The sequence below is a fragment of the Protopterus annectens genome, chromosome 2.part1 (genome assembly GCF_019279795.1).
Source record: "Protopterus annectens isolate FY-2018-M chromosome 2.part1, PAN1.0, whole genome shotgun sequence".
Taxonomy (NCBI): Eukaryota; Metazoa; Chordata; order Ceratodontiformes; family Protopteridae; genus Protopterus; species Protopterus annectens.
Genome location: NC_056729.1, coordinates 63,548,709 through 63,692,887, shown reverse-complemented (window position 1 = coordinate 63,692,887; position 144,179 = coordinate 63,548,709).

The following is a 144,179-nucleotide window of genomic DNA, read 5'->3' as shown; positions in this document are numbered from 1 at the left end:
CAGGAAAATTATCAGAATCAAAGAACAGACTGTCTTCAGATTCAGTGAGGACACCCCCAGGGGTCTTGGATCTGAGGACTCCAAAACTGTGGGTCAGATTATAGAAAGAAAGACCAAATAAGAAGTAGACAAAGGTTGGCTCGTGGATCTGATAGGAGATAGGACTGGGAGTACCCTCATCTGGATCTGAGCTGTGAGGAATTTTCTCATTATTCAATCCATGTCAGCCTCACATAAACTTCTGAAAGACCTGACAGAAGATGTAGAGAATGTATGTCTTGAATGTTTTTGGCGGATCCCTCCAAGAAAGATGAAGGGAATCAAGAAGTGACCAGATCCAAAAGGACAGGAGAGAATCAAATCCAGGGTGATTTAGAAAGATTCATATCCAAGGTGGTCAGATCTGATTTTTTTTGGATATCTTAGCAGGCATCTATGAAGAAGGAGCTGAACAGGAAGAGAAATTCAGTGACCACTTGCAAGATTTTTTAATGTTGGGAGATGAGTCTAGCTTCTCCTTATCCAACTTCTTAGAGGGCGTTTGAGCCCCAACAATGCAAGCAGAAGATGTAGAAGCAGAAGGCCCTTCAAAACCAGATTGTTCCTGCTGTCAGTGAGAGCTCTAGAAATGAATGCACAGCAAATAGAATAATCCTTATCTAAATGTGTTGCTCCCAAACAATCAACACATTCATTGTGGGTATCCTAGTTCAGGAGTTTATGCCCACGTTTTGAATTTTTTTAAAACTGGAAGGATTGTCAGCCATATTGGCCTAATTAATGTAGGCCCGGTAGAGAACTACAAAATTACTAATTTAAATTTTCTTAAAAGAGTAAAGGAAAGGCAGAGAAAATAACTACTAACATGGTAGTGCAAGAAATACTCCAACAAGTAGGGAAGAAGGGTTTAAAACATAGAAATTTTAACTAGCAACATACCAGCAATGCCACTGCAGAGAAGTACCAAGAAATCTGTAGAAACTGTATAAAAGAAATGCTAGAGAAAACTAACAAGAAAATAAGGAAGGTAGCAGAAAATGAAATTAAAGTCGGTGGTACAATTTTTTTTAAATTAAACTCATGATTATGCTAGAAAAAACTCCCAAAAACTTGAGGGTAAAAGGATCCCACTGTGACGCTGAATGGCAGCAAATGAGATCTGAGATATGTTAGGCTGGTGAGGCATTGTGGGTAAAGGTAGAGCTTGAGTGTTTTTGGATCCAAGGATCTAGTAGAAGTGGCCGAGTTGAATCTGAGACTCATCAGTTGAGAAATGAACGTAAAGGACAACATCAGATCAAATGTTTGAAATGGTTACAACTGGCAAATGTTACTACATGGTGATTATATGGTACAAAAAATATAGAAAATAAAATGAGAAGTATAATGTAGTTTGCATAATGGAAAATTAATATATATCATATATATTATTATATGTCATATAACTTGTATCAATTATTTACCAGTGTTTTTATATAATCACTCATTTGTTATAATTATTTAAGCTGCAGATGTTTTTCTTTTATTTTTGAAGATTGTAAACTTATTGTTCTTAAAATGGTTTGTAATAATTTGGTGCTTTTCTCCCTGAGCCGCCTCTGAAAATGGGCTTCTACCCAGTCAGACTTTCCTGTTAATCAAATGTCAATAAAATATAAAAAAATATAAATTGCTTGACTGTTACATAGCAGAGCTGCAACACACATCTAATTTGTGCACAAGTCCTTCAAGAGAAAGATTATAAAATACATTAATGAACTGCAGTATATTATGCAGTAGAGAAGATAAATAACATCTAATACATATTTACTTATTTACATGTTTTAACTGTTTGGTCAGCATGTCCTAGAAGCATAGAGGCATGGTTTTATAGCTTTACTATATAATAGTCATAGGCCCAGCTGAGACACTTTAATCATTGCCAATTAATCTTGCACATTTGGTTTTTAAGGAGAAATTATTTTAGTTTTTATTTTGACTATTAGATAGGTGCCTCATTTATGATGTTATCTGGAATATCATTCCCTGATACTGGACCGATTTTGCAAAATGCTTGTTCTCCTATCAGTGAACCAAATGCCTCATATCATTTGCAATGCTGCTTCTTAACAAACAATTTGTAGTTTTAACACTTTTTTTAAAGTTTTTATTCGATTTCCAATTTATAAAATAATCACAATAATATTTACAGTGAGAGATCTGTAAACATAATGAAAACATTTCAAATAAACCTCATCCACAAAAGAAAAAACAACTATTTACAGGAGTGTCCATTAACCATTAAGTCATTCAAGTTATTATACATTACATTAAAAATAAAATGCAGTTATTTTTGCTTGTCAGACAGATCTCTAAGTTTTGTCCATGCACTGTAGTAAGAGGTAATCCTGGTTGTTCTTAGTTTAACTGTAATGATTTCCAGGTGACAGGCTTCAGTTGCAGTATTTATAAATTCTTTAAAGGAGGTTGGAGATTTGTTCTTCCAATTCTGAGTTATAACCTTTCTCATTATAGATAGTATAGACCACAAAATGATTTATTTATTTTTTAACACATATAGGAATATGACTGTTAAAAAGGATTAGTGACCTAGCTAAAACAAATGAAAAGCCTGTAAAAAGACATAATGTTATTCCAATAAGGTGTTAAAACAGTACAGTCACAAAGCACATATTGCCGATTTGCTTTAAGTTCTTGTTTACATTTCCAACAAACTTGTTTCTGCTTGAACATTAATTCAATTGTATGTGGTGTGAAGAAAGATCTATGCAAGCATTTCCAAGTAAAGAGATTCCATTTAAGAGATGATGTTGTATGTTTAGAAGATATTGGAATATTTTTTTTATCTTCTTCACTCAGAGGTCTATTATTAATTTGGGTAAAATAGTTCCAATAATTGTCATTGCAACTTTTTGTTTCTTTCCTCACAACTCTATATAATTTAGATAAGAGACCCCCTCCCAATGTGTTTTGTTGCATTAAGAATATTAAATATTCAATTAGTTTTAGGATATGATCTCTTATCCTTAGTTGCATTAACTTAATTTCCCATTCTACATTTTGTCTGCAGGATTGTACATCTAGCCACATGTCTTTATCTAACTTATATTTGCTCTTAATATAATCAACAGAATGTAGCTTTCCATCTTCCTTTAATTAAAACCAGTATAGCAGATGTTTCTCTTTAAATGTGATTATTGTTTCTAATTTTGAGATGGAGATGTTATTTTAGGTATATGCCATAGGAAATATAAAGAAGATCCATGCTCTATATGCCAGGTTTATATATATAATTTTTTTAAAAGTGTGTAATACAGTAGAAATGAAACAGGAGTCACTTGTTTGGTGAATGTTTCCTATAAGGTGATCCTTTAAAAACAAATGTAGACTGTTACTTAGCATGAGATAATTATTAGAATATTTATTATGCTGAGAGTTTATAAAAAGAGTTCCCAAAAACTCTTTCCACCTAGCTGTGTAAGTGTTATTAATCTAAAGATATACTACTTTTATAACTGATGATAATGAATATAATTCTAGAACTGGCAACCCTATCCCTCCTGTTCCCAGTCTCGCATATTATGATTTAAAGCAATTCTTGGTTTATTGGGATACCAGAGAAATCCCAAATTTAAAGTGTTAAATTCTTTAATACAATTTTTTTCGGGGGTAATGTTAGTGATTTATAAAATGTACGATTTTTCGTAAGATAATCATTTTGAATATAGATAACCTCTCTTCCATCGTGAATAAATTTGTATTCCATTTGTCTATTAGATTCTTTATATTGTTTATACTGTTAGTATAATTATAATTTATTATACCTTCAGTATTATCCATTATAATTATTCCTAATTAATTAATTTTCTTCTCTTTGACAATTTTTGTTTTGTCATTGTTAAATGTTAAACCATATTTTCTTTGAAATACATCCATTGCTAAGAAAACTGCAGATAGAGAATTATCATTGTCATTTAATGTCAGTAGGATGTCATCAGCAAACAGTTGAATTTTAGAGTTAAATTCACTTGTATGTTAATACCTTTTATATCTATATTTAATCTGAGAAAATTAGCAAATGGTTCCATAACTAGAGTAAAAACAGAGGCGAAATAGGACATCCTTGTTTGGTTCCTTTCAAAATTTGTATAGAATCAAAAGTAAAAGTACCGATTTTAACATGTGCAAAACAATCATTATAAAGAAGATTAATAAGATGTGTGAAGTTACTTGAGAAATGATATCCTTCTGAAACCAGCAAGAGATATTTTCAGTTTACCAAGTCAAAAGCACTATTAATATTTATTTAACATTTGTTTACAGCGAAAGTCCAACTTGGAACAAAGCCACTTTTCAGCAGATGCCTGGGGAGAAATACTCCAGATGCATGTCTTTGTAATATCAAGACTAACTAATGTTAAGTTCTATTTTGTTTTATTTGCATAGTGAATTACTGTAATTATTCTCTTAATATTATCATAAGTATTTCTGTTTAAGATAAAGCCAGTTTCATCTTCATCAATCATGGAGGGTAGAATATAGCAATAACCCACGCCTGGGTGTGGGTAATGCTGGATTTACCCACGGTTGGTGTGGTTTGGTCACGAGGACGAAGCCCGAGTGGCCAAACAAAGCCAACCATGGGTAAATCCAGCATTACCCACGCCCAGAAGTGGGTTATTGCTATTATACAATGACATTATTTAAGAAAACAAATAATTACTTTTCTTAAATAATGGCATTGTATAATGCCTGCTTGCTGCCCTTCCACAGCTGTCTGGTATTCTGTGGCAGTTCTGATGTACTGCACATGCACATGCCTACGCAGTACATCAGAGCTGTGGGCAAAAGCAACGGAGAAAGCAAGATCTCTGTTGCTTTTTAAAAACTGTTTTGCTGTGTTATATGAGTTTAACATAGCGAGACAGCTTTAAAAAAAGCAACGGAGAATGTCCGTTGCTTTTTTAAAGCTGTCTCGCTATGTTAAAACCATTTAACATAGCGAGACAGTTTTGAAAAAAACAACAGAGAAAGCAAGATCTCCGTTGCTTTTTAAAAACTGTTTTGCTATGTTAAATGAGTTTAACATAACGAGACAGCTTTAAAAAAAGCAACGGAGAATCTGTTGCTTTTTTAAAGCTGTCTCGCTAAGTTAAACTCGTTTAACATAGCGAGACAGTGTGAAGCAACAGAGACCTTGCATTCTCCATTGCTGTAAAAAAAAAAGAGTGATAGTAATGGAAAAAGTCCGGGCGACCGGACCTTTTTCCATTACTATAACTCTGATTCACAACGTGCACGCTGACCAATCAGCGTGCACGTTTTTGAATATTAATTGAGGGTCATTGTATAATATATTTTAATCCATTAGCATGAATTGCCATAAACAGCTTATACATTTAAAAGTGAAACTGGCCTGTATGAAGAGCATTCAGTAGGATCTTTTTCAGTTTTTAAAATTAGAGAGATAAGGCTATATTTCCAGGAAGGAGGAATTTTAGCTAGGTCCTTGTTATATAAAAAAAATGTGTAGTATTTCTAAGGCTTCTTTGGATAACAACTTATAAAGTTGAGATATAACCCCATCATTACCTGGTGATTTATTAGGTTTCAGTACAGAAATCTGAGTTTGAAGTTCAGACACTGTATACAGTAATGGGCACTACTGTAGCTGTATAATTTTGAGTAGGAGTGTGTTCATTATCAGAGCTGCTCTGCTGGATATGGGTAGTCAGTGAATTTTGTTTAATAAATCACAATAGCGAGTTCTTAAGTCAATCAAGAAGGCAACTCAATATATTGTATTGCTAACTGTTTGAAATGTGTGTGTGAGTGTGTGTATCTCTTTACAGGTCAGCCCACCAACCCATCCTTCAGTAAAAGCTTTACAGCTGGGCTATCTCTGAATTGGAAGCTGCGTCTGCCACCAACAAATAGGACTTACAGTTGTCAGTAATGTTTCTGAATCCCAGGGATAATCTATAACAGAATTTTAACTGTGACATGGTATGTTGTCCTGTGTGTGTGTGTGTGTGTGTGTGTGTGTGTGTGTGTGTGTGTGTGTGTGTGTGTGTGTGTGTGTGTGTGTGTCTGTATAAAAATTACTTATTATCAGCTAATTTGCATGACTCAATTACAGAGTGATTCCTGCAAGCTCTAACAAGCACTTTCCTGTGGTAATCACTGCTGACCTCCCATGTATTGTGTTGATATAGGAACCCTCCTTCATTCACTCCATCACACGCAAGCACATTAAAATACACATACACACACACACACACACACACACACACACACACACACACACACACACACACACACACACACACACACACACACACACACCTCTCCACACATCTCAACTGTCTTCTAATTTACAGACTATCCCTGATGTTGCCTCTTAGGTTTTCCCTGCCTCTCATAAATAGTGGATGATGTCAGTCAGTCAGCAATGCCAAACATTAGAGTTTCATTCATCTTATTGCTTAGAAACCACATTGTGATGCATGACCTGTTTCTCTATTAACTTTTTAAGTCAAAAATCTCCCTGGTGTTGTCTAATCTTCTTGCTGGCTTTGTCCATACATCCTAAGCATGAACATTGAGAGGGATGATGACCCCCATAGTACACCCCATTCCCTCTTCCTCCTCAGAGATCCCTGATTTCACAGACTCTTCCTGATTTTTGCCTTTTATATCTGCCCTGACTCTTGTAACTCATAGAACAATATAGGCAGTCAGTAATACCAGACATCAGAGTTCCATTCTTCTTACAGTTCAGAAACAATATTGTGATGCTAAACCTGTTGTTATGTTAACTTTTTAAGTAGCTTACAATAATATTTAAAAAAGTGTCCCCGATATCTAGTTTTCCCCCATCCACTCCATATTACAGCCAATGCTCGATAGTCTAGGGGGAGCTGAAAGACATGAAAAGCCATACCATCACACACACACACACACACACACACACACACACACACACTAGCACATGTATGTTCACAATCACACACACACACAAACACACACACACACACACACACACACACACACACACACACACACACACACACACACTAGTACATGTATGCTCACAATAACTCACAGACACACACACACACACTAGCACATGTATGTTCACAATCACACACACAAATACACACACATGTGCGCGCGCACACACACACACACATACACACACACACGCACATCTATTTCAGATGAAGAGGCATTGGCTGAAACTTGGATTGTTATATTTGTCAAGTAATTTTGCAGTCATTTAAATGTCCCTGGGCTGATGCTTATTTATTTATTTATTTTTTTCAATTTGTGAATGAGAAGGTTGTGGGCTATCATTTCAAATGCTTGAGTAATGACAATAAATACCCTTGCAGTTAATTTGTGCTTTTACAAATGTTGATATTTACTAAGTAAAGTGCTTCCAATGTGCTAAAACCATTTCAAAAGACAGTCTGGGCAGCTGTTGGCAAGTCAAACTTAATATGTTCAAAGAGTTGTTTATTTACTAGTTCACTGAGAGTTTTGCCGAAGGACACAGGTGAGTTATGGGCCCATTATCTATAAGACAAGTTGCATGATATTGTTTTGGAACAGGGATAATAATTTCAGGTTTGAACTGATTACGAAGAATGTCAGTGGAAAAAGACTGACTATAGATATAGGTTTATAGATATAGGTTAGAGATTAAGCTATTACTTTTCTTGTTAAACAAAGGAAATTAGTGTGGTTTTACTGTTTGTAGTCCATGCTGTTTTGTCCAGAAGCTAGTACTTCCCCCTTTACTCATCCAAAGTTAATGCTGTGAACATAATGAACCCATGGATTGCCACTGCTAGGACAATCAAAGTACTTCACTAATACTACTCGCAAACATCCTATGTAATAACTTGTTCTCCTAATAAAAGTAAAACACATAGCAAGCTAATCCCAAATTATCTGTTATAGCTATGGAAGGCAGGATCAGCCCTATGTATGACACTGTTTCTGTCCTTTAACAAATCAGAGCACAGACTCAATATAGTGTTTACCAGAATTAAACTAAACAAAGTTGTTTTTTTTCGATTCTGTCTTCAAATACTAGAAATGACTGTATATGAAAGGACTTGTGGAATGACCATAGAATAGCTAAAGTGTAGTTTTTCATAGCTGTCTCCGAGAAAAAAAAGGTTTTCTTCAGAATTATGTAAGAAATACTTCAGTTGTGTTTGGTTTGGTATTACACAGACTCTCTCAAGTATTGTGCAAACAGTACATATTTTCTGGACAATTCATTTACAGAAAACTGTTTGCATGTGCAGTGAATGTCTCAGCTCTGAATGTACTGTCTGGGAGATTGTGCTTAGATGTACTATCTGACTGAATAGTTGGCATAGATTGCAAGAATTGTTACAGTTTATTATAAAGGTCACTTTGGAAGAAGTTATTGTCATGCTTTTCTTGAATAATGCCTAGTTTATTTTTTCAGATAATATTTCATACTTCTGAGTTCCCTGTGTACTTTTCAACCTCTTAGGCCAAGATATCTGGACAAAGTCTGACATAATGGTGGTACAAAGGCCCAAAAAAAGGACAGATTTTAAATATTTGCCCTTAAAAACTTAGAAAGTTGCTAGAGTAACCCGGTATGTATTAAAATGCATTTTCTAAAGGGTATGAAGTCTGAAACTCAAATGTATGACATTATTTACCCATTTAATTCCTCAGATCATGCCAGTGATTTGCCAGAAAACCAAAAATTTTATGAGAAACAGACCAAACAGTTTAGGCAAAAATCTGGACATTCTGTGAAAATCTGGACAGCTGAGAGGTGTGGCTCACTGGTACTGTTTAGTGTCACCCAATTAACTGCCTCTTAACCTGAAACTTCAGTTTTCCCATGTATCTCAGGTGTCAGAGTAAAAAAAATGTTACTACTCTGGCTAACCATCACACTAGTAACCATTCTACTCTTAAGTTTATCATCTCTAACATAGCTCAGCATTGCACAAGTATTGCTATATTCCCCATTTCCCACAGTGACCATTGTCCAGTACTCTCTTCCGGGTCTTTCATATCTTTAAAGCCAAAATCCCAGATTTTCATTAAGTCACTCCTTTCCTGAAGAAAAACTTGTATCTCTCAAATACCACCTGAAAAACAGGGCCCTCTGTACCGTCTTAATGACCTTCTGTCCTTCTTCACCAGGACCCTCTTTACAATGCAGGATTCCCTCTTGTTTTGCATGCATAAGTGACTAAGGGGACATAAATGCCCATGGATATTCAAGGACATTAATAAACTCATGAAATACAAAGATAATGGCTGATCTACCTGGAGGCTGAACCAAAACAGTAAACATTTTCACCAAACTTACCTCAACCTATGAAAGCAAACAAGAATAGCAACTAACTCAGCTAAATCTCCTAATCCTAAACAATTTTGGAAGGAGCAAAATCATTTAACTGGCTGCATCCTTAACATCCCCACCCACCATGCAACAGTTTCTAATAGTACCACAAATAACACTGAGGACTATAAGTCATTCTTCATCACCTTTATCCAGGATATTATCAGCTCCTTTATTCCCTCAAATAACATTCAACCTACATGCAAGAGTCTCTGTGCAATGACAGTTTTAACACCTCTGCAGTAGTGTGGAAGGAGGGGACTCTCAATTCCACTTGAACTACAAAAGAAAACACTGAACAAAGCCCTGCAATTTAATTACTTTTCTGGTTGTAGCTGGACAATGTCTAATCTTCTTCTTTCGGCTGCTCCCGTTAGGGGCCACCACAGCAGATCAACTGTTTCCATTTCTTCCTGTCCTCTGCATCTTGCTCTGTCACACCAACCACCTGCATGTCCTCTCTCACCACATCCATAAACCTTATCTTAGGCCTTCCTCTTTTCCTGTTACGTGGCAGCTTCATCCTTAGCATCTTTTTCCCAATATACTCTGCATCCCTCCTCAGCACATGTCCAAACCAAAGTAATCTTGCCTCTCTGGCTTTGTCTCCAAACCTTCCAACCTGGGCTGACCCTCTAATATACTTATTCCTAATCCTGTCCATCCTCATCACACCCAGTGCAAATCTTAACATCTTCAACTCTGCCACGTCAAGCTCTGACTCCTGCCTTTTTGTCAATGCCACTGTCTCCAACCCATATAACATAGCTGGTCTCACTACCCTCTTGTAGACCTTCCCTTTCACTCTTACTGGTACTCGTCTGTCACAAATCACTCCTGGCACTCTTCTCCACCCACTCCATCCTGCCTGTAATCTCTTCTTCATCTCTCTTCCACACTCACCATTACTCTGAACTGTTGATCCCAAGTACTTAAACTCATCCACCTTCGCCACCTCTACTCCCTGCATCCTCACCATTCCTCTATCCTCCCTCTCATTCACACACATATATTCTGTCTTAGTCCTGTTGACCTTCATTCCTCTTCTCTCTAGAGCATATCTCCACCTCTCCAGGGTCTCCTCCACCTGTTCCCTACTCTCATTACAGATCACAATGTATAGTGTAAAACACGGTCTGAGCCAAAAATAAATGAGGGTGATTAGAAACAGAAAAAAATCAATCCTTTTAGAGAAGGTAATGAAAATAACAGTAACCCTCACAAATCCCATTATATGTCAATGGCATGGGAATTCAAAGTTACTTCCTTATGTCTGGCATGAGTCATACAAAGCATTATGGGAAAGAGAAAGGGTTGAGGGAGAACAAGATCACATTGATACATTAAGCCCCATTGGTAGCCATGTTGTGGTAAACAGGATAAAATTACAAATAAAGCACTTAGAGTGATTTTGAGGTGTTAAAATAGGTCAGGAAACAAAGGTAGAATGAAAAAATGTTTTTTTTTTTTTTTTTTACTTCTAGGGTGGAGTTTTCCTTTAATACATTCACAGAGTTACCTGGACAGATTACTAAATTACTATATTATTTGCTGAAATCTGTATTTATTACTGCAACCTCTAAATAGGTAACAGCAGCATTTTGTCTCACGCTTTAACAGATGGATGTTTGATTACATGAAATGCATTTTTTTTTTGTCAGAAGGCATTTCAGAATGGCATCTCAAGTACCTTTTTGCAGGTTGAGATAGCTGACTGGTGAAGCACATATAGATAGATAGATAGATAGATAGATAGATAGATAGATAGATAGATAGATAGATAGATAGATAGATTTAACTATATATGGATTAAAAATTGTACCTATTGTAGAACTCTGGCCTTCTCGCCCAAACCTGATCAACCCACTTGGCCTGCTGGTCAGCACTATGCTTTTGCAAGTCATCATACCTGTGATGTCACTTTTGACTGGAGTGGATTATACCTGTCAGGGTTGACAGGTGGTCACCCAACTCCTGCTAAATATCTATTTTCTTCCAAGTGCTGGTACATGTGCATGCCTAGATCTTCTTCAGGTACAAGTCATAGAGAAAGTAGAACATGATTAGGGTCTCTTTCTCAGACTGGCCAGGAGTGCAGTCTTGTGCCTTTACAGGTGCTGTCATTGTTTGAAGAGCCAGAACCAGAATGAGGAAAATATGGAGAGGGCTATATTAACCACGGTTAGGACCATTCCCTGTTGGGTGTGACATCACCTTGCCCAACCCCTTTTTTTACTAGCATGATTATTACAACAGGAATTGATAACATTAACAGGTTTGGTGTAACAATAATGCTTTGTCACACCCTTTTTCTTAAAAACAAACACTTACCACAGTACACAATTACTAATAAATTATTTCTAAGTTTATTTAAATCAATTAGGTGTCGCCACCAATATTGTTTCATAAAATTTTTACCTTTTTTCTTATGTCTTCATTTGGTTACATGCATCCAAGCGTGACCTATCATTTTTTGTCTTCATTTTTTTTCTTCCTTTTATAAATAGGTAGTGGAGAAAGAGATGTCAATACTAATGTGAGGAAGTATTTCTAGGTTTTTTGTATATGTACTACTAGTTATGGTGTGACACACACAACCCTGGATGGCCAGGGATTAACATTCAAATTTATTGCAACCTGACATTCAGATGACTCCATTTTGAATTTCACCAATTCGTCTGTATATTAGTTAGTTTTTGCCAAGCAGCTTGTGTCCATGAACAGTTTGGCATTGCTCCACAGTACATCCACATTTTCTTAGGCTCATTTATGTAGTGTGTCACACTCATACGTATTTGGAGAAAATCGGGAATACACAGATGTACTTTGTAACTCATTATACCACAGTTCATAGGCATGCATATAAATTAGCCTAATTTTCATACTAAACATGTAAACTGGCCTGAATTAATGTCACAAGGCTGAGTTGCATCATATTGATTCTCGAGTTGCCGAGATAGGTAGCAAATTACTTAGGATACCTTAGACATCAAGCAGTAAGGAACATTTATAAAATAAGTAATAGTCAATAACAGGGCAATTAGTTCCTGTCATAGTGCAGTAAATGTGATTTGCAATGTTTTTGAACTGTATTGTGCCTTTACATTCAATGACTAAGTATGAGGAACTGGTTCCAATGTGTTTGACATGTGCTTCTTTACATGTAATGACTGAACAATGCATCATTGTTGTTACCAATGTAATTTACAAATTGTTAGTGAACTTGCCAATGTTTACTGTGCATAAGACAGAAATACAGATGTCTGGTGAATCTGTTGTTTTAATAATGCCAGTGAGAGAAGAGTACCTGTCAGAATCTGAGATTGCGGTCTTTGAAATCACCGTTATGTTAGACTGTTTCTGTAGTTGTGATGGTGGCAGGAATAGCTGGCCCATGGATTACACTGTAACTACTGATGTCATGCAGACAGTACTGTGGCCAGTGTCTGACAGTAGCCCTTGTTTTCCTTGTATAGTATAGATGTAGAATAAGGGATCCAGGCATAGACATGATAACTTTAGCTATGATGTATATTCATGGAAGCACTTAGGACATATGGTAAACTGCTGTTTGGTAAAGGGGGCCCAGAAAAGCCGAGTGGAGCAAAGCATGGAGCTAAATAGTTGTTGAAATCAGTGCAGTTGGAGGTAGAAACAGATCTCTGGCATAGTGCAAGAAAAGGCAAATGATACAGTAGGACATGCTAGAAGCAAGGCCAAGCAGAATGCAATTTCCAGGACCACTACTGGGGTGGGGGGGGGGGCTCCGATCCAATTCTTATTAAGTTAACACCAGATGACAAATTCCTTCTGTCCATCCATGGGGATGATTATGATACAGAGGATGGTGCAAATTGAATAATTAGCAGTGGCATGGACACTGTTCCATCAGACCAAAGTCTGCAGCAGCATCTGTATTCATCTGCTCCTGAAGGTTGGAATAAATATACAATTTAGTTTAACATTGAATGGCAGCAAATAGTGCTGTAATTAAACACGTCACAATTTATTCTTGTTAGGTCACCCTTGTACATCAGCAGCTAATGAAAATGAAGGCATACTTCATGGTGAGTGTCTCTTTCCCGCCCACTCCAATAAAATGCTATACTGTATGCTGTTGCAGCATTATTAATGTGTTGTAATGATTTCTTTTACAGTCATCATCAGAAACAAACATTTCAACTGTATCAATAAATAGCGATGAAGTCAGCCGCAGAATAAGTGTTGATGATTATGATGATGATGATGATGTAGTTGCATTTACGAGGTACCCGATACAACTGGCAGGCAGTCTCCCTGTGTAATGACAGGTCTCCTCACAATATATTGGTAAGTCTACAGAAAGTGACGCTGCATCAAAAAGTCAAACACAGCCTGACATTCCACTCATGCTTGTACACCAGGAGCAAAAAATGCACTTCTACACCAGTGTCTCCATAGGCAGAGAAACAGTGTCAGGATAAAGGCAGGCAGTGACAAGATAAAGGCAAGCAGTTTGAGGCCACATTGCCCACAGTGACAACATTATCAAAGAGGTGCAAGGTGCAGAAATTGCTTTGAACTATGCAGAAACACGTAAAGCACTGCCAGCACAACAGGAAATGTGCCATGACATAGTTAGGGCTCAAACCAGTGCAACAGAGAGTCGGCTAGAAATGGTTAGTCCTACAGGGCATGCTTGAAGATTTCAAATAGTACTTTGACTGGCAGAGAGAAGGGACACTGGTATGATTTCACAGATGAGTAGCATGGTGGCACACTTGGCATCAGTTGCAGCCTCCATTTCTACATTGTTTTGGACATACCAGAGTCAAACCAGTCTCAGTTTAACCAAGGGAAGGGTATGGGGACAGTCTGGACATGTGGGGGAGGATCACATGATAGTAACACTGGGTCTCAAGACAGTGGCGTCAGCACTCACAGTGAGCAATCACAGCACATTTCTCACAGGTCATGTCAACAGTCATCTACACCTAGGAGAACCTCTTGTTCCAGGTCAAGGTCACAGTCACAAAGCACTGTCAATCAGATCAGTGACAGGAGGATCACCTATCACCTCCCTGCTGTAGATCATACCATTGGACTAACACACCTTACAATTTTCATGGTAGATCATCCTCCAGATCTGCTGCACTATCACCAGGCCTATCAATGGGGGAGGTCTGTGACTCCTTTGATCTGGAGCTACTGTGATTTAACATTTCTTTATAAGTATGTTTGTGTAATGAAACTTAAAGATTAATTGGTGCTGTGGGGGTTGGACGTATATGCCAAGTTATTCCCTTTTCAGATATTACTTTCACCATATTCTGAATTTCCAATCTTGTACATTTGTGATTAAATGTTGTGGGGAGGAGGGAAGTCTATGTACATATGTTAAGTATATACATACCTCATCACTGCACAAATAAAGAGAGATTCTGACCTTATCAATATTTACATGAGAGAAAGAAAGACATGTCATGTACAGTGTAAAATAATTCTTTACAGAAAAATTGAAAATGAAAGTTAGTTACATTTTCCATTGCTGACATTGCCAATTTCATTTGAATATTACATAAATAATTTTAAAAAGTTATTAAATACAGCATGTGCAACTGTTGACTTATTATTGACTTGATGCCTTTCCAATGTCATCAAACAGAAATCAGTGAGCATCAGACAAACAGCTAGTAATAAAAATATATATTTTAAGATGAGAGAGAATATCAGATGAGCAATGACAGTAGACACAGCATAGATCACTGCACGCATCAGTTGTACTCTACATGTTTTTTTTTTTTTTTTAAAAAGGAAACACTGTCCCGGTCCATAGTTCTGGACTTGACACTACCTCTTAACCTGTGCAGCCACATGCCATGCATGGGAGTGCCACATGGGGTCCAGTGGCGGCTGGTGACTTCAAATCAAAAGGGGGGCTGTGGGAGACAGCTGAATGGGTGGAGTCAATGTGAAGGGGTATGGTCAACTAGAAAGGGGAGGAGCTATGCTTAAAACCACAAAAACTAACTAAATACACTGCCCTGGGTGCCAAACCGTCATTATGAAAGTCCAATCAAGACAAAATGAAGTGTAGAAGAATACAAATATTTCATTGCATTGGCTACATTACAGCTTACTTAATATCTAGATGGAAACAAAAAGGTTGTGAGGCATGAAAAAATAAATTACTTTTTAAATACATTAATGGAATGCCAGTCAAAATCAAGTATAAGAAAAACAAGCAGCACTTAACTCAAACTACTTCTTGCACTGCAGTTCTAATTATAATTTATATTCAGCTTCATTAAAGTACCAAGTAACATGGTGAAAGTAGAAATCTCTGATGCCCATACTTGTAAAAATGTTTCTTATCCAAAAAAAGACCTGCTGCCTGGCAACTATCTACTTGTTTCATGGGGAAAACATGATCAAAGTAAAAAATGAAAAGCAAACAAGAAATAAGCTCAAGATACATTGCTTAAAGGATTACTGTACAGGTTATGGACCACACGATTGGCATTCTGTTTAGTTTATGGGTAAAGCTTGCAGAGATGACTGGAAGTCTCCAAGTGTAATGAGCTTCTTAAAATAATGTAATCCTGTCCTTTATTACAAATACTGTCATATGCATTTCAATACCCAAGGCTTATACATTATCTAGTTAAGTATTCTCTACATGACAGCAACAGAAAGGCTTTCAATGTTGGCAGTTCTTTAACAGTATGCTTATTAAAGCTTACTTGCATCTTACGATCTCAGCCAAGCTTACCTGATGGTCATTAAAGTATTGCTACTTAAACACAGAGCAACAGGCACTTTGAGTAATAAGCATAAATCAACAGTACAAAAAATATGACAGAAACCAGACCATTCTGCAAAAATCAAGGACAGATGAAAAGCCACTCTAGTACTTGTGTCTACCTTGGATGGGGGGGATACTACTCCTTGCCTTGCTTCGACACATCTAGAGTCACTACATGGGGGAGTGGGGTGCAACAAGTATGTCACAATTTGAAATGTCTCTGGCTGACTGTGATGGCCCTGACACATTTGTCTCTCAACCTCAGAGCAAGAAATCTGGACAAAGCCATACAAAGAAGTGGGACAAAGGCCCAAAAATAAGGACAATTTTTAAATATTGGTCTTATAAACTTAGAAACATAATAGAATAGGTCTTGCATTAGTATAAATTTTCTGAATGGTATGAAATCTGAAACTCAAATGTCTGTCATTATTTTCTAACTTCAGTCTTTAATGATTTGTCACTAATTTGCCAAAACAAAACACAATTTTATGAAAAATTGACCAAAAATGTGATGTAAAAATATAAAATAGCCACACAATACAGCTAGGAACCTGTCAAAGAAGGGACACTTTAATATTAGTACTGCTAACTTGAGCAGCTGACAAAATGAAAGAATCTACATGCATTTCTGAAATAAAAGTAATCTATAACTGATTATTACAGTTATTTCTTAAGTGTAAGCCCTCCATGTTTTCTTCCAAAATTGCTATTTTGCGGAGGGATTATTAAGGGGAAGAGCAACATTTTGAGCCAAAATCAGGGACAATTGAGAGGTTTGGCTATGCCTAATTCTATAAAGCAATTTATTTGCATATACCTCTCAACCTGTTAATGCAATAAATCTGGACAAGGCCAAATATATTGGGGGAACATATAAACAGTACTAAAAATTGCAATTGTATAAACTGAGACAGTTGATAGAACAACAGGTCTTACTTTAGCATGCATTTTTCTGAAGGTTATGAAGTCTGAAACTCAAGTGTGTCATTATTGACTTAATTCCTAAGTGATTTGCCAGAAAACCACAAATTTTATGAGGAACAAACCAAAATAAGAAGCAAAAATCTATTCATTCTTTGAAAATCTGGACAGTTGGGAGGTATAGTTCAGCTGGGGCTGTCTTTGAGTTTGCCGCCCTTCCCCCTCACAAAATCATGGTCGAATGGAGCCTCCCCCTGCAGCCATTCCAATGATCTATTACTTGGCTATTTCACTCCATTTACCATAAACACTAATGTGCATACTGATTTACTTCTATGATGATTTGGACTTCATTTGAAAGTTTTATTTTGCATTTTACAGCACAAACACTAAGACATCTGCTAAACAAACTTAGCATTAAAACTTCTCTGCCCTTGAAACTCACATTCATTGAAACAGCATTGAAACCCACATTCAAAGAAAATGCATTTTACCACTGGCAGATAAAGATTAATTCTGGGCTGTTTTCAAATCATAGGCCCCTTGCATATGAAGCATACATGTGCTCTTTGATACACCTTCCTATTGTTTTGAACATTTTTCCAGTAAACTATGAAACAAAACGCATGCACCAATAATGACAAAACTGCCCATTTCAGAACATCTTTCCAGTAAACAATGAAACAAAATGCATGCACCCATAATGATAAAACTGCCCAGTTCAGAACATTTCCATCATAAAAGTCTACTCAAACTTCTACAGTCCACCATTATCAGTAAATATGCACAATTCTACAGTCCACCATTATCAGTAAATATGCACAATTCTACAGTCCACCATTATCAGCAAATATGCACAATCTCTGAAGAAGTAAAAAAGTCATCTAAATAATTCCACATTAAATAAATCTGTAACTAATGAAGAGGTTGCTGCTAGCAAACACCTTTATATTTCATGGTTTCATCGAAAAATAAAGTGTCTGATGCCCCTGAGGAATAAATTGCCTATATTACATTAAAAATTATAAACTAGTAATATTGCAATAGGAAACGGATGGCAAACTGATAACAGGCTCATAGTTAGTATCTTAACTTTTTCAGTAAGGCAGCATTCACCTCTTGTGGGAGTAGAACCAACAACCTTCTGCATCAAAAGCAAGTATACAATCTGTTGTGCTATTAACAATGCAAGCTGACTTAGCATAAGCAGCGCTAAACTTCTCTTCCCCTGCAGCTCGCAGCTCCTTGTAAAATCTACTCAATACTCAACTGCATCTCAACTTCGCAGCACAAGAAATCTGGAAAAAGCCACATTTATTGGGGGGGGGGTCAAAAGCCCAAAAAACAGGGACACATTAAACATTGCTTGTATAATCTTGGGAAGTTGCTAGAATAAAATTCTGTGTTACCACCATACATTTTACTGCCAAGGTCCCTGTGCAAAAGAGTCAGAGCAACATACCACTATGCCAAATCAGCTGCTTTGTGAAAGAAAAATGCTGTGTTACCACCATACATTTTACTACCAATGTCCCTGTGCAAAACAGTCAGAGCAACATACCACTATGCCAAATCAGCTGCTTTGTGAAAGAAAAATGCTGTGTTACCACTATACATTTTACTACCAATGTCCCTGTGCAAAACAGTCAGAGCAACATACCACTATGCCAAATCAGCTGCTTTGTGAAAGAAAAATGCTGTGTTGCCACCATACATTTTACTACCAATGTCCCTGTGCAAAACAGTCAGAGCAACATACCACTATGCCAAATCAGCTGCTTTGTGAAAGAGCGGAAGACTGAAACTTAAATGGCTATCATTTAATGAATTCAGTTCTCACCATAGCTGTTAACCTCTTAGCACAAAACACCTGGTTAAACCTAGTAATGAGGGAATACAGCCCTCAAACATATTCAGTGAATTCAGTTCTTGCCATAGCTGTCAACCTTAGCACAAAAAAAACTGGACAAAGCCAATAATGGGGTAATACAGTCCCACAAATAAGGACAGATTTCAAATATTCATCTTATAAACTTAGAAAATTGCTAGAATAAAAGGTTGTGTTACTATGTATTTTCTGAAGAATATGAAGTCTGAAATTCAAATGCCTGTCAATTTTACTTCTGACGGAACAAAAACAATTTTCAGCAGAGGCCCAGGGAGAAATACTGCAGACACATGTCTTTGTAAAATGGCAGGACACCAGAGCAAATCCACACAAACACAGGGATGAGATGCAGACTCAATTTTACTTCTGACGGAACAAAAACAATTTTCAGCAGAGGCCCAGGGAGAAATACTGCAGACACATGTCTTTGTAAAATGGCAGGACACCAGAGCAAATCCACACAAACACAGGGATGAGATGCAGACTCCACACAGAAGGCACCCCAACCAAGAATCAAACCAGAAAACCTATAGCTGTGAGGCAACAATGCTACCATGGCACCATCACATATGCAAGGAATTAAACATTCAGAAACCTGAAGTCTGAAATTCAAATGCCTGTCAATTTTATTTCACATTTGTTAATCAGGACAGTCTGACTTGGAACAAAAAAACTATTTTCAGCAGAGGCCCGGGAAGAAATAATGCAGACATGTCTTTGTAACATGGGAGGACACAAAAGCAAACCCACACAAACACAGGGAGAAGATGCAAAACCCACACAGAAGGCACCCCAGCCAAGAATCAAACCTGAGAACCTGCAACTGTAAGGCAACAATGCTACAACTGCACCATCAAATATCAAGCAGTGGGGCATTTAGAAACCACAGATATTATGAGGAACAGATCAGATCAAATATGAGCCAAAAATTTGCAATTTTTATTTTTTACAAATGGTGGTGGGTAGGGAATTCAGGTCCTTAACACCTGCATACAAGGTACAGGGTTCAAGCCTGAGGTATTCCCTTCCACACCACTATGAGTTTGTTCTAGCCACCAGTATATAGCAACTGGGGCATTTACACACACACACACCACTCACAAACTATACTGGGCTGACTGCATAAGTGTAATTAGCTGAAGTAACCTGTTTTGAGACATGACCTTGACAAATACAATATGTTAAAAATTCAAAAGACTACTGAATTTTATATTATGGCAATGACTTGACTTTAGTAAAACAGGTTTTCAGCAGGTAAGCATATTTTAAAAGTTTAATATATGATAATCAGACACCCAAGTGTAAAATAGTTACCTTCATTTTACAAGCGTGATTGCAACATTTGGATACTGTGATGTTATGTGACAGCATTATAAGGGTGTCACTAAAATGCTACATGACAACATCCAGTGACATAAATAGCTCCACTTCACTCATCTGTAGCGGAAATACTGCAGGCTAACACCAGTGCAAAGTTGACCTTTGTAGTAATTAAGCTATCTCTGTTTTCTCCACCTTTACATAAAAGAACACATAGCTCACTTTTAAAAAATCCAGACTAAAACTACTTAAAATCGTAAGAACCAGCATATTTTTTTCCACCATCTTAGCAGTGCATGTATTTCATTTATCAGAGCCTGCGTCTTTTACTACAGTACTTTCTCTATAGTGTTATAACAAGTCTTTGATGATGCTTTTGGAATGCTGAATTATGAAAAAATATGACAGGCATGGCAAGCACTTGGCAAGCACATATAACAAAAGATATGCTCCAACAACTGCAGCATTATATTTGTTTACTTAAAATAGCATCCTTTCCAAAGTGTATGGAATTGCATATTATCCTATTGAATCCACACTGTCTCTTTCACTAACCTTCAAAGTCGAAGGCACGCAAACACACACACACACACACACACACACACACACACACACACACACACACACACACACACAGAGGAGTACTTCATGTACCAGTGCCATGGCAAACTGCAGCGGCTACAGAGAGAACTCACTACTCAACAACTATAAAGAATTTCTTTAATGGCTGATATTAGAAAAAAAGACAAAAACAAAATGGAGAGAAAGAAATTCCTAAAATTAAATAAGTTAATGCAACTTTCTCTCAAAAAATGTGTAATTAGCAGAAATACTGGTTTCTTTTTACCTTGAGATTCATGATGACAAACAATGACAATTAAAAAAGATGCAGTTGGTTGGGACAATAAAAAATAGTACACATACCACCAAGAAGAAAACTCTCTGTACTAGCTATTAGCTGACAAATATAGGCCGCCAAAAAAATAGAAATCCAAATCCTTCACTTGACTGTGACTCACGAATCAGTCCACAACTGAAACTGGCTGCAACTGTTTGCTTCTCGCTCTTTTCCCAGCACATAAAGCCCGGGAAGAGAGCGACAACCAATCAGCAGCCATTTAGCCCAAGCACGTCATGTACATGCCTGCGGACGTGGCAGTCTGAACCCCTTCCAATTCTATGTAGTTCCAAACCGCATAGACTGCTGGGCATCACACTGATGCCTTAATTTGCTCTCCGGGCTGCGGCAGAAACAAAGAGAAAAAAAACGTCTTTATTTAAAACCGCCGCAACCCGAGGTGGTCAAAGTAAGCATGCGCGTACTTGCCGAGGCAGGAACTTGAAAGACGAGTTGGAGTAGTCAACTGAACTGTCTGAGACAGTAAAAAAAAAATAATAATTAAACAAAAAAGTACTTTTTTCTTTTTTTTTTGCTAAGCGGGCTGCAGTCCGGCAGTCCGATGCCATGAGCCGCCCCCCTTACTACTGTTGCTGGCTGCCATCACTAGTCTTAGTGGGACTAGAACTGGGAACTGCAGTGACAGCATGGGTCATTTCACCACCAGACTGGCACATAATCATATTGTGCAGAATGTAATAGGCAGTAAACTTTCTACACACAGTAGCTGGGTCATACTGAAGGACATCCACAGACCCGTCCAGGTACCTGAAATGGCTCTTCAGGAGGTCAGACAGCTTCTCAATCACAATATGGGTTTGGGACCGGGATATGTTATCTTTCTCCTCTGCAGCTCCAGATGGTTTTTGGAGTCATGAGCCATGGCTTAAGTGGCTATCCAGCATATCCCTTACAAAAAAAAAAAGAGAAAGGGGAGGGAGGCAAAACACAAAAATATATATTAATATACAGCAATTACCTTTAGCATTAATAGCTACATACATCAAGGAACTCCCTCAGTATTCTCAAAGCAGAAGCCCGTGAGATCACCAAGGTGCCCCCAGTCAGTCTCTGGAATGTTCCCATAGCAAGTATAGTTAGGGCTATGCGAGAGGTAGGGGGATCCCCAGACTCTGGAATAGACTGCCCATACATGTCAAGCAGAGTGCCTCTTTGGCCCTCTTCAAAAGGAACCTTGACGATTGGATGGGAGAAAGGAAATTCACCCCGGGGATCATGTCAGTCTCCCTGTTAGACAGGAGTCCAAGGAAGTAAATAGTGTGGAAAGAAATAGCCAGGGAATTGTTATGGCTAGGCTTGTATAGGCCCTAGGGCTGATAGCCTAGTACCAACCTATGAACCTATGCAGACTTTGGTGTCCACAGGAATAGGAAGTCCACACATTCCTCCACTGCCCCATGCGGGTCAAACATGTCACTAAGACTCTTATAATGTCCCTGTCCAGTTTAAACCTATCAAGGATTTCCTGATTATCAAAGTTATAATGAGTAATCCTTTGCCTATATTTCTGCCTTCTTGATGGGCAAGCACCACTTGGCACAAGTAGTTTTGGCCTGGCCAACACAAGTAACTGAGCTAGAAATAACAAAGCTTCCTGCAAGAGATGGCATTTTCACCAACTGCAACTCTGATATTTTTGACGATTCTTCCATTTTTATACTGCATCTGTAACATGCATGGGAAAGTGGGAAATATAGTCTATGAATTGCAATTAGCATAAACTAGCCTTAATTAGCATAAGACCATTTACGTCACTTCTCATTACCATCTCATTATCTACTCATTTGCATAACTATATTTGGGGACACAGTGAATTATCATAATCGGCATCTATGAATTACAGCTTAGCTGCACCTGTCTGTGATTGCCCCCAAATTCCCTAATGCATTTGCATTATGAATACTGCACTTACTATTTTATTTTATTTTCTGAGAGGAAAGTAGTACAACACAGACTGTCACGTGTTACTTCTGACATGGTTTTTTATATATATATATATATATATATATATATATATATATATATATATATATATATATATATATACATTCTAACAAACAGTGTTATGTAGTTATGTGCAAATTAAGTAAATCTTTTCCCTTTAATCTGAGTGTTTTGTGTTCCTTAATATGCAGGTAATTGAAACAGTTTGTTTTATTAATGGTGCTGTATGCAAATATGGCTGACAGTGATAACCACTTGTGCTAATATGTAAATCTATTTACATTCACACTTCTTTCACACAAATAGAAACTGAATAATTCATCTCTCTAGCCTAAGCAGAAAGCAAAATTGTTCTTTGCTTAAAAAAGAAGGTAGAAGTGAATTTCTCATCATGCTATCTTTTATCACCTGTAACACTATTTACAATGTCACTGGTTTAGCCGTTAATAAAGCATATTGTCCTAACAATCTTAAGCACTCAGAGTCTTTTTCTGATATAGCATATTTTAAAAGAGAAAGGACAAACACAAATAGTATAATACATAGTCACATTTCTCTGTCAAGCAGAGTATTCCAGATGATTCAGCTTGTCTGTGATGATTTGTCTGGTTTGTTAACTATCCAGAAACCTCTTATGACTTGGTTAATATTTCACCAGTCACTAGATGATCCACTGAGGCTGCTATTACCACTAGTCCATTAACCTGTTCAAGGATGAGTAGATAACTTAAATTGTCTGTTTCATGCTTTTTTAGAATGAGTGCCCCTGTTAATAGCATTGTTATGGGTATCTGTTTCCTGAGTTACCTATGATAAAAGCCTGCATGAAAAAAGAGGTCATTGTTCCCCTCTACTCATCACTCATTAGACCCATTATAGAGTACAACGCCCCTTTTGGTATGTACCTCACAAGACATCTACAACAACTGGAAAGGCCACAGAAATACCTCATAAAGAGGATTACCGGCCTCAAACAGATGCCCTACGCAGACTGTCTCAAAAAACTCCAGCTTTACTCTGTCACATATCGCCTACTCAGAGTTGATCTCTGCCTAACATACAAAGCTATTTCAAACCCAGAACTGTTGGACATGCTCCACGTAAAGAAATCCCAATCCCTCTGTGCTACACACTCTAGGGACCTAAACCTTGTCACCACATTAAAGAGAACATGCTGGAGGGATAGATTCCTGTCTCAGAGACTTCTCATACTCTGGAACAAACTACATATCTATATCAAACAAAGCTCCTCATTAGCACTCTTCAAGAAAAATCTTGATGATTGGATGGGAGATAGGAAATTCACCCCGGGGATCACTTCTTTGGCTTTGTTTGACAGGGGCACAGGAAAATAATTTTCTTGGGTGGAAAAAGCCAGGGCACCATTTGGCTAGGCTTATATAGGCCCTAGGGCCAATAGCCTAGTACCTACCTATGAACCTATGAACCTATAACACATATTTGACACTCACAAGTGCAAAATCTCACATTTGTAATATAGTTAACACTATAAAACTCTAAAGTGTTTTTGGAGAGGGTTTCATCCCCCTGCAACCACCGCAGCTACTTGTATATAGTACTGATGTGATTGTTATAGCCTGAGAAATTTCACCACTGCTGCTGTGTGGTATTTCGCATTTATATGTGGAAAATCTAACATAAAATTGATGAGCATGTTTTAGAGCACAGTTCTAACCCTTTGTTTAAATTTCTGGTGTCTGAGTTTATTACTCCATACAATAAGAGTGATAACACTAAAGGATATACAGAATTCTCAGAATATTCATGGGTCATGATGAAAATTGAAATCTACTTCGGTAAGGACATGAAAAAAAACATGAAATGTTAAATGCAGTATTTATTTGGCTTTAAAGGCCTGAATGCATCATTAAGGACTTTTAAAAAAGTAACAAAATGCAAAAGTCAATCGGCACTCAGGAGCCTTATAGTTGAAAACTTGAATGTCTTTAAGTGGTCATTTGCATATATCCCATGTACCTTCTTCAAATGAGGTTTAAGATATTACACAGTGAAGACTGGTTTATCTAGGATTTTTTTAAAGAAAAGGGAAAAACCTCAAGCACTGTATTGTGGCGGAATAAAGGAAATTGGTGAACATTTTAAATTCACAAGGTTGTGATTTCCCTTATGTAATTGACCTATAAGGAGCATTATACTAACACCATAGGCAACATCTCTGTTTATGAGCATATTTTGTCAGTCACCAAGACAAGGAAGTTAGTTGGACATAAAATGGACTACCAGAGCAACCAATATTTTTTGTGTTGTTTATGCCCCTACAGAAACATGCTCAAGAAACCTCTGGAAACAATGCTAGCAATGCTTCTTTTTCTTCTTCCGTCTTACAAGTTCTGGCTGAGACTGGAATAAGAAATCGGAGCCTGCATCTCCTCTTTGCTGAAGAAGAGTGTCAATTGACCGTATAGGTAAACAATGTTTTCTTCCTCCCTTACAACATATAAGCTATAAACAACATTTCAACAACAGTAACACGTCCACCCAAATGGAAAAGGTGGGAAATGATACTGTTAAAGTCAGAACCGGACGCTGTTCTTTAGGCAGCAACAACTGCCAACCATAACATAGGACATAGCAACTTATTACAGGGATTAATATTACTAATAACATCATCTTTCACATTTCTAGTATAATTTTGTTAGACCATGAACTTTCTCTTTTGTTTAAGCCTTTTTCCTTCATTACTTCTATTGGGGATGATTTGGTGTTACGATCTCTAAATTATGTTTCTTTGTATGCAACATTAATCGGATATTATTTTCCCAGTAATGGCAATGCATGTCCTCCCCTTAGCAAATTAATGTATTTATTTCTTTGAGCCAACATCTTATTAAGTTACTTAGACAAGTGAATGTGACTTAACATGTTTGTATGCATGGCCTCATGACAACAGGTATACAGTTTGCCTCAAAATGATGGCATTGGAGTCATTACAAAAGAATATCAATATTTGTATTAGACCAACAGATAAATACGATGGCGCTCCTATGTTGGATAATGTTATCTGCATTGGTAGCATGGCTACCTTAATCTCTGACCATATGTCTTAAAAGAAAATTGAACTTCTTTCTATTTTTCTAAGAAAAGAAGTGAAGAAATACCTCCCAGATACTCCATCTTATATCAAGGACTGTGATTACAACTGTAAGTGAATATTGTTCCACAGAAAAATTCTTGATTTTATGTTTGTAATTTTGTCACAGAATCACTTCTTACTGTAGTACAGTTTGACACTTGTGGCAGGGACAGCTCTTGATACCAGCTGCTAGTCTGCAGCCTTAAAAATGAAAAAAAAGTCATTTTATATTATTTTAAGTCAGAATTTTTACTATTATTTATAGACTAAAATAGGTCAACTTTTCAACTTTCTATTTTGCTTCTGGGGTTCGTAAATCTGCATATGCACAACTGTGCATTAACAGACCTTGAAGGAATTCAGACAGATATTAAAAAAACCTGGGCTGACTACATTTGCTGGACTGTTTTCAAACTTGCCTGGCATTACACTTACTGAAAATGCAGAGTAAGGAGATTACACCTTGTTACAGATCTTCATGCCATTTTGAGAAAGGCATAAATGCCTTGAAATGTATAATACTGGTGGTTAATTCAGTTTTACCTTTGTTTATTGGTGTTACTGACAAGAAAGCTTTTGTTTTCAGAACAGCGTTTAGGTGTAAACTGCATTAGTTTTAGTTTTTTTAGGAATCACTATTAACTGATTGTGAGGCAAGTTTTTATAGAAGAGAAGGACTCCTGTGTTATTTTTTTTAAGTCTGCCAAATCAGACACTGAACTGATCAGAGTGGAGTCGTGAGCAAATAGGACTATTGAAACTAGTTTAGTGGCTTCTGAGAGATCATTAATAAAAATATTGAACAACAGACGGTCAGGTATAGAGCCTTGAGGAACACTTACAGACAATGGTAGAAAAGAAGAATGTGATCACTTCCATGTCATTGATTGAAACCTCTGTTGCTATGGTAACTCAAGGCCAAGCTGTCATAGACCTAAAGATTCCAAGTTGTGTAAGTTTTCATAAACGATTATGATGAGATACAGTACTACATGTTTTATACAGGTTAACAAAAAGAGTTGAGACAAGATTACCTTTATTCTCATGAAAGTAGAAAATATTAAGAAATGATAAAAAGTGCTATATTTGTATTGTAATAGAGACATAAACCATGATGTGTTGGCGATTGTAAGTTATTGTTAAAGAGGTATTGAAGGAGTTGGTCATGGAAAATGTTTTCAATAATTTTAGATAAAGGATGTAATATGCCATTGGGTCTGTAATTTAAGTCAGTTGAACAACTACCCTTATGAGTAGGTATAATGTAAGTTTGTTTCTGACATTTTGGTACATATGCTTCCTGCAGAGATTTGTATATTAAGATGGAGATGGAATATGTTAGAACATCATCTGCAGTCTTTATATATTCATTTGGTAGATTATCAGCAGTTAGAGTAGTAGATTTTAATTTAACAAAATATTTTTTAATAGTTGAAATTGGTAAGGGGTTAACGGAGAACTAAAGGTTAAGTATTGATTTTGTATGAGGCGATGATCATATATTATTGGTGTTATGCTGATCAGGGATGCTACAGTTTGAATAACATTTGCTTATTTGATGTTGTTAACTTGGGCTGGCATTGCCTGGTTTGAATAGTGTTCCAGAATTTTTAGGATTATGATACTGAGTGTCTTATGAAGAAGTATAAAATTGTCTCTTGTCATTTTTATGAGTGATTTGGTGTAGATACAAAGAATCATATATTTGCTGAAAATAGTTTTGATCTTTGATTGTTAGCCAGGCTTTTCAAATCTGTTTCTGTCTATCATTTGTTGTTTTAAGCCAGGGGCAGCATTATGTTTACTCTTTTTTTTACAAAGTGGGCTTTGCTCATTGAGTACAAGAATGCCTTAATTTATTGCATGCATTCCTAATATTAAGTCCTGATTGGAAAGTAGAGACAGTTTGCATTGTGGGTTGTGTTAAAGGAGATAAAAGTGAGTTAGGGGTGTGCTAAACATAGGGTCCAGGGTTCGCAAGAATATCATCACATAAGTGTAAGTATTTTGTTCTAAGAAATTGTAGAAGAGCTTTGATTTGTAGTTTTATCTAATGTGAATGTCTATGAAGCTTTAACATAGAGGTATCTCTGTTTAAATTAATGAATGTACGATATAGTGGGGGAGTAATTATTTTTTGTGAAGGTTTGGATAACAGTATTATGGGTAGTCACTGTATGTAATATGTAAAGATGCTGATAAGATATAATATGCTATACTAGTAGGAGAGATACAGCAATTTAATTGCTGGGTATAAGGGTAATTAGTGAATAGAAATGATTGCTCTGCTATCATTTGCTCAGGTTAAGCAGTCATTATTCTGACATTGCATAGATAGTGTGCATTTCTATGAAGCCAGCTATACTACTTTACTGAAGCTATGCTTTTTTAAACACCTTTATTAAATTATCACTTAAGTCATAGTCGTGCATATATTACTAGAAAAGAAACTATATTAACATTTTTTCATTTATATACATTATACATTACATATATGTTTCTTTTCTTTACTTACAACACTCATTTAGTACATTACATAAATTGCTCAATTCCTGCCTTCCTTTAAATCTCACTCCTCCTTCTAAACATTATTTTGCATGTATTGTTCCCACAAATTCCATTCATGTCTATGTAATTTGTTCTGCCTCTTTTCTAAAGATTCCACTTCCATTTGTTTATATATTTTACGATATTCAACTTTTATATATTTAAACAGTATTCACATACAGTTGGTTTAGAATTTTATTTCTATCGTGTAGTAATTTGTTTAGCAGCCAGTAGATTTAAACTTAATACAGCTTTACTATGTCTAGACAATTCAGATCTTGTGTCCCAGGTTAGAAGAATCATTTCCTTAATTACAGCCATTTCTTCTCCACTATTTCTGACAGAGAAATTTTAGGGAATTTTTAAAATCTGTCAACTCATTTCACTCAAAAAAAAAAAAAAAAAACATGTTCCCAGTTATTTCTTTTTTTCCTTATCACACCTCCAACATCTGCAATCTACCTGAGAAAAATTGTGATTAATTATTGTGAAGACTAGACAAAGACAGGCGAAGGCTGCCAGCCTAGTCAAATAGAATTTAATACATAATTCTATCATTTGTATAAATAAATGTAAAATACAGGCGTGTGTTTTTAAATGAAAGAAAAACACTGTAAAATGTGAACTTCAAGATTGTTACAACATTGCCCCCTTGCTGTAAAGAAAAACGAAGTCAAGCCTTTCAAATGTGTCTTTTGAAATTGAAATGATTTTATGACATTCTTTGATCTTAAAAGTTGGCTCCGGTCAGGCTGGCTGAAGACATTCTGTCTATTGTGTTAACTAAGGACTAATTGCTAGAGTGTATATGTGAAATGCCTTTTAGTGTTGTATTCTCCTGTGCAGGTGTTAGCTTGCTAAATAATGTAAATGGAGTTTCTATTAGCCTGGGAACTCAGAGCAGGTGTCAAGATGATGCAATATGAATACTGGGAAAATCTAAGTGTCAAAAATGATGTAATTGTGGGAGGGCCTTAGAGATATGTTTGTTAGTAATGTTTAAATACTATTTCTCACAAGAGACCAAAAAGCATTTTGATCTTGGACATCTAACCCAGCACTGCTTATGCTCTTTATGTATGTAAGTAGGATTGCAGCAGTGTGATTTCTCTTAGGAATAGGTAAACTTAGAAGAAAGTTATACTAAGTATTTTACTTTGAAATCAGACCTGTACTACTGTATTAAGTTTGTGTGATCTGTGAACTCTTAGATATCTCTGTGGTGTAGTAGTTTTGTCTTGTGTTTTAATTATTTATTATTAAATATTTTTAAAACCTTCTACCTGTGGCTGATTTGTGTAGAGATAAATTATGCTTTAGAGTGCATTATATATTTATAAAGTTTACTGTCTAAGCCCTTCCAATAAATCTTCGACTGAATAGTCACATTACCAGTGGATATTAAAATTGCACAGTAATAATCGGACACCCTTTTAAGGGCCTTTTAGTAGCTGATATTATTAACTGGGTGGTGGCAGTAATTACTACTGTATAGTCTGGGTAAAGGGGCACAGCTGGAGAATCTGTATCAGCCTCTCCCAGGAGTGTCTGTGAAGTTGTATAAATACTTATCTCAAAGTGTGTGTGTGTTGTGTCAGCTACTTGGGCAAGGACATGAAGCACTGATTGGACAGACGGTACTGGAGGTTTTAGCTTGCCCAGTTAGGCTGAGACCTGGACCCTATAGCTGTGCCAGTGGGGAGTCTTATTGGGGACCTGGAGAGCAAGGGAGCAACCAGCCCCAGACTGACTGTGATCTCTGTGTGCACTTAAGGGAAATTGTACTTTACTCTGTGTATTTGTTATCTTTTCCTCTTGTATGAGATGCCCTCCCTGGTGTTAGTAGTGAGGATTGAGGCTCCTTGATTGCTGGGCTGGGGCACAGTCATCACAATTATATATGTGCATACATATGTGTGTATATATATATATATATATATATATATATATATATATATATATATATATAAAATTCATGATAATGCTATCAGTGAAGAACTTGATAAGCTTCACAGGAATGTTATCCATAGTGAGTGTCATAAAAGTGAAGCAAGCTTTTCAATTGAAAGAATTTTGAAAAGATGAAAGATGTGTGGAGAATATAAAAGGATTCAAGTCACATATGAAGCACTTCTTTTGGCATTATGAACATAATAAAAAATGAAGCATCCTATAACAGTGTAGTTAAGTTGAAACTATAGGAAGCCAACAACCCAGATTTATTAATAAAAATCCAAAGTTTCAAAATAGTAATTGTACTACATTATAAGTAGTGTGACAAGGAACATTAAACAAGAAAGGAAAGTTTAAGTGCTCATTGTGTAAGCTTATAAAACAAACGTGAGTTTACATATTCCAATAACTAGCAAATTATTTTGCTTTTATTATTATGCAGATTGCAATATTTAGCCACAGGTATAGAATGTTTAGCATTTTATATTGGAAAATCTAATAGAAAACTAAAGGACTGTCCATAGGATTCAAAAAAGGCTTAGCTTGATAAGACAACCTTAACTCAGAAGGCTTCTGCATTTTGCTAAGCCTTTCTGGTTCATAGAACATTCTACCACTGAAATGTTCTCCTCTCAGGGGCCTCAGCATGGAGACCAGTCTCAAGGGTGAAGCCACATGCTGATGTGACAGTCCAGGGGAGTGGATAAAGCTAATTAGTCATGTAACCTTCCCAGGAAATGTTCATCACTCCAGAATTACTTAATTATATAATTTTACATTGGGATGAAAAATATGCCATTAAAAGGTGGTGGTCACCCATTCACTCTTATGGGAATACTTCCAATGCAGATAAGTACATGGTGATATGTCAGAATGTGTTTATATGTATAACATACCTCTCAGTCTCTTAGTGCAAGAAATCTGGACAAAGCCTGACAAAATGGAGGGGGGGGGGACAAAGGCCCAAAAACATGGACACATTTTGAATATTGCTCTTATAAACCTAGAAAGTTGCTAGAGTAACAGGGTTCGTTTTAACATACATTTTTTTAGGATCTGAAGTCTGAAACTCAAATGTATGCTATTATTTAGTGACTTCAGTCCTCAGATCATCCCAGTGATTTGCCAGAAAACCACAAATATTATGGGGAACAGACCAAAAATATGAGCCAAAAATATGGGCTGTTGAAATGTATAATGTGGAAGTATGTTTGCATGTCTGTAGAAGCATGAATGAGGCTTACTGTGTGTGTGTGTGTGTGCGTGTGTGTGTGTGTGTGTGTGTGTGTGTGTGTGTGTATGTGTGTGTGTGTGTGTGTGTGTGCGTGTGTGTGTGTATGTGCGTGTGCTTGTGTGAGATTGCATGTCTACCTGGGTGATTACAATAGGAGTTAGGTATGAAATTTTAATTCTTCGTGTGTGTGATTTTTTATGTGTGTTTGTGTGTGCATGTGCATGCGTGTGCATGTGTGTGTGTGTGTGTGTGTGTGTGTGTGTGTGTGTGTGTGTGTGTGTGTGTGTGTGTGTGAATGTAGGAGTGTGCCTTTGTATATGAGATTCACTGGCCATTAGGAAGAACATTGACTGGGTAGGTCTAACAAAACAGGTGCTTGATTCAGAGATATGATAATAAGGTCTTTCTCATTCAGACTATGCATGTCTCTCAATCATATTTTCTCACCATCACATTAATTTTAACAACTACATTGGACAGCTAGCATAGGCCAACTAGGCGGCGCCTAGGGCACCGGTCTAGCAGGGGCACTTATCTAGTATTTATTTGATGTAGTTAGACCAGGATGGGGGCACCAGGTAGTGTGGTGGGGGGCACCAAGGAGCCCTTATGCCTAGGGCACCAGTTGACCTAAGGCCGCTGTGAGCCTTAGCATACATAGGTGGTGAGCCTGGTTCTGAATCTTATGGTGTATTTTAGAGCAAATCTGTGATATTTGCAGAGGTTCAGAGAATTGTCCTCTTCACAAACATAGAACAGAAAAACACTTGATGACTAGAAATACTCAAACTGCAAGCACGAATAAAAATCAAATTTTGTTATTTAACAAACATGTTATATACCATAGTTCTAAACATTATTTTATAGTCCGCATGCTTGAGCTTATTATTTTACATATAAACAGAATTTTTAGAATATTCTTGAATCATGATGTTTGTACAGCACCTTTGATAAATGGCGTTGTCTCTTTGAAATTTGTTTTAAAGTGCATTGGGCTGAATAATAATTGTGTACTAAACGGCTTAAATACTTAGAAATATTTTAAAATTTTAATCATATCTTTAAAAACATTACGTGGCATTCTGAATGTTTTAAATGTGATTACAGTCATCCTTTTACTATGTATTAGTTACTGCAATACATCACGTGACCATACTCATTACCAATTAATTCAGAAATTGTGTCATGTGACTTACTCTTATTTACAAAAAAGGTGTGCAGTGTGGGAATCTGGTTTCATCTGTGTGATGAATTGCTTTTATGCAGGAAAGCAAGTGGATTGCTTTGGTGATTTTAAAATATTGCCTCAATCTGGTCACTATTAAGCCTATATCAAAATCCAATTATACAGCTTGGGATGTGGGAGCCACTAAGACCCCTTAACATCTGAGGGTTTGGATTTTCTGTGAAGCATTTTTTGCCTTATTTTTAAAAGATGATTTGTTAGTTTTATGCTTCGACACAAAACAGTTACCTATTTTCCCAGCAATACTGTATGTATCTACAGATACTATTGTTGTGCGCGTGCACACACACACACCCACACACACACACACACACACACACACACACACACACACACACACACACACACACACACACACACACACACACACAAAACAAGCCAGGCCTATTAGAAGATATGCAAGCACATACACATGCTGCACTCTTAACTACATACAATTTGGGGGTACACCAGTTCACCTATGACTTAAAATTGGGAAGTTAGAGGAAACCAGGACACATGGATAAACCCAAACAGAGATGGGGAAGTCATACAGATGCCATGCAGAAGACGTAGTGGCTAAGAACCCAACCATAGCCAAGCACTGTTAGAAGACAGTGTTACTCACTGCACCACTTTGCCAGTGATCAGTTGCTTTCACACACATTTTGCCACTGCCAAACTATGAGTGATAGCCCTTAACATGTTAATGTTTATGATATAAAGTGGAATAAACTATGGCTAGCTTGTTACTGTTAAATACACCATAATCTCCATATATTGTGTGAAACTACATCTGTTATGCCATATCAACAGCAGAAGTAAGTCACTTATGATCTCTATAGTCATCAATTTCAGACACATTACTGACTGTGTACACTTCAGATGTCTGACTCTTGTAAAACATAACAACAATAATAGTAGCAATAATAATGATAATAATAATAATAATAATAATAATAATAATAATAATAATCTACAACTTTCTTTTATAGAAACACACAGAAATCACGGTAATGTATTCCTCTTGTTTAAAATGCACACTGGTCCTCCAAATCCAGATTAGTGGTTGTTAAACATGAGCAAACAAAAGCCCCGATCCCATCCACTTTTGTGTACACTTTATATGTCTGACTGTGATAAAGTAATGGCCATATAATGTAGTTCAGCTTTGTTCCACACAAATAGTAGCCACACATTAAAGTAATTCAAATTGTCTACACAAATCCCAATAATCCAGAATAATGTGCAAACAGCAGTCAATCATCTCTTCCACAGACAGTACCAAAATTTATAGCTACGTTTCTGTATTCATCTCAGCTGTACAACTCTCATAAAATAAAACATAAATAAAATAAGGAACACACAGTAATATGTTGAAGTAGATGACAACCTCTTAGCTCAAGAATTAGGGATAAATGGTTACATCAGGGGCAGATTTTAAATATCATTTCTTTGTTTATTTGTTTGTTTATGCATTTACAATAAGAAATATTATAGTACTAAGAGGTGTAACACAGGGGGATAGGAGAAGTGTCTGAATGGAAAAGAAATAGAAGAAGAGAATATACCTGGGAATATTATAAAATAAAAATCAGTGCTCTAAAAGAAATGGATCTCTAATCTACAAGGCACTGAGTATGTAACTTGAGTAAAGATATGGGAAAATCAAGAGATGGAGAAAACTGACTGGAATAATATTACAAGTATGTTATATGTCTAGGTGGATAGCAGGAATCCCTGACAGTGCTCAAATTAGGATGGGGTGAGTGGATAAAATCAAAATGATGTAGAGTAGAGAAGCAGAGCAAATGCATATTGTCTGTGTATACTATCCTGCTGGCAGAGCATTAGTATCCTGTCCATTGACGTTAGGACTGTGCCACAAGAGGGGGTCTAGTAAAGAGGTAGTGATTCCGTGGTAAATTGGCAGAAGTGAGTATGGGAGGTATGTTGTGGTTATAGGGAGAAGGCTAGTTTACATGATGGAGTTGTTTAGGAAACATTTATATTATGCCTGTTTGTAGAGGATGTGCCTTCAGCTGTTTCTAGAGGCACATTTGCACTTCATTGATGAATCATTCTTCACAAAACTGTAGTGTAAAAATGTAATGTTCTGGTAAGTTTTCCAATGTGTTGAATGGTACAAGCCAATGATGAGTTCTTTAATGTTTTTTTCCCTTTTCTTCACTATGAACATGGAATTTGTATATATAACTTGAGGTGGGATGGAACTCCCATATAGGAGGTCTCCAGGATTAGAAAAAATGTTGTGTTTACATGCTTTTGACTCAACATTTTTGGTATTTATCTTTCAGAAACAGTGAGTCAAAAATGTGCTTCAACCAGTCATAGCTAAACCCTTTCAGAAGCTCTTCCTAGAATGTATAGATTTTACATTTTTGTGGTATGGCATCCCATACTTTGGTATCAAGTATGGAGAATGCTTGCTCAGTGCATTTCAGGTTGGTAAGCGGGGTATGCAGGTGAGGTATGGATTGACAGGGGATTCTCTGAGCAAAAAAGAGGAAGCTTTCTTTGCATGTATAAGTCTGAATATCAGTATTCCCTGTAGGAATGCAGTTCTTTGAGTTATGAGTCGCCATTTAGCTTTTGTTAAAGGGAGGCAATCATGTTCTCTTTTGAGAGAGAGGGTGATGAACCTATAAATGTAGTAGGAAGTAGCTTACAACGAAGCATTTTTTTAATTTTGTGAGATAGATGCATTAGATGGGAGACAGAAGATAAGTACTACTTTCCCTACTGCAGCCTAGCTATAGGGGAGAGGAAAGTGGGAAGTTTTTCTGGACCAGGAAAACAGTTTAACTTTTAATTTTGTGATTTGAATGTGATGCTGGAATTTATGAGAGGAATCTAACTGCATACAGAGTTAGTGTTTTTGGTCATGGGAAATAGACCAGATGCCAAAGTGTTTGTTTTTATTCTGTTTTTTAACAAAGTGAATTACTAGCCAGAAACTTTAGAGAGGACAGGTCATTGTACATTTGTTCCTTTATGGTAGCTGGTGAGGGTCAGATCTGTAAGTGACCATGTTATCCATATGCTATTACTCATAGGTGGTTATAATGTTGAAGATTGCTGACAAAAAGAAAAAAAATGATGAGAGATAGGATTGAGGCTTGTGGAGCTCCCTTGGAGATGGGACAGGTAGTGAGGATGTAGATTATATTTGTATTTTAAAGTATCTGCAGTATCTGCAGGACAGGGAGTCTTTAAACCAAAGGGCACCTTGGAGGCTGACACTGACTGTGATTAGGATGCTCAGTAGGACAGAGTGATTAACTGTGTTGAAGGCTTTTGTTAGTTCAACCAAAACAACAATAAGGAACGTTTTGTCTTGGATTATCAGAATGTCGTCTTTGAGAGTGTAGAAGGTGTCATGGTCCATGGCCTATCCAGAATCCATGCTGTTGGTGAAATAGTATTCTTTAGTTTGGTATGTGGTTGGCTAGTTTGTTATAGATTAATTTTATTAGGCTTTTCACATGGGTGTGGATATTGAAGAAGGGCCTGAAGTCATCAACCTTATTACTTTTTTGTAGGAAATGGACTGAACTTGGTAATTTTACTCTATGAGGACATGACATGTTTGGTGAGATACAAACTGTTAAGGGTTGGGAGGGTGGCCTAATGGTTAAGGTGTTTGCCTTACAAATACAAGGTGCAGGGTTTGAGTCTCACAAGGGATAACTGGCTAGGCTTAAAATGGCTTGCAAGGGCAGTTAGCTTAGTATTAATCTATGAACCTATAATGCATTTTACTTGGAGGAGGAGGAAACACTCATTATCTAGTTAGATAAAGGGTGGAGGTTGTATGTCTCTGTGAAACATCAGTGAGAATGTTGCCTAGGGTATTTACTTTGTCTCTGGTCTTTATTTGTCTAATGTAGAATTTCTGGGCATCTGTGGTTGCGAAGTGTGGCATGGTTGGAGGATTAAGGAGGACTAAGTGGTTATGGGAGGGTGAATTCTTTGAGAAAGTTGTAGGAAGTAATATATCCTGAGGACATTTTGATGCAGTCTCTAAGAAATGATCAGCTGTGAACAACTGGCCTGTTGTGTAAGTTCCAGAAGATCTTCTTATTGTATTGTATTGCATTGCTTTCTGAGAACTGGTAATGGAATGCACTTTTTGCCTTTTAAAGTCTTTTTTCGTGAGGTCATGTAGGAGGGTAGAATGATCTTTATTGTCTTCAGCTCAATATTTTTCCATGCATTCCAAGAATTGTCCCTTAGTTTCTAAAGTGCTTAAGATTGCTTATTAATCCATTTGTTACTTTATGGTTCTAAGACTCTAGTGACCTTGGGGAAGAATGTGTCCATACGTGAGAGGAGGGGATTGGCTAGGGATATTGTTAATCTGTCAGAGTTGTCAAAGGCTAGAAATTCAACCCATTGGATAAGTGCTGGTTTTTGCTTTAGGTTTTGAATCCTTGGTTGATATTTTATGTAGAAGATGTGTAGTTATGTAGTTAAGGTGGTGTCTTTTTAACAGGTGATATGATGGAGAAGGTGATAGGACAATGATCACTGACTGAAGGAGGTTGAATGGAGATATTTAGAACAATAGTAATCAGTGGGTCAAGTAGAGAGTGATTTCCTGAATGTAGATTTGGTCTCATTAAATATTTTATTAACTGGATTGGGATAAAGTTGGCTAGAAAACCTTCAGTGTCAAAATATTTCAATTTTAATAGTTTAATACTGCTATCATCAATCTAAGAGCTGATACTTTCCAATATGCTTTGGTGCAAAATTTGAAACTGCAAAAGTTCACTGAAGGAGGGAGGTAAGCAACTATTACACTTAGATTGAAGTTATTGTCAAGTTGAGTGTGAAGGCTGTACAGTTATGGTCATAGCCACTAGTAGAGGTGGATTATTTCTAGTGTTTCACTTAAAGGTTTTCTTTAATGACAAAAAGGGTACCTCCACCTATTGTGCTACCAAGCCAGTTATAGTATAGGCAATGGAAGATAAATCGTGGAATTCATTAGCAGTTAAGTAGGTGCCTTGCTAAGGCTACACGATGTACACATATTAGCATGATGAGCAGCATCGCTAATCAATATGCATGCTGCTTATCCTGCCTACATGTTTGCAAGCACCTTTTCATGGCCAGTTAGAGTGTTTGCGGCCATAGAAAGGTGCTAACAAGCATGAACACAGAATGTAACCAAAACTGCTTGCATATAGTCATAGCTCAGATACAAGCACACTCTGTAGCCCAAAAATATTAAGGGCAAGTACAGTGAAAGAATACAGAAGGAGGGGAAGTGAAATGGTGGAATTGTATGCAAATAATAAGTGTTTTATACTGCATAGGTAATTAATATGGCAGAGAAAATGTGCAAAGCATACTCATATGGCAGCACAGTGGTGGTTAGCATTGTTGCCTCACAGCAAGAGGTTATCTGGTTCAGTTCTCAGCTGGGCTGCTTTCTGTGGAGTCTGCATGTCCTCCCTGCATTTGTACGGGTTTCCTCTGGGTGCTCCGGTTTCCTCTCATATTCCAAAGACATGCATCTAGAGAATTTCTCCCTAGGCCTCTGCTGAAAATCGGCTCTGTCTCAGTCAGACAGGTAAACAAATGTAAAATAAAATATATCACAAGCAAATGTGCTGATGTGCCAAGGAAGCATTTCTGACATAAATCCTGCAATACTGATTTAAGGATAATTAATGCACATAAATAAATATGGGCATGCTACCAAAGGATGTGATAGGGATATAAAGCTGTAAGTGTAACAAAGAGGAGTGAAAATATGATATAGATGTTAATAACATGTCAAGTTAGGATAACAGCTGGCAAGGACAGAAGATACATTATAGGATGAATGCATAGTCTGCAGTTATTTCATATGAGATGTATATGCACAGAATTTATGTATACAAGCCAGCAACACTTCTGTATTCTCCACCTCATCATGTATACACAAGAACAAATGGACCTTACAGCTATAATGTCAGGTACATCAGAAATGGACATGCTTTCGCAAAGAAATGTCAGTGGCACCCATACAAAAGGGGTTATCAACAACAAATGTGTAATTAACAATCAAGTGTTGTATAGTCTTGTAAATCATAAATGGTAGTCTAATAACATATAACACACACAAGTGGCACATGACAACACAGATCAGATGATATGTCATGATTTCAAGGATTTGAAAACATCTCAGACATCATTATACTGGCATGGTCACATGAATTACAGGGAACAGCAACATAACAGCATGTCAACAGCAGCAACACACAAGAAAGTGTTGTAACAGAGGTCCAGTCACAGTTCCTGATGGTCTGGCAGCATGCCATACAGTAAGAAATGTTTATGCCATCCCTCATCGGTCATTAAGGTGTAAAGTGTGACAAAAGTAATTGCAGTAATAAAGAAATGTCCAGATGAAGTCATGCAATGCAGAGCATAATTATCTTGGGAATAGGTAATGCCTGTGAGCAATGAATGACATAAGAAACATTTGCATCATGTAATTTTCGAACACATGCCAGGATAGATATCAGAGAGGTGCATAACAATCATGGGTGCCATAGAAATATGCATATCTGTCATGTCATGATGACACCCTTGAAGGGTTTACAGCACTTACCAATCATAAGGGGTATGGATGCCCTACCTTGTAGGACAATGCCTGAAAAACATGGGCCTCTGAGTGTGCCATAACTATTGTCTGCATGTAAGCCACTGCTGTCTAACACATTTGCCTGACAGACAGATATTACAAAATTAAACCCCCTGTCTATTACACTAGGCTCTCTCCAGATACCTCTACTGCATCTGCCACATCAGATAGTACTGGAGGCTTTCACAAACAACTGAATTGAATGTATGCATTAGAAAGGAGTTACAAATACAATATTAACAATCACATTTAGTCAGAATGCTGGAAAGGAGCTACACATGGTCCTGTTCACACAGCAGTGAGCAGTACAGTCTCAGTGCTTCTTTGACAAGGATGCTGCTTGCATAATGTATTGCACACACTATCCCAGAATTGAACCACAGTCTATTTGTGTAGGTATGTTGTACAAGCCAATACTCAATGCACATGCCACAGGAGAACTGACAGCATAACGTGCCCCAAATAACCATTTCACTGCCATGCAGTCACAGCCTGTGATGATATATCATTATCCAACATAAAAATGGGTAAGAAAGATCAAGGCCAACATGATAATGGAGTAAGGAGATTCTGCCGATAGGGATAGCTGCAATTAGGGGCACAAAGGATAGGCAAGAGGGGGCTGAAATTTACTGGAGAAAACTGCCAAAGGACCTAAAATATCGGGAGAAAATAATTAGAGAGAGAAAGATACTATAATGGGAAGAGACCAAGAATTCATTTGGACTGCAGGTTAGAGATTGCCTTCTCTATCAAGGATTGATGTCAGAGTATAGAAAAAGAGAAAGGAATAGAGAGATCCTAAGTGAAAGACCAGCACTGGTAGAGTTTTTAGTAGAATCTAGAATACAAGCTGCTGTAAAAAAAAAAGATAATTAGTAGGGCAATTGAAATACTGCATGATATCTATAGGAATCAATCAGAGGAGGTTAGAAAGGAGAGGTGAGTGGTAGCAGGGTGGACAGTTTGCCCTGCCATAATGCAGCCTGTTGTCTGCCATTCAGATAGGATAAGAACCACTGAATAGCATGGTTATCTAGGGAGATGGATTGAAGGGAATGGATAAGTAATTTGTGGTTGACCATATTAAAGGCCTTCAACAGGTCTAGAAATAGTGCTGAAGATAGCCTGTAATTGTTCTTATTTTGGAATATGGTGTTTGTAAAAGAAAGGAGAATGGAGGTGGTGCTGTGATGTGGCCTAAAGCCATTATGAGAGTTGGCAAGCAGACCGTTCTGAATGAGATAGTCCATAAGCTGCTTATGAACGCACATCTCCATTAATTTGGCTAGTGGTGAGAGAATGGCAATTGGTCTGTAGTTGGACAGTTCTGTTGAACTTCCACCTTTGTGGAGTGGGATAACATAGGATATTTCCAGAATGAGGGGATAGTTCCATCAGTTAGTGTTCTATTGATTAGGATAGAGATGGGGAATGCTATGTCACTGGCAGCTTTTTGTAGGTACTCTGCAGGAAGGAGGTCAGCAGAAAGGGTGGTTGGTTTTAGTTTTTTGATAAGAGATTGGATAAAAGTGGTAGAGACAGGTTGGAAGTTAAAGGGGGATGAGAAGTGGGTGTGTTAGTGGTAGAGTTAGAATGGGATAGTCATTGTTCTTCACTGATTCAGTCCTAATCAAAATGTTGTGAGAAATGGGATTCTTCCACCCTTTGTAAAAGCATCTTTTAGTTGGATTCCAACCCTTAATCAGTTTTATCATTTATCCTAATTTAATACACTTACACCTTGTGCTACAGAGATAGGTATATCATAGGTGGAGGTTTTACACTCAGTACTGCCCAGAGTGCCAGGTGTGCTTGCACTACATAATGCATCTTAAATTACATTTTTCATTTTTTTCCTTAGGTAGGTAACCATGTTTGTGCTGCCACGTGGGGAGCAAATTTATATTAAAATAAAAATGAAACATTACATACTTAAAATATGTACAATGTGATCTCTAAATAGGATTCAAGCAATGCCTGCTGTGCTTTATTTCTCTCAATTCACTTCATTTATACATTGCGCCACAGATGTGGACATCTGTCAGGTGCATTCATTGCAGTAAGTACTCTTCATGTTACAGAAGGCCATGCACCAATGCCAGGCATATTTGCTCAAAATAAAGGAGCCTAAACTAAGTTTTTCACTTTTTTTCCCTTAGGAAGTGAACCATGTTTACACACTGCTGAGTGGACAGCAAATGGAAAAGGCATTACAAAAAAAAAGATAAAAGTTGACAAAAATTATTCAATGGATATATCTAGCAGTGATCAAAGCAAGAAGGAAGTGCATTCAAGTGATGCATATTCTTCTCAAATCTCATTGCCTCATCATAAATGTACTTTGCAGAACACATTATCAGACTTGTAGTTAATGACAAATAATGTGAAAGTGAGCAGACAGCAGCTCACATGTTGTTAGCAGTAGTGACAAAAGCTGATTTTTAACACAATGGTATTACAAAAGGTGATGAAATATGTATACAGACCACCCTATGTAAAATTATCAATAAAGTGGATTCGAACCATGTATCAGATATCTTTTTTTTCTAAGCTCACTGCACTTATACCTTCTGCCACAGAGAAATTTACCTGACAGGTATATTTTCTTCACTGAGTACTATCCAGAGTGCTGACTGCTGCACAATGCCAGTGGGCTGGTTTGAACTAAATAAGGCACCCTAATCTAATTTTTTTCCTTAAGCTGTGAAAGTTCCTTTCACCCTGCCAAGTGGCATGCTAATATAGAAGGCAATATTTATCAGAAACATTCAAACAAAATTTTGGGAATAACAACTTGAAGGCATGTGAAATGAATCACAGCATACATCTAGCAATGGGCACAGCTACTCTTTTATTACACTGATACATTCAGCCTTCTCATATATCCTTGCCACATCAGTACTATCATACCTGTCTCACAATATCAGGACTTTAACTAATGCCATGGGACTGGAGAAGGGCACAGTGAACAGAAGAAATGCTTTCATTGCTCACACAGCATGCACAATCAATATTGCTATGCTTTCAAAGAACGTCTGTCACTTTTAGTCAATACTGACCTCTGAATTTCTCGCATCAACACATTCACACACCAAAATGAGTGTCAGGATTTAGTATGACCTCCCTCAGTAAAACAAACTGTGAACAGGTTTTGAACCCTGCATTGTCTGTACTGTTTCAAAAAACTCAATAAATTTACACATTATACCACAGAAGATGGAATAATGAAAACTTGAATTTCTTCCCTCATTACTGTCCAGACTGCTGAGGAAAGCACAACAATTACAATCTTCATTGCATTATTGATGGCAGTCAAAATAAAATTTATCAGTTTTTACCTTAGGCAGTGAAATGCCATTCAGTGCTACTGACCACTGCCAGTCAATGGACAGCAATACCAAACAGAGCACAAATGACAAAGAAAAAAAAAGAAAACATTTGGGAATCTAATACTTTAAATCCATGTTTCAGATATTTCATTAACTTTATTATCTAGCAAGATGAACCTGAATGGATTTGAATTCTCAAGCAAGTTAGTAAGAACAATCACTGAACAGCATTTCCCACATTTGCCACAAAGACATATACTTGCAAGGGGAACAGGTGTTTAGATCTATTGATAATGAGACATCAAGTCATACTGAAAGTTCAACAGAAACAAATTATGAAAGTTGTCTTTTCTCATTTGAGAGAAAATGTCTCACAGACTGTAATATTGCCAACAGTTAGGATACCTTGGTACTTATACAATATTAAAATCAGACAGCAAACACCACAGATGTATCTCTTTCTTTTTATGAGGCCTCATTCCCATATCTCTGCTTTCCTAAAAGCAACTCTATCTCTGTATTATTGCTTATGTTATCTGTATTGATACTTAAAGTACTCCTTTGAATTTGAACAACATTTCTTACTAAGGGGCAGCAACTGTGGTCATTAAAGCCAGAATTTGAATGTTAGGAATGTAGTTCTCCTAAATCAGTCCATGTACTTTTACACTTTTGCTTAAGTCTCTTCTCCCTGACCCACCCTCAGTAAGTGTACATCAAAGAAGGGAGATCATGAAACCCTGATTTTTTCCTGCAGTCATAGTAGTCATAGACACCTGCAAGCCATTAACAGTGAATATTTCTCAATGCAAATCCTTGCATTGCTTGGGCATGTGCACTTAATTGTGTAGGTTCTTATACCATGCTTACATTCATTAGACATAGTGCAGATTGTGGTATTCAGGAATGCTAATGATTTAACACCTCATTTATATACTCAAAGTGCTGCCTCTGCACTATATAAAGGGAATCGTTTAACTAATGCATTTATATCATATTGGGGAAACTGAATTCAGAGAACCTGATAATGCTAAATATCACTGATTTTAGAGACTTATCTATTTTGTACACTGCTGTTTTGTCAAAGTATATTGCTATTTCTTACATAATGCTTTTATTTTAACATTAAAATGTGGATTGTTTTGACCACTGAAAAGCATTTATATATATATTTTTTTATTTACTCCTTTCTTTTAGCATTACCATGACTGCATTACCAAAAGTATTCTTCGGAATGCTACATGACCTACATTTTTAGTTTGTATTTAGTTGATGTTTACATAGTTATTGCAAATGAGTATAACTGTGTAGAAAGTTCTAGCATTTTACCTGTGTTAGCAAAAAGAAAAATGTGTTAAGTTTGTGGACTTCTACCTAACTGCCCTCCACAGCAGTAGAGATGGCACTTATAATAGTTTTGTCTTACATTTCTAATGCTGCGTTTTGAATTGTTATTGTTAATGCTGCTATGTATTAAACAGTTAAACCTGTATTATCTATATTACAGAACCATTATAGATAGTTGTTGATATTTGGAAAAAAAAAATATATATATATATATATATATATATATATATATATATATATATATATTTTTTTTTTTTTTTTGGAGGGGGCTGTCCTAACTTGTGTATAGATATATGGAGCATTAACTTCTAAATTGTTGTGTGCATGATGGATGCATGCATTCACACATAATTGAGTTCAACAGCCATCCTGTCTGTGTGTTATATAAGCAGTTATGTGCGCCTGTTTTCTTTTTCATCTCATACAGGGATATGGAACTCAAGAAGAAATTGGTACCCTGCAAGCCAACTTACACTGATGCAGAAAATTAGGTCATTATCCAGGCTTTACATCACCGGGGAGATTTTCTGTTAGGGAGAGGAAGAGGTGATCAATCTGCCTGATACAGGATATGGCAGTAGGTGCTCAACTAAAATTAATGCTGTTGGGGGGCATGGGAGAACTTACTCCTGGATACGACACCAGGTAAGTGATATGATAACCTCTGCCTGATGTAAGTTGGTTGCAATTGCCCTGGAACAGGGGACTATGGGGGTGGCCAGCTACTGAACAACTACTAACTAAATCAGAGAAGTTCCTGTCCACTGTCGGAAATCCAGATAGCTTGGCAGAGGTTTCCCACAGAATCCTTGACATTAGTGCAGATGTGGATGGCAGACCCAGAGTGTCACAAGCAGGTCTTCCAGGTATACTAAATGCAAGTGCCATTTCTATATCTTTATATGCATATATCTTGAATGTCTGATATATAGCATGACTGTGAGTAAAATGACACAATCATGGCAAACTAGAGGAGGTTGTTTGACAGGAATACAACTGCCCACTACATTTTTGTACAAAACAAAGTTTTAATCTGCCTTTGAGAAGGAGAGTGCTCTCTTTGTCTTGTTTCATTTGCATTGTGATACTCAGCCTTCTTCCCTTTCCTTTCTTTTCCCTCACATACAGGTACATCTGTATTTCAGGCTGCCAGCCCACCTGCACATGGTAAGCACACATTCAGATATTGGTATTATTGTCTATAAGGTAGATCCATGTCTATATGAAATTAAAATTTGTGATGCTTTAACATTTGTTAGATTTTAACATAGCTTTCATATAAGGAAAATATGGTATCAATTTTATTCTCTGTTTTTCTATTTGTTATGTTTATTGTTTGTTATCATAGGTGATCCTGAGAATGGCACTATGGAATGCTTACCTCCTGATGTCAGAGTATCAGTAGCCTCTGATGATGATTGTGATGATGAAGAGGCACAGTCTGAGGATGCAGTTGGTCAGTCTGACATTGTAGTTGTGGCTTCCAAATCACCTGACCATATTTCATACACAGTCAGTATGCTACACATACCAATGACAAGCAGACCTATATAGGACAGGTTGAGGTAACACCATTGATCAGGGAAGTATGGTTACTTTGGTTGCAGAGCTGGTTGCCTCTCCCCGCAACCATCATGAGGTTGTGGTGTCACACAGGAGGGTTGGTAAGGGTGCTCAGAGGATGTCTGCTTTCTACCCTCTTCCTGATGCTGGTGTGTCATTAATTGCCACCAGACCTATGTGTAGTGCCATAGTGGAGGCACAGGCACATTCCACCAGGACCTTGGAAGAGATAGAGTGACTACTAAACATCATGCATTCTGACTTGAGTGGCTTCTTACAATGTGGGCAACTACTTGGATAGAATGAACAACACAGTGGATTGGGCAGTGTCTGTGATGGAACATCTGTTGGGGAGGCTGGGCATCTACACAGCTGGAGAGTTGCTACATCTTCTGGTGTAACCAAAAGTGGCCATGCAAGATCACACAACCACAGTGATGCTACATCCACTGACCTGTCAGTGGTTGCAGTATCCTTAGCCATATGTGGTAGGTCACAGGGTCATGGTCCTGGATGTAGCTGTGAGGAGAGCACATCCAGCAGACATCATTCACACTCAAGTAGCAGTCTGACTTCTAGACAGGGCCAAGGAAGTAGCAGTGCAACTCCTGGAGAAAGTGATACTCATGACTGGGAGGAGCAACATTGAGCTGACTTCTCTACCATGCATGGCTCACACCTGTCTGAGATGTCAGGACATAGTGATAGTCTGTGTTTATGCAAACATACACAAATTGAAAAAAAACTCACATGGCCATACTGCCTCACACATATGAAAATTATCTAACCAGTACCACTGTGTGCCATGCATCTGTTGTTACTGACCCTGAACACTGTACACTCTGATAGATACTTGTGGCTCTTACTCACACACACTCACTTGTTTTGTGTAAGGCTTGTCCTCCTACGACGCCACCACCACCCTGTGCAAATGATGATGATTGTACCCTGCTCTTTGCACAAGTATTTGTGACAAAGGGTTACAAATATGTCTGGTGCACACAGTGTATAGCTAATGCTTGCGTATTTACATGCTTGCATTTATCAATATGTATCGCAAAAGAAATGATTTTGATTTCTTGTTCCTACTCGTTTGTGAATGATTGCTTTTCTAATTATATAACTGCACTGTATTTCAGTTAGCACTGTCATTACAGCAGTGGAAGTATTAGGTACTTCAGTCTTGCTTCCTGGTATACTTGTGTAAATGAGGGTATAATTGACCTGTTCCATGTTTTATAGATGGTGGAGAATTGAAATGCTTGATGCATACTATCGTTTCTAATATGTAATTGAATATTACAAAAAATCTGACAGTGGAGATATTGCTGACATAACTGTACACCACAGACAAATGTTCTGCTTAGCGGCATATACATATTTCCATATGAGTGTAATCAGTTATATAACTTTTTTTTCTTAACAGGTTCCACACTTACCTTGTCATTTCTGTCCTTGGGGGTTGTCCCTGTCTGATGCCATTACATTGTTAAGTAAAGGTTGTGGAGTCTGACAGGCATAAGTTTTGCTATTTGTCTGTGCATGAGATCTTAGGCTTTGACCTAGGTAGTGATTGTGAGTGTGCTATAATTTGCCTCGTAGCAAGACCCAGGGCATACTGTGCACACCTCCATCTGCCACCACCATCTTCAGCTGGTGATTCTCCTTCAGACTCCTCATCTGTATCTGCTGCTGTTGCTGGCCATGCTTGTAGTCCTTGAAATTGTAGTCCTGCCCCTTGCTAATCCTGTTAAAGCTGTTTCCTGAAATTATGTTGTAGAACATGAAACAGACCAGGTTGTACTGGAGTGAGCCTCCTGATGTGTCTGAACACTGAAAACTTGATGTAAACAAACTAAATATACATTCTGTGATATTCCTAGTTTCAGCATGGGCCTCCTTGCATGCTTGATTAATGGGGTTGTGAGGGTTTCTCATGTGTATCATGAGCCAGGTCTCAAGAACGTAACCCGCATCCCTTACTAGATGCCCCTGAGGAATGTCACCCCTAGCAAACTCAGCTTACAGGTGTGCCATATTGGTAAGTCATGAAAACTGTCTGGGTTACTTGCACAGACATTGTAAATAATTAGGGCATTACAGACAATCTGATAGTTTATAAAGTGGAAACCTTTTCTGTTGATGTACCCCCTTCCCTGTTCCCCAGGTGAAGCATTTATTTCTATATGTGAGTAATCTATGGCTCCAACACTTCAGGGAGGTATGCTACTGCATAGAATTCCTGCATTGTTCTTGCTCTCGTCTGTGGGGTGTGAGGGGAAAGAAATGGGATCCCTTGCATGTAGCATTGCATTTAAAAACTGATGCAATATTCCAGAGGCTGATGCTTGTGGTAACCTTACCCCCGTGAGTCTCTGAAAAGTACCAGTAGCTAGTATACACAATGCTAAACATACCTTTGTTTCCACTGGGATGGGTTCTCCACAATTTCCCCTGAGGCCTGAGGTGGGGGTGGCAGTGTTTGCATATTTCCTCCAGTGTTATCTTGTTCAGCCTGTATCTCTCTTTACAATTTCTGTGTCATGTACTCTATGATAAGTCAATCGAAGTCTAAACACCCTTATTCTTCTTCTTCTTCTTGCCCAAGGTCAGGCAGCAACAGCACCCTGATTTAAAGCTTGCTGTACATATAGCATAATGATAGCAACAACAACCTCTAACAATTTTTTTTAAGTGCAATCATGCTGTATTCCAGAGAGTTTTTGTGTACATGGTAAAAAGCTACACTAGTGTGCACAATTTTTTATTTTATTTTATTTTATTTTATTTATTTATTTTACATTTGTTAACCGGGATAGTCCGACTGGATACATGTCCATTTTCAGCGGAGGCCCGGGGAGAAAAGCTCCAAACCAGTACAACATTTTAATAAAGTCACAGATTCATTTACAATTCACAGCACAAAAAACTATTACTTATTCCATAATTATTGCTTTATGGCTTCCTAAATAGAGCCACCATATTGGATTGGTTAATTAGCATGTGCTTCAGCTCTTTATGCGTTCATTAGCATATTCTGATATTCCCTTTGTTTGGTGGCTCTACACATCACATAGAGCTGTTTAATGAATACCAAATTACTTGCACCACCAACACGATTGCTGCACTTTGTGTAGCTGTGAATGAATCTGGCCCAAGGTCTACAGTAACTGCTTTTTGTCATGATTCAGTGATAGCTAGAAGGTCTGTGTTGTTTGCTTCAATAAAGAAATAAAGTTATTCCAGCTTATTTAAAATACTGCCTGCATTAATCACTGTAACGCTGAGTGTTTTAAATGTATGGAGGTGCACCTTGGGTTTGGTTCTACATAACTGCCCAGGAGTGGTATTTGGAGTAGAGATGTAATTTTAACAGAACAAAAGGATAGATTTTTGATATTGTGGTAGTTGATAACATCTTGAAATTGTTTTGATGCATTTATGAGGATGGGCTCAGTATTATTTGGAAGTGGGAAAAGCGGAGTGGAGTTTCCAGTGGGAGTATAATTAGGAAGCTGTGCTGGCAGGTTTAATAAGGTGAGATTGGTAGTCAGTTGACATTAAAATGATGTTGAGATGAGTTTGGCTGATGTTGATCTGTAGCAGTTGGAAGTTAAGGCTAGATATTGGGTTTCTCAACTTGGTACAGTTTTAGGCAGAATCTGGAGGTATTGTCCTTTTGTTTTTTGGAGTCATAAGTAAGGCACTTGAGTAATTACAGATGCATTTCTGTCTACAAACCTATCTAATCTGCTGGGCATTCTCTGTACTCATGCAAGGTTGCTAAGGCTTGGAACCCTTTACCTGTATCCATCAAGTCTGTACCCTCCCTCATATCTTTCAAAAGCACTTTGAAAGACAAGACTTCCTATCTAAAGTCTGGCTCTGTTCTTGCTCAAAACCAGAATTATCTATATCCATAGATGTGAACAAGTATATTTTCATTCCTTAAACCTCTTTACTCTCCCTTCTTCACTTACTTCCTTACTTCCATCAAATTTGCTTCCCTGACTTTATCTCTAAATATGACATAAGCCTGTTTTTTTCTCACTTCATATTGCAATTCCAATTTGTATTAGACTAACCCACCTTTAATTTCTCTAAAAACTGCAACATTTCTCTAAATATTAAATGATTGTAATATAACTTGTATTGATTCTTAACCAATGATTTTCTATTGTCTAATTTGCTATTACTATTTAAACTGCAAATATTTTAGTTTTATTTTTGAAGATTGTAAAATTATTGTTCTTAAAATGTTTTGTAATAATTTGGAGCTTTTCTCCCTGGGCCTCTGCTGAAAATGGGCTTCTTCCCAGCCAGACTTTCCCCGTAATCAAATGTCAATAAATAAATACATTTCTTTAAGAGAGTGAGTTCATTTTATTAAGATGAAAAGAGAGAGGATCAAGGGGGAGGCTGGGAAATTGGGGTGAGAGAGGAATGAACTTTAGTTACTGGGTTAGTGGGCACCAATCAGTCTAGCCATACACAAAAAGTGGATTTGGGGGAAACAAACTTCAGCTATGGCATCAGTGGGAAACTCTCCATGCAAAGAACCATACTGTGTCAGGACTGAAGAGTTCCTTAAAGTTAGTAAGTCTGCCTGAAAACAGGTAAAATAACATAAATCATTAATGGGGGGGGGAGGTCAGTGTAATAAGATGCTGCAAGCCATGCATTCAGTTCAAGAGATGGAAGCAGAAGTGAGATATCCCATTCACTGCCTAAATGAAGCCAGTCACTAATTATATTTGGCAAAAGGAATTGGCTGATAATTCAGTTCTTGCCTATTTCACCAACATGTTTCCAAAAAGAAATACTAACAAAACAAACCCCGTCAAAACAGTAGGCCACAAAAGTGTCGACTCTTCTCATGGCAGTGGAAGGGGACACGTGAGCATTAGGCCACTATTGCTGCACTTTTGAACAGACTCTATTAGAACACCTGGCTACAGGTACATGCCTCAAAATGCTCCAAACATCTGTTAAAAGGACCACTTTGAGGGATTATTGCTCCACTTAATTTTGATTTTACACAGCAATATTGGGCACTGAGTGAAAATCACACTGTACAACAGACACTGCCACATGAGGGGGGTGGTAGGAGTAAGCAAGCAATAACTTGCACAAGAAAGAGCTCTTATATATTCTTAGAAAGTAGCTAAATAGCAAATTATGCTTTTTCCTAAAGAAATGTAATCCAAAACTGAAATGCTAGAATAGGGTTCTATACAATGTAGGATGAATTTTAATGTTTTTCCCAACCTTATGATTGAATGGTAGCTTTAGAAATCAGGAGTAAAGACAGAAAATCAATCTTATTTTTTAAATTCTAACAAGAACTCGGTTACTTCAAAGGTTTAATATTCAACACCAATAAAATAACAGTTCCCAATGCACTGAGGAGACAAATGCTTGTGAGGATATATGAATCCTGTCTGGGAATAGCAGCTGCATCCTAGCCCTGCCCACAAAGTTATCACTTTCTGTGAACCATCAGATATTAGACTAGAATGACAATTAAAGATGAAATGGTCACTGTCATGTATATTTCAAGTTGCTGTTGTCAGACATATATACAGTATGCCTCCATATCCCTTTCTCCAAATTACAACTACCTTCTATATATCCTTCTGATGTTAGAGTGGGAAGAACATGAAAGAGCAAGCAATTACACTAAAATAAATAAGTCAGATCTATATAGACTGATAAATATGATTTTGATAATGTGGTATTTCTTGCAGAAGAAAGTAGATGAAAGTGCTAAATACACACCATCCATCCATCCATCCATCCATCCATCCATCCATCCATCCATCTGTCAATCTGTCTGTCCGTCCGTCCATCTAGCCAGCCATCCATCGAGCCAGCCAGCCATCACTACCCCTTTTAAATACAAACAGCTAAATACAAGCATACTGCCATTTTTGTGTCCATCTTGTCCATTCCTTTCAGTATTTTGTTTTGAAAAATAACAATCCCACCCTCCCAAGCAAATGTAAGGATGTCATCTCACTGAACAGCACAGCAAAGCAATCACAAGAAAAGTATTAGCAAGTATCCTAAAATACTCCCTAAACACTATCAAGAGCCATACAAAGTTTACAGTCCATCACATCAATCAGTTGAACACCTTAACTTCAAAACATTTCCCCCCTAAAACAATCCAAAAACACTTGAAAATGCTACTGAAAATCAAATTCATCAAGCACATATGATATTCACACCACATTTCTCTCCTAGGCTGCCCCATTAATTGCCAAACATATTTGTTATATATTCATCCACTCATTGTCAGCATTCTCCCAAGATAATTTCAATACTCGGTTTTCATTCCTCTAACAAAAGTCATTTCTCCTTCCACCATTCAACGTTCTCAGATAAAACTTAACCTCCTCCCATTAGCTAAAATCTTTGGAAGAGCTAATGTATGATCACAGAATAACACTCAGACAGGAGCAGCTCGTGCCATCAGACTGCAGGGCTGTAGCCCCCCCCCCAGCTGTGAAAAGAAAGAAAAAGAAAAAAAAAAAGATTAACATTTTAAAAAATAAAATATTTTTTAATACTACTTAGCTGCGAGTCCGACTGACTCTCTGTTAAAGTCACGGAACTCAAACTGTGTATGCATGTGCACTGTGCGAGTTCCGGGTTAAAAAAAATCTAGTTTCTGTAACTCCGGACTGCTGTAAAACCAGTCCAGATTAATGTGAGAAGGTATCAGTGTACAGATGCCCAGAAGTCTATGCAGTTTGTAACCATGGTAAAGTGGAAGGGGATTGGACTGCAACATCTGCAGTCACATACTTGACGTGGATGGCTAGATGGCTACTGATTGGTCAGCAGCAGTACTTTTATTTGGAGTTCATTTGATCGGAAAGCAGAGCAGTGCACCTTCAACTTGTTTGACCCTACCTGTTGGATTGGAAAATGGAAAGAGCGCTTAGCCTTTAAGTGAAAAGGAAGGAACGGAACTGAATCAATTATAGCAGATTAGTTAAGGAGGATACAAAAAAAGTTAAGTAGTTATTAGTTGTTAAAATATATTTTCAAATGTCATTCTCTAGATTGTCTGGAGGGTCTGAAGCATAACAGAAACTCTACCTCATTTAAATTTGAATAGGTACAGGAAATGTAGAGCAAGTCGCTTCAAAATTTCATAGTGTAATGCATGCCAAACTTTATAAATGCTTCAGTTTTGATGTGGACAACAGAGCTACTGCTTGCATGTACTGTCAAGAAGTCCAAGTTCAGGAAATTTTTTTTTTCTGGGAATTGTAGAATGATATAAGGAAGCTATATTTTTACAACATCTGCCCTCAAATAAGTCTCAAAAAAGGCTATACAAACACTTGTACACAAAAAAAAAATGTTCATGTGGCGTAATGAAGTAGGTCACAGATATTTACTAGGGATGCAATCAAGTAGATCACTGAGGAGTCAAACCCAGTTACCTAGAACACCATATGTTTAAGTGGCTTTCTCAGAGTCTCACGGTAGGCAAATGGGGACTAAAGGAATCAAACCATGCACAACAGGAAATAATGTATTAACAGCTTACAACCTTAATTCCCTGCACTAACTGGCAGAAGAATAGCTAGAAAGAAAGCATGGTTAATTGATCAGGAATGTAAGTATTCGGTCTCAGTAGAAAACAAGTACTTATTGTCAGTGTTTTGTTGGCTATAAAAGCCTACAACAAATATCCAATCTGTCAGATTTTGTCTAAAATGTATGCATGCAGGTATAATTGGTACTTGTCTTTGTAAAAATGTTTGCATGTTAGTTCTGCTTGTTATTCTTCCCGAGTATAATGTATGTCTATGACTTTTCTGGGTTTCATCTGTAAATTGGCTTTATTTTCTGTTGTTTTTTATGTAAAAGTAATTTTTTCCTTTTTCTCTTTATATTGAAGCTTTTGGTGCTGCGGTAGCAATGTCACCTCACAGTATGACGTTGTCCTGTTCGATTCTCAGCTAGAGCCATGCGTGAATGGGCATACCTTCGTTGAAGGTTGTGCATCAGAGCTGGCAACTCGGCACGTAAAAATCTACTGCCAATCATTAGTGGACCGGAGTTCAGCTGTGGCGACCCCTAACCGGGAAAAGCCGAAAGACACAACATTGAAGCTTTTCTCCCTGGGCCTCCATGAAAATGCGTTTCTTACCCAGTCGGACTTTCTTGGTAACCAAATGTCAAATATATAAATAAATATGAAAGTGCTTTCTGTTTATGATATTAATGAACAAAAGAAAACATATGTACACATATCTGAAAGCTAAAGAAATATATACCTTTGAATTTCTCAAATTAATTAGCAGTTTTGTTCAAAATAACTTTATGCAGGCAACAGTGCAAGAAATAGCATTGCTATTGTTTCACAATGTAGGTGTTCATGAAAATACATATATGTCTCTTAACAGACATTTGATACTTTAAATATAGACCCATGAATTCCCAGACTATAAAACCTTATTTATTAGAGTAACAAAATTGTGCTAAAGTAATGATGTTTCAGTTCTGTCTGTAAAAAAAAAACAGTATATTTTGTTCAAAAACACCAACATGATAATAGCCATCTTAAAACATTACTACTTGTGTTTATAGAATAATTAATTAATATTTCTATATCTTATTGCTGTGGTCTCTAAACACAAAACTTAATATTTTGAGATACAATCATGGGTCTTCTTCCCTTTATTTTTCCCATATTTATTCGGTAGAATATTTAATATAACATTGTATTGTTTTATTTAAATGCATGTTTGCATTTTTGTTCTGAGAGAAGGAAAAGTATTAACATGTTTATACCTTTTAATACATTTGGTAGCATTTTCATTGACAACTTGAACTTTATAATTTTTAACTATTAAAAATGTAACTTAACTATAACATTGCTTTGCGGGAGCTTATTTAAAATTAAAATGGTGTTTCTGTATTATGGTTTCTGTTGCAGACTTGAGCCTTTACTTAAACTAGCTTTATTCTTTATATTTTTGAATAATAATACTAGTTTAGCAAATCATATTTTGCAACCCATAGTCTCTACTTAAGAGGTATCAGTAATTTAGACTAAATGAATGATACATTACTAAATTAATGATACAATAAAGTCTTTACATTGTGCTAGCTGGTGTTTTGCATGAACTCCTATTTCAAACATTTAAGAGCTTTTTTTGATATGTTTTGGTATGTTCATATGCTGAACTTTTTAAGACTTGTCGTTTCCTGGGTCCCGATTCCAAAAGACTTGCTCTCAGTGTAAGTAACACCTTAAACAGAGCTGGTTCTGAGCAGGTCTTTTGGAATCTAGTCCCTGGTGTAAGCCTATTTAAAGATAGGCCTTACGCCGACATAAGTCACTTAAACTGACAGCAAATCTTTCATAATCAAGGCAGATTTGCACTGAGATCAACTCTTTTGGAATCTGCCCCAGTGTTCTTTTTAGTAGTGCAAGATTCTTGTAATGAGACATCCTGCTTTTGATGCATTAGTTAGTCCCAGGCCTCATTTAGCATATAGTGACTCAAGACATGTAACAATGTGCTGTGTACAGTATTCAGCATGCGCCATAGAGACTAAGCATTTATTTCATGTAACCAGCACTGATCCCACTGTACAATAGCCCCGCCCCTTTCCAGTTGGCCATGCCCATTCCCACTGGCCCCACCCACCCAGCTGTCTCCTGCAGCCCCCCCTTTGATTTGAAGTCACCAGCTGCCACTGCATTCAGACTCATCACAAACTCACTACATAGCTTTCATAAATGACATAACACTTTCACCAGCATATTCTCTATTAGAGACAAAAATATATATATCGCTATGGAAAACTGATGGATTTCTGGGAGACTTGGTATAGACCTCAGAAGAACAGTTGGCACTTGTAACCGTACTCTATTAACCGATACACTTAGTGTTATAATATTCAAAAGAAATCAATTAAGCTGGATCAAAAATTTCTTAGCAGCTAGAACATTTGAGGTCCAACTAGTGATCTCCTAGATGATACAGGAACGCTGAATCTGGAATCTCCCAGGTTTAAGTATTGGGTCCAGTTATTTTTTCAGCTTTCTTTATTTTTCTTGATATGCCTACAGCCATCTCATCTACTGCTTTCACACTAGAGAGCATTGACATTCTTCTCAGAGGATTAGACCCATGGCTCAAGCAAATCGAAAAACAATTTCAAAATGATTTCACCGCACAACAGCAATGGATAAAAGGTAACAGCCTATAAATGAATTGGTCAAAAATGCATATGTGCTTTTCTGAACTGACAAAATATAGAAACTTTCAGACACTATCACCTTTACTGACTGTAATAATACCATAAGGGACAAAGTCCACAAACAAACAAGGAGTTTGGATGGGCTTCTTACTTACTTTTTAGTAATAGACTTTTATCTAACTCTAAAGTAACATGACTACTTGTCCTCGCATGAGCCTTACTTCTTTGAGGATCCTTTACTTTTAAGTGACTGAAAAATAATTTTTGCCCACTCCTTGCTCATTCACCATATACAAAAACAACACTTTATAGACTATTTTCAAACTTTGATTGTTCCCTAATACTTAAAAAATACAAACTTTGATAACATCCTTAGGAGAAAAAAACATCAGCAAATGTATATTCTCCTATTTGCAACCATTTACCCAGAATAAATTAGAAACAGGCCAAATTATTCATAATCCAGAGCAATTTTGCTGTTCCACATCACAAAGATCAGTGCTGTTCACGTCTTCAAAGGCAATGAGTAGCAACCCGTATCCCTAGAGTATCATCTCAGCTGTTAGAATTAACGTGGTCAACTCTCTGCTGTAGAACTAGCCAACATTAAATCTTAAAAGTAGATAGAAAGACCTGCACTTCTACCTCCTGCTCACTAGATGTCACACTCCACAGACTGCATTGTTTAAACTGGTATCATGTTGCAAATGCCTACAAATAGCTGCAATGCAAATGTAAATAGATGACTCTTTTTATACATTACTAAAGGAATTGCTCAGTGATCTAACATATAACATCCTACAATAACAGACATAAGGCTTAGGCTTATAAGCTGCAAATATTTTTTTATTTGTGTAATTTCAATTCTTATGATTTTTATATATTTTAATTTCCTGGTTTGGCATGGTAAATGTAAAAATCTTATGATGTATGCCTGTACCATAAAAAATGCTGTATCTGTTACTTTTGTATCAGCCTTGCCTTATCTTAGCACTATTGTCTTTTGTCTTAGTTCATGGCTGAAAGTACCTACATTGTTAACATATAAATAAATAAAAATCAGTGAGTAGTGATAGAAGCCCTTATGCTGAAGTCCAGATCTCCTTAACTTTTCTTATCTATGCCATGCACTGATCTCTCTTTGCAAATGATCCTTATAGATGGTATAGTTTTAGTTTGGCTATTATCTTTAGCACTAGGCATTTACGATAATCTAGTTTTGTTGTTGCACTGGCAGTGTGTAATCCTATACTTAGTTGCTAACATCTGATATATGTTATTTTCTTGGTGTATTAAAATCACCCTCACTTCTCCTATTACATTTTGTGCTATTCAGATCTTGGAATGCTTCTTTAGCTATAGCCCAAGGCCAAGCCTGTTTTACTGTGTTATTACTCAACTAATTAAATTCATATGGGATTGGAACTGCAGTGTTACTTTAATATTCAACGTCTTCAATGATTCCACTGAGGATTTACGATGAATAAATCTGGCAGCTCATATGTTAAGGCTGTCTGTTAGAACTACCAGTTGAAGGCATTTGGGACCACAAAATGTGCTTCTGTGTAGCCTTCCCTTACCAGGAACCTAAAGCAGTCATTGCTCTTAGATGCCTTAGTTTCACATTCTAGTGTATAGTCCATGTTCAATGGTTTCATATTCTTAGCTTCAACAATATATAGGTCAGCTTATCTTCTCTCAGCTGTTAACAATTATTTATTCTATTAAAGAGTGAAAACATAGGCTTCACTCAGTTATGTTACATAATAAGCTGTTTTACTGAAGGTGAAGTATTCAAAAAACATGTTCTTAATATTGGGCTACAGGTAGATTAAGACAAAGAATGTTCTATATGTATATGTATATATATATATATATATATATATATATATATATATATATATATATATATATACAGTATATAATATAAGGTATATGTAAAATTATTGCTCTTTGCTTAACCAGCATATATCCTCTCCAGACCAATATATTGAGATATTAAAATTCAATGTAATATGCTGCCAGTTACATTAGAAATGCCCCAAAACAATATGAAAGGACCAGAAGAGCCTGTATTTAAGTAGCTTAGTACAGACAGTGGCCTGCTGTAGCTGTCATCTTGTAGACATATTAGACTGCCAAACCTAATAAATAAGTATGTATGGTGCAGAGATATTAATAATAAGCAGAATTAGTCACTGTGATGTGTATCACTGTTACCTCTGCTGTGCTTCATTAACATTGGAGAAAATGTAATGCACTAGTGTGCATGGTTGGATGAGGTACCAGCAAACCATGCAGTCACTGTGGCTTAATGTACCCCCAGTCAGAGAAAATTTTTATTTTTATAATTTTATTAATTACATCAAACCTTATGTAGTGTGTTGAATATGTAAAAAGCCAGAGGTATACCAGACTCTTGAATGGGATGAAATTTCATCCAAGGAATAGCACTATTCATGTCCTTTTCAAACTGCAGTACACCTATTATTGGAGGTGTATGCCATAAGAAAATGGTGCCTGTGTTACCTCTGTATCATTACTTCTTGTATCCCCTCTGCTGGGGTGATATTCTTTCCACTGTAAATGTTGCATGTGCCTGAATCAGTTATAATAGGGGTTCCCAAATATTTTTACTACTCTGCTAACTGTAATGAGGCCAGTACACTCTTTTAACTCTGCTGTATCTTAATTTAACTGATCTGTTACCCAAGTAAGGGATATGGTCCACTGCGGAACCTTTTTGGCTACAACACTGGATAACAGGTAAGGATAAATTGATGTAGGCATGGACTATTTACATTAGCTAATTTAGTTAACAAGTATTTGGGAGGCAAGATAAAGCTGTAGCACCCAGGAAACTCCAAAAAGGTAAAGACAAAACATACAACCCCCCCCCCCATTAACTGCAAATAAGAATTAGATCTCAGACCCTAGAGCTGCAGCTGCAAGACAGAAAACATGGCTACTGAGCCATTGTGTCAGTTTCTGGATTCTATTAGTCTTGCAATGCCTACTAGTTCTGTTTCTCTATGTAGGCACCTTTGATTTCTGTTTCTGTTGTGAGTTCTCAGATAAGTTCTGCATGGGCCCCCAGCTCTCCTAAGATGGCTGTAGGCCATTAATTGTTTTTTAATCCTGCTAAGGGTCTAACTTTATCTAATCCTGCTGTGTGTTTCTTGACCTTATGAGTCTTGTTGGCCTCCCCCTCCCCCCCCCCCCCGTTATTATTAAACTTGATTTCCTTACTTTCAGCATCTGTTGGATTGCACAAAGTCAGGGTAAAAAAAAAAAACATAATTTGTCAAGCCAAATGATTTTCTTTAAAATGTGGACATTTCTTTGCTGTGATATATGGCCGTTCAGAGTCAGATTAATATATCTGTGGAACTAGAGGGGTTTATACCTAATTGAGAGGTTTGTATAACATTGTTTCCCCCACCACAACAATACAATTTGCTTTACTGATTGTGTTGAGTTCTGTTTGGGTTAAACAATTATGCTGAAATGGCACTAACAAACATGGACACCAATGGACAGACCTGTGAACTGACAGCTCTCACTCCTTCTATGCCACTTAAATGAAAAATAGCTAAAAAATGCATTTACTAGAAATACTAAGAAAGTAATCAAACAAAATTGGGGCTAAACATCCATTTATTCACAACTCTGAAGTCTTCAGCAAAAATGCCTTCTAAAGGGGTTCTCACGCTCTTTAATCTTGCTGGGGCTCTGATTTTTAACACCCCCCCCCAAATTACTTCATATTATAATAGAGAGGGTTATGACAATAAGCTGGTAATGCACTTTTGTTGACTTCAGCAACTCTCATAAACCTGCAGAGTCCCTCACAGTTTCTGAAGTTAGTCTTTGTAAGAGTTATATATTTAATTTGTGAATTCACTAGGGTAAATCGGTGCATGGCTAGCCTTTTTAGTGAGAGGCATTTATTTCATCTGATGCTTTCCAATAGTTTATATGTTATATATTATATATTTGTTTGAACATGGGTACTGATTAGCTTGTTATATTGTATTGCTTTGACATAGGAAGCAGGTAAAACTGAATGAGGTAATAATAGTTTTATTTATGTATTTTACAATACTTAAATTGGTATAGTTTATGTTTAAACTCTGCAGACTCCTGTTTTAAATCATATCTATATATTTATCTATATCTATCTATATAAATATATATATATGTGTGTGTGTGTGTGTGTGTGTGTGTGTGTGTGTGTGTGTGTGTGTGTGTGTGTGTGTGTGTGTGTGTGTTTGTGTGTATGTATTGCCAACATGAATCGGTCTGATAACTTTTCAAGCACCCATTCATTCCCCCAGTGAGGGGTGAACGCAAGACCCATTCATCCCCCAGTTAGAGTAAGAATCTGACATTCCATTTTTTCCCTGGTGGGATCACAAGCTTATTGGCCCATTTGTTCTCCTCAAAGGTGAGAGTAAGAGGTGAGGGAGGAGACTACTGTGCCATTGTTATGTAGTCACCATCACAACCCAAGCCCATCTGCAAACTGCAGTATCTTCTTTTGTAGGTTAGTGTCATTAGTGCAATGAGCCAAGCCACATCTGAGCCCCACCCCCAAGCACAGGGGATCCACTGTCAGTTGCTCATTCTCATTTACCCAATCCAGCTCTTTCAGCATCCCAAGGTGCTAATTTAAATCAGGCTCCCTAGAGTGGAGTCAGGGATTTCTCCCTGCGATGTAGGGATAAGCTGTAATAAATCATTTTCTGACTGCTGGCTATGCAACAGGTTTGAGACAAGATAATGATGTCCACTCTAATTTGTTGTTGTTTTTTTTTTTTTGGGGGGGGGGCGTAGCACCAATACCATTTTTTAATCATTATTATTTCTGCACTATATTTTCAGCTTCTGGATGATGTCAGTAAACTTTGCATGCTAATCTGGTTTCTAACATTGAGTAAGCACGAATATGGTAAATTGAAAAGCATGCGTCCATCTATATTATACCTTTCTTCACCTTGTACATGCATAACTGCTGAGTGGCTGCTGGTTGTGATGAGATGGTCAATCAGAACTGGCAAATGAGGTACATAATTGGTATCTGTGTAACCCATGTATGAGCAGAGCATGGGATTGTTCTGTTGGACCTTATTAACAGCAAGTGTTAGAAAAGTGGACAATGGGCATCCAAAGTAATGGTTACCTTGGTGTCAACCAGGTAATCTTAACAAAACAACCAAAGATCAGTGCTACCTGGACAGGGACCTACACTTGTGTGACAGTTCCCTCATGTAAGAAGATACTTTTGGAGTGTGGAAAAGGGAGATGAATGTCAAAAAGAAGTGAATGGATAATGCCCATAGGTAGGACAGGGAGAGGGTTGCAATACTAAGAATCTTTTTGAAACATGAGAAGGTGATAGTGAACTGGGACCTAAAAGTAAACATGCTGAGACCCCCAGAATGAGAATACTGGTTCTTTTACCCTGGATCAGTGAGAATTTGTCCTTACACAAGGGTATGTAATCATACTTTGGCTGCTACTCATAGTCGGGGGTTTCACATTTTCATACTGGTAATCCAGAAACAGTGGCGCTACATGGATATGCAAATCCTAGACATTCAGTATGAATATGAAAATGTGAAAACTTGTTAAAAACATGGAGATAAGAGGGGAGATCACATGGGTAAATGTTTCATTTTGGTACTTGGACATACTCTTGAAGGGGTTGCTGGAGGAAATAATTCATTTGTGCAGCAGGGAAGTGTTTGTGCCTACATGGTCAGACTGCTGAAGTAATCATTGAGAAAAATAATTTATGTTGTGTCATTTTAGTGCTTGTGCATAATTAAGACAAACTAATGAAGGGAGTTGCTAGGGCAAATAATTCATTTGCGTGTCAGAGAAGTGCTTGTGCATACTTGGGCAAACTGCTGAAGGGATGGCTGGGGTCAAAATCGTAGACTGCAACTCCATTATCAGAAGACAAGCATCGCCTTAACAATGGATGTGAGTACCATGCAGATGTCGGAATATGAAATGTAAAACCACCTCATTAGCATACAGCACTTTACAAAATTTCATATTTGCATCTCATCATTTTTAAGACCTTTTGTATTAGCGTAAATGGCCTGTATGAATCTTGCCTTTGCTATACTCATTCATAAGCATCAGGGACAACCCTATCACATTTGGGTAAGCAACTATGAACACCGGCCTTTAAGTTTAGTTTTATGTTTAACTGTTTTTTGACTCTACTGTTTTACATTTAAAGTATGCTAGAGCCTAACTCTGTATTACATGGTTTTATACCTGGCCTGAATTTCTCATAGGAAGCAGCAATTACTTTATAGCTCTCCTCGATGTTTAAAAATTTCATTGTGCCATTACTTTTATTTTTGCACTGTAATTTTATTTTAAATGTATTTAATGTTCACTGTGCATGACTCCTTTTTTATTACTGTTGTTGTAGTTGTAAACTAGAGCTTTTCTCCACAAAAATGCACAAGAAAGGTCCAGTTCACAGACATAAGAGCAAACAAAAAAAGTGCTACACTAGGCACACACACATTAAATATGTGCAAAATCCACTGTTATTTAGCTCTGTTCAGCTAGAATTTCTTATTAACAAAGATAACTATATAAATAAAATAAATATGCTTCCCAGAATTCAGCAGGCCAGAGCAGAGGTACAAAAAATTGCTTAAATGAGTCGGTAATTTTTATAAACGTCAGAAAGTTCTCAGTTATGCTTCATAACAATGCACATCCTTTCCCGATAATTAGGAATGCATTAAGAATCAGTGCTGTATATTTACATACCCTAAGCAGTGAGTTTGGAAAAGATTGAACCAGTAGAGGCAAATAAATATTGCCTGCCACTATTTTAAGCTGCATAAAAGCCTTTGGAACTGTTTAAAGAAATATCTAGTAATCTAGTCTGATAAATGTAAATTTATGTAAATAATTTCTGATGAAATCAAACCATCTAAATGTCAGTAGTGCACTTATAATGTATATTATTGACATTTCTCGCAAAAATATTCCTGAACTGTTCTGTGGATGTGACAACTATGTTTTTGTACCATGAAGAGTTTATCTGCTAGTATCATTGTATAGGAAGGTCTGTGGTTACAGTTATATTACACTGTAAAATCCCAGACTTTTTGAAAAGACAAAGCTCATGTGTGATCACACAAACTAATTGCAGCATTTAGCAACGTTCCTCCCAGCTCTGTTGAACAGTGGATATTTCTAGTTCAAGACTTCTGAGGACCCTGGAATAATGTGTTTTCCTCACCTACAGGAGCTGTTACTGTCAAGATTTTGGCATTTGTTTTAAATTAAGGTGATCAAAAGGGCACAGAAACATTCTCAAAGGGATCACAGATAACTAATGGCTTCTGCGCCCCTGAGAAAGTACATAATTACTCAGCATGGTAACTGCCATTTCCTGAGGTCAGACTATCACAGAATACCTGCCTCTTCAGTTGAAGCTGTAGAACTCTGTTAATGGAACTCATACAACGTGTTGCAAAAAGTGAAAATAAAAGGAATACGGGGATGAGTTTGCTGTAGTCTGAGAGGATATTAAGACTGAAAAAAAGAAGGAAAAGGACAGTAATAGAAAAATACCACTGGCATTAATGAGCTGACCTAACTTGTATGCATCGTAGTCAGAGTAGGACACTGCAGTAGCCTCGATGAGTATTCAACCAGTCTTGGATATGTGTTACAGTCTGTCTAAAGTGCACATTACACATTTGCTTACTATGTAACAAGTAATATATGTATTTTTCCAAAGCATTTTCGGTGTACATTTTAGGTTTTATCTAACCACGGGCTATTGTCTAATTGCAACAACCTACAACTAACAGGTCAGCATCTTCACAAATAATGCATGATTTCATCTGCCTAAGATTTGCATTATGCAGTGGTCATCTTTGTAATTTCTTCTGTAACAGACAAGGGAAGCAAAAGTAACACTTCAAAATTAACAAGGTAGACTGCCTTATTATAGAAATAGGATCACTGAAATGACCAGCAGGTTCCAATGGTCTGCCAAAATTGCTGATGGCATTCGGTATGTCAGCAGAAGATGAAAGGTACATTAAAGCATGTCAAATGGTAACGAATGAGACACACAAATCATTCGTCATACAAGGATGCCTGTTGAGGTCGAGTTTCTTTTTTTTTTTTTTTGGTTAACTGGTAGCAACCTAAGAAACTATGAACGTGTTAAAAATAGGATACCCAAAATATGATATAATCAAACAACAATTTCTAAGGTGGCCTTAACTTATGCTGTTAAATCTGTCAAAATATGAAATGTGTGGAACGTGTATATTGCATCTGTAGCTGGATACACTTAAAGTACTTAAAATGTATTTTTAAGTTTCTTCTGTAGAATAAGCTTTCTGCTCCAGCAGGAAGGAGCTGTTCTATCATTTTCCAGGAAAAAAAATGCAAGTGAGTAGGACCAGTGTTTTATATGCATATATCTGTAGGCAAAGGTTTCCAGCTGAAAGCCTACAACGAGCACTGCAGATGCAAATTCTACAAAAAGAACTAGTTAGATGAACTGACACAGAATCCACTCTATAGTGAATATATAACCATTTTGCCCTGTATATCACATCTCTACCCCCGCTTCACCTAAAATTGTTTGTTTCTTAAAAACATCACTGAACTTGGTAGGACAGCAGAAGGCTTTTTCTTTGCTTAAGTATTTTATATCTTTAGCATGTATATATATATTTGTATCAGTATGACAGATAAGATGTTCTTTGCTATTGGTTTTGTAGGCATTTTCAGACTATGATCAGTTATGTATGTATGTGTATATATATATATATATATGTATATATATATATATATATATATATATATATATATATATATATATATATATATACTACATTAGCACTGTCTGCACTCCAGCATCAATGAAAGTACTTTTCTGGTACATACAAATGTAATTTTTCTGACAAAGGCCTCTGTACCCAAGCTGTAATGAACATCCTCCCCTCCATAATGCACATGAATATGCAAAAGTTGTTTGAATTCCATTTTGAAAGGGTTGTTTTTCTAGAACAGGACTCAGTGCTTTGAATATTGACCATGTGACCTAGATGCATGCTGTCTGCCACGAAATGCACCCAGAACTTCTACCCATTATGCAATGCTTCCCTGACAACAACAAGAATGCAAGCCAACTGTCTCAGCAGCTGAGACGAAAGCCACTGACCTAACTAATAAAAGATGGATGATCACGTTGATCCAAGCTCGAAGGGACTACAGGCTGAAATCTAAACATCATACATGAAATATTGCATTGTGCGGTGTGTCTTGACATTCTAAAATCAAGCATACATTTTTTTGTTGTTGTGTCTTTCGGCTTTTTCCCACTTAGGGGTCGCCACAGTGGAACTCCAGTAAACTAATGATTGGCAGTAGATTTTTATGTGCCGAGTTGCCATCCCTGACGCACAACCTTCAACGAAGGTACGCCCATTCACGCATGTCTCCACACAGAAGACGCTCTAGCTGAGAATCGAACAGGACAACGTCTTACTGTGAGGCGACAACGTTACTGCAGTTTTCTTTACTAACCACTACTGTCGAACAAATTCGCCATCCACATAAAGCAAAGTTCATCCCTGTCCATTTTCAAGTGCATCTTAGATCTATGGATGGAAAACAGAAAATTTACCCCAAGATTGCCCCTGTACTACTAATGGACAGAGACAGTTCCTAAATACTTTATCCTATGCATGGGCCCCCTCAAATTATATATAGCATTATCCCAGTTATTCTCATTAGGGGTAATATAGAATTATTGACCATGGGATGGGTAAAGCCAATCTATAATGAAATGGGATACATTATTTCAAGCATAAAAAGAGATATTGGTTAAGCTTAAAAAGGCACACAAGGGCAACTAGCCTAGTACTTACCTATGAACTGAAAAATGTTTCCATATCTATAGTTCTCCATCCATATTTACATTTATACTGGAAATGCCCCTTTCCAATTGTTTATAATTCACCAAATGATATTTGTGGAAGTCCTGGAGTCTTTGAAATCTAAAATCATTCATAAAGTAGAAGGCAATATTCTTTTATGAATAAAATAATTAAAAAAAAAAAACTCCCATCACTCCACTCCAGTTGTCTACAATCCTAAACGTTGCATTTTGAATGCCACAACCAAATCCTTTTAGAATAACACTGAAGTTTCTGAAGCTAGCAGTGTGGGGGTGTAGCCAAAAATGCATGTTTTGAACTTAAACCTCATGCTGCTGTTCCCACCACCTACCTAGCATTTAATAAAATGTACTCAACCCACAAAATGGTGTCCCTATACACTTTGGCAAGGGGCAGACTATTTTCATCTTTTGTCTCTTAGAACTTTAAAAAGACTATTTTAGAGGAGCCTTACTGTCAGACAAGCATGTTTTCTATGGCCCTATGTAGGAGACATTAGTTTAAATAGTTCTAAACATTCTCTGCTATTTGAGCCATAACCTCTTATAAAAGATTTTCAGAATGAATGCACACATTTAAATAGAATGATTAGCGCTACCCTTGCATTAGGGCTAGTGACACCTACATCAACACTTGTGAGTGTCCCATAGCAAGTGTTATTTTACAAAGTAAAGAAAACCCATTTTTGAAGTCCTACTTCATTTTAGTAGTTTAATAACTTCAGTAGTTGTTTTCCTGTCCCATCCATACCATTCCTTCTTACAACAATATGATTGCAAAATCTTTAAGTGTCAGTGATCTGTCTAATGATACAAAAAAAACTCGAGTCTCAGTGTCATGTTCATAAAACAGAGAAAAAAAGAGAGAAAGAAAGTCCACTTTTTTGTTAATACAGAAAATAATTCACCATTGTCCTTTGATCTTCACTTTTGTAACCACAAATCGTATGTCTTTTTCCACATTTACTATAGGGCATGAAAGGGGAATGTTACTTCTTGGACTGCAGACAAGCCTTAACTCCTTAAAACTCAACAGCAAAATTAGGTGAGCATTTGCACTGCATGACCAATGGATTCTATGAATCTTCAACAAATGAAAGTAAACTGACCATTTCTTAAAACTATGGGTTCATAGCTTCAGCACACCACCAACGGGCAATACCTCATGGAGTACAAAACTTTTACTTTTGTCATGAAAGGTGCTGTCAGAAATCCAGATAGTGAGTGGCAGAACTTTTTGTCCATAATTAAGGATGTGCCATGATTACATGTCTGTTTAATTTATTGAATGTTTACAATACATTTGGTACCTCTTTTTGTTATCAACTGATCCCCACCGCAAAGTGTCCAACAGTCATTAAACAGTATGTTCGTTTTTTTATTTATTGCATTTGTTTAACAGGATAGTACAACTGGGCAGAAAGCTACCACTTTTCAGTGGAGGCCTGGGGAGAAAAGCTCAGGAGAAATGCCATTAAATAAAGAACATTGTAAACAGAGGTATTTAGGTAAGTAGCAAATATTCAACATTTAAACAGAGTATCATTAACTATTACCAGCAACATCTAAAGAGCTATGGAACGTGTTTGGAAATTAACTTGGAAGAAGGAGAGAAAAGGAGCAAAATGGAGGATTAGTTTTAAGAGGTGAGAACAATTGTTTTAGGAAAGGTAGATAGAAGAAGAGGCAGGGGACAAGGAGGACATTTTGTATCAATAACTAACGGTATAGAGCTTGGAAAGAACTGGAGAAAGTAAGGGGCAAGTGATGCCCCAAAAGAGTACGTCCCTATGAGAAATTGCCACTCCAGATAAATGTTTACATCTGCTACTTCAGTTCATAATAGGTATGCTAAACATTTTAGAAAAAACATAGTGAAGAACATTAACATTTTGAGTTTATAATACAATTTCTGAGCCAGCTGTGAGAATGTTTAAATCATTGACTTTATGTTTAGAGCATAAGTCACATTCCTTGAAAATCCACAGGTGTGGTAGTTGTCATTAGACAAATCCCATTTCTTAAAACATAACCACAAATGTTGTCATTGTACAAATCTAGAAAATTATGTATATGTAGAAGAAAATAGCATACGTCTCAAATAAAATGTATTTTTCTGCCATAAAAGGAGAATTTGCCATCACACTATGAAACTGCCTTTTCACAACACACATTAAGTTTAAGGTAAATTATTGGAAACTGGCAATGTAATAATTCTTCGTTTATTTGTTAACTACACTAAATAAGCTATGTCATTTTAAGTATTTTCTTCAAAAACATACACCATAATCATTTATTCAAACTTTCCACGCAAAGAATACATTTAATTCTAACTTTGTAATTACTTTGTGTGACAGGTGTTTTATGCTTGCTTTTAAGCATCTTAAAGTATTATGTTAATGAGTTGGAATAAATGAGAATGACATAACCTTTCACATTCAACACAACACTTAATTTCTGCTGTCTGATTTTGATGTTATTTAGAAAAAATATTAAATTTCCTGTTCTATATTGTACTCCAGCAGCCTCATATTATAAAATAGCATGATAAAACACTTCTTCTAATGTCTGTTATAGAAGCATTTAAAGCAACTAGGCTGGAATTCAGAAAGGCTACTGTCAGTGGTGAACCGTTTTACCAGTGGTGGTAGCCATTTCTGATTCAGTGGCAGTCCTACCACACTGCTTTACCTTGAAGAAGTGCAGCACTGTAGAGGGTTGTCTCTCTGTTCTACCAGAAATGCTACAGAGGCACTCCAAGGGAAAGGCATTTGTTAAGTAACTTACTGCTTTCCCCAAAAAATGCCTGTGGTAAGTGTTTTACACAGCCAGATGAGTCATAGAATCACTCATCTTCTTAAATCCTTACTGCCAGCCATTTTTAGTTAACATGGGCAAAAGTTTTTGGTTATCCATTGCTCTCAATGGGAGAAATTGTGTTAGAGGTAAGTGAGGGGGGGATTTAGTGGACAGGCAGTGTTGAGTGTGTGTGTGTGTGTGTGTGTGTGTGTGTGTGTGTGTGTGTGTGTGCGTGCGTGTACATGAATATATGTGTGTGGGGCTGCTGCCATACCTCTAAGCTTCCCTTGACTAAAGAGCAATACTGGGGTCACTGGACACCAGAGACATTTAACCTAAATCACATCAAAAGTTAATGGAACATCAGGTTTTGCAGCACTAAAGATGTATGGGGGGATGAACACTACGTGCCAGGGACACTCTTTCATATTACTCTAATCCACGTAAAAAGTTAATAGAACTGATGTTTTGCAGTATGAAGTATATTAGGGACAGGAAAAAGTAGGAAACATTAATGTTTGTCATTACTGACTGACTGCAATAGTCTGTAATGTAGGTGGGCCATGTTTAAGACTTCAGGACAAAGCCAAGGGGAACACTAGATGTCAACAGGGAGTCTTTCTGCATATTATTCTAATCCACTTAAAAATTTAGTAGAGCAACAGATCCTGCATCCAGACGTATTTACAGAATAATAAAAATAAGAAGAATTAAACTTTAATGTCTTGCATTATAAAATGACTATAATCATTCATCATTTACAAGGGCAGTGACAAGGTGGGGACCTTCTGTAAACTCAGGAACAGGCAAGAGGTAAGATGGTGTGTGTGTGTATCTGTGGCCATGTGTGTGTGTGTGTGTGGGGGGGGGTTGGATGACTGGGTGACTCAATGACATGCAAATTAGCTGATAATAAGGTCTTTCCTCATTCTCAAAGGCCCTTTTTACTGCAGTTCTACCACTCATGGCCAGGTCTGTTTTTGAATCCTGAACCTAATATTTGTCACATACATTTTTTCCCCAAATATTGTCTCATAACTTTGCAATTTTTCAGAATAATTTCACAAAACTTTCTATACAGTTATTTCTAACTGTCACATGAATATTGATCCCTAGCATTTCTCAAATACAGAAAACATTGCTTCCTCTGGAAAGTGAGGTTTTGCCCTTTTTTCTCATAATTAAATAAAATAACTTGAACATTTTTCTCTATTCATAATGTTGTATTTTTATTTATTTAACTTTGCATTTATTAACGAGATAAGTGAAATGGTCTGAAGACTATTTACAGCCACAGTTTTAGCCATGAGGCATCAATACAGCAAAAAACATTCATAATTAATACAGTTGCAAAGTTTAAAAAAAACAATATGCATGAACTAAATACAACTGAAAAGGTGAGAGATGAGCTAGACATTGGCTGCTGAAATGTGAGGGTGAAGTATTCACAGACTTCTGTATCAAATTAAGTTCAGTATTTAATCTGTTGAAGATGTTCTTTGCACTAAGGTCGTTTTCAGGATTTTATCCACAGACTAACAATATAGCCTTTCTTCACAGTACTCAGCGACTGTCATACAATCATGTAACCAGGAATTTTGGAAATGTACACCAGCTTCCAGAATGTAGGTCCCTTCCTTCATAAGCATACAACCCATAAGCCTCAGAAATTACAGGCTTAAGCAAAACAAATGCAGCCACGCAGACATTCGGGACAAAAGTCATTTAACAAAATATGCAGCCATATACCATAATAAATATGACAACATTTTTAAATCAAGTTTAAATTCTGCCCAGGTGTGTATTGCAGATGGATAAGGTCCTGACTATAAAGCAGCCAACAGTGCTAGTTCAAACAGCAGTTAAGTTTCTGGAATAGCCAGGTGGGCAAAGATGGGAATAGACTGTCTCATGTCAGATCACCCATCCTGTATGTAAGGAGTAGTGGTTTCCTAGTGGATGATTGTTCCTGTGCAAGCAGACATTTGCATGACAAAAAGACCCTGATTTTCCCTCAGTGTGTATGAGTAGGAATACACAGGCATTAATGGGACAGTGTATGAGTCCCCACAGTGATACGGGACCTCATGTATTCCACAAAGGGATGGGACAAGGCTACTTGAAAATGGTCCTAGCCTCTACCCAGCATGCTTTGTAAACATTGGGGTTTATCCTAAATAACAGATAGCCACAGCTAAGGGAGAGTGAAGCCCAAACATCAGGCCACTGGAACAAGGACACTTGCCACTGGCCACAGGCTGAAGTTCTAGCGTAGGCGGGGGGGCAAACTCCTTGATAATTGCCTGGATGAGGGCTTCCTCTGGTCTGCACTTGGATGGCAGTTCATAGGTAGTTACTAGGGTTGCAGTTCAGGAGAATATTGAGGAGAATAGCCCAATTTCCCAGTTACCCCAAGGTACTGTCTTGTTAAGTGACTTGCCCAAAGTCACACAGTCGGCAGATGAAGACTGAAAAAGTTAAACCACTGGAAGAAGCTTGTTAACAGCTCATAACCTTAGTCCTCTGCTCTAGCTGCCAGATTATTTTTTTTACACATTTGTTATCCAGGTAGGCTCACTGTACACAAGTATCCCCTTTCAGGAGTGACCCTGGAGCACTGTCTAGTTGAGTTGTTTGGTCAGAGTAACGTATTAAGCAAATTGAGGTAGACAGAACCAAACCTTGTACCTTGGGTACAGGAAAGAGCATGTTATGGGTTCAGAGTTTTAATCTGCTACATTTACTGCAGATAAGGCCACCTGCACTCAATATCGAATGAACTCAAAATCTATATGAGAAGCTGGTGGTTGACAAGTATACGGTGAAAACACTGAACAATAATAAAATAAAATTCTAGAATATCTAACTACATAGAATAAATAAATTATTTAAAAAAATTATTCTGTGACCATGCATGCACTGTGCATAGCTGAATACTCCTACACTGTTCTGTTCTACAGATTATTTTTCCAGATGCAGGACTGACTTTATCTTTCTTCGGAATATCTTATGTAAAATCAGTTTTGAGTGCATCCCCAATAATTTGATAGTTTACTTTGTGAAGAATGTCCTACTACTGAAAAGTTAGCAATCCAAGTTATTGTAGAAAGCAATCAGTTGTGAGCATTCATTAAATAAGCAAAGCAGTTACTGAGCCCAACTTATCAGTGTAGCTGTACCTTCTGAATGTTTCATACATGAAGAAGCCTTTAGGTAAACATGGAGAGATGAACCTTTGTCTAGGAGGAAGGAAAACTCTATTGCTCTGCTGTCTTATTCTCACTTCCCCACACTCTGAAGTCTTAACTTAACAACCTATCCACAGACGTAAGAGTGCATATAACACGTCTAGGCAGCATTCCCTCCTGAACAAATGTAAACATTTCTCGTGTGTAATAAATGTACTCACAAGATGCAAGACTCAAGAAAGCACTCACTGCGAAGCCCAAACCTGTAACAACACCAAACTCAAAACCGTAGACTTTCACCATGAATTAAGCAACCTACCAAAAGTCTCTGCTCTCTCCCACCTATGCCCTCCAACACCACCACCACCTTCTTCTCTTACTTTTCCCCCTTCCACTGTGAGCATGTCATAAGCAAACATATAGAAACTCTGCTAGACCAAATTCCCAGTGACTGCAAAGACTTCTTTACTACTGTTCTTGCTCAGACTTGTAACTTCTGGATAACAAGCAACATCGTGATCAGCATCTGGCATAGGCGGTGGAACCATAGGGGGGGCAGTAAGGAGAAGTTTTTTATGTGCAAGGCTTTTGGTTTTGGTTTGCCCCCAAGGCTGTGCTATTTACTTTGTATTAAGAAGGCTGTGCTCCATCCTTTGTATTAGGAAGGCTGTGCTTCGTACTTTGTATTAGGAAGGGTGTGAGTGTGTGTGTTTGTGTGTGTGTGTGTGTGTGTGTGTGTGTGTGTGTGTGTGTGTGTGTGTGTGTGTGTGTGTGTGTGTGTGTGTGTGTGTGTGTGTGTGCGCGCTTTATATTTGGAAGGCTGTGCTCTGTACTTTGTTCTTTGTCATAGGAAGGGCGCCTATGTTTAGAGCCGTACTGAAAGGGATTTGTTCAGCAGGCTAGATTATGATGAAACCTCGGCCATTGCACACTGTTACCACAGTGCTGCTGCAATGGGGAATACGTAATCAGTCCACAAAGATTGCTCAACATGACCGCAGTGCTGGGGGCTCTCCTTGGGCAACCATCGTGTTCTGTTCTGCAAATTACAGCTGGCTTCACATAGTTATTACTGTACTATGCCAACCTTATATTTACTAACAGGAGTGTCAGTTTAAGTTAAAAAATTATCCTAAAGCCCTGCAGTGACTAGCCCACTCAAAGCCATCCAATCCCAAATAAAGTGTTTAGTAAATTACAGCTCAATGGCCCAAGACCACAACAATGACTCATTAATGATGTAATAATTAAACAGGTGGAACTTTTGGTGGGAAACTGCCTTGCATGCAGAAATAAACACATGTATATATATATATATATATATATATATATATATATATATATATCACAATGCTGGATGCTTTATCATCTTGCCGTTCAAAGCATGCACATTCTTTCCCCCCAGATCTGATACCATTTGTAATTCTGAAGCAGAAACAGGAACATCAGATGCCTGCACGCCTCAATTTATAGCTATTACAATTCGGTAGTTATGTGCAAACTGCAGTGCTAACTAATATAACTGAAAAAAAAGTGCAGCTGCTTCAGTTGTGTACTTTGTCAGTTGCTCAATACAGGGGTAACATCATAAGCTACTCATAGCTCTCAACTGTCCAAATTTTCGCAGAAGGTCCAGATTTTTGCCTATTTTTGGTCTGCTCCTCATAAAATCTGTAGTTTTCTGGCAAAACACTGACAATTGAAGTCACTAAATAATGATGACATTTGAGTTTCAGACTTCATATCCCTCAGAAAAATGCATGCTAACAGAAATCATGTTATTGTAGGAAGTTTCTAAGCTTATAAGAGCAATATTTAACATTTTTCCCAATTTTTGAGCCTTTGTCCCCACCATTATTTTAGGCTTTGACCAGGTTTCTTGTTCTAAGAGGGTGAGAGGTATGCAGACTGCACCCATTCTACCCAGCCACCCACTCTATTTTCTTATTCTGGTTTTGACAACCAGAGACCCTTGGCACTGCATACCAGTTCTGATACTGGTGGATTGTAATGACAGAAGTTTGAGTGGCCTTTTACTGTTGAACTTTCCTCAGATGGGTAGTTTTGTCATTATTGGTTCATACATTTTGATTCCTTGCTTACTAGAAAATTGTTCAAAACTACAAATTTAAAACCCATTCTAACAACTGGTGCTGTATTATACAAGAAATATAATTTAATACAATCAGGAAAGTGACTCAAAGAATGCATACATGAATACATGGCCCTAAAAATGTGTTTGAAAACAGCCCAGAGGAAATTGTGAAAGGCTCAAAATCATGGGCAGATTTTTAGCTTTACTCTTGTTACCAAAGCAATGGCTGAAGGTAAAATGGTTCAGATCACATTACCTTGACCTGGCCAAGCCTTTTGACACAATCCCCTACTCAGGTGTAGTACAAAGGATGAATAGTGTAGGAGCAAACACTTGCATCACTAGCTGGATTGCCAACTTGCTCACAGGATGCAGGAGATCAAAATAGGGGTAGAGATCAGTCACCAATGGAGTCCCCCAGGGTTTGATGCTGATACTGTTTCTGTTTGGCATATACATCTCAAAAGTACAAGGAAATATGAAAGGGCTTTGGCCGGCTAAGTTTGAGATGACTGCAAAGCTAAGAGCAGTTAAGCAGTTATTGAATCCCCAACTGACTTAACCATCATGCAGGAAGGTTTGTCCCAAATAATAACTGGTGTCAAAATCATGACAATGCCCTCTGACAACTGACCCAATTGTTTGACATTTGGGAACTTGTGTGTACAGTGACCTAATTTTGACCAACATGTGTCCAGAGTCATAAGAAAGCCTTGCTAAACAAATTGATTGTGTCTAGATCTAGGGATGTTGTCCCACTTTACAAAGCTCTCATTAGGTCAATCATTTTGTATAATGCCCACTTTGGCATGTATCTGTCCAGCCGCATGCAACAATTGGAATACCTTCAGAGATACCTTACTAAACAGATACAAGTCCTAAAAAATAGGTCTTGCATGGACCACCTCAAAGATTTATTACTATACTCAGTATCCTACAGAGTGCTTAGAGGTGACATGGCTGGCATACAAGGCATCCTCCGACCTAATACAGATGGACCTACTGAACATTAGCAAGTCAAATGGCATCAGAAGTACTCAGTCCAGGATTCTAAAATGAATGTTGTGTACAGATGGATATATACCACAGAGGTTACCACTGTTCCAGGACAGACTATCCATAAAAATAAAACAAAGCTCATCCGTCCATATTCAAATGCAACTTGGATCTAAGGATGGGAAATAGAAAATGTACTCCAGGATTGCCCCTCATGCTACTAATGGATAGAGGCAGTTCCTAAATGCTGCACCCCTGACATGGATCCCTTCAAATTATCTATGGTATGATCATAGTTATTTTCACCATGGCTAATATACAATTATCAGCCATGGGATAGGTAAGACCAATCATAAAATGTTAATTCAAGCACCAAAAGGTAATTGGCTAAGCTTAAAATGGCCTCCAAGTGAACCTATGTTGTGGTACTAAATAGTTATAAAAATTCCCCTTTTTAGATCACTAAGTGCCCCTCTCACCCTCCACCCCCCTAGTCTTCTACAGCTTCCAGCGCCTGAGGCATCTGGAAAGAAGCTCTTATAGCCCATATTCCTAAACAACAGAAACCAAACAAATCCTCCCACTTTCAATCTGTTTGTATCCTTCCAACAACTGGAAAAATCAAGAAAAATAATCCACGCTCAAATGACCGACTATAATCATCAATATCACCTTCTGTCTAAAAAACACATTGGTACTTGGGTGGTCACACCTGGACCCTAACTGTTGAACATAGGCAAAGAAAATGTTATCTGGGTTGTCTTCATAGATTTAACAAAAGTATTCAACCTAAATGACCACTCATTCCTATGAAACAAACTAATAGCAACTGGTATTAGCAAAGACTCCATATCATGGTTTAAAGACTTCCTTTCCAACAGATTATTTGAAGTGAAATTAAGACCATTCCTCTATACTGTACCAACACTCCTTAATGGTGTCCTGAAGGATGCATCCTGACACCTCTTCTTTTTTTTTCCATATTTAACATACAATATTATTTAACATACTTGATCTCATCATCACGAACATGGGAGCACAATGTTCAACACCGGAAGTATACCCCTCACTGGTGAGATCAGATCACAAACTAATCTCGCTGGAGGTCCTCATCCCACCCCCACCTGAAATAAAAAAGACCACAGTAAAGAACTTCTCAAAAGCCGACTTCACACTTCTAAAGACTAGTGTGGTCTCCTTTAAGGCCCCTGAGCCTGCGGAAAACAGTACTCAAGCCGCTGAATCACTTACAAATGCCTTCTACCAGAACCTGCAGGACTGCATGGATAAAGCAATCCCAAGCAAAACAAAGACTCTTTGTACCAAAGGCAAGCGTCCAGTCTGGTGGACCCCTGCTATAAACAAACTCTACAACAAAAGGAGGAAGCTACTACAAGATAGAGCAAAATCCTTAAAAGGTAAGACACCCTTGATCACTATAAGTAAAAAACTAAGAGCTCTCATAAAATCATCCAAAGCAAATTTCGAGAGAAAAATAGCTAAAGACTCAAAAGACAATCATAAGGCCTTCTTTAGCTATGTTAGAAACCTGGGAGGAAACTCCCAGATATGCTCAGAACTAGTTCAAAATGATGTGAAGATTACTGATCCTACAGACATTGCCAACATACTGGCTGACAGGTTCAGTGCAAACTTCTCCCCTCCCCAAAAGGAGAGATATCTATACCAAACGATTGCAGCCCCCAAACATCTCCAGCGCCCAAGTGAGAACTGCTCTCTCCAAAGCAAAAACACAGCATCCATGGGACCTGATGGTGTCCCGGCTGTGTGCTCCACGAACTCAATGAGGAATTAAACCCACAGCTAGGACAGCTGTTTAATCAAAGTCTTACCTCTGGATACGCACCCAGGAGTGGCGCACTGCAACTGTGGTCCCACTTCACAAAGGCGGTGCCTCCACCGACCCTGGAAATTACCGCCCATTAGCTTGACAAGCCTTATCTGCAAAGCCATGGAGAGGATCATAATGGACCTCATAAATAAAGACATAGGGAATTTGCAGACTTTGGATTCAACCCAGTTTGGCTTTGTCAAAGGCAGATCATGCCTTTTAAACTTGGTTGACTTTTTCGAAACAGTCACCAAAGCCATTGATGAGGGAAAGGCAGTCCATACAGCCTACCTCGATCTGGCTAAGGCCTTTGATACAATACCCAACTCGGGTATCATTGAAAAACTCATCAGCTTAAATGTTAACCTATACATCACAAGATGGGTTGCAAACTGGCTGAGTGACAGAACCCACAGGGTCAGAGTTGCTGGCGCCATGTCAGACTCAAAGCCTGTCACAAGTGGTGTCCCACAGGGCTCAGTCCTGGGCCCACTCTTGTTTGGCATCTACTTTTACGAAGTACAAGCAAACACAGGAGGGTTATGGCTGACAAAGTTTGCAGATGACTGCAAACTGGGCGCCATAGTAGAAAACACATCTGACACAGATATCCTTCAGAAGGGTCTCACAGAAACGGATAACTGGTGCCAGAGCCACGGCCTAAAGTTAAATGCCAAAAAATGCATAGTCATACCCTTCGGGAAAAACAAGGTTACCCCTAGCTACCAAATAGGTGGCAATCCACTGAGCACAGAAGAAGTTATCAGGGACCTGGGGACCCAGGTTGATAGTAGTCTGTCAGTCGACACCCATGTAGCTAAAGTAGTTAGGAAGACCTTCTACATTGCCCACCTCATCATGAAGGGATTCTCATCTAGATCAAGGGAGGTCATAGTCTCCCTTTACTCATCACTCATCAGACCAATGATTGAGTACAATGCCCCATTCGGAATGTATCTGACCCGACACTTGCAGCAGCTGGAGAGGCCACACAAGTTCCTCACCAAAAGGATAAAGGGTCTCAAAAATCTGTCCTATGCTGCCCGACTGAAAGAACTCCAGCTCTATTCAGTCGCCACGCTTGCTCAGAGGTGACCTTTGCCTAACATACAAGGCCATGTCAAACCCAGATTTGATGAATATGCTTCACCTCAAAAATCTAGATCCATCAGAGCCACAAGAGCGGAGACTTAAACCTCGACACGGCTATTAATAGGACATGCTGGAGGGATAGATTCATCACCCAAAGACTCCCTATGCTGTGGAACAAAATCCCGGTACATGTGAGGCAGAGCACCTCGCTGGCCTTGTTCAAGAGAAATCTTGACCAATGGATGGGAGATCGCAGATATACCCCAGGGATTACCTCAGTGTCACTGCTCGACAGAGGCACAGCAAAATAATGGGTATAGTTCCCCATACTAAAGGGGTGGCGTAAGCCACAAAACGATGGGCTAGGCTTGTAAATGCCCTCGGGCAGATAGCCTAGTATGAACCTATGAACCTATGAACCTATATTCATGCAGCTTGGAATGGTTTTACTACTGAAATTCAGGATTCTGTCTGATTGGTTTCTGTGATTGCTGTTCATTTTCCAAATTTTCCAATATAAAATATATAAAGCAAAAGACTGTAACATAAAGAACAACCCCACTGCATCTCTCCCAGTCCCTTTAGTGTTAGATTAGTCATGCTGACAAGAGACCCAGCAAACCCAGTATTCATACGTGGCATTGACTGACAGCTGCTGGGCACCAGCATTATTAAAAGATAGGAACATGGCAGTTACTACTGTGACTGCTTTGTCATGTTTAAAACCATCTTCTTGGCCCCACATAGGAATGACGGCAGCAAAGGTGCCCCAAACCTAAGCGATTTAATGTCACCCAGCTGGATAACTGCAGTACTGTCAGTGTTATTAGTTGTTAACATATTTTTTTCATTTTTATTTATTTATTTGATTTAATTTTATTTCATTTTACTTTTGTTTTTTTTTATTTTTTGGGGGAGGGCATTCAGTGTTCTCAGATGTGAAGGTGTGCCCTATATAATGAATGGCCACAAATATAACTATTACCATAATCAGAGAATCTGCAAATTATAATTTAACATCTCTTCTCTAAGTAAGGTAAAATAAGGGTAAAATACCTATACTGAAATCGGGTCTGAGCAAGGAAGGTATCAAAGGATCATAGGAAGTTACTAGGCTATTGGCCATGAGGCTCTTAAAATCCTAGCCTCGAATTAGCCCATGTTCTGAGAACTCAGCACCTGATGCCCCTGTCCAGCAGGGACATGGGTGTAATCCCAGGGGTGTATTTTCTGTTCCCCATCCAGTTATCCAGGTTGTTCTTAAAAAGGATTAATGAGTTACTCTGCTTGGCGTAGAGAGAGAGAGTCTGCTCCACAGAAGGGGGAGTCTCTGGGACACAAATCTGTGCCGCCAATAAGTCCTATTGATGTCACAGACTAGGCTGAGGTCACGCGTGTGGGTTAGTTGAGTGGAGCTTGACTTGCGGATATGCAGCAGTCCCATCAAGGCGGGTTCTGTGATTGGTTTGTATGCCAGACAGAGGTCACCTCTGAGGAGTGTGTATGAGATTGAGTAGAGTGACAGGGCTTTTATCCCATCTGTGTAGGGTAGATGTTTGAAGTCCTGGATTTTCCTGGTGAGGAACCTCTGTGGTCTCTCCAGCTGCTGTATGTGCTTTGTGAGGTATATGCTGAAAGGGGTGGGGGGGTACTCAATAATAAGTCTTATAAAAGAAGAATACAGGGATGTTATGACCTTCTTGTTCCTGGATGAGATACCCTTCCTAATGAGGTGGGCCATGTAGAAAGCTTTCCATACAACAGAGGCAATATGGTAGTCAGAGGTCAATTTGCTATCAACCTGGGTGCCCGAGTCCCTCACAACTGATTGCATGCTTAGGACCTTGTTATTAATGTGATAATTTCTGGGGACATCACTCCCCCCAAAGAGGATGATGATGCATTTTTTTGCCATTCAGTTTGAGAATATGCTTCTGGCACCAGTCATTTGTTTGGGTGAGACCCCCTTGGAGGATATCCACTTCACTATGGCAATTTATGACAGCTCCCAGCTTGCAGTAATCTGCAAACCTGTTTAGCCATAGCCTACTGGTTTTGGCCTGCACCTCAGAAAAGTATATCCCAAACAACAGAGGCCCCAAGACCGATCCCTGGGGTACACCGCTCGTTACAGGTCTACTGTTTGAGGTGGCGTCCCCATTTTGACTAGGTGGATTCTATCAGTGAGCCAGTTTGCTACCCATCTGGTAACATACAGATTGAGGCCTAGTTGAGAGAATGTATCTAGTATACCTGAGTGGGGAATAGTATTGAAGGCTTTGACCAGGTCAAGGTAGGCAGTGTGCACCATCTTCCCTTCATCCATCACTTTGCTGATTGTCTCAAAGAAGTCAACCAAATTTAACAGGCATCACCTCCTCTTGATGAAACCAAACTGTGTGGAGTCATGTGTTTGGAGGTTGCCAATGTCCTTGTTAATGAGATCCATGATAATCCATTCCATGGCCTTGCAGATCAGGCTAGTTAGGCTGATGGGTCTATAATTTCCTGGATCAGTGGATGCTCCACCTTTGTGCAAAGGGATGACAGTGGCTGTCCTCCACTCAGCTGGTCTGAAGCCAGTACTCAGGCTTTGGTTGAATAGGGTGCCTAATGGTGCTGCACCTTCCTGCCTGAGTTCATGTAGGATGCAGCCTGGGATGTTATTGGGTCCCCTGGAGGTTGTATTTTTTGCCTTTGAGAGGGCAGCGATTACTTGCTCTAGAGATAAGGAGATGGGAAAGGTGCTGAGGATGTCCTGATCTACTGATGGGGGGGACAGAGGGGTGAAGTTTTCACTGAAACTGTCTGCCAGCAGGTTGGCTATATCTATGGCATTTGTGTATGTGGTGTCCTTGACCACCAGCTCTTCGCAGATCTGAATGCTTCCGTTGAGATTGCGGACATACATGAAGAAGGCCTTGTGACTGTCTGTAGTAGACGTGGCCAGTTTGGACTGGGTTTGCTTTGCAGGATCTCACTAGTGCCCTCATTTGCTTGTTCAGGCTAAGGAGAGATCGCTTCCAGTTAGGCACCTGTTCTTTCTTGGTCCTGGATAGCAATTTTTTCCTTTGATTATAGAGTTTATTTATTGCAGATGTCCGCCAGACAGGTTTACTCTTCCTTGAGGAGGATGATTTTGTCCTTTCGGGTATTTCTGATTCTATACAGATATATAAATGCTCATATAGTAGTTTGGTGTAGGTTTGGACATTTGTGCCAGTTCTGATGGAGAGGAAGGAGGTTGTGAATCTGTTTATACCTTCCGTCAGCTTTGCAGAGCTTTTTATATTGTACCCTAATGGGGGAGGGGTCAGGGGAGATGGTGACTTCAAAAGTGACCGCTTTGCGGTCGGATCTTATGAGGGAGGATGACACTGTAGGAATGCTGTAGTGGTTACTCATGTTGGTTAATATCAAGTCCAAGATATTATCACCTCTTTTGGGGATGTCGACCAGCTGGTTCAAGGCATTTGCATTGACAAAATCAAGGAATCTCTGGACATTTGTGTTTTGGCATGAGCAGTTCTTCCAGTCTATGGTTGGATAGTTGAAGATGCCCAAGATCAGGGTAAAGGGTTGAATCCTGATAGATTCAAAGAGGTCCAGATAGGTAGAGTGTGCATCTTGAGTCAAAGTTGGGGGCCTGTTGCTAGCTATGATTTAAATAGGGGTCTTGTCAATGGTTAAGTATGGAATTCACTTTCTCTTTGTAAATCATGTATGATACAGAAACATTTTCATGTCTTTGTTATCCAGAGTGATCTTATTAATTAATGTACTCAGCATCCTGAGTCCATATTGAAGTGCTGTAAATTGATTCTGTGGAGTCAGGGTAGAAAAAGTCCAGGCAGCATGAATTGCATCAACAGCATGACCAACCTCTTGGAATGATACAAAATTGTGTGCAGAAATTATGAAGGGCCTACTCTCCACTTTAGGAAAATCTTTTCCTGTATTATTCAGAATGAGTTTCGTCACTTGATGATTGACTCACTGAAACCATTTGCCTAAGCCCAGAAATGTGAACAGGCAAAGCAATTACATTTGTTTGCAAAGGAAGAAAAGCCTCCCACCCATTCTTCCTTCTTAAGGGAGTACAATGCCCACACCCCCTAATTTCTGTAACTATATATGAGATTGCAAAACTTAAGAGTACATTATGTTATTTGAAAGCAACTGTAGATTCAGTGTTCCAAATTTGAAAAAATTGTATTAGATGAGAAAGGCACTGGTGGTAAATAATACCCACCGAGAGTAACATCAGATGCGTACAGGCATTCAGTGGTCTCAAAAAGTCTTTGAATTCCATTAGTCTGAAAGGTGTGAATAAAGCAAGGAATGAATACTTGGTGGTCCTGGAAAGATCACAGAGGTCCTGAGATTTCTGCAATACTAATGCTTCAAAGATTCATCCAAATTGGGTAAGGTAAGAATGCATGATTGGTATACCTTTATTCTCAATCATCTTGGCATTATTTATTTATTTATTTATTACAGTTTGATGACCAGGATAGTCCACTGGGCTTGGAAGAGCCCATTTTCACTGGAGGCCTGGGGAGAAAAACTCCACAGGATATAGACAATTTTACAATAGTTATACAAAAGTAAATAAAGTCATAGAACAGTGAAAAATACAAAGATAATATACAATTTGTTAAAAAAATCATAACATTTCTAATCCTAGGTAATGATTTATAAAAGTGAGATTCATGTAGTCTAAACATATTAAAAGTACAGGCATTTCAGATGAAAAAAAACATGTAAGTAAAACATTTATGCAGAGATAAAAAAAAGCTTTTTTTTTTGGAAGTTAGAAATATGAGGAGAGGACAAAGAGAAGAAAGAGAGGTGGGAGAGGTAAAAGGTGGGATATAGTGGGTTGGGAGGAAGTTTATGAGGTGTAGGGTAGGAGAGTAAGTAGAGGCAAAGGGTAAGAGACAGTGATAGAAGGTTGAGGTATATAGCTCATGGGAGATGGTATTAAAGAATTTGTGTGGTGGGGGGGTACAGGAACATTCCTACCTTGAAAGGAGGTGAGATTAGAGAAGAGTTTTGAAGTTTGAGTGGCTCTGAGTATTTCAAAGGGTGGTATGGAGAGGATTTCAGAGTTTAGCTAGGGAGCAGGATAATAGTAGGTGGCCAGGGGGTCGACGAGGCTTATATATGTTTAGAAAATTGTGGCTTTCTGATCTTAGAGAGCAGTTGAGAATGTAGGGTGTTAAAGAGGTGGACAGAGAAGGACAACTAGAAGGTCTGAATATGAGCTTGTGAGCAGTAGTAAACCTAAGGAGTGTGAGGTAGATAGGAAGTTCATGCCATTTCAGGGAGTGGTGGGAGAGACAGTGATGCAATGAGTTTCTGGAGTTGGTGGCAAATTTGGAGATTTTATTGTACAGACTTCCAACTTGGCCTGTAAGCCTAGCTGAAGATTAGTGAATAAAGGGGCGCTGTACATAAGAGAGGGAAGAAGGTAAGTAGAGGTAAGGGTGTGTCTGGTGGAGGGGGTAAGGTAATGATTGTGTCTATACAAGAGACATAGTTTTTGGTGAGTTTTTTGATATTAGTTTGGATATGGATGCCAAATTTTAGATTTTCATAAATTATGACACCGAGCAGTTTGGTATGTGACACTATTTCTATGGGGCTGTTATTCTGAGCAGCAACTGTAAAAGAGTTTTTGTCTATATTGGTGTTTTTGGATGGGGAGAAGATCATTAACTTTGTTTTATTGGCATTTAAGGTGAGGTGATTACTATGCATCCATGATTAGGTATTAGATAAAGCTAACTGAGTTTTGAGAAGTAGGTTCAATGGGGTGTCTGCTGTACAAATAATGGTCAAATCGTCAGCATATTGAATTAGTGTGGCACCGGAGAGAGACTGGCAGAAGTTATTAATGAAGATGTTAAAGAGGAGGGGGCATAGGATGGAACCCTGGGGAACTCCGGTAGGGGTGTGTAGAAAGGAAGAGAGTGAGTTTTTCCATCTGACGGCTTGCTGTCTTTCAGAAAGGTAGCTGGTGAACCAGGTGATCCTAGGGGTTAGAGGATGAGAGAGGAGAGTTGGGATAATAGTAAGGAGTGAGAAACGGTATCAAAGGCTTTGGAGACGTCAAGGAACAGAGCAGAAACTATTTTGCCAGAGTCGCAAGCAAGGTTTATGGAGTCTAGAAAGGAGAGGAGGGCAGTGAAGGTACTATGCCTGGGATGGAAACCATGTTGTGTAGGGGTTAGTAGGTTGTTTTGGGTTATTATCCCAATTTCCACCAAAAAACACTTCTTGGTGGGACTGACATGAGTACAAAAGGGATGGAAACACCTTCTGTTCTTAGCATCTATCCTCACAGGCCTCATTTCCCAAGGCATGTGTCACTGATCACCCATATTTGGGCAACTGTATCATCCTTGTGTACACCAGGAGGGTAAATCTGCATTGTGTGATGTATAACTTTAAAGAAGTGTGGACCTCTCAACCTGCGGTAAGAAATTTAAAGCTATGCCATCACCTTGATTAAGGCCTTACAAATGATACTCATTCTTTACTTAGTAGCAACCTTTACCAAAGAGCAACCCATGAAGGTGGTAGTCAGCATAAAATTCAGTGAACTAGGAAGGACTAGGACTTGCTTTTGGGAAAGTGCTTCAGCACATCTTCAATGTCCATTTATTATAAGATTTGTCTCCTCTACAGATGGAAAAATTATGTCACACATGCACACACACAGTCATATACACACACACACATGCAACCACACACACACACACACACACACATATATATATATATATATATATATATATATATATATATATATATATATATATAAACTTCAGTAGACCGAAATTACACTTAATCGAAACTTACTTTAGCAAGATGACATCGCTGAACTTTGAATAAACTGAAGCTTCACATTCCTGCATTTTTTTTACAGGGAATGGAGGTACTTGGCCACCATGGGGAAATTTGCCCTTTTCCCCACTGTAGTGTAACCCCAGAGTTGGTATATTTTGTTAGGGGGGTATGGGGGAGCAGCTCCCCACCTGAGTCGGTTTGACATACTGTGGTGTGTTTTTACATTGAATGTTGGCTAAGTGTCTCCATTCTCTGTGCAAAATGCAGTAATGTGAAGCTTCAGTTTATTCAAAGTTCAGTGATGGCGTCTCGGCAAAGTAAGTTTTGATTAAAGTATAATTTCAGTCTACTGAAGTAGACGCATACATATATATAATACTAATACTATATATACTAATTTCCCCCCACACTCCCCCCTACCTTTATATATCAACTCCAGGGTCGCACTACTTTGGGGAGGGGGACAAATCCCTAATTGCCATGAATACTGGTTTTCAATCACATGTGCTGTCAATCAAATGAGTTTCGATCAAATGTGTTGTCGATCAAAAGTAGTAGATATATACATATATATATATATATATATATATATATATATATATATATATATATATATATATATATATATATATATATATCTTCTTCTTCTTTCGGCTTTTCCCAGTTAGGGATCACCACAGCGGATCACCTGTCCGCTCATGATTGGCAGTAGAGTTTTTACGGTGTCGAATTGCCAGCCCGGCACCCAACCTTTCACAAAAGGCACACACCTGCACACACTCACACCTAGGGCCAATTTAGTGTCCAATCCACCTACAGCATGTCTTTGGGGAGTTGGGAGGAAACCGGAGCACCAGGAGGAAACCCACACGACCACAGGGAGGACAAGCTCTTGCTGTGAGGTGACAACGCTAACCGCTGCACCACTGCAGCCACCCATACATATATATATATATATATATATATATATATATATATATATATATATATAAAATCAGGAAAATTGCTGGCAGTGATAACTCCAGAAGAATTTCTGAAGCAGAGACATCAACATTCCTGCTGATACCTTTATCATCAACATGAAGTAATGGTCCTGAAACATTACTTCTGCTAGGTAGTGCTGTCTGAATGCCTGATTCTTGACTGTAATTGAAAACAGATGTTATTCTCCCAGTTCAGCCAAGACCAGATCCATGGTTGTCAAAAGATATGCTATAAAGACTCTGTAGACATACCTAAATAGAAACAGTTAGAGGTGATAAATATGCATGCATTAGCTAGTAATCAATGCCATTGGTAGCATAATTTCGTTCAAATGGGAGGTATGCTCTGAAAAGGAATGTCTCAAATTCATACATGAAGATAGAAAGAAAGTGTATGCCCAAAGGAAACTGAAAGAAGCCAAAAAGACAGATTTCATACAGAGAATCAGGAATTTTGTGACTGGACTTCTTGGTTTATGATTGAATAGTTGAGTTGTTTCAGACTTCTCAGTGGGACATGATCTTTGCTTTTCTTGTCCTCACTTTTATCCAGCATCTCCCTGTTTTCCTTCCATCTAATATAATCCAAGTTACTCTTCTTCTGAGTTTATCTTCCAAATTAACTCTACTTTCTGCCATCATTATCTGAACTGTTATTTGTTCTTCGAGGGTTTTCTTTCATGGCATTTTAGCTAAGCCTAAAATAGCTGATATACTGTTGGCATAGAATAAACATTGAACCAATGAACCTATATGATTACCCCTAAACTGAGGTGTCAGTTATTACTACAGTTGCATACAAAGAATACCAGAGCTTGTAAATATGTGGTATGTGTTAGGAGGTTTATATATGTGATAGACAGCTCAGTGTAACTTTTCCTCTTCTCTCTTATCCCGTTCTGCTACGTAGTATACTAGAAAATATAATGTGGCACACTGCATGGGACCTTTTTGCAAACAGGTCATGCAAATCTTTGGGGTATAATTACTGAGTTTTGCATTAGTCCATTTAATGGATTTCAAAAGACACGACTTGTACTTAAAAATGTTCTTTCCTTTATGGTGTTATGGCATAACTCCCTTGAATTCTTCTCTTCCCTTTGCAGATTTAACACCTTAATTTTGTGTTGTTTGTATAATATTTTATTGTATGAATGAAGCCTTCATTTTCTTGCAGTCTAAGATCTTGCAACACAATTATTTCATGTAAGTATGTTAAATATTGTATAGCATTGCAGTAATAAGGTGTTTTCAAGTGGAAAGTATGGTGGGGTAAGGCTGCTTGGTGTTCATCTGAAGTGCCTGAGCTTTTTCTGAAGTTGCGTGACTCTTTTGGTAGGCGCTGATAAACATTTCTGCTCTCTGTGTCTGTGTAGGTCTCCTTGGTTGAATTATACAGATTATCAGCAAAATATGTCAGTCATCCATCTCTGAACTCTGCGAGTACCTGTCAGATAAGACACACCTCAACTGTAAAGTAATCCCATTCATTTTGTAAAGTAGACTACATCCTTTATACTTGGCAGATGCATCAGTTTCACACATGGGGCCACCACAAGAAAAATATGCAAAATGGACAACATCCTTGCAATTTACATGTTTACAACATATGCTGGCAGGGCCTTATCATGTTATCAAACTCAAGATCAAATTATGTGTTGGACACATAGTCTAAGTTACCCTACCAATTATACCCTACATTTCTCATCATCATACAACTCATATAGATTTCATTTAATGGCGGCACTATCCTTAATTATATTAGAAAGTTCTTTCCAGTGATGAACTAACACATTGATCAACATTTATGTCCTCAAAACCAAATCACCACAAACAGCTGTCTAAGCCAATGACTGGACAGTCTAATAAATGCAGGCAATACACATTGCATGTCCAGACATAGTATTTGTTAGAATATTCTCCATGCTCCACCTGCAGTACTCCATGTTGTTGTAGCTATCTATCTTAATGAATATTTTAGTCAAAGGGTGAAAAGGTCACACAGACAAACCATTCAGTTAAAAGTGCAAGCAAGAGTCTTCACTGTGTAATACATTAAATCTCCTGCAATGGAGGCCCATGGGATATATGCAAATGACCTCTTAAGGACATACCAGTGTTTCATATACATGGCTTCCAAATGCCCAAGACTTTTACTTTTTAAATCTTTATTGGTACATTCAGGCCAATAAAACCAAACCCCCAATAATTGTAATGGCTTCTGAATCCCCATGACTGCTTACTTTCTCTGACTTTATGAGTACATTCAGGCCAATAAAGCCAAATCCAACTATCTGTATGCATGATTGTTTCAGCCTTTTTGAACTCATCAGTAAAGTATAAGCATATTATTTGCCTACAACCTACAAACACAGAATTTAAAATCAGCCTTGATGTCCTTAAACATTAAGATGCCTGCAAAATATTCCAAATAACATCCAAACCATAACGATTCAGTAAAAATTGGAAGAAAAATTCAGCCAAGGCAGAGTCTTCACTGTATAATACCTTAAACCTTCTGTACCAGAGGCCCATGGGGTATATTTAAATGACCTCTTAAGGACATACCATTTCCTTTAGCTATATGGCTTCTGAATGCTCATGATTTTTTAAGTCTTTATGGGTACATTCAGACCAATAAAGTCAAACCCTAAAGACTAAAAAAGTAAAAAGTCATGGCATTCTGAAGTCATTACGGATAGTAGGGTTTGGCTTTATTGGCTTGAATGTACCCATAAATACTTAAAAATAAGAAGTCATGGGCATAATGTGGAATACTTACTATCAGCTAGCTAACAACTTCAACTAAGGAGTTCAAAAAATAGTTAAATGTATTACTTTTATACTTATTAATTCATCAAAAGAAAATTTTTATGATTCAATATGATTTTACATGGATATTAATTAAAACAAATAACATTAAACCAAATACTAAATAAATACCCTGAGAGGTGACCACAGAACCATCGAAACGCCAGTATGTTCTGTTATCCAGGCGTAGGTATAAATTAGATAATCCAAAATAGAAAAGACATTATGCGTACTGCCAACATTTAAAAATAAATTGAAAAATATTTTATTAATGCATGCTATAGGTAAGCGCTTTCACTGAGGCTTCGTCAGACCGTTAAAATTCAAAAGCAATCAATTAAGAGTTTTTATACACAAGTTAATCACATGTATAGTCATCTGATATAAGCAATTCAACTTTTAACGTTGCATCCTAGTCTTTGTATTAAAAAGTTTCGCAGTTTACAATAAACACCCCATCAGAGATGAAATAATGGGACTTAGTTACACTATGTATAGTTAAGTCCCACTGTTTGTATATGTGAAGAAACGAGTCATAGATGTTATAAATGTGTGTATAAGTTAGATATAATAAGGAGCACATAAATACATTCTATGACTGCAAGATAAATGCTGTGCAGCCAGTATTATATTTACAATAGCTGTCTATCAGCTATGCTCGTTTCACACGTTATAAAAATCAAGTAGGTGTAGCAACCATAGTTTATAAAAATTCTAAACTTGTTAATATCATTAAAATTTTTTTCATTACATAATTTTTTAGCCTAAGCCTAAAAAGTAAACATTAAAATAACAACATCGGCACTTCAGCAAATCCGAGATGCTGTAATCGACTAGGCAAATAATCCATGTGCTTGGTATTCAGGTGTTACTTCATACATCAGATAAATACAGCCCTATACATATGCCGACAAAAGCTATATGATAGTAGCTGTCATGCCCACTCACATTATGCAACACCACACTTCATTAAAACATTCTAATACACCATTCTGACAAATATCTCATGCTTACCTATGCGGACACTACTACATGGAATAGTACGAATGTGAGCACTTATATAGAATATATGTGAAATGATGACAAATTCAAAGAACTAAACATCTAATTAATAATCTAATGCCGACAAAAGCTATATGATAATAGCTGTCATGCCCACTAGCATTGTGCAACACCATACTTCATTAAAACATTCTAATACACCATTCTAACAAATATCTCATGCTTGCCTATGCAAACACTACTACATGAAAAAATACGACTATAGACACTTATATAAAATATATATAAAATGATGGCAGATTCAAAAAACTAAACATCTAATTAATAATCTAATTGATAAAGGCACTATGATGTGTCTGAAACATTTCAATCAAACCTAACCTTAAGCACTACCCTCCATCCTTAGATGTACTAATCTTGTGTAAAGGACTGATGGCGTTGGATATAGTGTCTACAGGTACTAACCAATCGTATAGAAGTATAATGTTGATGTTATCTGCTTGACCATCCTAAAATGACTGCAGTAGGATAATTCATCAGGCTATTATTAAACATACTTACTATTAATCAAAAATATGATAGTACTGAATAAAAATAATAATGATGATAATAATAAAAATAATAATAATAACTCCATGTATTACTAATAGACTTTGGTTATCCACCAATTATTAATGGTCTCATTCATATTAATAATAAACTTACTGTTAGAAAACATAAGTGAAGTAATAACAAATTAAAAAAACTAAACATCTAATTAGTAAAAACTTTATAATGTGTCTAAAACACTTCAACCGAATCTAACTTTAAACACTACCCTCCATCCTTAGGTATATAAATCATGTATAAAAGACGGGATGGCATTAGATATAATGTCTGCTGGTACTAAACGATCGTATGGAGATACAGATTTGTTGTTATCTACTTAGCCATCCTAAGGTGGTTGCAGTGACATAATTCATCAGCCGATTGATGAACATATTTACTATCAAAAATATGGCAATACTGAATAAAAGCGATTTTTTATATGTATATTACTAATAATCTATAATTAACCATCAATTATTAGTGCTCTTCATTCATATTGATAATAAAAATATTCTTAAACTATCAAACAATTACTTAGAGACAATACACTCAAATGACTGAAAGCAAAATAAAGACTTTTTGAATAAACAATAGAGTACATTTGGGTTATTGATACCATTAATCCAGATACCTATGACAATTACCCATAAAACTTATGTGATATTGTATAAATGTGATTGTGGGTGACAAATAATCATATTATACATATATATTCTCATACACACTTGTAATATTACTTAGCCCTAAGATGTCTGGCTTTTAATATGGGTTTAATAGAAGCTCGTTCGTTTAGCCCTCTACCTTTATCTGCCCTTAATTTCATGATCCAATTGATCTCTCTGGTTTATGTGTGATTCCGTATGTTACCTTCTCTGATGGAAGGTTGAATGGAGTCAACAGCCATGAAGCTGAAAGTGTGATCCTGGCCCTTGGTAGCAACATGTTTGGCTAAAGCATTTGTAAGATGTTGAATCCTAATAGCATATAAATGTTCACGTATTCTTGTACGGAAAGACCTATCTGTTTTGCCAATATAAAAACTTTGGCATAGCTGACATGTGGCTAGATAAACTATATGACATGTACCACAGTCTGCTAAAACATTAAATCTAAACTGTTGACCAGTATCTGGATGTATGATGCTATTTGCAGTCTTAATACAAGAACAATAATTACATTTTCCACATGGATGTGTGCCATTGAGTGGCCCAATAGTGGTCTTAGTTCTATTTTTACATAATAATCTTCTAAGATTAGGCTTATTCTTGTATAAGAAATAAGGTTTCTCTCCCACAATGTTTAATAAGTCTTTATCCATAGTAAGCATGTGCCAATGACTATTTATTAACTCTCTTATTTCTTGCACATCTCCTGTGAAAAACATGGGAATCTTAGCATGATGTGATACATTATCTATGTATGGTTCATTTAAATTAGATTGTGCAGAGAAATAAGGTGCTGCTTTTTCTTCCTTTAATGCATTAATGTCTATGAGCTCTCTAGTGATTTCATATTCTTTTATAGCCTCGTTTCAAAAGCCTATTTTTAAATAAATTAATCTCCTGTTGATATCCACAATCAGTGACAGTGAGGCGAGAGATACGCATGCCTTGTCCTTTAATAATATTTTTAAAAACATAATTCAGATGCATGCTATGTCAATGTAGGAGTGAGTTTCTATAACACTGTTTTCTGAATACTCCAGTGTTGACATATGTATCCATGACTCGCTCCACAAAGATATCTAAAAATTCAATTCTAGTTTTAGAAGATTGAAAAGTAAATTTTAAATATGTGGTCATGTCATTAATATGGGTGAGGTAATCTTCTAATTCCTCTACACTACCCTCCCAAATCAGGAAGGCATCGTCCACAAAACGTCGGTAAAAATGAACAAATAACATTGAATATGTGATAAAACTTTTCAACGTTGAATTGCAAGGAACATGGACTTTTTAATTCTCAAAATGAGGAACATCCCTCATAATGAGGTACACTTGAGAGGTATACTGGTATATCCTTAAGTGATCTTTTGCATATATCCCATGAGCCTCCACTACAGGAAGTTTAAGGTACCATACAGTAAAGACTCTAGCTTGGCTGGGTCTTTCTTGTGGTTTTTAATATACAATCTTAAGTATCAAATACCAGAGTTTTAACATTTACCAACCTAATTAGCTCAGGCTTTTTGTACAATTCAAAACAAAATAAACAATATGATTTATATGCCTGGTGGTCATTTAAACTGAATAAACAATCACAGTTGTATAAATAAAGCTTATCACCTTCTTTGTATCCAGTTCTTTATAGAACATATTAACATGATTTTTTTTTCCAAAATGTTTTTATTCATTTTATAACACAATACCTTAACACTATAGTAACAAGAAAAAAACAAACTATATACAATGTCCACAAAATAACTTAACAATATAGTAACAAGAAAAAACAAATAAATTATATACAATGACCATAGCAACTAAAAGCAATATACATAGGAGAGCACTTAATATTTTTCTAACAGATTAGAGAATTTTGTCCAAGCAATTAAATGATGGGTTGTGTTGTTAGTCCTTGCTTTTATAGTAGCAATCTCATTCTTACAAATGTATTTCACAAGATGAATAAACTCAACTTTAAAGACAGGAGGAGATTGGGATTTCCAGTTTTTAGTAACAATTTTCCTTGCTATAAAGAGGATAGGCCATAGTAAAAAACGTTTGTTTTTAGGAATGGCTTCAGGAGCAAGAACACTGAAAAAAATAAGGGAGTCAGAAATTATAAACAGTTGTCATTCCACAGAGCTTTACAAAGATATTTAAAGTCTAACTAAAATGGGGAAATTACTTTGCAGTTAACAACCATATGTATCCAGTCAGCATCAGGGTGTCCACATCTCCAGTATTTCATTTCATCTTTCTTGTATATTATTGCTAGTCTATGTGGGGTAAAAAAGTATCTATGTAAAAATGTCCATGTGTATACACGTCAGAACAGGGAAGATGTGGATTCCTACATCGACTATAAACACAGTTTATCATTTTCTGAGAATACTTGTCTATTAACTTCACTTGAATAATTCCAGAAAGAAACACCTGTTTTGCTAAAATCATTTCTGAGAATTTTATAAATAATAGATATGTATGAAGTGTTCTTGGGTGAGCTATTCATATTAATAGGATTTTTTGATTTCAGATAATATATGTAACCAAAACTATTCTGATTTAACAGTGTCAGAAAAACAAATTATCCAATGAATATAACAATCATAACAATATAACATGTCAAAGTCTGTGTGTACAATAGTAAGTCATCTGTTGCATTTATGCAATAAATTACATACCATGCACTAAATTTATATTTTCAGTGGTCACCATACTTTTGACAAATGCTGCCCTGTGCATATTAAGAAGTACAGGTTATTATTCCCTCCCGTTTTATATATGTACATATATATATATATATATATATATATATATATATATATATAGAGAGAGAGAGAGAGAGAGAAAGACACACACAAGCACACACACCCACACCCATACACACACACACACACACACACACACACACACACACACACACACACACACACACACACACACACACACACACACACACACATGCAGGTCAGCACTTTTTTTGCATCTGTATAAAGCATATTCTTAGGACTCAGCTTACCCCTTCATTACACTGGATCTGCTTAGGTTACACTTTGGCTTGGATACTTCTTACCTTTCACTTGGAGTGCTGTTGCTAAACCTCTGTTGCTGTTATACTTTAATTTGTCATCTGATTGCCTAACTTAGTTCAGCAACTAGTCCTGCTCGCTTGCTTGAAGCTTCAGTCTTCTTAGCTTACCAGGGTCCCAACTCCACTGCACACACTATTTTTCTCTTTCTCTGTCTCCTCTCTTTCTCTTTCCAACCCTCTTTCTCTGCATCACCCTGTTTCTCCTTTCATCTTCCTCTCCCTCTCTCCTTTGAACTGAAGAAAATGGCGTTGGCTGCCTCTTTTATACCCCTGCCACACTGACGTCAGGGAAGAAGCGACAACAACCAATGCCGGACCTAGACTTTGGAATTTGGCCAACCAAGGACCCGCCTGATGGCAGGATAACCTCAGTCGGCCGAATTCCAAAGTCTAGGTCCGGCGTCGGTTGTCGTTGCTTCTTCCTTGACGTCAGTGCGACAGGGGTATAAAAGAGGCAGCCGACGCCATTTTCTTCAGTTTTTCTTGCAGCAGATGTCAGGTGCCCCCAGAAAGGAAGGCAATACATGATGTTATGCAAACATACATAAGTCGATAAATCAAAGCAGTAGTTGCAAGCAAATACACCATAAAGGAATACCTCAAATAGGTTGTATGTTAAAGGTGTTTGTCATAAGCCCTGTCCTAAGAGGGGATGGAGGGAGGGTAACCTGGACTGCAGCTGTATGCGCACTCGAACATCTACATTTATGGTAGGTACAAAACTGTACTATGTTCATCGTGCATACAGCTGCAGTCATCACACTTGGGTAGAATCCCAAAGCTAAGTAAGGGTGGCTGGTACTAAGTGGAATTAGGAGGGGCTAGAATGCCCTGCAGGACTGCTGTGGCAAAGCCCGCTCTAGATTTTGAGTATAGTGGAAGGTGGTAGTGCTTGGTGAAAGTGTGCACTGAACTCCAAGTAGCTGCTTCCAAAATGTCCTTGGTAGGGACCCCCCTGAGGAAAGCTGCTGAGGTAGCTGTAGCCCTGGTGGAGTGGGATCTGATGTATACAGGCACTGATTTTCCATGAAATGAATAACAAAAGCGTATGCAGTGGGCTATCCATTTTGAAATAGTCTGTTTGGAAATAGCCTTTCCTTGAGCACCTGTAGCATAGGACACAAAGAGCTGCTCAGATTTCCTGAATGACTTTGTTCTGTCCAAGTAATAACGAAGTTGCCTGTGAATGTCCAAGGAGTGTAGTAGCCTCTCCCCTTTGTTCTGTGGATTTGGATAAAAGGTAGGTAAATGAATAGTCTTATTCAAAGCCACACTGGATACTACCTTTGGCATGAAGGTAGGGTTGGTTCATAAGGAAACCCTGTCCTGATGGAAAATGATGAATGGTTGCACAGCCATGAGGGCCTGTAGCTCCGAAACCCTGCGTGCTGAGGTAATAGCCAGAAGCAAGGCTGTTTTCCACGACAAGTATTGTAGCTCTGCTGAAGAAGCCAGCTCAAAAGGAGGCAGTGTCAGCTTCTCCAATATGAAGTTGAGGTCCCAAGCTGGAGCTGGTGGTTTCCGTGGGGGTTTTATATTTTTTGCCCCTCTGAGGAACTGCCGTAATAGAGGATGTGAGAATAAAGGAGGATCCGTATTGTATTGTGCTGAAATGGCTGAAGTGTGGATCTTGATGGAAGAGAAGGAAAGGCCACTGTTTAACATCTCAGCTAGGTACTGTAAAATCTGAGGTATATTTATTACCCAGGGATTCTGGCCCTTTGCTTGATTCCAGGAACAAAATCGTTTCCATTTGGCGGAGTAGGTTTTTCTAGTAGAGGGTCTCCTGGCCTACAAGATGACATCCTGTACCTCCTTGGAGAGGAAAGTCTGTTGGCAAATTAAGGAATTTTCCATGCAGCTAGATTTAGAGTTCTGAGCTGGCTGTGAAGGGTCTTGTAGTTGTGCTGGGACAACAGAAGAGGAACTTGAGGTAGGATCCATGGTGGTGAGTGTGACAGGCTCTTCAGGAGAGGATACCAGTGCTGTCGTGGCCAGTCTGGAGCAATGAGAATCATTTGTGGCCTCTCTGCTCTGATTTTTAATAGGACTTTGGTCAGTAGAGGTAGAGGCGGGAAGGCATAGACTGTCAATGCTGCCCAATTGAAAGAGAGTGCGTCCACTTTCCAGGCCTGTGGATGATAGGTCCTTGAGCAGAATTTTTCCAACTGGTAATTTCTGTAGGTAGCAAATAGATCTATGTCTGGCTGTCCCCATGCTTGAGTTATCTTTGAGAAGACTTGAGGATGCAACTTCCATTCGTGAGGGTCTGTCATGATTCTGCTTAAGTTGTCTGCCAGTGTGTTTTCCTTCCCTGGCAGGAATTGTGCCTGTAGTTGAACTTGTAATTCCAATGCTGTGTTCCACAGGGTCATAGCTTGCCTGCACAAGGGGTATGAATGCGTCCCTCCCTGTTTGTTTATGTACCACATGACTGTGTTGTTGTCTATCCTTATTAATAGCTGGCCCGGATGCAGTAGGTCCTTGAAGGTCATAAGGGCATTTTGCACAGCTAGCATCTCCTTTTGGTTGATGTGTAGGTGCATCTGTTTTTGGGACCATTTTCCCTGGATGCACTGATCTGCCATGTGTGCTCCCCAGGCATAGTCTGAGGTGTCTGTTGTGATGATTTGACTTGCTTGTGGTGTACAGAAAGGGAGACCCGTGTTTCTTTGGCATGCTTGAGCCCACCACAAAAATTCCTTTTGAAGGCATGGAATGAGTGGTAAAATTGTTTCCAAGCTGTGGCTGTGTTGAGACCATAAGTTTTTTAGGTACCATTGTAGTTTCCTCATATGCAGCTTTGCAAATGGTATTAGTAGGATGCAAGATGCCATGAACCCCAGAGCCTGCAGGATTTTCCTTGCAGTTAGCCTGGTTAAAGTCACCATTTTGCTGAAGTATTGAGACAGTTGCCCTTGTTTGTCTGGCGTAAGGTAAGCCATCTGGGCCATTGTATTTAAGCTGGCACCCAGGAAAATTATCTGTTGAGAGGGTATTAGTTTTGATTTCTTTTTGTTCACTGTGTACCCCAGGCAGTTTAACAGTTTTATTACAAACGCCAGATGCTGCAATAGAATGTCCTTGCTGTCCGCTTGGATCAGGCAGTCGTCCAGATATGGGTAGATTTGTATTCCTCATTGTCTGCAGAAAGCAATTACTGATGCCAGGCATTTCGTAAACACTCTGGGTGCAGTAGATAAGCCAAAGGGCAATGCAGAGAATTGATAATGGGTTGAACCTGCAAGAAATCTGAGGTATTTTCTGCAATCTTGTCTGATAGGGACATGCAGGTATGCCTCCTTGAGGTCCAACGTTACCAGCCAAGACTCCTTGCCCAGCATGGGAAGAAGCTGCTGTAATGTCAGCATCTTGAATTTTGGTGCCTCTAGATATGTGTTTAGAATAGATAGGTCTAAGATGGGTCTCCAATCTTTGTCCTTCCTTGGTACCAGAAATAGTCTTGAATAAAAACCTTGACCTTGTTCTTTTGCAGGTACCTCTTGAATTGCTTTCATATCCATGAGAGCGGAAATTCGTTTTTGTGCCTCTGCCCATTGATTTTGTGGCAGGTTTGGCATGCCTCTCATTTTGGGTTGGGAGGGTGGCCTAATGGTTAAGGTGTTTGCCTTACAAACACAAGGTACAGGGTTTGAATCTCACATGTGATAATTGGCTAGGCTTAAAATGGCTCACAAGGGCAGTTAGCCTAGTACTAACCTATAAGAAGTTCCTATATATAAGAAGTTTTGTCTCCTGCCTTACTTCTTTCTGTATCTCACTGTCTCTCTCGCTCTCTCTCTCCTATCTTTCTCTCATGCTTCTATCCCCCTCTCTCTATATATATATATATATATATATATATATATTATATATATCTGTTTTCCTCTTCACCACTTCCCTCTCTCTCTTCCTCCTGCCTGTCTCTGTCTCCCTCTTCCTCTCTCCACCTCTCTGTCTTCACTTCCCTATTTCTCTCTCTCTTTCTTTCTCTCTTTCCCTCCCTCCCTCTCTGTCCCCTCTCTCTACTCCTCCCTCTCTCTTTCTGTCTATCTCACTCTGACCCTCCATTTCTCAGGCTGAAGAGTAATTACTGCTCCTCCTTGCTTCTTCTGTGTTTATTTTAGGCTACAACATCAGCCAGTCATCACACCATGTCCAGGCAGTCGTGCTTCTATACTTTCACCAGCACTTCTTCTGCTGCTTCTTCTAATACAATAAACTTTCTTTAAGTAAGCAAAGTGGCTAAAACATTAGAGTTAGTTTCTCTCTGAACATTGGCATGCTCTGTGCACTATGGTGTCAGGTCATTCTATATATAGGTTCATAGGTAGGTACTAGGCTATCTGCCCGAGGACATTTATAAGCCTAGCCGGAGTGTGTCGGCTTTCACCGCCCCATTGATTAAGTAACTGATCTCCTGTCAAGCAGAGCCAATGAAGTGATCCCAGGGGTGTATGTTCTGTTACCCATCCACTCGTCAAGGCTTCTGTTGAAGAGTGTTAGTGAGGGGCTCTGCCTAATGTAGTTAGGAATTTTGTTCCAAAGCATGGGGAGTCTCTGTGACAGGAATCTATCCCTCCAGCATGTTCTATTTATTGTTGTGGCGAGGTTTAGCTCACTACAGCGCATGGCTCGCAGTGACTTGGATTTCTTTAGGTGGAGCATGTCCATCAATTCTGAGTTGGACATGGCTTTGTAAGTCAGGCAGAGATCACCTCTGAGTAAGCAATATGCCAATGAGTACATCCGGAGTTTTTTCAGTCGGGCTGCATAGGACATATGTTTGAGACCAGTAATCCTCTTGGTGAGGTACTTTTGTGGTCTTTCCAGCTGTTGGAAGTGTCTTGTGAGGTACATCGCAAATGGGGCATTGTACTCTTTGATGGGTCTAATGGGTGACGAGTAGAGGGACGGAATAACCTCTTTATTTCTAGATGTGAACCCTTTAGTAATTAGATGGGCCACATAGAAGGATTTCCTAACTACTTTGGCAATATGATTGTCAAAGGAGAGATTACTATCTACCTGGGTCCCCAGATCTCTTTTTACCTCTTCTGTATTGAGGGGGCTGCCACCTATGTGGTAATTCGTGGGTGTTTTGTTTTTCCCAAACGGGATGACTATGCATTTTTTGGCATTTAGCTTGAGGCCATGACTTTGACACCAGATGTCCCTCTCAGTGAGGCCCTTTTGGAGGATGTCTGTGTCAGCCGGAGAGTCAATTATGGCTCTCAGTTTTCAGTCATCGGCGAACTTGGTTAGCCATAGTCCTCCTGTGTTTGCCTGTACCTCTGAGAAGTATATGCCGAACAGTATGGGTCCCAAGACAGACCCTGGTGGGACACCACTTGTGACTGATTTAGAGTCGGACCTGGAGCCCGCTATTCTTACCGTGTGAGTTCTGTCTGTAAGCCAGTTGGCAACCCATCACGTAACGTAGGGGTTTATGTTCAGGCTGAGTGAGTTTTTCAGTGATACACGAGTGGGGAATGGTGTTGAAAGCCTTGTGTGAACCACCTTTCCCTCGTCTATGGCCTTGGTGACTGTCTCAAAGAAGTCAACCAGGTTTAGTAGGCATGATCTACCCTTAACAAAGCCGAACTGGATTGGGTCAAGTGTTTGGAGGTTCCCAATGTTTTTGTTAATGAGTTCCATGATGATGTGCTCCATAGCCTTGCAGACCAGGCTAGTCAGGCTTATGAGGCGATAGTTACCAGGGTCAGTTGCTTTGTGGAGAGGAATAATCATTGCTGTGCACCATTATATGGGCAAGTAGCCTGTGGAGAGGCTGAGGTTGAACAGCGTGTTTAGGTGGGGGGTTAGTTTGTTCTGTAGTTCGTGTAAGATGCAGCCTGGAACACCATCTGGTCCCACTGATGCTGTGTTTTTGGCTTTTGAAAGGGCTGTTTTCACCTGTGCGTCTGTGATTTTAGGACACTACACTTTTCCAGTATTGTTCTGGGCCCTTTTGGAGATGGGGGGGGGTGAAGTTTGCACTGAATCTATCTGTCAGGATGTTGGCAATATCAGTAGGTTCAGTATATTTTGTGCTATTTTGCACTAGTTCAGTGCATATCTGTGAGTTGCCACTTAGATCCTTAACATAGCTAAAGAAGGCTTTGTGGTTATCTTTTGAATCCTTGACTATTTTTCTTTCGAAGTTAGCCCTGGATGATTTCATGAGGGACCTCAGTTTCTTACTGATACTGATCAGGGATGTCTTTCCTTCTTGGGATTTGCTTTTTTTCTGAACTAGTTTCCTCCTTCTGTTGTATAGTCTATTTATTGCAGGGGTCCACCAAACTGGTTTCCTTCTCTTAGAGGAGTGAGTGTATTAACTTTCATGGATTTTCATCCTTGCTTTCTCTAACTGGCTAGTTCCTACATCATCACTGCTTATTGATACCTGGGGGATAAGGACAGGGTGGCCTCACACTGGATTAATCAGCTATATTCAGCATGCAGAACCACGGGACCATGGGGCAGACTCCTGGCATGTAAGGAAGGTAAAGTCTAGTAACTGTGAGTTAAAGTATGTTAGCCTGTTGAGCTGCTGATGAGCACAAAATGAGTTTTTGTAACCAGAATCCTAATATCAGATGTAGTAGCAGAAGTCTATATGATTTGGGAAAATGGGCAGGTGCCAGCACTAATTTTCTGATATAAAAATACTTTATGGAAGAATATAACCCAGGAAACAGAATCCAACAAGTTCATTGTTTATATGTTATATTTCTAAATCCAGACTGCTGTCTTCCTGCCAACCGCATGCACATTTGAGTTAGTGATATGATCATTTATTTTACTGTAGCAACAGTGACTGTGAAATCATCACAACTAAATGACACCTGGGTCGACAGGCTTGTTAAAGTTACTTTTTTCTAGGTATTAGAATGTTCTTAAATGGTATTATTGTGCTATCTTAAAAAGACTTCTGAACATCTCTGCTAATCATGTTCCTGTGCTAATATACTAACAATCTGCATGTGAGAACCTTGTCATCACAATCACATGAGGATAACAGGGCAATATCATCAACAAACAACACAGAAGCAGCTCTTACATCTACAAACTGGACACTCTCCAGATATCCTGTACCTTGTGGTGGCATTCTCCTATGAAAGTTATTTTTAGCCAAGATGAAGATGCTGAGTAGTTTTCATTATTTACTATTTTTTTCCAGTTGGATACTTAACCACACTGCCACTGTTTTTTGTTTTGTTTTTTTTGGGGAGGGGGTTGAGGGGGTTGAGGGGGTTGGGGGGGGTGAATAATTTTTAGCATTCTTAAAATTATTTTCCAAGATTGCTTCGCTCAGTTCTTTGAAATGTGAAGCCTGGGAAAATGAAGTTAATAATGTTGAAGCAGTCTTGGAAGGTAATCTGACAAGGAATCAAGATTTTTATGCAGTGCTACTTTATTTTTCTTTTTTCTTCAGATAAGTTGCTAATAGGAACCACAGCAGCATTCCCCAGTACTGAATGGAGTAGCCCAACAGAAGTAAAAAACATAAATATTAACAAAAACTAGAAAAATATTACCACTGTGATGCTCCACCACTGGACCAGTAATCAAGCCTCACTCCTCACCACTGGCAACAGTGGGGTACGTACACTGAGAGGATGACAGGTACACACACTGTATTTCCAGACACAGCTTTCTGCATCAAGTACAGTTTCCTTTAAGAGCACACAGAGACCACAGTCAGTCTGGGGCCAGTTTTTCCCTCTTTCTCCAGATCCCCAATAAGACTCCCCAGTGACACAACTATAGAGTTGAGATCTCAGCTGAGTGGCCAATTCAAGACCTCCAGCACCCACTCTATCTAACCAGTGCTTCATGTCACTGTCCAAGTAGCTGACACACACACTCTTTGAGTTTTGATTTATGCATACACACACACACGCACAAACACACACACACACACACACACACACACACACAGATCAGCCACAATGAAATGTTTAAATATATTTAATAATAAATAATAAAAGAACAAGACAATGCTAAATAAATGTTTACAGTGACATCAGAGTTCAAAATCACAGGGAATATTTAAATAACATTGCAGGGCAGTCTGAAATAAATAAAGAAAAATATCTAAACTAAGCTTTGCTATATTCATGACTATATCTAAGAGAATTACTATACCCTAGTTAACTTACTTAAGAGCAAGGCAGATGTGGTGAGTGGATCTTGATGTTGTCAGGTCCAAGACAGAATATAGAATGCTGTGTCTCTCTCAGAGACTCCTCAAATTAATTTCTCAAATATTACTAGTGGGCAAGCTTGCAAAATGGCATAATTTCTTGTCATCTGACTTCTAGTCCCCATGCCCAAAACAACCACTGATGGCAGCTGATAACATTTAGCATCTACCTGTAAAAATACATAGACAAGACTTTTCCGCAGATCTTTGGCAGATGCTGGAAGTCAAAACAATAATAAAACACTTCCAAGACAATACGGAAAGTTCCCTAATTTTAGACATTGTGTCTCCTTGCTGCATTGAAACTGAAATATATCTTTTATTGCATAGCCATAAAGTAATTTAATTTCAGCTATTTTTCTGAAATTCTGCTGGACTGAAGTTAACCTTCTGTGTTCCAGTTTCCACTGCTAAAAGTTATACATGTAAACAGTTACAATAGTGCATGCACATTTCTGTTGTATTCCAGTATGGCATGCTGTGGTTACATTTTAAGCACAAGCACTTTATAAAATATAGTTTCAACACACGTCTGTACAAACCTAATTTGACATATACATGACATACAGTTCTACTACATTTGTAACACAAGCACCTTATATGAATCATGTTGATATTCACAAACGACATATAATTCTTTACAAAATTCCAGATAGCTGGGCTGGCAGGGGTCCACTCTCTAAACAGTAACCCTTTGTCCCAGTATACAGATTCCCCCTTTCCTTGAGAATCTGGTGCCTTTCTGGCTACCTTCCTCAAGCCTTGTAATGTAGGGTCTGAGAGCTGAGCCTCTCTCAACTCTCTCTTGGTAACCCTTCCCAGCTTCCCATTCACAGGAAGTCTGGTATCCTCTGACAGCAGTGCCTCACTGTCAGCCTGGGTACTGCTACTCACCTCTGCCCTTGCAGTCACTCTGTCCAAGGGGACATCAGTATCCACAAGCAACTGTGGCTCACCTTCAGTCTCGCTGCTACTGGGTAGCTCCCTCCCTGAAGCAGCCACCTCACCAGTCCCAGCTTCAAGTGTGCAGTCTCTCTGGGTCTCCCCCAGGCTATGAGACCCACAGGCTTGTCTCCAAACCTGACTGCATGTAACTGCATGCACACAAGGTACTGCATTATCAAAATCATTCCCTATCAGGACATCTGCAGGGATATCCTCAAATACACTCGCTTGCTTCCTTTTCCACCCTCCCAGTCAAGGTGAACCCTAGTCAAAGGTATTTGGAATGGGGTCTCTCCTAAAGCTCTGACTGAAGTAGACTGCCCAAGCAAGTAGTGCTCTTCTTTAACCATTGCAGGCCTCACAAGGGTTAATTCAGAGGCTGTGTCTCTCTTAGCAGTGGCCTGTTTTCCATCTACTAAGATAGGATATAACCTTTTGTGGTAGTTTGGTACCCTTGTTGTCTCCAGACAACTTACTGCTGGCACTCTGTCATTCCCACATACTGGTTCCACCATCTTTGTTTCTCACCTTGCCTCCGTGAACATCTATATGCTAAATGGCCCCACTGGTTACATTTAAAACATATAAACCTTGATCCTGGCTGTGTACCTGAACTAATGGCTTCCCTTTTACTTGTAGACTCTGTTGGGGCAGTTTAGGCTGCCCACCATGGGTTCCCTTAGACACATGTGTGCCATACCTCTCAACTGTCCTGAATTCCTCGTTTTTTACTGAGTTTTGGGGTCCAAATAATGGGGTGCCACGATTCCCGAGTGGCACCCCTTCATTTCCGATTTATTTGCACTTTTATTTTTATTTTTTGTAACTTTCGCGCTTCATGTGCTGACGTCATCATGTGCGCGATGACGTCGACACCACCAGCCTGTCGGAATGCTCCCCGCACATACGTAGCACATTTTTCCGGCTCTGGTTCAAATGCTTTTGCAAGCGGGAATCACCAGAGCCGGAAAGGAGTTATGAGTAGTGTGCTGGATTTCTTGTTACGAGTAGTGTGGTGGATCTGATTTCTCTAAAAGTAAAGAATCTCGCTGCACTGCCAGAAAGGAGTTAGTGTGTTGGATGCTTTTGCAATGAGGAATCTCCAGAGCCGGAAAGGAGTTACTGTGGTGGATTTCTTTACAAGAGAAGAAGCTTGCTGCCAGAAAGGAGTTAGTGTGGTTTTATTTAGAAGATTTGATTTCGCTCAACGTCTATTTAGAGGGAGGTAAGTGTGTGTGTGTGTGTGTGTGTGTGTCTAGCCACCACCATGTATGAGGCGAGCTTTGCCCAGGCTTTTTTGTGCTAAGCAGTTGATAGAGAGACAAACCAACAGACACACACTATATTGTGTGTTAAAACTCATTATTTCTCCCTATATTACGTGTTTAAAAGTTTTAAAGACCAAGATGAAAAGTAAGAGAACACAGATACACAGCGAATTGTTTATTGACTGAGAATGGATTGTTTCCTGTTTGTTTTTTATCTTTTGTGACAACCAAATCCAGCATTTATGTGCAGCTGAGAGAGTCTCCATTTTGAGAATACTATGCAGTAACTTAGTCCCAAATGGAGGTGCTAAGAAAACTGTATTTGCTGAATATCAGGGGGTATTACAATGAGGAGATAGTCACTAATGTGGAATTATGTGTTAAACTGGTAGAAGTAAAGACTTAAGTAATTTATATAGAAAGGCTAAATTAATCACTGTTTCTTGCTGGCCATATAAGAAACTCTAAAATAATTAAGACTGTGTGAGGATTGGGATAATAGCAGAAGGATGTACATTGCCATCTGACAAACAGAGGAACAATATCAAGGGCTAGTATAATAGACATGTAGTTGCATTTTGTAAAGAAATAGAAAAAGAATATTGTAAGAGAAGCAGAGAAAAACAAAGGATGATGATGGTTGACGAAAAACAGGAGATGTGGCAAAAGAACTGTAAGAGCAGAGGTTTATGGGTAGGTGCAGTGAGGTTGAGAGCTATGATGAGAAGTGAAAAAAATGAATTCACTAAATGTTTTTTTCAGGAAGCTGCTGATTACGCATAGTGGTAGGTTGCTCTGACTGTAGTGTATATGGTCCTGGGTTCAAAACTTGCCAGTGAAATGCATGGTGATAACACATTTTATTCTAGCAAATTTACAAAATTATACAAGCAATGTTCAAAAATGTGTCCCTCCCTGGTTTTTGACATTTTGCCCCCCCCCCCCTCAAAAAATGAAATTGAAAATAAGTGCGAGAAGCTGTGCAAGATGCTTATGGCTTACACTACTGTCATTCTATTTATAGTGTGGATGTGGAAGTAGACTTTATGATGGAAATGTTTTGAATTGGGTAGTTTTGTCATTATTGGTTCATGCATTTTGTTTCATTGCCTACAGTACAGCCTACTGGAAAAATGTCCAAACAAATTTAAAATGCGCTCTGTCTAACAAGTGTGTTGTATTATACAAGGAATATAATTTAATAAAGTCAGGAATGTGTAGCCAAGAAAACAACACATGTATGTTTCTTGTTTTGTGTGCAAGGGGCCAACGATTTGAAAGCAGTCCAAGGGTAATCTTTATCCACCACTGGCCAGATGCATTTTCTTTCGATGTGGTGTGGTGTGGGTTTCAATGCTGTTTCAATGAATGTGAGTTTCAAGGGCAGAGAAGTTTTAATGCAAAGTCTAGGTGAGACAGTATTGCTTTGTTTACCAGATGTCTTAGTGTTTGTGCATTATTGTGCTGCAAAATGTAAAAATGTAAAAATAAAATCCAAATAATCATTGTAGAAGTAAAGCAGTATGCACACATTAGTGTTTATGGTAAATGGGGCGAAATAGCAAAGTAATGGGACATTGGAATGGCTGCAGGGGGACTTTGGTGCCATATTTTGGTTGTTTGTTCTTCAGTTTGCATTTGAAAGTTGGTATCCCACAATTCCCATTGGAGTGGGTGTGGTTACGTAAGTATGTATGCAAATTAGATGTTAATCAGCGTACAGATTTGTACCTATTTTTCATAGGTCTTGTCCAGATTTTTGATGTTTCCAGGTTGAGAGGTATGATGTGTGCAGCACCCGGTATCCCTTTCCTGTGCAGTGATGCCCTGCTTGCTAGGTATAGGTCTCCCATTTTCCTCAACTCATCTGTGGTCCTGAATTCCCTATCTGCCAATCACATTTTCATGCCCTCAGGCAAAGTGCTAAGGGCTTGTTCCCTCACCAAAAGGTCTGCCAGCTCTTCAAAAGTGGTGACCTGACACCCACTTACCTATGTATGAAAACAAGTGCTTAACTCAACAATATATTCACACACACTTTCATCTGCCTTGCGTCTATACTCATAAAATGTTTTCCTATAAGCTTCAGGTGTTAACTTAAAACATTCTAATAAACAATTTTAACAATATTATAATTTAAGTAATCAGTATCAGACAATTTAGAAATAACAGTTACAGCTTTCCCACAGAGCAAGGGAGTCAGGAACCGTACCCAGAGCCCTTGGTCAACATTATACTGTTTATATATCCTTTCAAACATATGAAGAAATTCACTGACCTTTATTGCTTCTGGGATTCAGTTATACTGGAAGAAATTTACTGACCTTTATTCTTCTGGGGTTTGGTTATTCCCTTCCCCATTACCTCCATGACCCTGATGAAGAGTCAACATCTCCTTTTCATGTTGCCTCTTCCTCTCATTTTCCTCAGCTTCTAGAAGTCTCAGTCTCTCATTTTCTTCAGCCTCCATATGTCTCAGTCTATCTGCTAATGCTATTTCTAAACATTTGGCCTCCAGTTCAAGTCTCTTTAACTCCAGATAGATTTTTATGCCCTCTGGGGCAAGGCTAAACTGTCCATTTTCTGAGAGTTGTACATCCCCAAGGTCAGTCTGGTTGCCCTCCTGATTGCTGGTCTGTGATGTAGCTGTGACTAGGGCTGCAATACTTTCTGCTTTAGTCAGGTTGGCATGCACCAGTCCTTTGGTTTGGCACATCTCGGCCAACTGGCTTCTTGTCAGCTTCCTTTACTCCTCTGCTGACATCATCGCCTGCTCTCCCTGAATAACTACGCTAACAGAAAAATAAATAAAACTATTGTGTTATGAAACTCTGAATGTCTATCATGTGGCTGCTTGAGAGTACAAACACCTTCCTTAGTGACCACTGTTCACAGGCTACAGGAGTTCGATATCCACACCACTGAATCCCAATATGTGATGTGTTGATCCCACCACTGCCAATCAATAAATGTGATGCCCCACCACTGGTCCAGTAATAAAGCAGCCTCAATCCTCACCACTGGCAACAGTGGGGAACATGCACTACGAGGATAACAGGTACACACATGGTATTTCCAGATGCAGCTTTCGGCATCAAGTGCAGTTTCCCTTAAGAGCACACAGTGACCACAGTCAGACCGGGCCTGGTTTCTCCCTCTTTCTCCAGATCCCCAATAACACTCCCCACTGGCATAGCTATAGTGTTGAGATCTCAGCTAAGTGGCCAAGCCAAAAATTCCAGCACCCTCTCTTTCCAACCAGTGCTTCATGTCCCTGCCCAAGTAGTTGACACACAGTCTTTGAGGTTTGATTTATACACACACACACACACACACACACACACACACACACACACACACACACACACACACACACACACACACACACATACTTGGGAAAGACTAGCACAGGTTTACTAGCTGTTCCCCCTTTTTCCCAGACTATAAGGTAGTTATCACTGCCACCAGCCAACTCTTATCAACTACTTTAAGGCCCTTAACAAAGGGTGCCCAATCTTACTGAGTAATATTACTATTAATACAAATGGTCGTTTGACCAAGAACAAGGCTATTAGGAGTGGCCTATACTGGGTTGTCAAATAAATATGCAAGTACTCTCAGAACTTAAATATCTCTACACAGATCATACACAATGAAAGATTTAAATATATTTAATAATAAATAATAAAAAAATATCTCCACACAGATCAGCCACAATGAAATATTTAAATATATTTAATAATAAATAATAAAAGAAGACAACACTAAATATATATTTACAGTGTCATCAGAGTTCAAAATCACAGGGAATATTTAAAATATTACAGAACAGTCTCAAATAAATAAAGAAAAATATGTAATCTAAGCTTTGCTATATTCATGACTTTATCTAAGAGAATTACTATACCCTAGTTTACTTATTTAAGAGCAAGGCAGATGTGATGAATGGATCTTGATGTTGTCAGGTCTAGACAGAATACAGAAAGCTGTGTCTCTCTCAGAGACTCTTCAAATTAATATCTCAAATATTATTCCTGGACTAGCTTGCAGAATTACATATTTTTTTGTCATCTGACTTCTAGTTCATAGGTTCATAGGTTCATACTAGGCTATCTGCCCTAGGGCATTTATAAGCCTAGCCAGAATGTGTTTGGCTTTCGCCACCCATTTTAAATTTATTTTGCTATGCCCTTTTTCGAGGTTAGTATACTGTGCCTCTGTCTAACAGTGACACAGAAGTGATACCCGGGGTAAACCTACGATCTCCCATCCACTCATCAAGATTCCTCCTGAATAGAGTCAATGAGGGACTCTGCCTAACCTGGACTGGGATTTTATTCCAGAGTGAAGGGAGCCTCTGGGTTATGAATCTGTCCCTCCAGCATGTCCTATTTATTTCAGTGCTGAGGTTCAAGTCTCTCGAGTGGGTAGCTCGATGGGATTTGGATTTTCTGAGGTGCAGCATATCCATTAATTCCGGGTTGGACATGGCTTTATACGTCAGGCACAGATCGCCTCTGAACAGGCGGTATGCCACTGAGTAGAGCTGGAGTTTCTTTAACCGGGCAGCATATGGCATCTGTTTGAGCCCTTTGATCCTCTTGGTGAGGTACTTTTGGGGTCTTTCCAGTTGCTGCAGGTGTCTGGTAAGGTACATCCCAAAAGGGGCATTGTACTCAATTATGGGCCTGATGAGGGATGAGTAAAGAGGCACGATGACCTCCCTTGATCTAGATGTGAATCCCTTCATGATTAGGTGGGCTATATAAAATGTTTTTCTAACCACTTTGGCCACGTGGTTGTCAAATGAGAGATTGCTATCAACTTGGGTCCCCAGGTCCCTAATTACTTCTTCTGTACTTAATGGATTACCACCTATGTGGTAATTTGTGGGCACTTTGTTCTTGCCAAAGGGGATGACTATACACTTTTTGGCATTTAGCTTGAGGCCATGGCTCTGGCACCAGTTGTCTGTTTCTATGAGGCCCTTTTGGAGGATGCTTGTGTCAGCTGGAGAGTCGATTATGGTGCCCAGTTTGCAGTCATCTGTGAACTTGGTCAGCCACAGTCCTTCCATGTTGGCATGTACCTCCGAGAAATATATACCGAACAAGAGAGGTCCCAGGACTGAGCCTTGTGGGACACCACTTGTAACTGGTTTGGAGTCTGACATGGCTCCAGCAATTCTAACCATGTGGATTCTGTCCTTGAGCCAGTTTGCAATCCATCTAGTGACATAGGGGTTTATATTTAAGCTGGTGAGCTTATCTATAATGCCCGAATGGGGTATTGTATCGAAGGCTTTTGTGAGGTCCAGGTAGGCTGTGTGGACCACCTTCCCCTCGTCAATGGCCTTGGTGACTGTTTCAAAGAAATCAACCAGGTTTAAGAGGCAGGATCTGCCCTTAACAAAGCCGAACTGGGTAGGATCCAGTGTCTGTAGGTCCCCAATATCTTTATTTATGAGGTCCATGATGATCCTTTCCATAGTTTTGCAGACCAAGCTAGTCAGACTTATGGGGCAATAGTTTCCAGGATCCGTTGAGGTACCACCTTTATGGAGAGGGACCACTGTTGCTGTACGCCACTCTTTGGGCACATATCCTGTAGTAAGGCTGAGATTGAACAGTAGTTTTATGTTTGGGTTTAGCTCTTCTTGGAGTTCATGTAGGATGCAGCCCAGGACACCGTCTGGTCCCATTGATGCTGTGTTTTTTGCTTTGGAGAGGGCAGCTCTTACCTGAGCATCTGAGATGTCAGGGGGGCAGCACTCTGCTGGGATAGATATTTGCCCTTTTGGTGGGGGGGGAGAAGTTTGCGCTGAACCTGTCAGCTAGGATGTTGGCAATGTCTGTGGGTTCAGTGTATTTTTTGTCATTTTGGACTAATTCTGAGCATATCTGGGAATTACCACCCAGGTTCCTAACATAACTAAAGAAAGCCTTGTGATTATCCTTAGTGTCCTGTGCAATTTTTCTCTCGAAGCTGGCCTTAGACAATTTTATGAGTGCCCGTACTTTTTTGCTAATACTGATCAGTGATGCCTTCCCTTTTTGGGATTTTGCTCTATCATTTAGTAGCTTCCTCCTTCTATTGTATAGTTTGTTTATGGCTGGGGTCCACCAGACAGGTTTGCCTTTGGAGGATTGGGTCTTGGTTTTATTTGGGATCGCATGATCCATGCATTCCTGAAGGTGTTCATAGAATGCGTTTATAAAGAATTCTGCGGTCTGGGCCATATTTTCCACAGGCCCGGGGGCTTTGAAGGATTCCACCTCGGTTTTGAGGAGTGTGAAATCTGCTTTAGAGAAGTTTTTCACTGTGGTTTTTTGGGCAGGGGGTGGGGTCGGAATGTGAATATCCAGTGAGATTAGTTTATGGTCTGATCTTACCAGTGAGGGATACACTTCTGGTCTGGAGCATAGAGTCCCCATGTTGGTGATGATCAGGTCCAGTATGTTTTCCCCTCTTGTGGGAGTGGTAACAAGTTGTTCCATAGCATTTGAGTTTATAAATTCTAGGAATCTTTGGGCTAGGGTGTTGGAGCTAGAGTAATGCTCCCAGTCTATGTTTGGGTAGTTGAAGTCGCCCAATATAATGGTGTTTGGAGAGACCTTCATATTTTCCAGTGTTCTCAGGAAAGCCGAGTGGGGTTCCTGGGTTTGGGAGGGTGGTCTGTAGCAGGCTATAAACTGGAAGGCAGTTTTACCCACTGTTAGTTGCACATGGATAGTCTCTGATGCTTCGTGCTTTGCCACCAACCTGGAGGTGTGGGTATCTTTGATGAATATCGATACTCCCCCTCCTTTTGTGGTTCGATCCACATTTTGGGGCCGAAAAGCATGGTATGAGGTATAACCTGGTAGTGCTGGGGTGCTCTCGGGAGCCCTGAACCAGGTTTCTGTTACTGCACAGATATCGATGTTCTCCATGCTAAGGAGAGTTTCGAGTGCGTGCATCTTGAGGTTTAGACTTCTGGCATTGAGTAGCATTACTCTTAGTTTCTTATCCCTTCTGATACCTATGGAGGTGGGTTTGTCTTTTGCCTTGCCTAAAAAAGGCACTATGGGGGTAGCAAGAGCCTTTGCTAATATCTGAAAGCCCAGGGGTGACAGGTGCAAGCCGTCCCTAGCGAAGCATCGTGGCTTGTCGAGCATATCATCCCAAGCTGACAGGCATTGGATCCCCTTTGAATGACACCAGTACTTAAGCCAATTGTTGAAATTGATCATCTTGTCTTCATATTGTGGCATCATTCTTGGTGAGGGTAAGATGCTACTCAAGATCAGGGTCATACCGGCCTGGGCTACATGCTCAGAGATCTCCTTTATGTCTCTTTTCATGTAGTCCAGGGAGGTACGTCTCAGGTCATTCACACCAGCATGGACAATGACTGAGTCATATTTGTACTTGCCTTGGAGTGACCTGAGTGCTTGTGTTATGTGGCGGATCCTAGCGCCCGACAGGCTGCTCACCGTGACCCTCTCCTTGTTCAGCCTGGTGAGCGGGGCGTCAGTGTGCCTGACGATAGAGTCACCTATTACAAGTGTATCAGGTGTGTTGTTTAGTCTTAAGGGCTGTGACTGTTCGGCACACTGGCTTTGTGAGATATGTGTTGCACGTGTTTTGTTTTGGGGTAGCGGTTGCTTGGGTGTCTGCTTTGGAGGTCTCTGCTGCTTAGCCAGATCTTTATTTAGAGCCTCCGAGTATGTTTTTGTGTGATTATGTGTTTGATTTGCTGTCGTGGTAGGTCTATGTGAGACTGGAATTGTAGTGAGTGTGGTTTCCTTCTCCTCCTGACTGGTTATGCCAGTACTGAGTTGAGAGAGCTTAGCCTCCAGTTTGGCTATATGGTTGCATCTCTCGCATGGGTTGGAATTTGTTGGGAGGAGGAGAGGGTTGTCTGTGTACATGAGGCAGTTGTAACATTGCCTCAGGATTCCCAGATTCACCAGCTGGACCGGAGAGGAGATTGACAACTGACCTTTGGACATGCTAGAATAATATTGGGAATTCCTTAATAATTGAAAACAAGGGCCAGTGGGGAGTGAGGGTGTAGTGCTTTTAATTTTTAGTGCTGACTTATATAATTGCTTTAGTGAGCAAGTGCCAGGTAACTTAAGTGCAATGTGTTACAGGTAACTTAAATGCAAAAACGACAAACAGTAACTTTCTTTCAAATGAAACAAGGAAATAAGTACAGTAAGCAATGCACATATCACTAGTGATCCACAGAAGTGCTGAGAAGCTGCGTATTAGGTGGAATTAGCGTTCCAGAGAAATAACAAGCAAACAAACAACAAGTATATAAACAAAGCTAGATTCAGCTGGCCTGGATCTAGTCTATGCTACAGCAAACACGGTGTACCAATTTCAGTAAGATACAGTTCAAATATTCAGGCACTATAAACCTTTAACCAGAAATTCCCAGCCCAGAAGGGCAGAGTCCAGCCTTTTCTCCCACAAGAGTGCAGACTACGAACCTTCTTAATGTAAAATAACTGGCCTGAAGCCCAAGTGCTTAAACCAGAACTAATGCACTTTAAGAATAACAGACACTGGGCTCTCAATCAGCAGTTCCCAACTTAGAAGGATGAAAGCTACCTGTCCTGCCACCACGGTGCATGCCACAAACCTTCCTAATGTAAAACAACTGGTCTGAAGCCCAAGTGCTTAATCCAAAAGACTTAGAATGATAGCTACACTTTAATCAAGTTACTACCAAGCAGTAATAAATACAATTGAATACTTTAGAGAATGCCTGGATTAGTGCTCAAGTTACACAAACAAAGCTAGATCCAGCAGGCCCGAATCCAGTCTATGCCACAGCAAACAAGGCACACCAACCTCAGTAAGAAGCAGTTCAGATATGCATGCACTATAAGCCTTTAACCAGAAATTCCCAGCTCAGAAGGGCAGAGTCCAGCCTCTCCTCCCACAAGAGTGCAGACCACGAACCCTCTTAATGTAAAATAACTGGCCTGAAAGCCCAAGTGCTTAAACCAGAATTAATACACTTTTAGAATAACAGACACTGAGCCCTCAATCAGCAGTTCCCAACCTAGAAGGATGTAAGCTACCTGTTCTGCCACTACAGTGCAGACCACAAACCCTCTCAGTGCAAAACAACTTGTCCGAAGCCCAAGTGTTTAAACCAAAAGGCTTAGAATGAGTTACACCAAGCAGTAATAAATACAATTGAGTACTTTTAAGATGATGCAAAAGTAAAAAAAGTAGGTAGAAACACAAGTACAGTAAAAGCAGATGATTTTTTTTTTTTTCTGCACAAGTGCTGAGATCAAAGAAACAGATTTGAGTGCTGAAACTAGAAAACTGGCTAGTTATAAGAAAAAAAAAACTAAGCTAGAAGGCTTCCCTCCAACACAGAAGGGCTTGGGGGCTCAGAAGCCTACAAATAGTCTATACCACTTAACAGGAAAGGCAGGAAACAAGATTAATTTTTTTTTTTTGTTTCCAAGATGCTCTCTTTGTACACAGTAGGAGTGCCTGGAATCAGAATATGATCTCACTGCACTCAGTTGAGTGAGCAAATGAGATGGGCCCAGAAAGAGTATCCAAACACAAATTTACAAGAGGGGCGGGCAGTTGCAAGGCCACTAAGATTAACACCAAAACAAAAACAGGGAGGGTGGGTGGGACTAACTGAAGAGCAGAGTCAAAACTTCCAGTTCAGTTAATATTCCTTCCACACAGTTAAAATCAATTTAAATACTGTATTTTTTGTAAAAAGAAAAGTGCAGATAAAGGTACTTAAATTCTCTTATATGTCCAGTTGAATACAACAAGTTCTTAGCCGGCCAAAGCTGAGGTTTTTAAGCAGAAAATATTTCACACTGTACCACTTAAATAGGCAAGGACAGGAAATCAAAGAATGTGGCTACCCCCACACCTGCAATTACTAGCAAATAATAAAATTCAAGCAGCACTAACTGAAGAGCAGAGTCAAAACTTCCAGTTCAGTTAATATTCCTTCCACACAGTTAAAATCAATTTAATACTGTATTTTTTTGAAAAAAAAAGTGCAGATAAAGGTACTTAAATTCTCTTATACGTCCAGTTGAATACAACAAGTTCTTAGCCAGCCAAAGCTGAGGTTTTTAAGCAGAAAATATTTCACACTGTACCACTTAAATAGGCAAGGACAGGAAATCAAAGAATGTGGCTACCCCCACACCTGCAATTACTAACAAATAATAAAATTCATGCAGCTCTAACTGAAGAGCAGAGTCAAAACTTCCAGTTCAGTTAATATTCCTTCCACACAGTTAAAATCAATTTAAATACTGTATTTTTTGAAAAAAAAAGTGCAGATAAAGGTACTTAAATTCTCTTATACGTCCAGTTGAATACAACAAGTTCTTTGTCGGCCAAAGCTGAGGTTTTTAAGCAGAAAATATTTCACACTGTACCACTTAAATAGGCAAGGACAGGAAATCAAAGAATGTGGCTACCCCCACACCTGCAATTACTAACAAATAATAAAATTCAAGCAGCACTAACTGAAGAGCAGAGTCAAAACTTCCAGTTCAGTTAATATTCCTTCCACACAGTTAAAATCAATTTAAATACTGTATTTTTTTTTTGAAAAAAAAGTGCAGATAAAGGTACTTAAATTCTCTTATACGTCCAGTTGAATACAACAAGTTCTTAGCCGGCCAAAGCTGAGGTTTTTAATCAGAAAATATTTCACACTGTACCACTTAAATAGGCAAGGACAGGAAATCAAAGAATGTGGCTACCCCCACACCTGCAATTACTAACAAATAATAAAATTCAAGCAGCACTAACTGAAGAGCAGAGTCAAAACTTCCAGTTCAGTTAATATTCCTTCCACACAGTTAAAATCAATTTAAATACTGTATTTTTTTGGGGAAAAAAAAGTGCAGATGAAGGTACTTAAATTCTCTTATATGTCCAGTTGAATACAACAAGTTCTTAGCCGGCCAAAGGCCCAAAACAGCCATTGATGGCAGCTGGTAACATTTAGCATTGACCTGTAAAAATACATAGACAAGGGCTTTTCCTCTGATCTTTGGCAGATGCTAGAATTCATAAAATAATAAAACACTTCCAAGACAATACAGAAAGTTCCCTAGTTTTAAATATTTTGTCTCATTGCTGCATTGAAACTGAAAGATATCATATTTTATTGTATAGCCATAAAGTAATTTAATTTCAGCTGGTTTTATGATATTTTGCTGGACTGATGTTGACCTCCTGTGTTCCAGTTTCCACTGTTAAAATATATACATTTAAACAGTTGCAATAGTGCATGTACATTTCTATTCTATTGCAGTAGGGTATGCTGTGGTTACATTTTAAACACAAGCACTTTATAAAATATCTCTTCAACACACATCTCTACAAACCTAGTTTGACATATACATGACATACACTTCTAATGCATTTGTAACACAAGCATCTTTTATGAATCATGTTGATATTCACAAATGACATATAATTATTCACAAAATTCCAGATAGCTGGGCTGGCAGTATCTCCTTTCATCACAATCACAATAAATGAATACTTAGTTTAAAACTGTTATATTAAAAAGTTGGAATTAATACTAGACAAAGTAAGCTGCATGTTTTCAAACACTGACTACACCTTTTAATCTGACTAATGAGTCTGAAATGAACTTAATCACACATAGTGGATAAGGGCAACTCATATGTTTGCCACAAAAGAAAGAGTGGCCAATCAAATTAAAGAGCTGCATGCTCAATTAGATACTCACAGAATAAAGCAAACTTAAACAATGGCTTGAAAATACAATAAATAAACAAGAACAGCAGCTCTGTTCTCATAACTACAGCTTGACCTCAAAGAAATATATGCCAGAATGCCTTTGAATAGAAGAACCAGACTCAACTTCAGAATGATGCAAAATCACTTATCGGCCTTTTGGCTAAGATTACATGTAAAGTGATAAGTTACATCAGAACACCATCACAGAGATTCCATTGACAGTAACATGAATGGAAACTTGTAAAGGATATATGTAGGGGTAACATGGCAATAATTGTGTCAGTCAGATCATTGGTTATCACTTAGAAAAGAAGCAGGGTGAAAGGGACATTTATGTATGAATGCCATCTGAACCCATGTGTCCAAACTTGACTGTCACTTACTGTTTACACCAGCAGCAGCAGGAAAATGTACACATTTTGAAGGCAGAGCCCTGCAGTGGCACTACATGAAGGTATTTAATCCTACAGACAACATGATTAAAACTTAAATTTATTTCATCAAGGTGGTGTCACGTCAGTGAAAATAATAATGTGTTTAATCCTGTAATTTAAAAAGATGATTACTTGTAGCAGAGGAATAAAATCTTGACTGTAATCCAAGCAACTTAGACTAGACCAGCAGCCTGATTGTTGAACTAGCCAGCCAGGTATGGTGGGAGTGAGAGGCCAGTTCCAGCAAATCCATCCTGGGGAAAGGAAGACAACTAGGTGTACAGGGTTATTCCTCATGGAAGTCAGGATGACAGGATGACAGAATGGTGGCAGTAGCAAATATTCAAACGAGAGCTTTGAAGGCCGAAGTGGAGAAGGGTTGCATGTGAACAGCAGTTGAACATGGGTCAGTCAGTCTTGAGAGATAGGCAACCATTATTCTGAAGGGACAGGCAATGGTCTCCATCGCCCTTGACCAATCGAAAGGGAGTTGGGTTCAGATCCCAAATCTAGAATGGTGGAGATGGGTGCCTCGCGGTGTCCAGTGTTTTGACACAAACAATCCTGGAGAAGCTGGCAGGGGCCCCCGGGAGAGTTCTCTTTTCTTTGTAAAGGGCAGGGTGCCCTGGAATGGGTTCACCCCGACAGAGGGGGCCCGCACCCTGGAAAGCATCGCAGTTCTGGCAGTGTCAGGTGAGCTCTCACTGGCCCTTGAAAATCCATGGGAGAAGGTGTAAGTCTTGCATTGGGCGGTACCCATATCTGCAGTAGGTCTCCAAGCTGAACAGCCTCTGGCATGTTAGAACAATGCAGGCAAGGCAAGTTGGGAAGTCAGATCCATAACTTCAGGATAAGGATTGGCTCTAAGGGTTGGGTCAGTCGGGCTCAGGTGTAAAGTGGGGCTGGACACTCGGAGAAGGCATTGTCCCTTTGCCATGCACCCCCCTCTCGGGGGGACGAGGAATGGTGGCAGTGACTCTGGATGTGTGCTGGGCCCTTCCTGTGGATCACCCTGGCTGTGGTTGGTGCTGGTCCCGACCAGCGTCCTGCATCATCCAGCAGCTAGCATCTGACTTAGAACTGGTGCAGACCAGGGGAATCTGATTGTTTAATTAAAACAAAGCCTCCCCACTGGAGAAGGACCTGGTTGGGGATGAGCAAGTCAAGCATACTAGCCAGAGAAAAGGGAATTCCCAAAATGTTTTAGAACAACAGCAATTGTACTGTGCGAATGACAAAAAAAAAAGAATTTAAAAAGGAATCTGCAACTCAAGAAAAATGTAGACAATACACTTAATGGTTTTATTACATTTTCTTTTGCTTCTGTCTCATCTTACCTATCACAGTAGTGAGCTGTGAAACCACCATGACTCAGAGCACATCTAAATGCTGTTGGCATTGTATGTAGGAGAAACAGCATTATATAAAATAGGGTCATAAATCGGGTCTATATCATATGATTGAAGTTCCAAAACTTCGAATCATTAAAGGATGAACTTTAATGACCGAAGTCTTGGAACTTCAAACGCACATAAAAAAAAAGAAAGTAAAAACAGTAAAAAAAAAAATGCTCTATGCAGGGGGGCAAGCCCCCCTACACCCCCCACATGCCCTGCTACTTAAATATATCAACTCAGAGATCGCACTACAGTGCAGTAAAGGGAAATCTTCCCTTTCCACGCTCTATGGCAATCTCCGTTATATGCTTCGAGGTTTTACAACTTCGATCATTAAAGTTTGTTCTTTAATGATTCAAAGTTGTAAGACTTCGATCATATGATAGGAACCCCATAAATCATGGTGGTCTCATTCAAGTCTTTATACACAATAGCTGCTTCATGCAATACTTTTCTATATATCAAATTTCTGGCTTTGGCACATCAAGACATAGCACATAGTGTCTCTATACCCAAGCATTTTTACACCAAACGTTCAGTGAAACATGCCTTACTCAATGATTTAAAAATGAAGCTTCTCATTTATGGAGGTGCAAAGCAAAGTGATGAGTTCTACAAATTCATTATTTTTTTTCTTATGATATTCAACTTGTCACTTGAAGTTCTGAAAAAGTAGTTTTCATTGGCTTTTTCATCTACTGAGTATTTAGAAACTTCTGCAAACATTTTGGATGAGTCAGTCACAATCCTCTGACAACAGTACAATAAAACAGGAGTATAGGTAAACCTGAATACATCAATGCTCTGTTCTAAAAGTTAGGTCATGGGTTACCGTAGGTTTAGGCAGTGAGCATACAAAACAAAACATTACTCATATCTTTCTAAACAGTAAAAACTTAAGGTTTGCTTAAGTACATCTCTTCCTGTAGTTATCTTTTCTCCATTTTTCTGTAACAAGAATATTTTATCATATATTTCTTACCGTTTAATGTTAGCAGTGATATTATATCACCCATGCAGTGTCATAAGTCAGTTATGACCTATGAACTTTATAGAAAAGTTGTGCATTCATTATACTGAAACTTTTACAGAATTCACAACTTTTGCTATTTATATATCTTCACATTCCTTTCATACCATCATCTGCACCAAATGAAAGGTATGATTACAAATGTGAATTGCCAGATAACTATAATAATTTGGACTGCATTGCAAAAGCTATGGAAATCTTTTATTCAGCATGTGTATCAATAAAGAGTCACACTGAATTACCCATTAAGAATTCACATTTTCTGACCTAAGCAGACTAAATAGCAAGTTCCACCGCCGACGAAATTTACTGACGTCTTTGAAGTCTCAAAATGGCTTAAAACATAGGGTTAGCATTAACTGTACAATGCTTTTTACTTTTTCAGAGCTGTGCATTGTCCATTGATAAAAGAAAATGCAAGCTGGAAAAATAGACAATAACAAAACAGACAGTTTCAATATCATAATTTAGTTTGTACTAAATAATGCAAACCTTAAAATACAATAAGATACATTAAAATAAATTTGATGTAATGGAATATATTGTGAGGCTGTTTCTCATTTTCTTAGTTAATCATTTTTGATATGGGTCATAATTGTGAACATCTTATCAAGATTCCTTCATAAGTAAAACATAAGCTTATAGATATCAGAGGATTATAATACAAGCTAAAATAAATAAAAAGCAAAAACTTGTTAATAATGGCATGGGAATGTCTATGTAGCTTTTATATAAAAAATAATACTTCCTAATTCACCTTGAAATGGGATATTGCTAGAATAAGTTCCACGTATAAAGAAATCCGAATGAAGATACATGACTTTAAAGAATTACAGTCATTTAGCTTCTGACATTTCACCCCTTAACTACTTTAGTATTGCAAACTAGCATTCTGACCACAGACTGGGAGACATATAATGGCAGAACATTTGTGAATAAAACAGACAAATTCCAAGCATATGATGCTATTTGTAGTTTTTGTTTCTTTGTTTTGTTTTTGTAGTGGTATAGTTGTCCTACAAATACCAAATAATCAAATACTTCTAAATTCAGTGTTCTTTTTAAGTACATTAAAACATTACTTTCAAAATCTCTACAAAAGACCACTCTAAATGCCTAAAGACGATGAGAAGCAGCATTACTGTAAATGAAGCATCTATCGAATGTGTAAAAAAACATATTCTAGGAATAGAAAATGAACTGTTCCCTTGTAGTGCTAAAAGTTTCCCATTCACAATCTTAGCAGTCATTTACCAAATAACATGAACCAAAAATGAGAAACAGTATCATGCCAAAACCCACCAAATCTGCTATCTTGAGAAAAAAATGCATGGTCCAATCCTCCCATGATGACCCCCGTACTACAGAATTATTCTATAGCTGATGTCACATACTTCAAGACAAAAATGCTACTTCCTTTTTCCTAGGTTTTGCAATCTTGGAATCAGAGTATGTTATGTGCTACTTTGCCTGTCTTTTTCTTTCAGCCCTTTTGTTATCTGAAGTATAATCTATTGTCTATAGTTTTACCTGTCTTTTTGATTCAGCTCTGCATTGTTTGATCAAGTGACATTTAGTATTATCAGAAGGATCTATAGCTGATTAACTCTTAATGAAGTACTTATAATAACAGCCTGACTAGCATTAGATACGATTTTTCAAAAATAGTGAAAAAATAGCATTACAAATATTAAAACTGCCAGCTTTACAAATATCTGAATGTCTTGATATCTATATGCTATGAATTCATTTGAATGTACCAAGTTTCACACATTACAAATGGCCCATTATATTTACTTGCTTCACTGTATTTTCACATATCGGATACTGCTGGCCTAAAGTCTTAAGTTTTTCATTGACTATGTCACTAGAGCACAAGTGACTTTCTAAGAGGGCATTGTAATTTTTAAGCTTTAAATATAGATGTTGATGAAATACTACATTCAGCAACATTATCTAGATTAAAGTTGGCACTTTTGTTATTGATTATAAACTTTTCTGAAATAAATTTGCTGTCAATATTCACTGACTTAATGCAATTTGTCTGTATTTGCTCACGACCCCCAAATAGTTTGTTTTTTCTTCCTGTTAGTTTCTGTAGTATACAAATTCTGTGCAGCACTGTTTACTGATTTTTTACATCCTCTCACAAAACAATTCCTATATTCACATTACTTAAAGATGTGATTAAACTATACATATTTCCATTTCTCACGTTTCTAGCCATGTTCAAGTGTTTATACTTTTACTCTGTGCTTTGTTTTCATATTGTTTTCAGCCACTGTTATAATCGCGCACACTTCCATTTCTTCAGTAAGGTTTTAACTGCAGACTTGTACTTTCATTCTCTTTGTACACATCTTTATCTAAAGTCAGTTCAACATTGTCATAATCCTGCCATTTGCTTAGTCATTTTCATGCAACAGACAATTCTGTCTCTTATTAATGGATCATAGAACTCATCAAATGTAGTATTTTGCCCTATTCTTTAACTTGGCCACCAGAACATCAATTTTTCCTGAAGCCCTTATATTTCTTATGCAAATTACATCTGGCAAATGGCATATTTTTTTTTATTCACAATATGGTTTACAAATTTCTATCATATCTCTTAACTTTCTCTTTTCTTGCTCATTGAGATTAAGGGTGGTGCATAGTGGCATTTCACACATAGCAGTGCTATGTGAATATGTAAATGTAGTCAGTGTATGTGAACCACACTGTCTATGGAAACACGGAGGTGTTTTGGTAAGCACCCCTTCTTATGGCAAAACCATCACATACTTAAGGCATAAGCATTACGGGGGAGTCACTACGTATATTAGACACCTTACATGTTAGTGTATTACTCTGATTTATAGACACAAACATAAAAAGACCTCCTCTGTATACAAAACACTTAAAGGAGCCTGAACTTACACGAGTAATGTGTGACAGAACCATGGATAAGTGGATTTATATGCAGTTAAAATGACGAGAAAATGCTTCATTTTATTTTTATTTGAGTGCTTGTGTGTTTATGGTCAAACTACTGAAGGGGTCACTGGAGAAATGCTTCATTTTATTGTTATTTGAGTGCTTGTGTGTTTATGGTCAAACTACTGAAGGGGTCACTGGAGAAATGTTTCATTTGTGTCATTGAACTGCTTGTGCATACTTGGACAAAGTAGTGAAAGGATCGCTGGGGGAACTAATTCAAGTTTGAGTTGTGTAAATGCTTCTGCATGCAGCAATGCTTTAAGAATGGATGTGTATACAGCACGCCTATTGGACTATGAATCATAAGAACACTTTATACGCTACTTTACACAATTTCTCATCTACTTTTCATTATTTCTACTTTTCTTACATTCATTCACTCACTGGCATTCAACATTACCATAAATGGCCTCTATGAATTGCTAGCTAGCTATGCTCACTTGCAAATGACCCTACCACGTTCATGCAACAACTATGAATACCACCATAATTGCATTAAATGCCTTTTTGGCTTCCTCACTTCTGACATATAAGGACTTTGCACATTGTACCTTACTAACTTTTCTGCAGGGCTACACATACCAAGATATAGCTTAAACTTCCTAAGTTCCCAACTTCCTGACAAGTTTCCTTGAAAACTGAAAGATGCTGGTCAGTGCCTGCACTGGATTTACCATTTAAATTAATGTTTAGGCTGACATTAGTACAAAAAGTGAAAAAAAAAAGATTGGTAGTTAAACAGTTTTACAAAAATAGTATGATAGACATTTTACTTAACAAAATACGAATTGCAAAACTCAAAAGTGAAAAACCATAATGGCAACTTGTTGAAATGCTTTATTTCATAGGTGTTATAATTTAGTAATTTCTTCAGTGAAAAGGTTCATCTTTACAGTCTTCTGCATCTAGCAACCAAATCCATGTTCCTGGCACCATAGATTTATTTTCATTCTGACACCCAATCAAAGCAATCAAAATAACAAAGTGAAAAGACAAGAAGCAAGGCCGATGTTAACATTCTGAGACCTACTGCAAGTGTTCAGCTATGGCAGACCACATGATGTACATCACCCTTAAAGGTAACACCCCTTTCTCAAAGCTGTACTTTATAAAGACATCCCACAAGCAAACTACAGTGCTATTAAATGGAATAGCCTGAGAGTCCTACAATTAACTGTTGCCTGGTGACATGTGGATATGAAGATCTACCACTAGTAAAAATCCCATAAAAACAAGGTTTCCATTCCTATAATGCAGAATATCAGAAGTAATCCAGACTAGAAGCTAATGTTGTTCACCTTTTTCTTCAGTTGAAATAATCACCTCCATCTTACAGTAGACTACTTCAGTAGGCTTGTCAAAACACAAGATATTTTTATAAACACTAGTCTTTATGCAGAGGTGATAATGAGGGTCCAGACAGCCAGACAGGGTAATTTCTCTGGGTAAGTGGCTACCCTCCCATCCAGTCATGATCGGGAGTATGGGTATCCAATGAAATGACAGGGCCTTATGGAAGTACTTATTTCAAAAAACATGGATGTAAAGTTGAAAAGGTATTTAGGGAAAAAAAAAAAAACAGTTGACCCATCTCTGGAATAAACTCCCCATACACGTCAAACAAAGTATGTTACTGACCCTCTTCAAGTGCAACCTTGATGAGTGGATGGGAAATCACAAATTTGTCCCAGGGGTTCCACCTGTGTCCCTCAGTGACAGGGGTGACAGGTGCTGATTGAGTTTTCTTTTTTGGGGATAAACTCTTGGCTAGGCTTGTAAGGGCCCCTGGGCAATTAGCCTAGTAATCTCCTATGATCCTATGAGCTATTGTATTGTACACCCCTGCTGAAAGAAGTGTATGATATCCAACTTTAAACAACTATTGTATTGTACACCTCTGCTGAAAGAAGGGTATGGTATCCACCATTAAATAAATTGTTACAGCCAACGCTAAATGTTCCAGAGGTGATACATTTAGAAGCACCACACTGTCTGCAGAAGGGCACTTTGTAATTGCTGTATTAATAAATATGTTTCTGAAGGATTTACTATCATATCAACCTCAGCAGGCAGATAATTTCAGAAAGGCTACATTCCTGCAGGTGTTGCTAACTTTGCAAATAGTTCCAAGGTGACCAGTCTAAGGTGCAAGGAGTTATTACCATTAATGTTCAGCTTTGTATAAGTGTCTCTATCATTGCCATTAGTTTTATGCTATTGCAATGATATCTTCATTAATATCTCTGTAATGTTATTAAGCATGGCCTACAACATTGCAGATTCTATAAATGTAAACATAATGAATATAATACACTTCAAATAATTTCTGCTGACTACCCCGTCCCGGATGAGTGTGATGCTTTGGTGTATATGACTATTATTAAAGTGGAGGAAAGTTCTGGAAATGCACAAATACATTACCAATAGCAGTGTACATAGTGGAGCAACATAATGCTAAAACGTTTTAAAATGCAACTTTAAATTTACCATTAAGTAATCAATTAAACTTTAGCAGTCTATTAATACAGCATAAATATTGCATAATTAAAATGACACTGACTCAGTGAATTGAAATATATATAACAAATACAGCCAATGAACATTTAAGAAAGTACTTTAAATATGATTTTGAGATGGCAGCAATACCCTGTTTTTTAAAACATTACCCATTTAATTTATACTACCTTGTATATCACATGAAAACTCAGTTCCTCAGTTCTACAGTGCACATGGATGGTGGTTGGGGTGTTTGTGCTTGTGTGTGTGTGTGTGTGTGTGTGTGTGTGTGTGTGTGTTTGTTTGTGTGTATATATATATATATATATATATATATATATATATATATATATATATATATATACACATATACATATGTATATAAATACATATATATATATATATATATATATATATATATATATATATATATATATATATATACATATATATATATATATATATATATATGTATATATATACATATATATATATACGTATACACACACCCACACACACATACACATGGGTCTACTTCAAATCATCGAAACTCCACATAATCGAAGATGAAGATGAGATCGTCGAGAAGAAAACATTGAAAACCCATTTCAGTGAACTGCATCCAAAAAGAAACAAAACCTAAACCGCACTATCCCTAACCCACCCCCTAAATCCCACTAATTAAATATACCAACTCAGAGATCGCACTACAGTTGGGAAAAGGGCAAAGTTCACCTTCTTGTACAACAGGTTACTTACCCTGGGAAGATTTTTTTTGCTGCAGTGGCTTGTTGAAATTGGTTTTTGATAGTCTTGCCTTGTTGACCCCATCTTTGATTATGTGGGCTTTCGACTATCTGAAGGGGACCCATATATATATATATATATATATATATATATATATATATATATATATAAAATCTCGAAATACCAAAATACAGAATTTTAGTATCTTGAGACTATAAAGCCAAAAGTGCAGTTACGCAAAATTGCATAATATCAAATGTGGAAATGTCGAATCCGCGGTTGTGTTGGCTCGTTCGTGATGTGTGGTGTGGTTTGTGGATTTAGCTGGGGATTCAGGTAAGTGGTGTTTTTGTAAGGGTATTGGGTAGGGATTTTAGTGTGTGTGAGTTGAGTTGAGGTGGTGGAAATTTGGTGTGTGGGGGGTGTTACAGTTAGTTGGATGTGAGTTTTAGTTTTGGCATAGGGGGATTCTTTAGGTGATAGTTGTGTGTGTATTTGTGGGCTTCACTGTGTGCATGTGTGGGCTTCAGGGTATGTGTGTGTGTGTGTGTGTGTGTGTGTGTGTGTGTGTGTGTGTGTGTGTGTGTGTGTGTGTGTGTGTGGGGGCTTCAGTGTATATGTGTGTGTGTTTATGTGTGTCAGTTAGGGTGAGATAAGTTAGTGTAAGGGAGTTTTTGTGGGGACAGTGTGAGTTTTAAAATTAACATTGGTGTTTCTTTAGGTGATAGTCATTTTGCGTGTGTGTGTGTGTGTGTGTGTGTGTGTGTGTGTGTGTGTGTGTGTGTGTGTAATTATGCGCTTCCAGGTTACAAAATGCAGCAGCATTAAAGAATTAGCCACAGGAGAGACAACTTTGTTCCTGAGGAGAATCACATCCTCAGGATTACTCTGAGGATATATGGAAAAAGAATTCTGGGAAAAGGAGGCCAAAACAAGCAGACAGTGAGAGCAAGAGCTAAGGCATGGAATCAAGTAGAGGCTGACATAAATGCTATGGGGGAAAAACACACATTGGTACAGTATAGAAAAAGAGTGAATGACACAGTTGGTCATGCCAGGGCAAAGTCTAGACAGTATACAATTGACTCTTGCAACACTGGTAATATCCCTTCTAAATGTCAAAAAACAGTGCCTCTTCTTCTATAATGGGTGATGGCTTTCATGCAGATGGGAATGCTGCTGGACTCATCAGAGGTGATACGGACACCAGTACTTTGACACTTCTGCATCAACCACAGCCAGGTAGTGTGGAATGTTAGTGAGTAGCTGATTTCATGCATTATGCTGAGATGTATTTGTCATAGCAGCTAAATAAATATCACCTTTGCAGGTTTCATCATCATGTATGCCATGAGCTCCAGGTGTGAATCAAACTCTACAGACAGTGCATGTTAAGTGGTATTATCCTACCTTTATGTAAAAATAATTCCACCTGTCACACTCATAAAGGCTTAGCAGACACAGCTGGCAGTGCATGAGAAAAGGTCTGCATGCAGGGTGGATGATTAGGCCGGACACCATGTGCATCTCGAGAAATTACTGCAGGTAGTCATGGGGATTCACCAAAGAAGAAGGCAACCAGCCATCAATACACTTCCACAAGATGTGGTAGAACCTCTCAGTCAAGGTTCAGGTCCTGCAGTACTGTTAGGTCAATGTCATGTGGCCCCCCTGCATCCAGTAGATTTCATAATTGGAACAACTCAGCATCAATCTCACATACCAGCAGTTGTTCACAATCTAGGAGACCATAATTAATGCTATCTTTTGGAGACATTGAGTACAACACCTTCTAAATATAAATAACATCAGTGACATGGAAATAATACTCACCCAGCAGTCCCTCTCCAGACAGGGCCTTCTTCCTTGTACTGAGAAAAGTAAGCAGTCGAGTTCTGTTTCTCAGTGCAACTAATTTGTGCGCAGTAATCATACTCTTTTCTGGACACTGCAGTAAAAATCAAATTATAGTCATAAATGTGTTTGAAAACACCTGCTTATCCACATAAATGTACTTGCTCCTCTTATCCCTCAGCAGAACAAGTGATGACTGATATTAAATTAGATTATGAAAAAGAAAACATGTTTTGCTTAGTTTGTGGAAAAACATCCAGTGTTAAACTGACCATGTGCCATTCAACATAACTTACAAGTAATGCTGGACACATCAAGTATTATCATTTGTTGCACTTTCAGAAGTGAATGTCTTGGCTAATAGCAGAGATGTAACTGACTCAACGGGTCTATATTACAATGTCGAACTTACAAAAGTTCGAACGTTGTAATATCGAACCCTAAAGTCTGAAAGTGGAAAATTGCAAAGCCACAGCACATCAAATTTTTCCCAGGGGAAAAAAAAATCGGTGGGCCATTTTCGGGGCTTTGCTATTTCCTCCACTGTGGTGCGATCTCGGAGTTGGTATATTTAAGTAGGGGGTTGTGGGGGGCACATCCCCCCATGTTGGGGGGTTCGGGGGATGAAGCCCCCCACTTCAGTTTAGGTTTAAGGTTAAGTTTTAGTTTTTTTTGTTTTTTTGTCACGGAACAGCGATTTTTTTTTTTCCCTGGGAAAAAAAATCGCTGTTCTGTGCTTTCGGTTTTGTTGGTTTATGAACATAATGGTTCAATATTACAACGATCGAAGTTTTGTAAGTTTGACGTTGTGATATAGACCCGACTCAGCTAGTGCACACTGCCACTCCGCAATCTGGTCCCCATCAAAACTAAGCTGAAAAGTAAAACAAAAAATAAACAAAAAGAAATGGTACATTATCCAAATCTCTCCTGTGGAGTGCTACATCCTCTGTGTCACCCCTCTACTCTAAGTTGAGGAGCAAAAAAAATTCTTCATGTTTTTAAAAAGTGGCAAACCACTTGCTACATTGTATACTAAATATGAAGCACTGAAGGAAGCACTTCAGTTCTGACCACAAAAACTATAGAACTATCTGAATTCAATTAATTACTGCCATTCAGAAATGCCAGTATGGAAATTAATGTTAATATGTCCTACCATCCTATTGTTATCTACCAATCATGCATCTAACACCTTGTACATAGGGTGGCTGCCTGCTTCACCCCACATTAGGTATATTTCTGGCCCATAGCTGTGGCCCAGACACCAGCACCTCTTTACCTGTCCTGCCAAATACAACACATGAGCCTGCCACAAGGGTTGCCATGCAATTGTCATCAGTAGGCCAGCATCACTATCATCACTGGTAGGAGGAGCAATAAAGGAAGCTGCTCTGCCACTATTGGTCAGTGGTTCTGAAGGCTGAGCACTAGACTAAGGCACTATCATGTTGTGCAAAATGTGTCAGGCAGTAAACATCCTACATGCAGTATCAGGGTCATACTGTAGGGCACCCCACACTCATCCAGGCAATAGAAATGGATTTTGAGCAGGCCAAATACACATTCAGTGACTATCTGTAACTAGTTCAAGGTGGTGTTAACACACTTCTCCTGAGCTCTTGGGAGTTATGAAATGGATAGCCTGCATCATCTGGAATACACATGGGGAAGGAAATACATAACAACAAAGGGTGATGATTACTCAACAATACCTAGGTCACTCTATAGCTAAAGAAATGACTATAAAATAGTATTAATACTTTGCACTTACCAGCTAGGTGGCCATGAGTAATTCTAACATGCAGGAATAGATGATAATGCCAAATATGGACATCATGGGCACTGCCAAGCTGCTGAGCCAACACGTTTGTGATGCATCCCCATGCATCACACATTTCCCAGCAGTTGCTAGAATAGTAGTCCTTCCTGTTCTGATACCACTCTGCCCATGATCCATATGGGGGCCTAATAGCAACATGGGTGCAATCTATCTCACCAAGCAAGTCCTGTGGAAGGCAAGCATGGTACTGGCTCAGTCCTGTGATTCAAGGAACAGCTCCAGTATCCTCAAGGCAGAAGTCTATGAGATACCTAACATGCCCCCAGTTTATCTCTGGAAGGTCCACATGGCAAGTACACTGAGGGCTATACATACCTTGGTATCCACAGGCTTAAGAAGGCCAAACACCCACCCCAGTCTTTATCTGTGGACCATACAATCTCATCTAAGCCCATACTATGTTTCTGTCAACTCTAAGCATGTTCAAGTGTTACAGATCAGCAAATGTCAGGTGTCTTAGCCTTTGATCATATTTTCACATTCTCGGCTGTCAAGCAGCACTGGCAGCTGCTTTAAACATAACTGAGACTAGTACCTCAGAATGAGAGGCAGCAAACACAAGCATCTTCACAGACTGTAAAGTGCATTTTTATAAACCTTACACAGACACCTCAGTTGTGTATCAGAAAGTGGCTATGTATCACTTAAAGACAGGAAGCGCTCCTAATTTGAAAAAGATAGCTGCAGATTTTTCACCCATTCCTCATTTATATCTCATTACTTCATTTGCATAAGACCTTCTCGGACTGGTTCAAACAGTGCAAATACTCAGTACACCTAAGCATAATAAGTATGAGTAGTATACTAATTAAAACAACACAAAATAATTCCTTGTCTGGCTTACTATTTTTTTTTTTCAATAGCTTTCAAGTTTTTCAAAAACAAAAGAAATTACAGCATCTTGTCAAGCATTTTACTGCAAAAAGAAAATGCAATCTACGGGCAGTCTTTTAACTCAATTTATCCAGGTTTATCCAAGTTTGTAGAGGGAACAGTACTTTTCAGCAGGAAGTAGGCTTTCCAAAAACTTCAAATCCACAAAACAGTAGTTTCTTTTGTTTCAAAACAGTCAAAAGTCTTACTGATACTTAAAGAATATACAAAATAGCATCCCTTTGTTACGAGAGTTAAAATGCTGTTCTTGCTTTTTATGAACAACATAGACATACCCTGCTTTAATCCCAAGATATATATATACTGATATCTTTTTTCCTTAGTGCTTTTATACAATTAACTTTTCATAAAGTTCACAAACTTTGTCAAGCTGCTGCTCTTATTCTCTTAAAGAGATCAACCACCCATTTTATGCCACAGTTATTACAGCAAACTTTGTCTAAACAATAGTCTTATATGGGTTCCAGAAGGCGGTATATGCCATTTTACTTCTAATTAGAGTTTTGTCTATAAAAAAAGATGGATTTCTTGATGTAATGCGCTCATCCAAAGTCCCAAAATGATTGAAGCCTCCTTACATAGCTGGTCTGTATGAAGGAAAATGATGGCTTATTGTTGACTCGTATTTCCTGATAACTAATGTGAACGCATGCTTTAACTACCAGTCCCTTTATTTCACAGTCTTAGCCAATTTTTATTCTTAAATAAAACAGAAAATCAAGCTATTCAAGGAAAATATGCAGGTAAACTAACAAATGAGTTAATGATTATAAATCCAAATAACTCTTTATTAAAACAACTAAAGTCCTTTGTCTGTGTTAAAAAAACACTAAGACATCTTCAGAACAAAAATAAAATAAAAAAAAACTTTAATTATATAGCATGAAGCAAGGTCAGGTGATGTGGCAATCCACTAATAAAAAAAGAACACTTTCAACCATAATAAAAAGATGCTGTGTGTAAAAAGCCAGCTATCTAAAGACAATAAATAACCAAAAAATATCAAGAAATAATGATATTAATAAAAATCTCACTGTTATAAAAGATAATGTTCATTGTTGATTCGTCACAGTAAACGAATACAGAAAGATAAAAAATAAGAGATGATGCAAAAAAAATACAAGCAATCTGAAACAGTTGATATGCTTCAGTTGGTTGTCAGGCTTTCTTTTTCCAAATTCTAATACATTGTTTTTTTTTCCATCATATGGGTTAAACTAATTCACCTGTTTTGAAAATCAGTACAAAGTGCATTGGAAATGATTCACCTCAGCTTAATGGCATCTGTGCATTTAACAATAAAACAGCTTTCTGATACATATATATATATATATATATAGCTCATATATATATATATCTATAGCTTCAGTGTAGGGAAATAAATATTGACCTAAAATTGATCCTCATGGCACTTGATTATTTTCATTGTTAACATTTCCCAATTGATCTCCAATGTTATCTTTCCACTTTCTGTCAACCAGCTTCTGATGACCCCAATTCATTATGTAAAGATTAATTGTTTCTGTGTTAGTTCATTAGGATAATATTATGAATTACTATATTAAATGTCTGTGAAAATCTAAAGTTACTGTATCTACCTGCAAACTTGCACCTACAGCATGAAATACAGATGACAGCTTAAAGTGGATCTGCTTTTTCTTGCAACCATGCCAAAATATATTTCCACTGCTATTCTTATCAAGTGCTACCATCAGAAAATTGATGAATATTTCCCTAAGTTTTCCTATGCATGCAGATTTCATGTAAGCTGGGATTTCTGCAAGCAAGTCAGTCAAGGGATGGAGCTCTGAGGCTTAAATAAGCCTTCAAAGGGAGCTCCATTCTAGTGACCAGCTTGAAGGAAGAAGGCACAGGATCTCAGTCTGGCCAGCTACATTATGGAGCTAGCAACCACATAGGTACTCCTTTTATTTATTTAAGAATTAAGGTTTGTAAACCTGCTAGTTAGCTTTGCAGGGGTTCTGGTTTTGTTTTGTGAATTTGCTTATTTATGTTCGCGTGTTTTTGGTCTCCTAAAATCCTCCAAAGCTAGTTATGAAAACAAAATTGCCACTGATTCTAAAGACAACCAGAAAGCATTATACAGCTATGTCAAGAATCTCAATGGCAACACTCAGATCTGCTCTGAGTTACAGCACAAAGACACTAAATATGCAGAACCAACTGATATTGCCAACATCCTGGCAGATAGGTTCAGTGCTAACTTTACCCCCCTCTTACCCCCTAAAGGGCCCATCTTTATACCGGAAGAATGCAAAGTTCCTGTAATCACAGCTGCACAGGTAAAAACCTCACTCTCCAAAGCCAAGAACACAGCATCCATGGGACCTGACAACATCCCAGGCTGCCTTCTACATGAACTACAGAATGAACTGGCGCCCCACCTAAGTACCATGTTCAATCATAGCCTCGCCTCAGGATTTTTGCCCATTGAATGGCACACCACGACAGTTCCCCACTCCACAAAGGGGGGGGCACAGCAGACCCTGGGAACTACCGCCCCATTAGCCTGACGAGCCTAGTCTGCAAGGCCATGGAACGTATCATCATGGAACTCATAAACAAAGACATTGGAGATCTCCAAACTCTGGACCCCACACAGTTTGGATTTGTAAAAGGCAGACCATGTCTCCTAAACCTGAGAGACTTCTTTGAAGTAGTCACCAAAGCCATAGATGAGGGTAAGGTGGTTCACACAGCCTCTCGCCAAGGCATTCAACACCATCCCCCACTCTGGAATTATAGATAAACTCACTAAACTAGGTATAAATCCCTATGTCACAAGTTGGGTTGCCAACTGGCTTACTGACAGAACCCACACTGTGAAAGTAGCAGACTCCAAATCAGACTTCAGACCAGTGACAAGTGGAGTACCACAGGGTTCAATCCTGGGTCCTCTCCTGTTTGGTATCTACTTCTCTGAAGTACAGGCTAACACAGAAGGTCTTTGGCTAACTAAATTCACAGATGACTGCAAACTAGGAACCATAATCGAAACTCCTAACGATGTGGACATCCTACAAAAGGACACTGAGACAGATGCCTGGTGTCAAAGACATGGTCTCAAGCTCAATGCCAAAAAATGCATTGTTATCCCCTTTGGTAAAAACTCTGTACCCATGGACTACCACATAGGCGGTAGTCTACTTAACACCAAAAGTGTGATAAGAGACCTTGGGACACAGGTGGACAGTAGTCTCTCCTTTGATAATCACATCGCCACAGTGGTCAGGAAATCCTTCTACGTGGCACACCTCATCACAAAAGGTTTCTCATCCAGAAAAAAAGAGGTCATTGTTCCCCTCTACTCATCACTCATTAGACCCATTATAGAGTACAATGCCCCTTTTAGTTTGTACCTCACAAGACATCTACAGCAACTGGAAAAGCCGCAAAAATACCTCACAAAGAGGATTACTGGTCTCAAACAGATGCCTTACGCAGACCTTCTCAAAAAACTCCAGCTTTACTCCATCGCATATCGCCTACTCAGAGGCGATCCCTGCCTAACATACAAAGCTATGTCAAACCCAGAGCTGTTAGACATCCTCCACTCAAAGAAATCACAATCCCTCCATGGCTACATGCTCTAGGGACCTAAACCTTGTCACCACAATAAACAGAACATGCTGGAGGGATAGATTCCTGTCCCTGAGACTTCCCCTACTTTGGAACAGACTACCTATCTATGTCAAACAGAGCTCCTCATTAGCACTCTTCAAGAAAAATATTGATGATTGGATGGGTAATAGGAAATTCACCCCGGGGATCACTTCTGTGGTTCTGCTTGACAGGGGCACAGGAAAATAATTTTCTTGGGTGGCGAAAGCCAGGGTACGTTTTTGGCTAGGCTTGTACAGGCCCTAGGGCCAATAGCCTATTACCTACCTATGAACCTAAAATCTTGTTATTAACGATTTGAGTGGAAGGTTTTTTTTTTATAGTGTTAATTTGTGTTGTGTTGAGTCTTGGCCATAGAGGAGAGGGCTCCCTTCCCGATGGAATGCCTGGGTATATTTAAACATGATGTTACCCCCACCCAAATCTTCTCCCATTGAGAAAAGCTAGTGAACCCCTCTCTTTTAATTACGCAATACCTACAAACGATGGGTAGGAGCCTGAAGGGTTTCCCACTCTTTTTGCTATTTTTACTGCTGTATCTGGAAGTACGTTGTTGGACACTGTGAGGAATCCTGGTTCACACTTCAAGGATGTTCTTTCCCTCATTACTTTACTTGGAGAAAGGAATATATGTGCTTAACACAACTTAGTGACTCAACGTTCAATGTTCTGGCATCCCCACAGCAACAGGACACCCAGAGCAACTCTTTGCTTGTTGGTACATTTCACCATGTCACAACAGTCTGTCACAGTAAAAAAATAGTATATGGTGAGTTTAGATACACTGACTGTTACACATATTAACCTTTTAATACTCAAAAAATGTGGTGACTATGGCATAAATAAGGATAACTTTTAATTATTGCTCCTATAAACATTTGAAGGGATTAGAATAGAAGATATTTTATTAGCATATGATTTCTGAAGGCTATGAAATCTGAACATCAAAGTTTGTCATTACTGAGTGGTTCCAGTCCTCAATAACTTGCCGAAATACCTGAAATTTCATAATGAGCAGTCCATAAAAGAGGCTGAATTTTTTCATTCTGTAAACATGGCCTTGAGAAGTATACAGAGTTTTTAAAACTGGCATTTTGGTCACAAGCCATGAATTCCCAGGTAGGATGTTTTACAGCTTTTGCAAGAAGAGACTGATCATTTTCAAAATTAAAAAAGAAACTAATAATAAATAATAAATAAATATGTAAGATGATGTATGTTAGTCTAGCACCTCATTTCTATGCTGTAGTTTGTGCTTTCCACATCCCTGAGACCTCTTCATTCATTCATATGAGGTCTGTACCCTCAGACATTCATTAATCCCCCCAGCAAGCACATTAGTTTACAGGTGTATGAGGTGCCCTCCCTACCCCACTGGAAGGCAAAAGCAAATCTGAATAGGCCACCTCCCACCACCCACCTTTTTTTGAGAGAGAATCACGGGCACTGGCTTCAGTACTATATTGATTCAGAAGGGTTGGGCATGGGTTCCTGGTGTGTTTAACCACCTACTATCAACATGTTTCATTATAGGAAACCACTCCTTAAAAGTTTTGAAGGACAGATGGCAGCAGTTAATCCTCAAAGCCCAAGGCTTTTTTTCAGACCTGACAGTGGCACATATGAAAGAAAGAAGCTTGATTAATAGGAAGATTCTTCAGCCACAGTTAGTAGTGGAGCCTTCAGCTGATGCTACCATGGTCAAAGAACCCAGGTGGGGGACCAAGAAGGACATCCATATCTCTGCGGGCACCCCAGCACCAGTCCCAAAGGTCATTTAGGACTCTCAAGGTAATGAAGAAGTTGCTAGGCCAGTGTCATCCTTCTCTATAAGGTGGCAGCCAATATATGATTTTTTTAACAGAATTTTTGGAATCCTTGCCTGATAAGGCTAGGTCTAGGATTTTTATATAGTTTTGGAAAGGAATTTTGAATCCACACTGCCCATATCTGTGTGTGTTTCCCAATTACCCCAGCAACATGGGTCTACATCAGAACATCGAAGTATTAAAACTTCGAATGTTCTGATATCGAACACTATTCAGCGAATGCTAAGAATAGTGAAGCTGCAGAACAGCGAATTCTTTCCTAGGGAAAGAATTTGGTTGGCCGTTTATGTGGCTTTGCTATTCTTAGCGCTGTGGTGGAAAGTTACGGGTTGGGGTCAGGTAAGTGTGCAATTGTTTGTACGTTAGGGTTAGGGGCGGGTTAAGTGAGTTAGGGTTAGGGCGCGGGTTAGGCATGGGTGCAATAGTGACAGACTTTAGGGTTGGTGCGGTTTAAGTGAGTTAGGGTTAGGGCACGGGTTAGGTGAGTGTGTGATAGTGACGGACCTTAGAGTTAGGGTTTAGGTTAAGGTAAGTGGGTAGATAGTAGTGTATGTTTAGTTTAGTGTAGCGTTAGATGTAGGAATTTAAGTTTATGTGTGTGGTTGCTGTTTGTTTGATGTGCTTGTGTTGTGTGTATGTATTTCGGAGCAGCAAATTTTTTCCATGGGAAAAAATTTGCTGTTCTGAATGTTCGATATTTTCATGATTACATGTTTTGGGGCCGATGAAGTAGCGTTCACTATTTTCATCTTTCGATAACGTGATATAAACACAGCAACACTACTCAAGTCAAGCTCTGGCCAGTGTAGCAACACAGACTCTCAATACTTCCCCCAACATCTATGTAGCAACAGAGACCCCCAAATAATTCCCATCACCAACATCTCTGCAAGATTAATCAATCCACCCCTTAACATTACTCAGTTATTAGCCCAACTGGCCATGGATAGCTCTAATAATGCCACCCTTCTGATTTTTCAAATTATTGTGCATGTTCCTGCAAACATTAAATGGAAAGCTATCCAGGGGTAGTTTATAGATGTCAACATGGAAGGCATCCAGGGTATTCTTGAGGTTGACAACTCTGTGTTTAAGGACCTTGTTACAGCTTTCACCACTCTCAATAAGAAAACTACTGCCAAATTGGTGGCAATAATCTGGGACAAATCAGTTTGGGGTTTTGTGGTTTTCATGGCCATTCTTGTTAATAATGATCTAAATCAAGATCTTCTGCTCCTAGCCTACATTTTGTCTATCAGAGAAGCTCACCACATCAGTGGCAGAGTGTCTTTGTCATGGTATGACCAAAGGTTCATGACATTAAAGGTGTCAGACAAGACCATCAGGGGGGAAGAGCAACACCCTGATATTTGGCCCAGCATCATGCTGGACAAACTAAATTCCCTGAGCAATGGTTCCGCAAATGAGACTCAACTGAAGGACAACATCTGTTGGGCTTTGAGCAGTGGGAAACATTCTTGGCCTACCTGCAGGTTCACCCACCTATGTTCCTTCTGTGGGAAATGCATCCTGCAGTTAGGCACTGGCAAACTCTAGTCAATCTGCCCCAAAGCATAGCAACCCTTCAAAAGCTCCCAGTCAGAGACAGGGAAACACGATCAGAGGCAGGCACACTTTTTGTGGCCAAAGAGATAATCTTTCATGTTTTTAGAAGTCTTTCCCATTTGGGTTGCTACTTTGATTTGGAAAGAACATTTTTCTGACAGGAGGGTCTCTTTTTACTCTGACAACTTGTCAGTAGTTCAAGCCCTCTTTTTACGTCATCGAAGTCTACATGGGTTCATTCAGTGATTAGGTTACTAGTCTTGCTGATTTTATGGATTAATTCGAGCTTTTCAAGCCATCATGTTCCAGGAAGAGATAATGCCATTTGACAGTGTATCCCACTTTCAGGTTTCGAAGTTCTATAATCTGGCTCAAGGCTCCCTCTTGGACACCCATTCATCCAGAAGTCTAGCTTATTGGCGGAGAGTAGCCATGACACTTTTTATCCAAGCTCTGGGCTCCAAATACCAAAAGGGCTTAAACTATTTTTTATTGAATTATCACTTGTGACATAGGTGTACTTACATTTATTTAAAAGTAAGACTTAGCTCTTATGTTATTTGTCTAGCCCATTGGGCCATTTCTCTGCACAGGTTGATACTCAGCAACCCATCATCTGGCCCCATTTTCAGCTTTATATCTGATCAGCCTATTACTCGGAAAGATGTCAATATAACCTTAAAGAAAACATTTATATGTCAAGGCATTTCTACCTATGGATACTTCTCACATTCATTCCAAATAGGCTGAACTATCAATTTGGCAGATGAAGGGCATTCAACTAAAGGATAGGGATGTAGTTATCCGATGCCTATCTTTCTTACATTATTTTGTAACCTTGTTATTTTACTTTGCAAGAATGAAGGTACTTCAGATTTTGGGTCACTGTTTTGATCAAAGATTGACTTAGAATGCAAAGAACTGGCCATCAAGGCACACTGGTTAATGGATCAGTCCTGCTGGGTAATCCAGGCTTGTCATGGTTCTAACTCTGGGACATCTGGAACTAGAAAACTGTTACTTCAAACTTGCCAACCTCCTTGATAATCCACCTTTGGAGCAATGACTTAACCATGGTTTGGAAGAAGTTCTTTTAGCCGGAATTGTGTCTGACTTCCACAGGCTGCGCAGTCTCCATCCAGATGTCATTTTTTTTTTGGTCTGGCATTCTACCCAGGTTACACTGGCAAGGTGCCAGAAGAAGTTCAGCAGTCGAATTGTCCAGATGACTTATTAACCACTAAGTGGCTAAAGTGACCCAAGACCCTGATGACCAAAGTATAGAGCACACTGACCAAGCAAAGACAAATAATTTTATGTTTCAGATGGAATCCACTTGAATGAACTGGAGTTGGACTTGTTGAATTTACAGTTAACCCAGTCTGTTAATGATTATTTTAGTTTAGCCAGATAATCTTCAGTTGTTGGTCCAATTAAGTCTGATATTCTTAATGTTGGGGATATTGTTCACTGGGAGGCTTTTTTATGGGGGAACAGCTGCCCTAGGCTAGCTGTAGGCTGTCGCCTTGTGGCTTAACCCCCTTGTATGCATCCCATTATATTTCAGCAGTGTCTTGATGGATTGATAGGTCTGGTTGAGTAAACAGGCCTGGTTTAAGGCAATTTAAGTATGGGATGAGTGGTAAGCCCTGATTTCTTAACTATTATAACCCGCAGGTATAGTTACAGCATAGTTATAACTGGTAGATGTTCATGCTTTGTTAGTTTGGGCATGTTACTTTTGGTTGATTTTCTTATGAATACCATGGTTGCAAAGGCAACACTGGTATAGTTTGACTCAGCTCTAGTGGACAAGGCTCATTATGTTTATTAGTCAGTAATTCATTATTTTTAATTTATTTTTCTTCGTATCATAAAATAATCTGATATCTGTTGTTTTCCTATCTTCTGGGTACAACTAGTAACCAAAATGTTATTAGAATCAACCAAAGACTGATTTTCCATTTTTCTGGAAAAATACTGGTGAACTGGTGAATCCCATATTTGGACTATCTGACTAGTGGAAAAATGTAGAACTTCCACAGAATTTGGTATTTTAGGCCAGAGCACACATTCACTGCAACCTGTATTTCTTCTCATATTTACTGTCTTTAAAACTGTCAGCTTGCTTTGTTGACTATTCTGTACCCAGGATATGTTTTAATTTTGCATATATATAGATGGATCTACTTCTAAAGCTCGAAGTTTCAAAACTTTGAACTTCAAACAGCCGAAATCAGAAGATCGAAGCTTTGAAACCTCGAAACTGAAATAAAAAAAAAACATAAAAAAAAATATTTTTAATGTTTTTGCAAGGGGACAAGCCCCCTCCTGCACCCCATACCCCTGCTAAATAAATATAAATATACCAAGTCCAAGATCGCACTATAGTGAGGAAGATGGTAAATATTCCATCCTGCGCTGTACGATGATCTCCATTCAAATCATTCAAAGTATATATATATATTGTGTTTCTATCATATATGTTTAAGTACCTTACAAGAACCACCAACAAATAAAACTAATAATTATTGAGTTTCCCACTACCTAATAGCTGGTTCATTTCCAGCCTTGAGCCTTTTACTATCCTTATGTAATAAAATAAATGTTATACTTTTTTCTTTCCTTTTTACTGATGGTCATATTCACAGAAATTACACACACTTGCCTTCCATAATTTGTGAAGCATCTTGATAATTAATAGCGTCTTCAAGGTTCACCTCATTCCGTGGGAAATACTATCACTTTTGTTTTTCCTCGTGGAAGGAGCTACTTCTCCTTAACCATGCCCTTCCTTCTTGGTTCTTAAAGTTTGACAGACAACCTGTGAGGGTTTCTGGCTTTCCATCCTTTCATCCCATTAACCGTCATCTATTATTACCTCTATTACCTCTGCATTTAAGCCTCCTGTTTCTTCTTTTCTCATTGTATACTGGTTCCTCATAGCCTTCTATCTTGGGTGCAGTTCCCATCCTCACAGTTTTTGCTTTATATTTCATGTAAAACATCGTCATGACTACCCTGATAATCTCTTCATTTTCTCTAATGTTTCCTTAAATTTCTGGCTAAATGTTCTCCAGTCAGCTATTATTGGTTCTACCAACATTTCTTTTAATATACACACAACTTCAAATCCCAACATTACCCTAAACTCTGTTCCCATTCAAATGTAGCTGCTCTATAGGTCCTTATCCCATCCTCCTATTGGCTTCGGTCAGTATCCAGTAATTCCCCTTCTAATAGTTTTAAAATCGTCTGTTTTTTCTCTCTATTTCCTACATTCCCTCTTCCTCAAAATGCCCCTTATGACCACCCTCACTCCAGCCCACCACCATTTTCCTGTACCATCCTTCCATTACCTTTACCTTGTATAACATGCATGATTACCCATGTAAGCTTACCTATCTCTTTTGTTCCTCTTTATTAATAACTGGCCCATTTCCATCCTTACCTCACTTCCTTCCTTTGTTCTTGATCTGAATTTCCTGGCATTCATGTCTCGAACGCATAATAAGCAGATTATTATCGGTGTCATAATCCTCTCTCACTACATCTATTTCTGCTGTATATATATATATATATATATATATATATATATATATATATATATATATATATATATGATATACATGTATAGCTGTGTATACATAGCTGTGTATGTATAGATTTAGATATAGATTTAGATATTTGTATATCAAATTTCATCAACCACACTTGAGTATAGTACTTACCTAACAACTTCTGCTCTGTAGCTATCAAAGGAAAATATGTATCTTTTCTGTATGTAAACAATGATACATCAGACTTGCATATTTTAAAATGACTGCATGTGACACTGGCCACTCTAGTAAATCTATTTCTGCTCACTGAAACATTCTCATGCAGAAAAGCCCCCCTTACCCACCCTTACTAACGTTTACTAACCGCAACCCTAATCCTGTATCTGCCTCACCCACAACCCTCCACCTTCCCACAAATTTGACAAATTTGGTCTGAACATAGTGGCAAAGTTAAGGTAAGGTCTCACAAAGGGAACATTTTTTCCTTTTGTAATGTTTATTTATTTTTGGTATTTTTTATGGTAAGGTGTTTTTTTTTTCAAAATTAAATTAGCAATTATTTTTGTATAGACGCTTGCACATTTCAACTGATTGTCAAACAACTCGTATATGAAAATATAAATTTACTCACACAGATACACACCTCTCTCTCTGCCTCTCTCTATAGATATACAGTGGATATAAGAAGTGTACACATCCCTGTTAAAATGCCAGGTTTTTGTGATATAAAAAAATGAGACCACAATAAATCATTTCTAAACTTTTCCCACCTTTAATGTGACCTATAACCTGTACAATTCAATTGAAAAACAAACAAATCTGTTTGGGGAAAAAAACATAAAAAATAAAAAATGTGCAATACACTGGTTGCATAAGTGTGCACACCCTTAAACTAATACTTTGTTATGTGTGCAGACCCTTAAACTAATACTTTATTGAAGCACCTTTTGAATTAATTACAGCATTCAGTCTTCTTGGGTACACACCTGCTATCAACTAAAGAGACTCTGATTAACCCCAAATAAAGTTCAGCTGTCCTAGTAGGATTTTACTGACATTTACTCAGTTGCCTGCTACAGCAAAAGCCATGGTTCGCAGAGAGCTTGCAAAACATGAAAGGGATCTCATTGTTGAAAGGTATCAGTCAGGAGAAGGGTACAACAAATTTCCACAGCATTGGTTATACCATGGGTCTTGAAAAAGCCTGGGAGAGCCTGGGTGAAAGCGCTTGATTTATTGTGATTTTACTTGTTCTTTGCTGTTTTAAAGTTAAATCTAAAATTAAAGTTTTCAAAGGAAAGAAGGAGCCTGAAGTTCGTGGATTTTATTGTCTATTACCAGTTGGTTTTCGTGGTGCTTTGCACTTGAACTTTGTCTTATACCATGCATCACCAAAAGAACACCATCCCCACGGTGAAGCATGGTGGTGGCAGTATCATGCTTTGGGGTTGCTTTTCTTCAGCTGGAACTGGGGCTTTAGTCAAGGTGGAGGGAATTATAAACAGTTCCAAATACCAGTCACTTTTGGCCCAAAACCTTCAGGCCTCTGCTAGAAAGCTGAAGATGAAGAGGAATTTCACCTTTCAACACAACAATGACCCCAAGCATACATCCAAATCAACAAAGGAATGGCTTTACCAGAAGAAAATTAAAGTTTTGGAATGCCCCAGCCAGAGCCCAGACCTAAATCCAATAGAAAATCTGTAGGGTGGCCTGAAGAGGGCTGTGCACAAGAGATGCCCTCGCAATCTGACAGATTTGGAGCACTTTTGCAAGGAAGAGTGGGCAAATATTGCCATGCCAAGATGTGCCATGCTGATAGACTCCTACCCAAGAAGACTGAATGCTGTAATTAAATCAAAAGGTGCTTCAACAAAGTATTAGTTTAAGGGTGTGCACACACAACAAAGTGTTAGTTTAAGGGTGTACACACTTATGCAACCAGCGTATTGTATGTTTTTTATTTTTTATATTTTCCCCTAACAGATTTGCTTGTTTTTCAATTGAATTGTACAGATTATATATAGGTCACATTAACAGTAGGAAAAGTTTTGAAATGATTTAGTGTGATCTCATTTTTTTATATTTTAAAAATCTGGCATTTTAACAGGGGTGTGTACACTTTTTATATCCACTGTATACATGCATGTATGTGATGTGTATGATATATATATATATATATATATATATATATATATATATCAACTCCAAGATCAAACAGTAATGGAAAGGATGTATTTCCCATCTCAGTTATTACAGCAATCTCGCACTAGCAACTGAGCCTAGCTGGCCTGCCAACCAAACAGACTCGGCAGAAGAGCAGCCAATCATACAGTTGGCGATTACTTTATATATGTCAGCATATTTGTTTATTAAACTGAAAAACACAAACAGCAGCAGTTTTGCTTGCAACAGTTGTTTCAGATTATAATATTCAGCCAAACTATTATTGCTATGTTTGCATGATCTTAATCCATTAGTGAGAGCAAAACAACTTCAGGTAATTACTGGGGGTTCATTCCCAGTCATTAAATCATTTCTGGACTTTAGAAAAATGCTGTGATTTTTTAAAATTGTCTGCCCTCCCATTCACAAGAATGGTTTGAGGAACTGTTTTGTACTATGAGTTTTAGGTTCAAACAACTGGAAAGTGGGCAAGTTAAAATATCAACATTTACCAAAGGTGATTTGAGGTTAATTATTGTAGTATTTTTTAATGTTTGAGACACAAATTTAAAGTGCTGTGACTTACTGATTCTGCATCATTAGGCTCTGTTCTTGTCTGAAATATGTTATCATATGTTATAGATTGCATCGAAAATCAAATTTCTGTAAAAAATGCACAAAGACTGTGGTTGAGATCCATGAAGTAGTATTTTATTTGTTTATTCATTTACTTACTTATTTACTTACTTAGGTTTGCTGATCCTCCCAAGCTGATTTTGCTGATTTGCACTATGAAGTACTACTGATAGTGAGATGCTGTAAGTTATAAATGACCCACAGCTGATACAGCATTATAGCACAAACCATCGTAAAGGGCTTACAGTGTTGTGAACTATAAAATAAGACAGAGGCACAGAAGAATGCAAATTCGCATTTCACAGTATTGTGCAACTGGTAAATAGGATGGGTTGCACAGCACTGTGTGCTATATGCCATAATTGTATGAGTGATAGCCTAGCATAATCACCCCATTCCTTCAGTGGCCAGCCTCCAGTCATGTTGCCCATGTACTGGTGGTTTGTGGTGGTTTATGGTACATGTAAGAAGCCAGCCATCCCTCCAGGTTATGCCAGTTACATCCGGAGCAGAGTGTTATGGTAACCCAGCAGTAC